Source organism: Schistocerca gregaria, chromosome 2 (genome assembly GCF_023897955.1).
Source record: "Schistocerca gregaria isolate iqSchGreg1 chromosome 2, iqSchGreg1.2, whole genome shotgun sequence".
NCBI classification, from domain to species: domain Eukaryota; kingdom Metazoa; phylum Arthropoda; class Insecta; order Orthoptera; family Acrididae; genus Schistocerca; species Schistocerca gregaria.
This window is the reverse complement of record NC_064921.1, coordinates 320,677,158-320,821,336: the sequence shown is the minus strand read 5'-3', so window position 1 is coordinate 320,821,336 and position 144,179 is coordinate 320,677,158. Positions and strand designations below refer to the sequence as shown.

Genomic DNA, 144,179 nt, shown 5'->3' with positions numbered 1-144,179 from the left:
CACAAAACTCTCAAACTTATTCTCTTCCTTTTCCCACCTTGGAATACCACTAGCCACCACCTCTATAGTAGCCTCCAAACCTTCCTCACATTCCCACACAGCTGACAAACCCTGCCTCGCAGACTTAATACATCCCCCCCCCCCCCACCCCACCTTGAAAGACTTCCTCTCACCATCATACAGAATGTGGAACCTATACAGACCCACAACACATCGATGAACCCTTAGTTCTACAGATGTTTCAGTTCTATTCAAAGGCCTTACCTTCTGCCCCACATACAAGTTCAATCATGATGGACTTGTTACAGACCTTCTCTTCATCTCCTGGTCCACAAGACAGAAATACTTTGTCAACCCTACCCACAAGACTCAACCAAAGACCAATGTTGAACCCTGCCTGACTCAGCCATCTCCTACATCCAACCATGATCTGGCCCCCACTGCCCCCAAATCAACCTTTGTTAACTTTTCACAGTTTCTTAACCACATACCTTGCCTCACCATCATTACATAAATCCCTCAACATACAACCTAACTTTACCTCCGCAGAAGGAACTGCCAGCCACCATCTAAAAACTGTCTCATGCTGACAATGAGTCCACCACTGTTGTTTTGAACCACAAGGATTATCAGTAACTCCATTCCATAAATCCAGCCTTTCAGCCTCTCCCCAAATACTTAGGCCCATCCCAGAAAATCTTCCCAGACTCTATCTCTCACCTCACCCCTACCACTCCTCGCTCTCCTAATGTCTAAATGCTTCCTAGAGTCTATAAGCCCAACCACACAGGATGCCCCACTGTGGCCAGTTACTGTGCCCCCACTAAGAGAATCTCTGCTCTCGTAGACCAACATCTTCAGCCTGTTACATGCAACCTTCCCACTGATGCAAAAGATGCCAACCATTTCCTCCTCTGACTCATGTACCTCCATGTCATCATCCTCTGCCATCCTATTCATGGGCCATCTTCGTAATCACACAGAACGCAAAACCCCTCACTTGGTTCAGATTCACTAATGACATGTTTTTGATCTGGACTGAAGATGAAGATCCCCTATCCGCATTCCTCTTAAATCTCAACACATTCTTCCCCATTTGCTTCACCTCATTCTCCAACCTAAAAAGTTATCTTCCTCGATGTTGACCTCCACCTCAAAGATGGCTATATCAGTACCTCCATATATATAAAACCTGCCAATCATCAGAAATACCTGCGCTTTGACAGCTGCCATCATTCCATACCAAGAAGTCCCTGCCATACAGCCCAGCCACCTGTGGCCATTGCATCTGTAGTGACACAAAGTCCCTCTCAAAATATGATGAGAGTCTTACTGGGGCCTTCACAGACCATATTCACCCTCTCAGCCTTCTACAGAAACAGATTTCCTGTGCCTTATCTCTCAAGTCAACCACCACATCCAAAAGTCCCACTGTCCAGCTACAGAAGAGCATTACTCTCATGACTCAGTACCACCTAGGACTGGAGCAACTCAGTCACATTCTCTGGCAGGATCCAACTACATCTCATCATGTCCTGAAATGAAGAACAATCTACCCACTATCCTTCACACCCCTCTCACAGTCATTTTACGCTGTCCACCAAACCTAAACAATATAATCATCCACTTCTAAACAAACCATACTCCCAACACATTACCTCTTGGTTCATTTCTCTTGTAATAAACCAAGATGCAAAACCTGTCCCATACTTCCTCCCACCATCACATACTCCACTCCAGTCAAGAGTATCACCTATCCTATCAAAGTGGTCCACCCACTGAGTTACTCAAGCACGACACATGATTTGAAGCCATGAGGATGGTTTGTGAGTCATGCTTGGATAGCTCAGTTGGTAAAGCACTTGCCCATGAAAGGCAAAGTTTCTGAGTTTGAGTCTCAGTCCGGCATACAGTTGTAATCTGCCAAGAGATTTATATCAGTGCACACTCCGCTGCAAAGTGAAATTTCATTCTGGAAACTGGAAGACATTTTTGTTTGTAGAATTAGGGTGAGGACTCCTTTTTATTCTTTTGAGGAGCTCAGTTGACTGGAATACAAATACCTTTAAATGTCTCTTTTGAAGACAATTAAGCCAGCAATTGAAATACTGTACATTAAAAAGGAGTTTTAAGCTCTTGTGTGTACCTGAAATAATATCCCATAAGTCACCACAGAAAAAAAATAGAAATTACATAATTATTATGTTTCTTATTTATTAATTTCGTTCCAACAAGTTGCACAGCCACCAAAAAATTGTCTGAATGTCAACATTTTAATACAATGGCTGTCATTAGATTAAGTCAAATTTCATTTTATTTTACTTCCTTCAATTTGATTTTAATTGTAAAGCCATTTTCAAATATATGATTTGCACAGCACATCAGAGTGCAATACTTGGACCATGACTCATCAAATCACATATGTAATAGTATAATCAAAGGAGGTTCACTACATTAATGGACTTGCAGAAACCAGCAAACTATTTAACCTTAAAAGATATTGTATATTTAAATTATATAATGCAACTGTCTCTAATTCTAACTTTTATGCATTTTACCAAAAAATCTCATTTATTAACCTCTTAGGCATTATCTCCCTCTGAACAAAACTTTTTAAGCAAATACCTTGCATATCACAATGAACAAGTGTGCAAACTGATGCATAGGTGTCAAGAATAGCAGTCAGTTTGAGAAATGTTAGTGTTGTTTTGATGTGGGATGTTGCCATACAACCCTCACAAGTACTAATGCTGGTAATTGCAGGAGATTCAGTGATTTTTATTTATTTGTTTGTTTGTCTATTTATTTAACCTGATTTGATTAAGGCCACCAGGCCCTCTCTTACATCAGACCAGAGTTTCACTTATACAGTACCTTTTTTTTACCTCATAGTTACCTAATAAATAACAATTTTAATATGACAAATAGTACTCAAATGATTTGAGTGGCTACAGAGACAATGTGAGTAAGTAATACTGATCATGAACTAATACAGTTAATACTGGCAGTTCTTCTACTACAACTCCTGTTGCTGCCACTAATAATGATAATGATAATAATAACAATAATTACAGTGACAGATATAAAAAGAATTTACAGGTGTACAAAATAGATGTTTCCTGATACAGTGAGGTGTGGGAAAAGGAAGTTTAAGGAGACTGTAAAAGCTAAGAATACTGGTAAATGAGGAAGGTGTGTTTGGAAAGAAGGATATATATGAGCAATAAGTGCATAGAGGTACAGTGGTAGTCATTGTAGTTGATTCAGTAGATATGTCATTAACTGAAACTTCCTGGCAGATTAAAACTGTGTGCCAGGCCGAAACTCGAACTCAGGACCTTTGCCTTTCGCGGGCAAGTTCTCTACCAACTGAGCACAAGCACGACTCACGCCCCGTCCTCAGAGCTTTACTTCTGCCAGTACCTCGTGTCCTGCACGAGAGCTTCTTTGTTTGGAAGGTAGGAGATGAGGTACTGGCAGAAGTAAAGCTGTGATGACAGGGCATGAGTCATGCTTGGGTAGCTCAGATGGTAGAGCACTTGCCTGCGAAACGCAAAGGTTCCGAGTTTGAGTCTCGGCACAGCACACAATTTTAATCTGCCAGGAAGTTTCATATCAGCGCACACTCCACTGCAGAGTGAAAAGCTCATTATGTCATTAACTGTCTTCTGAAGGTGGAGATAGTATTCAGTTCTTTAATACAATGTGAGAGGTTATTCCACAGTCAAGTTCGTGCAACTGAGAAGGCCTTTGAGAAAGTGGCTGAATGATGTAGTGGGGCAGAAATGATGTTGCTCTGATGGAGATGGGTGTTTCTGTCATGTTGTTCAGATAAGAACATTAAGGCTGAGGAGAGAAATGAGGAACAATGTATTTTGATAAGGTAGCAGGGAAGACAGAGGGTATGCAAATCTCCGCAGTTGTCTGCAGGCAGGCAACATAGATCTACACATGATGGTGAAATATAATAACAAGCCAAGAACATGTGATCATTTGCTGTAACCAAATCAGATATCTATTCCGTTCACAAGTAAGGAGGAGAACATTATGATTCAAGATGACTCAAGGGACAACATATCAGATAACAGCATTTCAGAAGAAACAGGTGCAGTCAAAATAGTAGAAGAATCTGAACCGCCTCAACAAATGCTCAGTGGATCTTCCAGAATACCCATACTGAAGAAGATGGATGATTATGTGACCTATTGTACTAAAGAAGATTCACAAGAATCAGAGCCATCAACTTTGGAAGAAGCTTTGAAATCCAAGGATTCAGAGAAATAGTTCCAAGCAATAGAAGAAGAATTGAAGTCATGTGCGGAAAATGGAACTTGGGAATTAGCTATCCTGCCTCAAGGCAAAAAAGCGATTGATGCTAGGTGGGTCTTTAAGATAAAAAGAGAGTTAAAAGGACAGATAATTAGCCATAAAGCTCAACTTTTAGTTAAGGGATGTTCACAAGTTAAAGGTTTAGACTATGAAGAAACATACTCACCAGTGATACGATACAATTCACTCAGATATTTGTTTAGTCTAGCTGCTAAATATGACTTGAACATTCATCATTGTGATTTGGTGACAGATTTTTTGCAAGGTGATTTGAAAGAAGAAATTAACGTTAAAATTCCCACAGTTGACTACCTGGCAAAAACAGGCAAATATGAAGGTATTAAAAGACTCAAGAAAGCAGTGTATGTACTTAAACAAGGAAGTTGCTGTTTGAATATCAAACTGGACAAAATTCTACTAACATTACATTTCAGCAGTCCACCACTGATCCATGTGCTTATCACGGAAACCAAGGAAGTGATATATTAATTGTAGCTCTTTACATATATGACATGCTGATATTGTGTAACAATATGCAACAGAAAATTGCATTTAAAGAACAACTAAAGGAACAACTTAAAGTAAAGGACCTTGGAGAAGTATCTAACTGTCTAGGGACCTGAATGACAAGAGATCATAAGCTTGGACTTTTATGGTTGGATCAGACTCATTATATAAATCAGATTTTACGAAATTATAACATGCAAGACTGTAATCAAGTATCCACTCCACTTGACAATAACCAAGTATTAACTGATGAAATGAGCCCAAAAACAAAGAGAGAAAGAGATGCCATGAAGAAAGTCGCATATAAAGAAGCCATAGGTAGATTAATGTATGCACAACTAGGTACTAGATGACAATTAGAGTCCAAATTTGTAGTTGTTTAATAATAACCCTGGAATATCCCACTGGCAAGCTGTACAGCAAATCATAATGTAAATAAAGGGAACTGAAGACTTGAAGCTACAATTTTCCAAAGAAGATCATGACATCACACGTTACACTGATGCTGACTAAGCTGGGGACATAGGAGATAGAAAATCAACCACTGGTTTTTTATTTATATCACAAGGTGCAGCAATTTCATGGAATAGTAAAAAACAACCAACAGCAGCTCTCTCTCAGCGACAGAAGCAGAATATATGGCTTTAACTTCCGCATGTCAGGAAGCACTTTGTCTGCAACGTGTGCAAAGAGAGATATCCCCTTTCCCAAAAGAGGGCCCGATAAGATTGTTTTGTGACAACAAAGGTGCAGTTGATCTGACAAAGACAAGTGGATACAAAGGTCGCACTAAACACATTGACACCAGGCATCATTTCAACAGGGAAAAGATACATACAGGAGAAATTACAGAGGAGCAAATTTCCACAAATCTTGCAGGTATGAAGACAAAGCCTCTGCCAAGAACCAGACATCAGCAACTAACACAAGAATTTGGACTCTGAGAATGAAGTACTGAGAGACATTGCTTATAGTGGGTGTACTGGAATTTAGAATTGACACCTCTGCTACATATTTATCTATGCTGCAGTTGCTAAGGACATTTTTATAGACATTCCTATTAACATGGTTGTGTTTTGCCTACCCTTGTGTTACTTTCTTTCTGTGCATGTTAATAAAAGTATTTATGTTAATTTTCAAACCATAACTGCGTGTTTATTTCAAGTTCAATAACAACAATATCAAATGTACAAAAGAACATTCTCTGCAAATAGTTGCAGTCACTTCATAAATACACTGATTAACCAATCATGGGCAGAAGTACTGTTACAAACTAGCACAAATCCTTGCATATAATGTTTTTCTTCCCTGTTTATGATGAATTTCAAAATGTGTTTTCCTAAAAAAAAACTTGTCAAAACAAACTCATACGGGCATTTACATGCTAACCTGGATCACAATAGGTATAAGAAATGCCTCCAGGACCATGTAAATGATTAACTATAAACTGGGAAGTTGAACTGACCCCAAATTTAAAGACTATGTACCAAACAACAAAAAATATATAGAAAAGTAATTACAAAAGCAAAATTAGTAAGTAATGACAAATTAATAAGCAAATTGGGTAATAAATCAATAACTACTTGGGAAATTGTGAAAAGGGAAATAGGTAAGGGCCTCAAGGATCAGGAAACAGTACTCAAAAATAGTGAAAATATGGAATTAAGAGATGAAACTCTGGCAAATTACATAAATAATTACTTTTTGAGTGTATCTGTGTCATTAAGTAAGAACTTTACTAAAAATGAGAAATTAAGTGCTCCAAAAGTAAACTGTGGCATGTTGTTAACTCCCACAAATGATAATGAAATATTAAAGGTGACAAAGAGTCTAAAGTAAAAAAATGTCTGCAGGTGTGGATGAAGTGCCTGTATCTATAATAAAAAAGTTTCCTAACAAATTATAAAGCCCGTGGTACATATTGCCAATCTGTCTTTCAGCGGAGGTGTGTTTCCTCACAGGTTGAAAATCTCTAAGGTTAGACCTCTATTTAAAACAGGAGATCCATACAAATTCTAGAGAAATGAATGAAAACCAGACTCATAAATTACTTAGATACTTACAAACTTCTGAACTGCAATCAACATGGCTTTTGCTCAGGCCACAGCACAGAATCAAGTACCCACTCATATACTGAAGAGATTGTCAGGAACCTTGACACTAAAAAATGTGTAGTGAGAATTAATTTAAATCTATCTAAAGCTTTTGTTACAGTAAATCACCAAATTCTGTTAAACAAGATGGAGGTAACAGGTGTAAGGGGAGTTGTGAGGCAATAGTTTGAATCTTACCTTCAAGATAGAACTCAGGTGATAGAAATCATACCAGAACATAAAAATTTAGATAATCAAGTGGGTTTCAGATGCGAAGAAATAGGAAATAGGTGTACCACAGGGCAGTGTTCTTGGTCCCTTAATATTACTGATTTATATAAATGACATAAACAATCCAAATATTTCTACCAAAATAATGTTGTTTGCAGATGACACGAGCATAATTATAAGTGACAATAAAAAATTGTTAAACACCACAATTGAACTAGTCCTGAAATATATACTACAATGATTTAATGCTAATGATTTAACACAATCTAAGTAAAACAAATTATATACGGGATGGCAAAGCAACCCAAGATATGACCCTCCAGTTAAAACTAATTGATAAAGAGAGAGATAGAGAATGTGCAATCCACAAAGTTTTTGGGCATGTGCATTGATCAAAACTTAAGCTGGAAAGACCATCTCAAGTATTTATCCCACAGGCTCAATTTGGCACGTTTTGCATTGAGGATATTATTTAGAATATGCAGCAGAGACTGCACTAGACTGGTGTATTTTGCTTACCTTCAGTCCATCGTGTCTTATGGCATAGTGTTCTGGGGTAAAACTAAATCAAATGCTTAATAGATATCTTCAAATTTCAGAAAAGAACTATATGAATCATAGCATATAATTCTCCAAGAACTCATTGTAGGTCCCTTTTCAAACAACTACAAACACTCACAATACCATCACTGTATATATTTAAAAGCATTGTATGTACAAGAGCACATATGAAAAATTTGTGTACAAATGAGGACTGCCACAATCACAATACTAGAAGTCTTAAGAATTTGTATGTAGAAAGGGTAAGGACAACACAAACCCAAAAGCATGTAAGTTATTTTGGAATAAAACTTTACAATTCTCTGCCAGTATACATGAAGGAAGTAATAGATGAAGTAAAATTTACGACTGAGCTTAAAAATTACCTTTATGTAAAACTTTCTATGACATAGATGAGTACTTTGATTGTGTGTAAATTTATTACCAAAAATTTTAATTTACTTGTCTAAATGTCTACTTTTAAAAATGCCTTGAAAGTGATAATCCACTGTTATGTTTGTAGTACTTGTATGATAACTTTGTTGTGACAACTCCTACATCATGTAAATGATGTATGACTGAATGAATGAGATGTATCAGCGTTTATATTCACTCTGGGTTTTACCTAATTGCTTGCATGTGTTTGAGAGGAAGCATATCCCCATTAAAAAATTACCTGGGTCAGGCTCCCCTAACTTTCATTGTAGCAGTATCACCCCATTGTATTGATGGCATGCAGTGATCCTGATGGTCACTATTGTTGAAACTGGTTATGCAGGTAGTAATTGTGATACTTCAGCAACCAAACACTGGTTTACAAAGAGAAGATTAAATTTTCTATTGCCTTCAAGCTTACCAGGTGATAAAAATTGTGGCATCATAAGCACAGCATGCACCACCAAGTAGTGCCACGGGCATTGATAGGTTGACAAGCCACTCCAAAGATGGCGTACAATCCAGCATCACTGAACCAAAAGGCTGAAGTGGTGGTACCAACAGAGAAGTGAAATGTGCCAATGTCACAGCAGAGCAGGCAGTTCCAAATCAGCTCGACTACTGAGAAGACTGCCCTCTACTTCTGTACTTCGTGCCACATCATCTGCTTCTAGTGAGTCTACATCAGCCCTTCATCTGTTAACATTCTAATGGTATAAGAACTATTTACTATCCAGCCTTAGCTTCTGGAATACTAGTTGAACCTCAGGATCTGCTGCCTGAGAAGGCTTGTACAAAGTTGAGCATCTCTCAATAAATGTACGTGTTCCTGTCACTAATCATTATCAGTGTTTCAGAGTTCTCCTCTCATAGTGTTTCTCTCAGTACTCTATAAATAATTGAGTATGGCTATGAGTAAAATCTCCTTCTATAGTTGTATCAAAAGTACAATACAACAGCCTGCGACAAGGATGGGATAGGATCTGTGCAAGTAACAGGACTAATTTTTGTTTTTGACTCCCACTCCCATCCACTCTTGTTTCTTGTTATTTGTTTCTTGCTGTTTCTTTTTATATATCTAGTACATTAGTGTGTGGACTTTTGACTCAGGACAGACACTGCTACTGAAACAAGTATATTACTTTGTGTGCAGCATCCAATTCTAATTCCTTGCAGGTATGGCTTCTGCGTCACAAGACAGTTCTCTAATGCATTTTATTCAGTTACAGAGCAAGCAAATCCAGCAGGTGCTGCATGCTATGACTGTTGTAACTCAGCAACAACAGCACAGCAGCCTCAGCTGCAGCCTCCAGCAGTCATCCACCATTTTGCAGTTTCAGCAAACCGCATGAGGACTGGTTGGAATACAAAGCTCAGTTGATGAACTGTATGGAGGCACATCAATTGCAAGGTATGAACAGCAAAACATTTTTTTTTCTTTCTGTAGTGGACGCAGAAGTTTACAGGCTCAAAGTTAAATTTTTACTGACAAACAATCAGAACAGTAGAGTTTGAGGCTTTAGTTTGAAAGTTAACCACTTATTTTGATGACATTCATACCTTCTGCAAAGTTCAAGTTTTTCCACCTTCAATGGGAAGCAGGTCAAATTCACAAACATTAGAGTGTGGACTTTTGGCTTGAGACAGACACTGCTACTGAAACAAGTACGTTATTCTATGTGCAGCATCCAATTCTAATTCCTTGCAGGTGTGGCTTCTACATCACAAGACATTTCTCTAATGCATTTTATTCAGTTACAAGGTTTAACTAGGCATTGCAAATTTTTGTGTCATTGTGGACAATCATACAGTGATATGCTGCGTGACTCTATAACCAAAAATATTTGTGATGATAGAATTCGTGCCACTATTTTGAAGCAACATGACATTCTATAGATACAGTGTTATAGTCAATTGGGCTCAGAACTCTTATAATTTAGCTAAGTGTGAGATGCAAATGTAAAATATTAATGAACTACATAGTGACAGTGTACATAGTGATGCAAGACATAAACAGTCCTGTGCCCACCTAGGCTGTGTGATACTGCATGTGACATCATGTACAGACAGCCTGTAGGCAGAAAAAAAACAAAGTCTTGCCCAAAGTGCTTTAGCCACCATAAGCATGTTATGTGCCATAGCTGTGATGCTACTTATTATTTTTTCAACACCTAAGGTCATGTTCAGTCAGTGTGCATGAAAAAGTTGCATGGACAGCAAATTCCCAAGCAACATACCACTAAACCAATTCAAATCATAAATGTTGTCATGCCACAGCCTGCAGTGGAACAGTGGCTGTAGTAAATGTTGTGAAAGGTCGCCCATGTACAAAACTTAGTGAACTCCAGACGTGTGAAGTTTCATGTGCGAAACACATGCTGATGCAAACACAAGTCCACAACTAAATCTTGCCGACTTCATCTGTCATGTATTGTAGTAGCTCACAGCAACAGGCAGGAAGGATAGTTCTCTCTTAGATGTGGGTTGTAGATGGGCCAGGGAGTTTGTTACTTTAACAGTAGCTAAGAAAGATGTCAAATTGCAACTGGACACTGATACTTCAGTTACACTTCTGAACAAACTTGCTTATGAACAATTAGGTTTAAGCTGGCCAGTGTGGCCGAGCGGTTCTAGGCACTTCAGTCTGGAACTGCGTGACCAATACAGTCGCAGGCTCGAATCCTGCCTCAGGCATGGGTGTGTGTGCTGTCCTTAGTTTAGTTAGGTTTAAGTAGTTCTCAGTTCTAGGGGACTGATGACCTCAGATGTTAAGTCCCATAGTGCTCAGAGCCATTTGAGCCAGTTAGGTTCACCAGTATTGAGTCCCGCTAGGCATGTCTTGTCACCTTATATTGGATAGGAAATTCTATTTTTGGGAACTCTCAGTATGCCAGCTGCTTTTCAAGGTGTACCAAAGACAGTTGTATTCCCAGTGCTTTCTGCCAAATCTTTACAGAATATTTTTGGCTTAGATTCTTTTCGTATTTTCGGATCGTCAATCCACAAGTCAGTGTTGCAAAAGTTTCAAGCTCTGTGTGACAAATTTACTGAACTTCTTAGTGATGGTCTCAGTTGAATGAACAATTTTTTTCGATCATGTGTCACTCAAAAGACAAGGCATAACCAAAGTATTGTCAAGCTAGGCAAGTGACCATTGCCATTAGCGAACAGATCACTGAACAATCAGTCAATCGGGGTAACTTTGTACCACTTTTTTCCATTTTTTGAAAATATTGTATAAAAAAATAAATTACACATCAGAACAGATATTGTAACATTTTGCATCTATAGTCATTGAGTGCTTGGGAAAATAGAAATGTATAATAATTATGCCCTATTACAGAGAAATTTCAAATTTAATACTGGTACAAAGTTACACTGTCATTCAGGTTAACTTTAGACCAGTCTTTAAAAAATCAGTATTTTCCTATATCTAATGCTCTTTGTAACTATAGACCATGCCTTAAGGAAAACAGGTGTTAATAAGACATAAAAACAAGCAGTGTTAATACACAATAGAGTGTTTATTTTGAAATATCAATATATTTGTATCCACCTGGCATTGACAGATCTCAAATTAAGTGAAAAGAAATGTAGAAAAAACATATTTTTCACAGTGAATGGCTTGTAATACATATTACAAATAATAGTTACATATTTTCTTCGAAAACAGAACACAACACATTCACTAATACTATACAGGAAATAGATTTCCTCAAATATCTTCATCCGATGAGCACAGGAGGTCATCACTGATATGAACCATGCCCCTTTTATTAATATGTTTCATGCAGGATTCATCATTATAAAGACCAGATAGAAGGTGTTCCTGCTGAAAATATTTTCAATTTTGACGAAACAGGGTTTCATGACATACCAGCAAAAGGAAAGCTCTTGTTTCGTCGAACGTGTCGACATCCTGAGAAAATCGAGAATACATCAAAATCATGGTTGTAGAAGAAGAATTACTAACTTATATGGTCAATCAACCTTCTACATCAGAAGGTGACTTTCATGTAAATGACTATGTCATTGCAGTATATGAGGGCAAATGCTATCCTGGAAAAGTCACTGCAGTAGAGGTGCGAGGCAATTGTGTGACATTCAGAATAAGTTGCATGGTTAAAAAAGGAAAATATTGGGTGTGGCCTGAGAGAGAGGATTCAATTTGGTACAGAAAGGACTGTATATTAAAGAAAATTGATTCATCATGTTTTACTGTCATGTTCTGTGGGAATGCAGCAGGAGAATTCCTTCCTCCATATCTTATTTTTAAAGGTAAGCAAAAATGGACTGACTGGATTTACAATGCACCTCCTGGAACACGAATGAATTCATCAGACAGTGGGTGGATGGAACAAGGAGTATTTGATGACTGGTTTGAAACTCACTTCCTCCCTTTTGCCTTAAAGAAAGAAGGAAGGAGAGTAATTATTGGAGATAACCTCTCCTCTCACATCTCAATCAGAACTTTGGAGCTTTGTGAACAAAATAACATTAAGTTCATTTGCCTGCCACCGAATGCGACACATCTTCTGCAGCCGCTAGATGTGGCTTATTTCTCTTCTCTGAAGAAAAACTGGAGAGATGTTCTTTCTCAATGGAGGAAGACTCCAGAAGGAAAGAAGAAATAATGTCTTCCAAAGGGTACATTTAGTGGCCTACTGGCGAAGACTTTGCAGTTAGGTGAACAGACAGCATCTTCAAATTTAGTGAAAGGAAGCTCACATCTGAATTATATTTCAGAAAGAAAGTGCTGATTATGTCCTCATTTACGGCAGCATGCTTCCTTGAAATATTTACTGTAAATTTCTGAGAAAGTTCAGAATGATGTCTCTCTAAAAAGGCCTTTCCCCATTCCCATCCAGGCATATTATCTGCAAAGCAGCTTACTTTTCTGTTGCAGGTGTCAAGATATGACTTAACTATGCACCTCAAGTCAAAGATTGATATTGACAGTGATACAATGTTGTACAAAAGATCTTTCTTCAATCTCCGTAAACACAGTGGGTCTTCCAACTTTACAGCTGTGCTTGTTTTTTAATTTGTTCACAATGGTTTGTCTTGGAATGTTATATTTCCTTGCAGCTTCCCTCTGGCCGATTCTTCCAGTAGTAATTTCTTCTAATATTTTCTGCAGGGTGTCATTCGAGTAACGGGTTTTTGTGCCGTATTTCCTAGTACCTGGTTTTGAAGGTTTCTGCCGTCCCATGGTCTGTAGAAGAAAAATATAGTACGCTTGTTTAACTTCATGACTGAGTGGATGCTTAGGATGAATATTTTAGTTTATTATTGAGCCTACAGTAATTTTTTAATATTTTACAAACGAGTGACGTAAGAACTTGTTTAATAGTCTACCACAAGTTTCTTTAATTATTATGATACGAATTTCCGATTTTTTATTCACATAAATGCTACTGTTGGTATGTTCAAGCATCAAAGTCGCGTAATTCGTGATATACCAAGTCATTTTCTCAGTTTTAATGTTATAATATCTAGATTTATTAGTCTACTTTCAATCTGGTAAACATTATACCACAATCCTAGTAACTTTGTACCGGTACAATGTTACCCTAAACTGGGCTAGAATCTGCAACTAGCTATATAACAGCTATTATCTCGATAAAGTAAAGAATAATTTCAATTCAAATTGCATCACTGTAAACTCAAAGAATTATTTAACTGTTTGCAAATGAAACATTACAGAGAAGCACATTATTTGTACTTACAATCACAAATTGAAAACACTGTTGTCAGAAGTTCTCTTCGCAGCCAACACATTCAAACACTAACAACAATTCAAAGAGCTTATAGGAAAGTGGAAAGACAGTTGAAATACGAACTAGAAATCTCAGAGATAAAAACAGTGCTAATTTCGGTGCATAAGAACGCCAGTAGATGGCACACCAAACATTTGAAACAAAAGTAGGAAGTGGTACAAAGATACCCTGACTGGTAAAAAGTTACCCTGATTGACTGTATAGCAATGGCAAGCTGTTGAGGTCATCAAGCCAATCAGTGCAAGTCAGTGGTCTTTTCCATCAGTCATCCTTCCCAAACCTTCAGGATGTCTTTGTCTGCGTGTTGATGTCATGTCAACTGTGAACTCTCAGACAGCGCCCTGTCCAGAGGAACTGATCGATAGATTAGGCAAGGTTCGTTATGTTTCTTAGATTGACTTGTCAGATACTTACCTCCAATTGTCTTTTAATGAACAGATTGACAGATACTTACCTCCCATTGTCTTTTAATGACTACTCAAAGAAATTTTTAGTTCTGCACACTCATCTCGGACTATTTGAATTTCAAAATCTGCTCTTTGGTAGTGCCTCAGCATCAGTGATCTTTCAATGTTTATTTGGACAAGTGACTGCCAAGGTGCCTTCTTGCTCAAATTATGCTTAGCCTTCCAGCATAGGAATATTTAGCCAATCTCGTGTGTCTTTTTCAAGTACAGTAGTCAGCAGGCCTCACATGTTGCAAAGACAAGTGCTCTTTTTTTTTCAGACAGAGATAGAAATATCTGGGACATGTCCTCAATTTCCAGGACAGTTACCCCACCCAGACTTATTTACGAGCCTTCAAAAATCTAAAAGAACTGCAAGCAGTGTAAGGGAAACTGGACCGCGCTACTTGCTCACGCCTCTCAGGTTGCAGCTCCACTTCATCAGTTATAGCATAGACCAAGGAACGTCAATTGGTTTTTAATCAGCTGAAATGGGTGCTACTTAGTAACATGTGCCTCGTACTTTTTGATCCGGTTAAACCAGTGGTGTTGGCGGTTAATGCTTCTTCTATTGGCCTAGGTGTCATTCTGTCACATCATGTCAGATCTACGGTTCAGCCAACAGCTTTTGCCTCCAAACTTCTGTCAAAGGATCAGGGAAATTACAGTGACTGAAAAAGAAGCATTGGCGAGCATTTATGGTGCAACCATATGTCATCATTACCTCTACGGAAGCCACTAACTTCACTCTTCCACTCAACCGAGCCTGTTATGCCCAGGGGTGCAGGTATCAGTCATACATGGGCCCTGACAAGTGTTAGCAAAAATTCGTAAGTCTTAGGCCGTACCCTAAACGCTTAATTAACTGGGCGTCCAAATGTTGGCAACACTGGGCGTCTCAGATTTCCCGAGGCGCACGTTAGAAGAAAACAATGATTTCTCCTTTTCAGTTGAATGAGATATCTATGAATGAGATATCTATAAGCGTTTATTTCAATCTGTACATGCAGCTTATGACGTGCAAACATTGTAAATCTAGCAATTATTTGTTCTTTAATAAGTTTAATTGAAATTAAATAAGGTTAATTGTGTTTAATAAGTTTAATTGTGAAAGAAATGAGTGAAAGAAAAGTAATTACCCAATTGGAGCTATGAAAAGAAGAAATAAACAGAAGAAGGAAGAAGTTATAAAGAAATTGCCCAAAATTTCTTCTTTTTTTAGCAATCATATTCTGAGACGTCATTGAGGAAATGTACAACATACCTAATTTTATTTGAATTATGGTGACAAACCATAGGGCTAGATTAAGAGGCACATGCGATGCATGTCGCTCGAGAGCAGCTGCGTGTGAAAAGTTGTATCTAGGTCTATTGTTTATTTGAACAAATTGCAGTAGGTAAATACATGCAAGCAGTGCGTTCGTTAGATTTGTACGCACACAGTACAAGTCTTTATAAGAAAATACGTTGCATAATTTTATATACACAAGTTTTCCCACATTAGGTGTAAGTACATGGATGTTTAATTTTACGCACTTCATGCAGAGTGTATTAAATAAATTTTTTTATCGTAAGCGATTAGTAAGATGGTGATACATCTTCCAGCCAACACATCAGGTGTGTAAAGCGCAATGAAAAATAAAATCAGTCAACGCAGATTTTATTAAGCACACATTTAATAAAATAAAATTTTAATCAATATAGTATGGCATTACTGTTTAACCTCGTTAGCGCGAAATCACTCAAGGCGAACTCATGGTTAACATAAAAAAGCAGAAAATTTGGTCCAGGCAGGTATACATTAGTTCTGAAAGTAAATTTTATCGGTTAAAGCGAATTACGAGCTCTTTTTCAGTCCCAAGAAATTAAATTTTATTTTAACACAAACTTCCAATGTTACATTAATGTTTTTCGTAAATGAATGCTAGAAATGTAAATACAGATCTTACTACCGACTGTTGACTAGTTCCTAACGTATTATAGGTGGGAGCCGCGATTATCGGCGTGTACGGGCATATGTAACCAAAGGTTATAAAAGTATGTTTTACGGATATTTGCAATTTGTCACGCTTAATGAGAACAAAATAGAAAAAAATGGTTCCTTGGGACAACTCGCCCGATGGAAAATTCGTTTTAATTAAGAACGATAATCGAATATTTCGAGTTACATCGTTGAATTTATGGATTATAGGTTAGAAATAAAGGTCTGAATTAGCTATATAAATTCCAGGATGGTGCGTTCGATTTGGTGACTTTGCTGGTTACATACTCCTCAAGATCATTAATTTCGTCTTAGAGCTGCTACAAATATTTGTTTCTAATCTTGATGCGCCTTGGAAAACGTAGGTCAATATGCTTACCTAGTATTTATTACAACAATAATTTGCCACGAATTGAGAATATGAAAAAATAACTCACCAAAGAAAAGACAGGTACATTTTCTAACGAAAAAGAACAAAAGACTACAGTATAAGTACATAAGTAACAGTTCTCAAAATTCTAAAATGAGCGAATAAAGATATCTCTCGATATACACTAAACTCAAGAGGATTACAAATGGAGACAGCACAAATACAGAGAGGTCAATCAAGGCGCATTGCAGTTTTGCAGCTATTCCAAGCTAATATTCGTGTGGAATGTTTTTTGCAAGCAAATCGCTGACACTCTTTCGTAATACACAGGTCAATAACTGTTACGTTCACCGGTGCCTTCGCAGTGGTGAATTCTATTTTACATTACTTTTTAAAATAAGCGTACTACTTTCAATCTCCGGTGCGGACTTGGTCTACTCGGTTCCAAAAATCTCTTCCCTCGGAGGTGCCGAAACGCCTCTCCGGCGTGTTCTGGCCCAAATTAAGCCCTGTACTCCACTATTTTATTCACATTTTGACGATCCCCTATGTTCTAAAGGAATCTCGCCCGTGATGTTGCGCTGCAGTATCAATTTCGCCGTGTATGTTTTATTTGTTGTTGTTATCGCTTTGTTGGGCGCTGAGTTGAATTTCTAATATTACTAGATGGATGAGGAAACTTTTCCAGCCACATTATCTATTACTTTTTCAACGCCTCAAGGTCACGTATAAGATTAATAAGTGCCGTATTTTAAGTGTCTGTCTTCTGTCATTCATGAAATATCTGTATCAGAATCGGCTTACTTTAATGTCATATTCTTTGGCAGAAAAAGGTAACACATACGAATATCAATACTATGCAAAGAAAGTGCTCGCACGAAACATCACTTATATTCGTTGAATGTGCAGTCATGCGGCACGACAGGAAAATGTTTTTTTTTTCTTCTTCTTCTCCTTCCTGCACTGAATAAGATGGCGCAAATTAGGTTTATTTATTTCACTCCTTTCACCTCGCCGTTGTTCATCCGCCGTCTGCACTTCGCACCCCCATACCACACCTATCTTAAGACTGAACAGCCTTTAAAATATGGCCCACTTTGACGTTGCACGTCATCAAGGGGCTGGGAACGTTTTGGGTTCGCCGGGCCTGGTTTAAAAATTAATTAAAGGAATTAAAGGGTTGTTTAATTAACATTTTTAATCCTACCGTTTTGAAAAATTTCCAAAAATTCTCAATATTAATTTTACTTCATTTCATTTTTCGATTCAATTGGAACACATTGCCTGCCAGGGTTCGGGCAATAGAAGAAACCCATACCGAAGGTCTTAATAAGTCTGAGGAATTTCGTAATATATATTCGTCACACAGAGGAAAATTTGGTGGCAGCCTTACCGAATGCAAACTAATAATAAATTTATAAATTTGGCCCATTTAAACAATAACGACAGTTTCCAAGGGATCCAGAAACAAATCGATGTTTTTCAGCTTATCACTATTCAAATTTCAATAAGACTGGTATAAAAATTTTAAGACCACCGCTATGTTATTCTAATATTTTAAACAAACCATATTGTCACTTCTGTTGATTGTTCGCAGATGGTCAAAGCAAATCATACTCCTGCGCATGGGTTCATGGTATTTCAGTTTGAAGCAGTTTTACACAATGTATATCTGACCATGAAAACTCGCAGCAGCATATTAACGCGCCTTAAAAATTGGTTACCAGGTTAATAATTAGTTAACAGGTAATGTCATCGATACTTTACTGCAAAGTGAAATCAACAGTAAAATTACTTTCCGGCTAGATGTATTGCATAATTACTTTAGCTTCATGGAATTTATCTTTAAGAGGCCATCATTCTGAATCTGGAAATTTCATGTCAATTTTACGTTTACTATCGAATTATTATCCTTTTTTAAAAGAACTTCTTTTAAAGCCAAAATGTGAAATAAATTACTTAAGCCCCAAGAATGAAAATGAGAAGCCCCAAGAATCAAAATGAGGTTATTAATTTACTTGCTACCTCAGTTAGAGAAAATATTGTTTTAGAAATTAAAAAAACTCAATTTCTGGCGATTATTTTGGATACAACTCAAGACCTATCAAAAACTGACCAACTTTCTGTAGTTTTTCGATGTTTATCGATACCAGAAAATTATGATCGTGTGCTTAAGAAATAATGTAGCCGACTGTAGTGCAGAAGGACTTAAAACTGCATGTTTTAATACTATGAAAGAATATGTAATTGATTTGTCCAAATACAGAGGGCAGGGTTAAGATGGAGCAAATGTTATGTCGTGTGTATATGGAGTATTACAAGCCCTTAAAAGAACATGCGCCAAATGCCGATTATATTCATTGTAAGGCACATGCACCAAATTTCATTTAAATGATGCTGCTAGACGTGTTCCTGAAGTTTGAGTTTTTTCCGATAATTTGAGAAAAATATATACCTTTTTGGCAATAGTATAAAACGCTGGTCAATGCTGAGCGACGATAAATATAAAAGACATAAAATTACACTTAAGAAGGTATGCCCTATTAGATGGTCTTAAAGACATGGGCCAAATCGACTATAAATAAAAGTTATTGGTTAATAATGAAAACTTTGTACCAGATAATTTAATTTCCACTAAAAAGAAGTATGCAGGACGCATGCAAAAGTACGCTACTGGCCATTAAAATTGCTACATCACGAAGATGTGCTGCAGACGCGAAATTTAACCGACAGGAAAAAGATGTTGTGATGTGCAAATGATTAGCTTTTCAGAGCATTCACACAAAGTTGGCGCCGGTAGCGACACCTACAACGTGCTGACACGAGGAAAGTTTCCAACCGATTTCTCATACACAAACAGCAGTTGACCGGCGTTGCCTCGTGGTACGTTATGATGTCTCCTGTAAGGAGGAGAAATGCGTACCATCACGTTTCCGACTTTGATAAAGGTCGGATTGTAGCCTATCGCGATTGCGGTTTATCGTATCGCGACATTGCTGCGTGCGTTGGTCGAGATCCAATGACTGTTAGCAGAATATGGAATCAGTGGGTTCAGGAGGGTAATACAGAACGCCGTGATGGATCCCAACGGCCTCGTATCACTAGCAGTCGAGATGACAGGCATCTTATCCGCATGGCTGTAACGTATTGTGCAGCCACATCTCGATCCTTGAGTCAACAGATGGGGACGTTTGCAAGACAACAACCATGTGCACAAACAGTTCGACGACATTTGCAGCAGCATGGACTAACAGCTCGGAGACCATGACTGCGGTTCCCTTGGCGCTGCATCACAGACAGGAGCGCCTGCAATGGTGTACTTGACGACGAACCTGTGCGCACGAATGGCAAAACGTCATGTTTTCAGATAAAAACAGGTTTTGTCTACAGCATCATGATGGTCGCATCTGTGTTTGGTGACATCGCGGTGAACGCACATTGAAAGCTTGTATGCGTCATCGCTATACTGACGTATCACCTGGCGTGATGGTATGAGCTGCCATTGGTTACATGTCTCTTGTCACCTCTTGTTCGCATTGACGGCTCTTTGAACAGTAGACATTACATTTCAGATGTGTCACGGCCCGTAGCTCTACCCTTCATTCGATCTCTGCGAAACCCTATATTTCAGCAGGCTAATGCATGACCGCGTATTGCAGGTCCTGTACGGGACTTTCTGGATAGAGAAACACACCATCCAAGCTCTGTTTGACTCAATACTCCCAAATTGCGTGAAAATGTAATCATATGTCGGTCCTAGTATATTATATTTGCCCAATTAATACTCGTTTATCATCTGCATTTCTTCTTGATGTAGCAATTTTAATGGGCAGTAGTGTATAATTAATATTACAGAGACCTACGATTTTATGGTATATGTCGACCTTTTTAATCCATTATCTGAAATCATTAATCTAGTTCCTAAGGCTCTAGAGCATGAAATTAATCGAGGCTAGCATTTTACTAAGCAATGTTCTGAATAGACTGAGTGAAGTAAGAAATCAAAATTCATTCCATGGTTTGTTAAACGAGTCCAGAGACCTAGCAAAAGAGTAACAACCGTTTTCAAAAATTAAAAGAGGGAAGATGATGAAGTGATATTTTGATGAGTTACCAGATTAGAGAATTTCAGACCCATAATCGTACTTCAAAGTTAATGTGTACTATTGCTGTCTAGATACATTAATTTCTCAAACTAAACAAAGATTTCAGAGCCTCTGTGACCTTGCACAGGGTGTTTCAAAAATGACCGGTATATTTGAAACGGCAATACAAACTAAACGAGCAGCGATAGAAATACACCGTTTGTTGCAATATTCTTGGGACAACAGTACATTTTCAGGCAAACTTTCGAAATTACAGTAGTTACAATTGTCAACAACAGATGGCGCTGCGGTCTGGGAAACTCTATAGAACGATATTTTCCACATATCCACCATGCGTAGCAATAATATGGCGTAGTCTCTGAATGAAATTACCCGAAAGCTTTGACAACGTGTCTGGCGGAATGGCTTCACATGCAGATGAGATGTACTGCTTCAGCTGTTCAATTGTTTCTGGATTTTGGTGGTACACCTGGTCTTTCAAGTGTCCCCACAGAAAGAAGTCACAGGGGTTCATGTCTGGCGAATAGGGAGGTCAATCCACGCCGCCTCCTGTATGTTTCGGATAGCCCAAAGCAATCACACGATCATCGAAATATTCATTGAGGAAATTAAAGACGTCGGCCGTGCGATGTGGCCGGGCACCATCTTGCATAAATCACGAGGTGTTCGCAGTGTCATCTAAGGCAGTTTGCACCGCCACAAATTCACGAAGAATGTCCAGATAGCATGATGCAGTAATCGTTTCGGATCTGAAAAATGGGCTAATGATTCCTTTGGAAGAAATGGCGGCCCAGACCAGTACTTTTTGAGGATGCAGGGACGATGGGACTGCAACATGGGGCTTTTCGGTTCCCCATATGCGCCAGTTCTGTTTATTGACGAAGCCGTCCAGGTAAAAATAAGCTTCGTCAGTAAACCAAATGCTGCCCACATGCATATCGCCGTAATAAATCCTGTGCACTATATTGTTAGCGAATGTCTCTCATGCAGCAATGGTAGCGGCGCTGAGGGGTTGCCGCGTTTGAATTTTGTATGGATAGAGGTGTAAACTCTGGCGCATGAGACGATACGTGGACGTTGGCGTCATTTGGACTGCAGCTGCAACACGACGAACGGAAACCTGAGCCTGCTGTTGGATCACCTGCTGCACTAGCTGCGCGTTGCCCTCTGTGGTTGCATACGCGGTCGCCCTACCTTTCCAGCACGTTCATCCATAACGTTCCCAGTCTGTTGAAATTTTTCAAACAGATCCTTTATTGTATCGCTTTTCGGTCCTTTGGTTACATTAAACCTCTGTTGAAAACTTTGTCTTGTTGCAACAACACTGTGTTCTAGGCGGTGGAATTCCAACACCAGAAAAATCCTCTGTTCTAAGGAATAAACCATGTTGTCCACAGCACACTTGCACGTTGAGAACAGCACACGCTTACAGCAGAAAGACGACGTACAGAATGGCGCACCCACAGACTGCGTTGTCTTCTATATCTTTCACATCACTTGCAGCGCCATCTGTTGTTGAAAATTGTAACTACTGTAATTTCGAAAGCTTGTCCGCCTGAAAATGTACTGTTGTCCCAAGCATATTGCAACAAACGGTGTATTTCTATCGCTGCTCGTTTAGTTTTTATTGCCGTTTCAAATATACTGGTCATTTTTGAAACACCCTGTATGTATTGTATTGTTTGTTAACCGGCGAACTAGAAATGGCGGAGAGGCTCCATCCCCACCGCAGCTGTAGTGGTCAACAACTCCATGACAACTACTGCAGTCCACTTCACCCCTCTGCTGCCCCACACCAAACCCAGGGTTACCGTACGGTTCGGTCCCCGGTGGACCCTCCAGGAAACGTCTCACACCAGACGAGTGTTGCCCCTATGTTGGCGTGGTAGAGTAATGGTGGTGTATGTGTGTGTGGAGAACTTGTTTGCGCAGCAATCGCCGGCATAGTGTAACTGATGCGGAATAAGGGGAACCAGCCCGCAGATGGAAAACCACCTAAAAACCATCCACAGACTGGCCGGTTCACCGGACCTCGACACAAATCCGCCAAGCGGATTCCTGCCTGGCACCAGGTGCTTCTTCTCGCCCGGAAAGTCGTGCGTTACACCGCACGGCCAACCGGGCGGGCCCCTGTGACCTTAGTAACACATCTCAAGTGTTACGACTGTAGAAACTCTGTAATCATTTTCAAATGAAGTAATAAAAGAGGAAGCGGAAAAACTGACTGCTAAATACAGTAAAAACATGCCATTTGATTGAATAATTAATTTCTTTGAAAATGTGCTTAAAAACTGAAATTCAGAAAATACATTCCATTAAGGAACTCACGGAATTACACTCCTGGAAATTGAAATAAGAACACCGTGAATTCATTGTCCCAGGAAGGAGAAACTTTATTGAAACATTCCTGGGGTCAGATACATCACATGATAACACTGACAGAACCACAGGCACATAGACACAGGCAACAGAGCATGCACAATGTCAGCACTAGTACAGTGTATATCCACCTTTCGCAGCAATGCAGGCTGCTGTTCTCCCATGGAGACGATCGTAGAGATGCTGGATGTAGTCCTGTGGAACGGCTTGCCATGCCATTTCCACCTGGCGCCTCAGTTGGACCAGCGTTCGTGCTGGACGTGCAGACCGCGTGAGACGACGCTTCATCCAGTCCCAAACATGCTCAATGGGGGACAGATCCGGAGATCTTGCTGGCCTGGGTAGTTGACTTACACCTTCTAGAGCACGTTGGGTGGCACGGGATAAATGCGGACGTGCATTGTCCTGTTGGAACAGCAAGTTCCCTTGCCGGTCTAGGAATGGAAGAACGATGGGTTCGATGACGGTTTGGATGTACCGTGCACTATTCAGTGTCCCCTCGACGATCAGCAGAGGTGTACGGCCAGTAGGAGATCACTCCCCACACCATGATGCCGGGTGTTGGCCCTGTGTGCCTCGGTCGTATGCAGTCCTGATTGTGGCGCTCACCTGCACGGCGCCAAACACGCATACGACCATCATTGGCACCAAGGCAGAAGCGACTCTCATCGCTGAAGACGACACGTCTCCATTCGTCCCTCCATTCACGCCTGTCGCGACACCACTGGAGGCGGGCTGCAAGATGTTGGGGCGTGAGCGGAAGACGGCCTAACGGTGTGCGGGACCGTAGCCCAGCTTCATGGAGACAGTTGCGAATGGTCTTCGCCGATACCCCAGGAGCAACAGTGTCCCTAATTTGCTGGGAAGTGGCGGTGTGGTCCCCTACGGCACTTGGCGTGCATCCATGCGTCGCTGTGGTCCGGTCCCAGGTCGACGGGCACATGCACCTTCCGCCGACCACTGGTGACAACATCGATGTACTGTGGAGACCTCACGCCCCACGTGTTGAGCAATTCGGCGGTACGTCCACCCGGCCTCCCGCATGCCCACTATACTCCCTCGCTCAGTCCGTCAACTGCACATACGGTTCACGTCCACGCTGTCGCGGCATGCTACCAGTGTTAAAGACTGCGATGGAGCTCCGTATGCCACGGCAAACTGCCTGACAGTGACTGCGGCGGTGCACAAATGCTGCGCAGCTAGCGCCATTCGACGGCCAATACCGCGGTTCCTGGTGTGTCCGTTGTGCCGTGCGTGTGATAATTGCTTGTACAGCCCTCTCGCAGTGTCCGGAGCAAGTATGGTGGGTCTGACACACCGGTGTCAATGTGTTCTTTTTTCCATTTCCAGGAGTGTATTACTGATTAAATTCAGTAGTCTTGCATCCAGTTTTCCGGAGGTAATAATAGCAATTTCCCATTTTTTATCCTGCCTGTAACAACTGCAACAGCTGAAACAAGTTTTTCGAAATCGAAACTGATTAAAAACTATATTAGGATTTCTATGAGTCAAGAACGGCTTTCAGACGTGTCATTACTGTCTGTAGAGGCAGAACATCTCGAAAAAACTAAAATTATTTTCAACTTTCGATGATTTAATAAGTAATTTTGCCGAAAAAGGCAAAGTATATATTATAATTGTTTGGCTAACTTGGCTCCTAGAAGTATTAACTGTAAATAATTACTTACCTATGTAACCTGTACTTAATCAATATATATTTATTTTATTCAAAATGAGAGTTTTTGTTTCTTTTGTGAAGAATCTTTACCCTCCATTTGAGCTTTGCCACAGTCAGGTAAAAGGGCCCCATGAAATTTTGTTACAGTGCACATCTAAGACAAGCTACACCACTTGTTCCGCCATACACAGTGCAGAAATTGCAATGATGGTCATTACTGTCGTCGACCCACAAGTACGAAGTCTTGTACCGCCCTATGGCTCAACAATGTAACGCTGATGTGTTGTCAAGGTTAATGGTGGACAAGGATAATCAGTTCGACTCCTCCAAATCATCATGTTGTCAGACATATGCTCTGGACTTTTCTGCATTTCACAGTTTTCCCATGGGCTTCTGTTGCATAACAGCTATGGATGTAGCACTGTACTGAATTACATGCACACAGGGTAGTAATGGAGAATGAAAGACATTGTTAAGCTGGAAGTAGGCCTATGACAATGTTTCGCTTAGCATCAAGCTTTTTCAGGATGGTGTTTTACTGTTACACCCTGAGAGTGAGCAGGCCCAGGCCATCATCCTACGCACCCTTCAACAGGTTCTTTTAAGGTTGCTGTATCTGGAACATTGGAGTGTTGTGAAGACAAAGTAGCTTGTTCAACGCCATTGTTCGTGGCCAGTGGTGGATGCCTAGATTGAAGATATGACATCAAGCTATGCAGATTGCATGGAGCAACAGACAGCTCCACCTCAACATTTTTCTGACTGCCATGTCCCAGCCGTTCATGAAAATGCATCTATGTTGCTTTTGTAGGTCCTTTCTGGAACAAACGAAGGTTTATTGCAGTGGATCCTTCAACTGTTTTCCATTTGTGGTTCTCATGATTTCTGTGATGTCAGCCAGTACTGTCAGAACACTTACTTCAATTTTTTGCATTAAGGGCTTGTCGGAAGTTTTAGTGTCTCATAATGGACCACAATTCACCTCACAGGAATTAGAACAATTTTGCATGGCGAATGATATTGAACATGTGGCCACTGCACTGTTCCACCCACAATCAAATGTCGAAGCTGAACGTTTTGTGTGAAAATTCGAGGCACAGATGAGTAAATTCCATGGAACTCACTCATAGGAGAATTCCCGTCCAATACCACATGAAGCCTCGAAATGGACATCCCCTGGCTAAACTCCTGCACAGCCACTGGCATTGAACCCTGCTTCACCTGCTGCACCCACCAACTAGGAGCACTGATCAGTGCAAAGATTTTCATTTTCAGATCCATGATGCAGTATTGCTCAGGAGTTTCTGGCCTGGACAGTGTTGGCAACAGGGGACCAATTCATGTGCCCTTGGACCAACATGTTCTTGAGTTCTTCGCTTACAGGTCGCTGCACAAAGGACATCAAAACCAGCTGTGGTCTCTGAGGTTTCCTGATTCTGCCACTGATTTTGTTTTACAGATTCAGCACACAGCCAGAAGCCAGTTCACAGCTATTCACCACAGACCAGATGGCACATCAGCCCAAAATGTTTCCGATGGAGGTGGATGAGCCCTCATCCCCAGTGCCATCATCACAGCAGCCCAAGTCACTGTGGGTGACACCTCAGCATCCTGCCTTCTAGTGACATGAACATACAGATTTATTGACGAACTCTGAACTTTGTACATATTGGCTTAGGCAGCAAATCCTTAAGTTCAACTACTATTCCAGAAGCAAAGGCTGCATTGTAAACAGTTCTTGTCCCCCTAGAATGTGCACTGAAGACAGGCTGGTGTGGACACACTATAATTAGACGATGCGGCACGAAGTACACAATTAGAAGGCTCCTCTCCAAAGGGGATTCTCCAGCATTTGAGACACCTGCCATGGATGTCCCCTCTGCAAAGGGGATTCTCCAGCATTTGAGACTCCCTCCGTGGATGTAGGCATTTGCCCTCCCTGCAGTTTGCCAGTCATCCCTGTGGGGCTCAGGGTGAATGCTGGGGCATGGGTGGGAACCTGTCTCTGGCTTCAGCTCTGGTTCCTGCCCCATCTGCTGTGCCTGCACCCAGACCTCTCCCTTGCTGTTGCTTTGCACCACAGTCGTATGCAACAACAGCCAGCAGATTTGTTGTAAGCACAGCACGCACCACCAGACAGCATCACAGGCTTTGATAGGTCCACTCCAGAGACAGCATATAGCCCAATGATTGGTGCATCAAGAAGTTGCATTGGTGACTCTGCTGGTTGGTGCATCAAGAAGTTGCAGTGGTGGCGCCACCATAGAAGTGATACGTGCCAGCGCCACAGCAGAGCAGGCAGTTCCAGGTCAGTCAACTACCATGGAGACCACCTTCTACTTGTGTACTTTGTGCCGCATCATCTGCTTCTATTGGGTCCACTCCAGACTGTCTTCAGTGAACATCGAGTGGGATAAGAATTGTTTACTATCCAGCTGTAATGTATGGAATAGTAGTTGAACTTCTGGATCTGCTGTCTGAGGTGATTTGTACAAAGCTAAGTATTTGTCAATAAATGTGTGTTTTATTGTCACTAATCATTATCAGTGTTTCAGAATTCTCATTCTCTTTTCATAGTGTTCCCTTAGGGCAATATCAATAGTTGAGGTGGCAATGAGTAAAATCTCCTTCTGCAGTTGTATCAAAAGTACAATACAACAAAAATAGTATGACTTCCCTTACTTCTTCATTGAAGATGAAGCAATTCAACTGTCACACTATTTCATGCGACCCTACCCTCAAAGAACTCTTGATAATGTTAAGGGAATTTATAAATGTAGCTTAAGCACAGGAAGAGTGTGTGAGATTATGACACAAAAGTTCCAAGTCCTGAGGAGTCCAATTCATTCTCAAACAACAGAAAGGATGGTTGATATAATAAAATCTTTGTACATTTTGCATAATTTCATTTATAAATATGAAGGCATTCAATACAGTTGTGGTGAACTACAGTGCAATAGCCCTGAAATTTCCACCATCAGAATACAGCCAAGGTGAGTCACTGAATTGAATCCACAGTGTACTGCCTGAAAAAGGAATTATTTCGCCAACTATTTTCTAACACCTTGGGCTTCCCTCCCATGGTTGTGGAAATACTGCAACAACAATAATCTGGATTTACTATAATTGCTCCATTTATATTTTTGTGTATTTGAAGTTCGTTTTTTTGTAAAATTCATAATTGAATTTCTGCACATTTTATTTACATATTATTATGTAAACACAAACATTGTAGTTATGTTTTTATTAAATGTATTATTGTTTAATGAGTGCTTTTAAATCTTTGATCTCTATTAAAAATAAGATGGATTTCAAAGCATTGAATGCAGGACATATTTGTTTTATGTCATATTTTATTTGTATTTTTTTTACTAATAATAATAACTTAAGTAACAGATTTACCTCCTCACCTACCTCAAAATATGCTCTCTTCGAATAGCGTTTAAATTTGTTGTTGCATAGTACCAGAATTTTATCCACATCTGCCACAAATTTTAAATTAAACAATGGTTCTCTCATTGCAGAAGCCAACGGTGTGAATGCAGCTGAGAGACTGGCAGTCTTGGAGCATAGTGCCTTGAGTCCTCCAGTATCCTTGTTGTGGCAACTGAGACACCACTGTGGAAGTACCCCCATCCAAGTGTTGCCTTATTCCACTGGCAAACTTATACCACTTACGTTTGGATTCATCCTTCAACACATAAACCTAAATTGTCAGCTTAAATGGGAGGGAAGTAAGTAAAACAAGACCATGAAGTGGCAAGTTGTATGTCTGGAAAATTCTGAATTCAAAGTAACTTAATAATGTAGTATAACACTGAATTTTTAATTTACAAACAGATTTCGGTACAGCAAGAGGTTTGTTAATGGCACTTTTCCCACCCACAGTGGGCAAATACTGATCTGTGATGTCATTTTGTCATCAGATGCTCATTACATCATTTTTAAAATAGACAAATAATTAAAATTCATGATCAAAATGGCAGATTGCAACTGACATTACAAAGTGATGAACGGCAAATGGATAGCACATAGATCGCCAGCATTTTGTATTTGCTATGAGATGCAGTGTGTCATTTATTTATTTTATTTATTTATTTATTTTCTGTCCATATAACAAAAAGTTTTCAGGAAGATTTAGATTACATTACACATATACAGTAAAATATTTATATTCTTTCATAACAACATATGGATCAGACACATGTCTGTACACATTATTTTTCAAAAGGGAACTACAAGTACATTCCTTTATAGTGTAACACAATTTGGCTTATATTTATAATAATACAGTACACATAATACAGTGTATAATTACATTATTTCGTACCACTGATAGATCGGAGACATTGTCTATATACACTGTTTTCCAAGATGGCACTACAACTTCAAGTCCTCTATAGAGTAACAACACTTCTCTATTAATAATTGCTTCAGTCTACTCTTTATCATATTTAGATTTACTTTCTTGAGTTCACAGGGTAGTGTACTGTAGAAAATTGCTCCCATTCTGTGTGGGCTGTAGTCCATTGCCTTTTTATTGGTCACAATTCTATGAAAATTTTCCCTTCCTCGTGTATCATAGTTGTGTACATTACTGTTTCTCATATTAAATTCAGGATTTTGTTTCACGAACATGACTGTCTGCAGTATATATATGGAGTACACTGTAAGAATTTTACATTTTCTTAAGATGTCTTTACAAGGCTCTCTCTTCTTTACCTTGGCTACCATTCTTATTGCCTTTTTTTGTAATCTAAGAAGTCTATCTATATGAACTGCTGATGCCCCACCCCATATCTCAATACCATACTGAAGGTGCAGATGAATTAACCCAAAATATATTTGCCTTAAAGTATCATGATCCAAGAAGGCTGAGACCCGTTTCAGTAGATACACATTTCTACTGATTTTGTTGCAAATGTTGTCTACATGGTCTTTCCATGATAAGTGTTCATCAACAATGATGCCCAAAAATTTATGTGAATTTGCATATGAAAGACCCAATTGGGATGTAAATACAGTATCAGTTATGGCAGCATTATAACTGTGGATGAACTTCATTATTGCCATTTTGTCTTTATTTACAAGAAGCTTGTTTGCTGTAAGGTATGCGGACAGACTATTGAAATTGGTCTCAGTACTGTTAGCTGCAGACTGCATATCACTGCAACTTCTGATGAAGTATATGGCATTGGCATAGCTTACAACAATGCAACTTTGGGGTTCAAATAAGTTATTTACATACACAAGGAACAGAAAAGGCCCTAGTATGCTTCCTTGAGGCACACCACATTGAAGTGTCCTGAAGTTTGATTTGGTTGTTAGGAGCTGCTCATTATTTTGATAAGTTAGCTTTACACACTGTTTCCTGTCTTTCAAATAGGAGGTAAGTAGTTTCAAGGCTAGTCCTCTCAACCCGTACTCTTCTAGCTTACACAGAAGAATGGTATGATTCACAGTATCAAAGGCTTACTCATATCTGGGAAAGTGCCTATTACCTTGTCACTTTTGTCCAGCTTATTTAATATTTCCAAGTATAAAATATGCTACTGCTGTTTTAATAGATCTCCCTTTTCTAAATCCATGTTGTAGGTTGTTTAACAGATTGTGTTTGGTGAAATATGATTCAACACTAACAATTTGCCTAGTTCTGAGGTTAATGATACTGGCCTGTAGTTTTTAGTGTCAGTTTTTAATCCCTTTTTATGCACTGGTATAATTTCAGTAATTTTCAAAAGGTCAGGGAATACTCCATTTCTGAGGGAGGTGTTTATCAAGTGAGTCAGGGGTTTCAGTAATTCATCCCTGCATTCCTTTAGCAGTTTAGGTGAAATGTCATCCCAGCCACAAGACATTTTTGGTTGAAGTGCTGATATGATTGCTAGGACATTCCTCTCAGTAATGCCGTGGAGATAAAAGGACTGGCTAGATTTTCCAAGACTAAAATTTTGTGGTTTGACATGAACTTCATTTGTACCAACTGTACTGAACTTTTGTATAAATTTCTCACACACTTCTTTTGGATCATTTATTTCTTCGCCATTTTCTTTTAATGTTATGTTGCTGTGTTCATAGGAATTCTGTTTCCCACTTTCTTTATGCATTATTTTCCAGGCAGTTTTACTGATACAGCTAGAGTTCCTAATTTCAGAGGTATATTTCTGTGCTTTTAGGTTAGTCAAGGACACTGTGTGTTTTTCTGAGCAGTTTATATTTTGTTGAGAAATATTGCAGTTTAGTATCTCTAAAAACTATATAGCAATCTTTCACATTCTCCCTCAGTTCAATAATTTCAGAAGGGAGATTCTCAGCTTTATGGTTTACAGCTTTATTTACTTTTTTAACTAAATGACAGGTTTCATTTAAACTGTTACTGAATAACTTATAGAAATATTCCCATTTTTCCATTCGCTTCAGTTGCATTGTACACTGGTTCCCATTTTTCATTCCCTAGTGCCCTCTTAAGTTTGGAATAATTAAATTTTCTTTTCATATACTGTATCACTTTCAGTTACATCTATGTTCCCTACATCAATTTCCATAGTAAGGGCTCTGTGATCACAAATGTAGTTTTCTAAGGTGTTTACATTTACTTTCTCTTTTCCTACATTTGTGAGAACATGGTCAATACATGTCTTTGTATTTGCAGTGACTCTTGTAGGTTCTGAGTTCACTTGTTTAAAGTTATAACACTGTAACACATCCATATAATGCAAATAGTAAACACTATTATTTAATGAGTCCATGTTGATGTCTCCAACAGGCAACAAGTGTTTTTTATACATTGCTGTCCCCTCCAGCAAGTCCTCTAGGCAATTTAGAAACTCTTCTGTGTTACTTCCAGGTGACCTATACAGTGCTGCTATAAAAAAGCTGTTGTTTCCATACGTCAGGTTCACTGCTGCAACCTCAAATACCATTTCAGTACTCAGATCATCTATCCATTTAACTTTTTCACATTTTACATCATTTCTACCATAAATGCCTACCCCACCACTCTTGTGTGTCTTTCTGCAGTACAAGTTTATAAGTTTGTAATTTTTTAGCCTATAACCATGTGCTTCCTCTTCCTTGCATCCCAATTCACTCCCTAGGAAGAGGTGTTGCTTAGTTTCATTTAGGTAAACACTCAGCTGCTCTGTTTTATTAGTTACATACTGGTCATTCTGATATGCAAGGGTTAATTTATTATACTTTCCTCTAAAAAAATATCATTGTCTACTTTGTGACTGAGAATTCTGTTTAAGTCATCTTTTTCTTTGATAATTTCTGTTATTTTGTCACACAAGAATTTTTTGCCTTCAAAATTTAGGTGCATACCATGTCCGGTATGAAGGCTTCTTTTCAGTTTGTCTATATCTAATATTTTACATCATCTCTATGATTGCCTACATTCATTCTAAGTTTATTTTATTGTTGTAACTAGCATGTATACAAAGATGCATAAGAAGGATTTGTGATATGCATGCAGATTATACATCCAATGTTGCCAAGCTGACAGATAGTCATCAGCCTTTTAACCATGTGTGTTTGAATGATGTGCCACAGCACATGTGACATATTGGTGGGAAACAAAAAAGAAATGTCCAAAATACAAGTGTAAGTAAATGTTTATTAAAAGAACAGCAATATTTTATTCATCAACAATTCACTAAGGCATACAAAATTTCTAGTTCTGTTGGAGTAACTATTCATCATGAGTACATCATTTTTTGTGATTTTTCATATCGAATGATGAACAAACTACGGTGCAGCTGACTCCCTGCTGTTTGTAAATTGATGTCATGGGAAGTTCCCCAAACTTTGAGAGTAGTGGCGTTCAGAATCTTGATTCAGTCACAGTAGTGGCCAAAACAGACAATAAATAAAGCATTCAGTAACCAGGAATTTTTTTGAAAAAATTACATCATCAGAATGTAGCAAAAACAACAGCACTGTAAAGTACTTATGGTGAAATCTTGAAAACTGCCTTTGAGATTGTGCCACTTTTCATTTCGGCTATTGCTTTCTCATAATCAGCTAGAGAGAAGATCTTGACTCCAAGTTTCTGGTAATCAATGTACCTGCAACAAAATGGAAAATGAAATTACTGTAGCTGTATTTACAATGATTTATACATCCTATTTATTTATTTTTATTTTTTTTTTCTTGTCAGTAACACAAATGCATCCTCTCTGGAAACAAATTAAGACATGCAACTTGATTCTGCTATTTTGTAAAAATTCTTTTCAGTATCTCTACCTCAAAGAAAGAAAAAAAATCATCTTCTTCCTCTATATTTTTGGATGTATCACTACATTCTTAATGCATTCAAATTCTGAACCGACTCTCCCAATTTTTTTTTTTTTACACAATCCAGATGTTTTGAAATAAATTGTTTATCATTTAGGGCCAAGTGGATGAATAAAAGTTTTTGATCACATTACATCACAAGCAGCTCCCAGTTGCAATTAATTTTATTTCCATTTTAAATTCCTGCCCATGTGGTCATGGTTTTGTAATTCAGACTCCATTTAGCAACAGAGTTCACATTGCTTGTGTAGTTCAGTCATGCTGTATTAGGCATCAAGACGTATAAAATAGAAACAAAACAACAAGAGCAATGTGGGAAAGACAAGAGAAGTAGACAGAAACAAGTATCGTGGGCAAAGTAAATATATCACTGTATATTGACAAGTACGACAATCAATAGACAAACAAAAAGAACAGAACAATGGGAATACAAGCAGTATACTGAAGAGCAGAGCAGAAAGTTAGAAGGTATATAAAGTCTCTAGCAAAGTGAGACATTAGGTGTAGGAGACAGAAAAGAGTAAACATATTAAAGCAAATTATCATGTTGGAAGTGACAGAAACAGAGATTATACTGCGGAGAAAATAAGCATATTTTGATTTATTCATTCACACAGTGTGTTGTGTGAATCACATCATGGAGGACAATCAGGAATGGGTAATGAGTCAAGTTATGAATTAACAGGTGGAAGCAACCACTGTTGCCTTCTTCTGTAAGGTTTAAAACAAATTAAGACTAGAATGAGATTTTCACTCTGCAGTGGAGTGTGTGCTGATATGAAACTTCCTGGCAGATTAAAACTGTGTGCTGGACCGAGACTCAAACTCGGGACCTTTGCCTTTCACGGGCAAGTGCTCTACCAACTGAGCTTGCCCGCGAAAGGCAAAGGTCCTGAGTTCAAGTCTCGGTCCAGCACACAGTTTTAATCTGGCAGGAAGTTTCAAATTAAGACTAGTTTCACAGTAGTGGAGGCAAGATGAAAGAAGAAATGTAAATGCAATAGAATTTATAACCACCACTTCAAAATCAAAATGAGGATAAATAGATAATGTGCTGTAGAGCAACTCATAAGATTTGTTCCTGCTACCTTGTTGTCTCAGCTACCTGAACACAAGCCAATGCATGTTGCCAGTGCTCCTTCAAATTTACAAACCTTGGACCACCTGTGCTGGTATCAAAGCACAGAAATGCTGTAGCAGTCAGGTGTAGCTATACACTCATTTAAGTTCTCTTTTCTAAAGTAAATGTGATGTTTACATTTAGTATAACTACCAGTCTACATTAATAATAATAGCTAGTATTTACTTTGGTCCAAGAACACTCATCATTGCCCTTGCTTCTGGGAAACTCCACTGGTTGACATGGGTTCCAACAACAGAAATTTCATTCATCATTATCAGGAATGGCTTCCACCTGAAAAAAAAAGTTGCAGAGATAGAATCTATATTCACAATAGAGAGAGTGACAGATTGTACAAATGTAATACATAAACAAAGCACTGAGCAATATTTACAAATAATATTCTAGTATGACCTGAACAGTCTACTCGAAGATTTGATTCACCTAGAAAACTAGTCTCATAGTGTCTGCATTCCATTTGCTATATTACTTTTTGTACTGGTATCTATAGCATTGATGATTACTACAAAAAGATACCAGACACATGTAACAGAAGCAGAAGAGAGACAAAAAAGAAGCAAACCTACCTAACATAATTGAGAATTGGCTTCCTTTTTATAAAAACAGAAATATGAATTAAGCCATATCACCTTCATCTCCTTTGCCTTTCTTGTCATATGGATTCCTCTGTCTAATTTAATACTGATTGCACACATTTACTTGGCCCGTCTGTGAGCGGTGGTAGTCAACTGACTTTGTACCACTCCAGAATGTTTACACTTGTTGCCAATATTAGCTATATAACAGTACTGTGCACCACAACAATAAGTAATCATTGTGAATATAGTGTTAAACTGTGCGTGAAGTTCTGCATTGTGATTATTAACATCATTTATAAAAGTGAGCAAAGAAGCTATACCCGGCATTTCTAACGACTTGCTGTCAATTTTTGTTTCACTTCTGTAACACACAAATCTGCTACACATCCCTTTCTTTTATAAAATATAAGCTGGCTGCTCTGAGAAAAGGAAGCAGGGCTTGTCTCAGCAGCCAATGTGCTAGAGGCCGCTTGCAAGCTACTGCTCCCAGCTTCCTCCACTCAGGTGCCAAGTGAATGTGTGCAGTCATTACCTGAAACATGATAACAGACTAAATTAATTTATGTGGTAGATTCTCATTAACTGTTAATTAGCTTCCAAGAGGTTCCCTTGTCAAAAGGAACAAGAAAGATTCACTCCATGAACAATGCAACTAGACTTGTTACCAGTTGTAAGCTTATTCCACCCTTAACAATAACAATAATTTATTATTATTATTATTATTATTATTATTATTATTATTATTATTATTATTATTATTATTATTATTATTATTTCTCTTTCCTGTCTCAGACGTTATGTCTGATTAAAAATGGAAAGCAATGTGAACCTTGATCAAGCGTGACTTCCTTTTAACTGTACGGTATATGTAACATTGCATTTAGGAACTTTCGGGTAATTGAACATGTATCAATAATTACAGATTTCTGTGGTTGTATATATATGTTTGGATGTAGCTGTATTGCGTTGATGTACTGGTGGATACTGTGCGGTATGACTCCTGTAGTTGATAGTATAATTGGTACAATGTCAACTTTATCCTGATGCCACATGTCCTTGACTTCCTCAGCCAGTTGGATGTATTTTTCAATTTTTTCTCCTGTTTTCTTCTGTATATTTGTTGTATTGGCTATGGATATTTCGATTAGTTGTGTTAATAGCACAGTGGGGTGTAGGGCTTTACATCAGGAAAGAAATGGAACCCAGCGTAGTTGCAATACGGTATAAAAACGAATTACTGATGTGGATAGATTTGACAGTGTCTAGCAAGAAAATTAGGATTGTGTCAGTATATTCACATTGTGAAGGGACAAATCAAGATAAGATGGATAGTTTTTATGACACACTCAGTGATGTAGTTGTTAGAGTAAAGGACAAAGACAGTGTTCTGTTTATGCGCGATTTTAATGCCAGGATTGGAAATCGAACAGAAGGGTATGAAAAGGTTATGGGTAAATTTGGAGACGATATCGAGGCCAACAGGAACAGGAAATAACTCTTGGATTTCTGTGCCAGTATGGGCTTAGTAATAACAAACTCCTTTTTTAAACATAGGAACATTTACCGGTATACTTGGTAAGGCAGGGGAACCAGATCTGTCATTGACTCTATAATAACAGATCAGGAATCAGGAAGGCTGTGAGGGACACACATGCATTCAGGGGATTCTTTGATGACACTGATCATTATTTAGTCTGCAGTGAAATTGGTATTGTGAGGCTGAAAGTGCAGGAGGTCAGGTCCATATGTAGGAGGATAAGAGTGGAGAAACTTCAGGATAAGGAAATCAGGCACAAGTACATAACAGTGATCTCAGAAAGACACCAGTTAGTTGAATGTAGTCAATTACAGTTACTGGAAAAGGAATGGACAAGGTACAGGGACAGTAGGATGAAGCAAACAGCTTGGTGGAATGACACAGTCAAGGCAGCCTGTAAAAGGAAAAAGAAGGCGTATCAAAAATGGCAACATACTAGAACTCAGGTAGACAGAGGAAGTTATGTTGAAGAAAGAAACAAAGCCAAACAGATAATTGCAGCATCCAAGAAGAAATCTTGGGAAGACTTTGGAAACAGGTTGGAAACTTTGGGTCAAGCTGCTGAAAAACCATTCTGGAGTGTAATTAGCAGTCTTCAAAAGGGAGGTAAGAAGGAAATGACAAGTATTTTGGACAGGTCAGGAAAACTGCTGGTGAATCCTGTTGATGCCTTGGGCAGATGGAAGGAATATTTTGAAGAGTTGCTCAATGTAGGTGAAAATACGATCAGTAATGTTTCAGATTTTGATGTACAATTGGATAGGAATGATGATGGAAATAGGATCACATTTGAGGAAGTGGAGAAAATGGTCACTAGATTACAGTGCAATAAAGCGGCTGGGGTGGATGAAATTAAATCGGAACTCATCAAATACAGTGGAATGTCAGGTCTTAAATGGCTACACAGGATAATTTAAATGGCCTGGGAGTCGGGACAGGTTCCATCAGACTGGACAAAAGCAGTAACCACACCAATCTTTAAACATGGAAACAGAAAAGATTGTAACAACTACAGTGGTATCTCCTTAATCAGCGTTGTGGGTAAAATCTTCTCAGGTATTGCTGAAAGGAAAGTGCGAATATTAGTTGAGGACAAATTGGATGAAAATCTGTGTGGGTTTAGGCCTCTTAGAGGTTGTCAGGACCAGATTTTTAGCTTATGGCAAATAATGGAGAAGTGTTACGAGTGGAACATGGAATTGTATCTATGCTCTATAGATCTAGAAAAGGCATATGACCGGGTTCCTAGGAGGAAGTTATTGCCTATTCTATGAGATTATGGAATAGGAGGCAAACTTTTGCAAGCAATTAAAGGTCTTTACATGGATAGTCAGGCAGCAGTTAGAGTTGACGGTAAAAAACTGGGAATGAACTCTATAGATGTAACAGTCAGGGCGAACAGGCTTAGATGGTGGGGTCACGTTACATGCATGGGAGAAGCAAGATTACCCAAGAGACTCATGGGTTCATCAGTAGAGGGTAGGAGGAGTCAGGGTAGACCAAGGAGAAGGTACCTGGATTCGGTTAAGAATGATTTTGAAGTAATAGGCTTAACATCAGCAGAGGCACCAATGTTAGCACTGAACACGGGATCATGGAGGAATTTTATAAGGGGGACTATGCTCCAGACAGAACGTTGAAAGGCATAATGTCTTAAATGATGATGACATCATCATATCATCATCATTCATAAATAATAACTTTTCAGTCTTTAACATCATCAGTTTTTGTACAGTCTCAAAAATATCTTGCCGTACAAAGCACTTTGTATACATACACCATTAATATACAGAGGTATACAAAACGTAAGAGTTGTTGATAATGGAGTTCAGAAATCTTTGAGTGAATATTAACATTTTTCAATTAACAACTGTTTCAATTTGTCTTTAAAAATATTTCTATGAAGTTGCTTTACATTATTTGGCAGCCTGTTATAGAATCGTCTTCCAACTCCAAGTGGACTGTGATCTGTAGCTCTTTTTATTAGTCAGTACCTTATGATAACTACATCTGGTTCATATATTGTAATTATGAATCTCGCATAATGCTCAGTTCATCATTCTCTTTTATAAAGACATACACATTCTCAAAGACATACAATGAATACACAATCAGTGAATTATAATTTTTGAAGTCATTCATATAGAACTGGTGTTTACTTACATTATCACTTATCCTAATCGCTCTTTTTTGAAGCCTGAATATACTAGCCATGTAGACTGTGGGTTCCGCACCCCAAATTTCAACTCAATACTGCAAATGTAGTACTCTTGTTTAAGGTTAGAAATATTTATTGTATTTGAGAGCCATTTTAGTAAGTAAATATTGCAACTAATCTTTTAGCAAATGTCGTTGATATGCTCTTTCCACATAAGATGTTCCCCAACACAATGCCTAAAATCTTACATTTATTGGATGTTTCAACAGCATAGTGCTTCAGTATGAAATTAATTATAATTCAGCAATAACTGAATTACAGCAATCTTGTTCTTCTTCAGTGTAAGTTTATTCACTGTTATTCTGTGATCAGTTCCGAGTTCTTTTTATTGCTTTTGTAGTGCTAGCTTTTCAGTACGGCCCAAGCATACTGTATCATCAGAGTAGTTTACTAGCTTTGAGTTTTGTGGCTGTGTTATGTGATTAACATATACAACATGTAAAAATGGGCCAAGACTACTTCCCTGGGGACTCCACAGTTGAGAGTTTTGTATGCCGATTTTACTGTTAGGATTTTACTTCCATTGTTAAAAACAGTTTAGTAGACCGTCTTCAGTCTTGAAGATACAAACATAAGAAGTTTGGTACTGCTCACGTTATATCATAATTTTCTAATTTGGACAATAGTATTACATAATTCACAGTATCAAAGGCCTTACATAAATCTAGAAAAGTCCAATGACTGTTTCCTTCATCCAGTCTGTTTGGCAGTTCATGAAAAAAAGTTGTAACTGCAGCTGTTATCAATCACCATTTTTGAAACCCATGCTGTGAGTTTGTTTAATAGGTATTATTTACATGAAAAATATTATATTTAGTTTAGACTTAATCTTTCAAGCAACTAGCCAAGCACTGAAGTCAATAAAATTGGTGTGTAATTATTTATGTCAGGGGTGAATCTTGTAAACCACTGTTACAGAATCTGAACATATTACCCCACCCATGTCAGTACATACTGGACCTATGTTTCACCACGAAAAATATTAGCAACTTAGATATAAACTCAGACTGGCACCAACAGGATTCAAGGCCCAAGAACTCTCTACAAGTAATTCCCCATTCAACAAAACTATACAGTAAAGATGTCAAATATATGGGAATAAAACTCTACAATCATCTGCCAATAGCAGTGAAGAACATTACACAAGTGAAGGATTTCAAAGTAAAACTACAGTCACTCCTAATTAAACACTGCCTCTACAGCAAACAGGAATTCCTCAAAAACAACCACATTTAAGGAACTGCTATAAGTAACAACAAAAACATCAGATAAAGGATCCCAAACTATTGGCCTTATGTATCATTACTGAATGTTAGTTTTATTGGTATAAATGCTAAATTCTGGTTCAGAATAAATATAAGACACAAGTACATTACACATGTGATACAAATACGTAATCATACCAGTTTTTTTAGCGCTATTACTACATGCTGGATACACTTTATTTTCACATTCTTTGTTTAAGCTGTTTTACTCACATTGCTGGAGACAGTTATTTGTTTAGCATAATAGAGCGCTTTTAGAGTCTCCAGGGATTTCCTGTATATTTTTCTTGTGTTTTTCTACTTTGCTAGGAAGTACTTTAATCATTTAATAGATTCCTCTTCTTATAAATGCCTAATAGGTATCAAATAACCTGTTCTATATCATGATGTGCATTTCTGTACAATGTACGCTACTGGCCATTAAAATTGCTACACCAAGAAGAAATGCAGATGATCAACGGGTATTCATTGGACAAATATATTATACTAGAGCTGACATATGATTACATTTTCACGCAATTTTTGTGCGTAGATCATGAGAAATCAGTACCCAGAACAACCACCTCTGGCCGTAATAACGGCCTTTATACGCATGGGCACTGAGTCAAACAGAGCTTGGATGGCGTGTACAGGTAAAGCTCCCATGCAGCTTTAATGCGATACCACTGACGTATTGTGATGAGCCAGTTGCTTGGCCACCATTGACGAGACGTATTCAGTTGGTGAGAGATCTGGAGAATGTGCTAGCCAGGGCAGCAGTCAAACATGTTCTGTATCCAGAAAGGCTCGTAAAGGACCTTCAATATGTGGTCATGCAATATCTTCCTGAAATTTAGGGTTTTGTAGGGATCAAATGAAGGGTAGGTTGGATTGGATTGTTTTGGGTGAGGAGACCAGACAGCGAGGTCATTGGTCTCATCAGATTAGGAAAGGAAGTTGGCCGTGCCCTTTTGAAGGAACCATCCCGGCATTTGTCTGGAGCGATTTTGGGAAATCACGGAAAACCTAAATCAGGATGGCCGGACACGGGATTGAACCGTCGTCCTCCCGAATGCGATTCCAGTGCTAGCCACTGTGCCACCTCGCTCGGTGAAGGGTAGAGCCACGGGTCTTAAAACTTCTGAAATGTAACGTACACTGTTCAAAGTGCCATCAATGCGAACAAGAGGTGACTGAGACGAATAACTAATGGCACCCCATGCCATCATGCCGGGTGATATGCCAGTATGGTGATACATGCTTCCAATGTGCGTTCACTGCAATGTCACCAAACACAGATGTCACCACCATAATACTGTAAACATAACCTGGATTCATCTGAAAAAATGACGTTTTGCCATTTTTATACCCAGGTTCGTCTTTGAGTACACCATCGCAGGTTCTCCTGTCTGTGATGCAGCGTCAAGGGTAACCATAGCCTTGGTCTCTTGGCTGATAGTCCATGCTGCTGCAAACGTCGTTGAACTGTTTGTGCAGATGGTTATGATTTTGCAAATGTCCCCATCTGTTGACTCAGGGATTGAGACTTGGCTGCATGATCCGTTACAGCCATGCTATGAATCTTTTCGGTCTTGCATCAAAATTCATTCACAATATGAAAGTGTGGATTACTCTCTCCTAGACGTTCCAGACCATACAGGCAGAATCTGCTTTCATCGCTGAAGACCACAGCATGGCATTCCATCTTCCAAGTGATCCTCTGATGGCACCAGTGAGCCATGCACCTTGATACTGTAGCTTGTGTGGAAGATGGGCTACAGGTCAGTGTGCTCATAGTCCCACTGCTGATTATCAGTTCACAACAGTTTGTGTTGACAGATCAGGGCTGGTAAGCCCTTTTATCTGTGCTGTGGTAGCTGTAAATCTGCCACTGCTGTCCTTATAATATGACAATTCTGGCAGGTGTCTGTGCTGCGTGGACATCCAGATCCTCATCTACGCGTGTAAGCATATTCATGTGACCACCGACACCAGCATTGTTGCCCAACTGACACAGGATGTCCAACTTGTGTAGCAGTTCTCCAAAAAGATGCTCTGAAGGCCACAGTTTGACCCCTTTCAAATTCGTTCAGTTGTCTCTAGGAAACACAAGTGGGTCTCCATGACATGGTTGCCCACTTGCTTCGCATTTTGCACCACATTGAACCTTCTGACTGTGAGCATTGCCTATTAAAGGGTAGGCACAAATGGTGCCCTGATAGATATGCTATATGTTGGCAGACGACACTGAAACCATTATCAGTAAATCTACTGTCCCCCAGGTGGCATATTCCATCATCAGACCAAACTCCTCGATGTTGTCTCTCCAGGTGTGCTTTCTCTTTTCTTTTCCTTTTTTTTCCTGGCAGTGTACATTTCAAATTTTTACCTTGGAAGCCCAAATTACATTAACTATTTCTAGTGTTTTTAGTATTTGATTGTGCTTTTTACTTTTTTTTGTATATTCTGGTTAGTAGTTGGTTCCTGTATATGATATAACTCTGATGTTTTGTTCCCTGCATGTTATTTTCAATTGAAAGCTTGGAACAATTGTACAAGCCAAGTATTTTTCACCATCTACTGCGGCTGTGATCAATAAAGCTAATGTTAACATTAGTCAAGGGAGATTTTGTGTAGTGCGGTTCCGTCATATTAAGTACGCACAGGTTCTAATGGTCAAACAACAGTCTGCCCAGCTTGTACCGGTGAAGTGATGACCCCAGCATGATCATTGGATTAATGAGTACATAGAGAAGAGATTTGCAAAATGACTGATGCGACAACCACTGTGTCACAATTGGCTGTAAGACTATTACCTTTTCTGGCCAAACATTCCAGCTTTCTGATTTGCACAGATGGAGGCCAATTTTTTCTAGTCTGAAATTTCTACAGACACTACCTCATTTGCCTCAATATTAAGCCAATTAAATCACCAGTATGCTGTGGAAGTCAAGATATAATTACTTCACAACCAGAGTTCATCCAGTGAGTGTCAGCACAACATGAAGAGCATGTCTGTCAGGTTCTCAGTTGGGAAGACATTGGAGACAGAAAGCCTGTGCAGTAATTGTGGCACCTAAGAAACAAAGTCTACATGTGGACTGTTCCGGAGAGCTTACTGGGTGCAATAAGGAGCACTGCCTGTCAAAGCAATTGTAGCGTCACTGTCTGATACACCCTTAGACGTAATAGCAGAGTTGGCAGATAAAATCCAGGACGTGATGATACCAGCTCCTGCTAGAGCAATCACTGAGCAGTGTGATAGCACAATACCAAGTGTTTTGCACACATATTACAACACCTTGGCGGCCAAGGTAGATATACTGTTGCAGCAGGTTAGCAAACCATTCATATTGCTAAAGCAATACAAGTGCAGATGTCAAGTATATGAAGCTGTTGAATGGATTTCCGGCTTTGACATGACCCCCTGGAGCACATAAGGAGATAAGGCACAACACTGTCCACTACACAGAATGACTGACGGTCCCCCCACGTCTTGAAGACTATGACATTTGGCTGCAGATCATTTTAAAATTGCAAAAGCAGAATTCAACAGTATGATTTGTGAAGATGTAATGTGGCTTTCAACAGCCCCTGGTCCTCACCACTACATTTTGTCCCAAAAAAGGGTGATCCATGGATACCTTGTGGTGACTACAGAGCCATGAACGCCAGAACAATACCGTACAGATACCCAGTCCCGTTTTTATGTAACTATAACTATGCATTTAGTGGTGCAGTTATTTTTAGCATCCTGGACTGTGCAAAAGTGTACACACAGAACCCTTGAGATGAATGAGATATTCCCACAGTGATCATCAGTCCTTTCAGCCTGTCTGAGAACAAATTTATGACTTTCATACACAGACATGCTGCTCACACATGGTAACGCTTCATTGAATCAGTGCTACAGGGACTAACTCTTGTTTTCACTTATCTGGATGATATTTTAGTTTTTCGTAATTGACAGAGCAACATTGTCAGCATTTAATGGAAGTGTTTAAGCAGTTCAGCACTAGGGCATTGTCCTGAACATCGCCAAATGCGTCTTTGGCCAGCCCCAAGAGGATTTCCTAGGCTATAGGATAACAGCAGCAGTATCGCTACCACTGCCAGATAAGACAGAAGCCATCTTACAAATTTAACCCCCAAATATGACCAAGGAATTGCATCAGTTCCATAAAGCCTTCAGACTACCTAAGGGAGCTCAAGTTTTCACATGAAAGACACAATTTTGGATGCATTCAAATTTGAATATTCAACACACTTCTTGGAGATATAAACTGTGTCTGACTTCCAGAGTGTTCTTAAAAATATTCAACACTGGAGATGGAATTAAATATCCAATCAGTATATATTAAATTTAGTAATGGATATGTTTGCAGTAGATGGAGGTCAACAGACAATCTGTCTAAATAAGACTTCTTACTGAAGCCAGCTGCAGCTATTGGAACAGTCCACAATTTAAAATTGCTATGTACAGATTACTAACGTGAGATCAAGAGCCACAGGAAACTTCATTGGCAAGAGACGTGAAACAATGGACAACAGATGGAAGGTGGATATTACACAGCAGTACATCTCAAATTCACATTAGACCACGGTTTAAGAGGACTCATTTGGACTGATCAACTATTTGCACAATCATTTGACACTGCTTAAACCATATCTCCTTTTCTGTACATAAGAGATACACAGACTGTGGTCCACAGCCTTAATCATTCATTATTGTAAATTTTTGTTTGGAACATCTTTCATCCCATCCTGGAAAAGAAGGCATGGGCCTTTGTGGAAACTACAAAAGGCATATTCCAGCACGATGAGGTTTGTGAAACAAATTATGTAAGCTGTTGGTTCTCTCTCTCTCTCTCTCTCTCTCTCTCTCTCTCTCTCTCTCTCTCTCTCTCTCTCACTCACTCACTCACTCACTTACGTCATTGTACTAGCAAATCTGTACCTCCTCCCCCCCCCCCCACCCTCCCCACTCAACATCTGCGCAGAATCAACATTTATGGTTTTTCTGCATGGGAATGTGATTCTGAGATAGAAGCTGATGTGAACCACATCTTGTATTCGTGTCCCAAATTTAACTGTGAAAGATCAGATTTTTTGAAGACATTGATAAATACAGGATAAACCTACCCTCAACCAACTTCTAGTATTTTGTTTCCAAAAGACATCTGCCTTTATGAAAAGATTGTTAATTTCCATGAGAGTATAGGGGAAAATTTATAGTTTTCAATAGTATTCATATTAATTGTGTTGTACATCAGAGTTGTGTCGTGCGTAAAAAATTGAAACAGAATTGCTGGTCAGTGCTTTACCTTTAGAGGGCAAAATAATTGGTCCTGGCGACAAACACACAAAAGTACACAACAATATCCTAGCTTTCAGAATTATTACTTCCTTCATTGGAGGGCAGAAAGATATAAGAAGAATGTAGGTTGGGGAAGGTTAAAAGGAAAGGTCAGTTTCAGATCTAAGACAAGATGGACACTTTTAATAATATCATATTTAGTAAGAGGAGCAAGGGCAGAATTAGCATCAGTGAAAGCAAATTCTATTTGATATATTCTTGTTGTGAACTTACTTGACTTCAGCTTCCATAGGGGGCATTCCAAAAAGGAGCAGCTTTCCACCATCATTAAGCATTTCTAATGCTCTTTCTAAGGCAGGTATGGCACCACTGCAGTCAACAATAAGATCAAATTTGTATGATGGATCTTTCTGCAAACGCTGTTTTAGTTCAGCAGGGCTGATGACTTCACATCCTGTACCTAAGAGCAGAATATGTAATATAGTTCATTATTCTTGACCTGAGTCACAAAACTGAAAAGTTTGCAAGGTGATACACACACACACACACACACACACACACACACACACACACACACACACACACACACACACACACACACACACACACAGAGAGAGAGAGAGAGAGAGAGAGAGAGAGAGAGAGAGAGAGAGAGAGAGAGAGAGAGAGAGAGAGAGAGAGACCCCCTCTCCCCTATGATGTGGTGTGACAAGTGGCATTCATGCCACCAAAGATACATGGCAGTGGCATGGCATGCATGTGACACAATGCCAATTGAAGTAAATTGGTACCATGTCCTCTTTGGATGATGAAGCTGTTCTGACTTTAGTCAGCTCAGTTATGTTATATGTAAATAAAGTGGAGTTACATCAATATCTGTAGTCAGTTTCTAATTCATCTTCTACTTTTAAGTAAAAAAATTAAAAAGCGCTGTTTTGGTATTCATGTGTGTTCTCCACTATGCAGTGTTTTTCCATTCGATTTAAAAAATTGATTCTTTTGCACCATATAGTCTCACATTACAGTTTGATAATGAACGGGCTCTCTTTCTGTTATTGCTTGTAGTTACCATATACTTCAAATTTAAGTAACCTACTGCACACATTTCAAAAAAATTTATAGTGAAAACTACAGTCACTAACTAGTTTACACTTGGTACATTTTAGGTCATACACAGCTGTACCTATAAAATGAAGCTCACACATCACAATTTAACACCAGAAGGAGAGCCATTTTTATTTCCAAATTCTGGTAAATAAATGACATTTTTGGCAGTTGCCCATGACAGACTACAATGCACCATACCTGACATTATTTCCATATGCTATGCAGAATTTTAGCTCATGTTTATCTTTTGTATGTTGTTTAAGAAGTCAGTTACTGTCACATTTTAAGTTAACATTGCATTAACAGTTATTTTCATTTTAAAACCAGAGACAGGCAATCACAGATTAAGTGGCAGAGGTACTACATACATCAACACTGTATTTTATATTGGGCAGGCACATGCAGCTGTTGAAAGGCATGACATTAAGAAGAATTATGCGGACAGCTGGTAAAATTCGTGTTTTATTGATACTTCTTGTGTCTCAATGAAACAAGAATTTTATCAGCTGTCAGCAGAATTCTTATTAACATCATATATGCATCAATTTTTCTATAGCCAGCGATAAATAAACCAACAACTGTATTTTCATTTCCGATTTATTCCAGAGGTAACCAGTTTTGGCATTCCATTATGCCAGTGTCACACCCTCAGTGGTAACATAGTGGCTGAGCTTGTGTAGGCAAGGTTGCACTCAGATTGTTTACAAGTGTACAGCTGTGTTACATACTCTGCCATAGATATTTGTTCATTTTTGCATGATATTTTTTCTGGTAATACAGGCTCATCCACTACGTTACCACCTGATGATGGCGTAATGGAATGCGAAAACCAGTTGCCTCTGGAATCAACCAGAGATGAAAATACAGCTGTCAGTTTATTTGTTGCTGGCTGTGTCTAAATTGGCTCTCATCTCATTGATAAGGATGGATGAAGTCAATTTTTCTTGTCTGCACTAACTGTTTCATTCACAAAATATTAAAAAACTGGTTTTGTTCATATATTGTCAAACAAATGGCTTGTATTCCAGCAAATAATGAATGTGAAATTGTGTTTTGCTTTTTATGTAATTATAAGGGGAATTCTAAATGAAACAAACCAGAAGCATAATTACAGAAACCAGTACCTGTATTTTAGAAGTATTGACCCTGGCTGCTGAGACACTTGTCCCAATGTGACAAGACGGTGAAAGGCTTTCTCATAAAATTCCTGGGGCTGCCATGTTAACCAGTTCCCCAGGTACAGCTGGATGTCGTCATCTGAGGTGAATTGTTTGCCTCTCAGAGTCTTTTTAAGGTGACCAAAAATGGCATAATAACAGGAAGAGAGATCCGGACTTTATGGAGGGTGGCCAAGAACCTCCCATTTGAATTCCTGCAGGAGTGTCGTGACTGTTGGCCGTATGACACTTTGCATTGTTGTGGAGCAGAATGACCTCAAGGGTAAGACTGCCTGGTCATTTTGATTTGATCGCTTGGCAAAGAGTGGTCGAGGTTTGTGAGTAATGTTGGGCATTCACTGTTGTCCTGTGCTGTGGGAAGTGAATCAGAAGGGGCCATCTTGGTCAAAGAAGAACGTCAGCGTTACCTTTCCTGCACTAGTGTGGATGACGATGTCTAGCTGTATGTGTGGAATTGGTTAACATTGCAGCCCCAAGAATTTTATGACACAACCTTTCACTGCCTTGTGTCACAGTGGGACAGGTGTCTCAACAGCCAGAGTCAATACTTCTAACACACAGGTGCTGGTTTCTGTAATTATGCCTCCAGCTTGTTTCTTTTAAAATGCCCCTCATAAAGCATACTGTGTTCTGGATAATTATGTACATGAGAGAGATGGTAACAACTTGAGGACATATTTACTGTGAAAGGATTTGAGCCTGCCACAAACTAGGATAAGAGAATAAGAAATTTATCAGTAATAAGAAACAGACACAAAGACTTATTATTTTGTAAGTGAAACTGATAAAGTGCCTTATCAGGATAGCAAAATCTGAGATGTTGCTTAAGGCAGAAAATGAGCTGTCATATTCATCTCCCTTTACATGTGCAGTTTTGTTAATTTCATTGTTTTCTCTTGATTATTGTGTTCTAGAGCTCCATCTGCAAATTATTCTGACATACAATAAAACAAACTCATTTGCTATTGCTGACACTCTGTCACACTATCCAGCAGCCCATTTTAGAGCAGGGCTTTCTGAATGTGGTTTGATCAGTGTTCTATTTTTATTGACGTAAGTATCACTCTTTTCAGTAATGTAATTGATCAAGGCTATCATGTGGCTTTATTCATGTGATGGAAAGGAATCCAATGTCATTATTGCCACTTGTTTATGAAACAAATGTGGGAACATTATCCCTTGTCATATTGTATAACAAATTTTAATGCATGCTGCCACTGATGCCTCATTCTCATCAGTCATTCATTTCATTTTCTGAGGACGTTTAAAATAAATAATTAACAAATTTTGTAATTATCTTTATACCAACAATGAATGTACTACACATTTCCCAATATCAACCATTGACCAGTCATGCAAAGAATACTTCATAAACACAGCATTTCTAATTTTTATAGTTATCTGATCTCTTTTATCCTTAGTTGGACTTCATTTATAAAATCATTACCAGACTCCATCACAATTGCAATTTGCTAGGTTTTGCCAGATGAAGTATGTGAACAATAAAAGAAGTGTAGGAGTTTCTCAAAACTTAACCATGCAGCTGATGTTCAATGAAAATTCCGCCTTTTATTTTTCTGAGTGCACAGTACCATTCAAGAATTGTTGCTAAAATGTCAAAGGTAATTTGAGAACATCTGCAGCCTGAAGATTTACCAACACCAACTCAATAATTCTGGCATAAAACAGCTGATTGTTACTAGGAACTGTGGACTCTACCAAACTATGTTGGTGGTTTTAACGGAAAGCACATCAAGATTTAAGCTCCCGCTAAATCTGGTTCAACATTTTATAATTCCAGTCCATAGTCTTGTTAGCTGTTTTTAGATGCAGATAGATTATTTTTATCATTTGACACTGGTGAGTATGTCTGCAATAGTCATGGGAGAGTATTAAAAGGAAGTTGTTTCACTAAAGCATTGTTTGGGGAGATGCTCCCACTTCCAGAATCTAAATCTTTACCTCAAAAATACCACAAATTTCAATATTGTTTTGTTCTAGATGAAGCATTTTGTTGTATATCAGTCATAGGCTGACTAAGTTACACTTTTAGCACAATGTCTTCTAAGTGCGAGTTGCTTATCCTTGGCTTGCAGGTGTCTCTCCACTGGAGACTATTTACAAATAGCACAATGGTGTCACTTGTTGTGGATATGATACTGTGTACAAACAGTCTGTTAAGATACCGATTGTACAGGCTCCATCAGGGGTCACCAGACATGCTTCCAGCTAGCACACACATCAGGAAACCAGTGGTGTGACCATAAAGGAAACAAATTCATTCTGCACACCATGTGGTCACAGACTTACTTCCACCTATTGGATGTTTAAGGTGAAGCACCATCTTCATCAGCAGCATTCAATTGCTTGTCCAGCTGTTGGCCTGGAAGTGGCTACACTCTTAGTTCATCAATCTGAACTCACTGAGACCAGCCTGTACGCTCCACCCTATCATCTTTCATTGCTCCATCAGTCCACATATAGTGATGACCTTTCTGCTACAACATTCCCTCTTGTCCTTGTGTCAGTCCCATTTCTTTTTGTGGCATCTCTCTTTCCTCTGGGCTACATCCTACATAAACGGACACCAACAAGCTCCTCATGTGCATCACATTCTACACTCCCACTAATTCTGTTGCATTTTCTCTTTGCAGCACTGGCTGGATTGGCCACACACTGGACAGTATCTGCTTTACAACCTCGGATCCTGGGTATCTGGGATTCAGCTGCAGCCACTCTGGACCTCCTGTTCCATGGGACCTGTCATGTCACCCCAAGGAAGTTGTGATGCAGGATCTGAGGCCTTCATTGAGCTGGCTTTGCCACCTGCTGAAGTGGGGCAGCAGGAGAGTGCTGCATACCCAGCCATAGGTCAACTACATTATGCTTCCAGCACAATGACTTCAACTGCAGGCGTCTCTTCTCCAGAGACTTTGTACAAACAATCTGTTGATACACCAGTTGTTACAGGCTCCACCAAGAGGCACTAGCCCTGCTTCCAAGCAGCACATGCATCAGGAAACAGGCAGTGCTGCTGTCGAGGAAACAAATTCTGTGTGCATGCCGTATGGTCACAGGCTTACTTCCACCTGCTGGATATTTAAGGCAGAGTGCCACCTCCAATGGCAGCATTCAATTGCTCATTCAGTTTCAGGCCAGGAGCTAGCTACACTTGTAGAACATCAATCCAAACTCACCAAGACCAGCTAAGATGCTCTACAGGACACCATGTCATCTCTACACTACTTCACAGTATGCTACACAGTGTGGCTCCTGAGTTGAAGATTCCCTTGGAATTGGTATTATGACAAAACTTCATTTCTGTTACTTTCTAGTGATCAGAAACGATGTTTCAGTTGTTAACTGAACTACTTTGTTGTGAACTTTTGTAATGAATAAAGTGTTCTTAACATAAATCTGGGCCTCATCAATTATTAGTGTGTGCAACCCCAAAATGGGTCTTAACACTGATGATAAGGATAAAACGTAGGACTAAATACTTTTCCTCTCACAAAACACATAATCAGTTACATTCTCATAGACAAGTACTTAATGAGAAGTACATACTTAATTACAGATTATCCAAGGTAAGGTCTGCAAAATGCTCTCTCAGTATGTTAGTTTCAAGGTTCTGGATATTGGATACTTCAATAAATTGTGACATGAATAAAATTGGTATGATAGTTCAGGCTTCTTGTTTGTTTCATAGCTTCATGTGGATTCATGGTAATGTATCTAAGTCATCTGCGCACCACAAGGTAGAGCATGCTACTAAGAACTCACATCAAAAGTCTTAAAACCAACAGAGACCCAGAAACAATGCTATGCAAATGATTATTCTACTATATTGTTTCTTTCTTAGCATTGTCTTTTCGGAACAAAGTATCTGATATTACATTAGATTCAGCAAGTCCATAGAAAGATTTGCACACATGTTATATAGAAAACCAGCTTATATAATTCTATTTATTTCTATACCTTCAGTCTCTTCTACAAAAAAATTAAATGGATTTCAGTTACTGTATCTGTATTTCACTAGCAGTCCATGCCCACACTTTATACTGAGCATTTTCATTTTCATTGTTGTATTAGCACTGGTGTGATCATAAATACAAGAATAATATTTCAATAGGCCAACAAAAATGAATATTTAACTCAGGACTGTTTCTCATTTTTCTGGCTGCAGGGACTCACAAATCAAAACACAAACATTCATAAACTGTGCCAAAAGCTGGAGCATGTTACATTCATCTGGCAGTGGTGTGGCATGCCATATGATTGAGTTATGTTGCATCAGTCTGTGAGATACTGTTCCATTAGACTGTGCATGTTCCTTGTGCAGTTGCAAGCTAGATGCATGCCTTGTGCCAAGCAATGCTACATGCCACATCATTCCAGTGGGCGCCCTGCCTTAAAATGAGGTCTTATAATTTATTATATCCTATCATCAATTACACATATAATAGATGTACACACTATGACAGCCAACCACTTCATTGTCTGAGACTTGCGTAATGTGTACGGGTGGCAGATCAGAGCCAATGGTTGGCTGGCTTTGGTTGTGGTTCAGTCTGCTGGTGGTAACATCAAAGCATTGGCAGTTGGCTGATCTTAGTAACCCTCTCATAGTGTCTACACCGGGTTGAATATTTATTGGTTCCATAGCAATTTGCTGTGCCTCTAGAAAGTTCTTTGTCCACCTTCTTCTTTTTCTGACAATCAGCTTCTGGCAATAAAATAAATGCTACACACGCAACAACTGCTAAATCCTCTTCTTCCCTCATAACATCAGCTGGTGATATCATAATTAAAACACAACTTATACAATAAGAAGACATTAGCAATGTTGGAAAATTATCAGAGCCAACTGCGATTCCACATGGCTGAATCCCTTTGCCCCAAGCCATTAGTTTGGTGAGGATGAGAAGCCAAACGCACTGGAAACTAATGTTTGGCTGAATCCAGCATCTGTTGTTTATTGGTCTTCATTGGCCTTTTGTGTACACACCTTAAGAAAAACTTTAGTAAACAAACATTACTTGTTTGATGAGCTGCTGTTGAAAGACAGTAATTTCTGTGATCTCAAAAATGGTCAAACCTAAGTTGTCATCTAGCACTGCTAAGCATTGGTACAATCCTTCAGCATCTGTTGAACTCATGGTAGTGAACATATTCTACAGCTCTCATGGGTATATAACATGTAAAGAATGCTTTCTGTAAACCCTTGCCATAGATACTGGACATAAATGATTATGTGTAAGTATCACTGAAAATTATTCCCTGTCAATATTCTAGAGACACGAGTCCTTTGTGGTGAAATGTACAGCCAACATTGTGAATAAATCCTCAAAGTAAACAACACAGTTAGTATTAACATTGTATAAAAGTTGTTATTTGTGGCAATTAAAATGCTTCATATGTATTGCTTTCTTAATACATCAATATTGAAAAATGCAACTTTATCAATGAATAGAAACTTAGTTTTGAGAGTCAGTGTTGCTATACTTTTAATATGTCCATTGAAGATCTATAAAAGAAAGACACATTTGCACAAAATATCTACACGTATACATTGTTAGAACATCCACTATCATAAGACTGACCTAATTTAGCAACTACATTTCTTCTGTGCTCTACCATCTCACTCACAGTCACATTTTGGTAACCTCTAGCATGTAGCATTGCTGTCCAGAGAGTTCCAATAATGCCTGCACCCGTTACTAAAATGCGTGAAGCCACTCTGATAGGTTGTATGCGATCCCATCCATGGCAAATGCATGACAGTGGTTCCACCAGTGTACCTGAAAAGAAGAATCACTAAGTGATCACTTTGTTTGTAAAATCATTCATTCATTCATTCATCCACACATCATGTTCTGTACACCCCACCAAGAAGCAGAGACTCCAGAAGTATAGAATGAGTCAAGTTATACATTAACCAGCAGGAACAACCACTCCTAGCTGCTACTTTAAAGTCAGTTAACAACTAATTATGAATTATCAATAATCTACTAACCACTGAATTACAGGTTGTGGTAGATAAGTAATGAGACTGGCCGCCGCGCGGTGCCCCAGTTGCTTGCAGTTGCTCTCCACCTGTACGTCACGTGGTGAGGGATCTGAGCTAACAATAGAATCAGTTCGCAGTCGCGTCGGAGCTCTGGTGCAGTGAGGGTTGAGCTTCGCGTATTACGTTGTTTGTGTGCCTGTGACACTTGTGAAAACGTTGAAGATGGATCACTCGATAGAACAGCGGTAAGCAATCAAATTTTGCTTTCGCTTGGGCAAAACTGCTTCGGAAACTTTTGCTATGTTTACGGAGGCCTACAAAGAAGACTCCCTATCAAGAGCTCAAGTGTTCCCGTGGTTTAATGAATTTAAAAACGGGAGGGAATCCGTTGAAGACATGGAACAATCTAGACGCCCTTCAACGAGTCGTGTGGATGAAACGGTGGCCAAAGTGAAAGAACTCCTGGACTCCGACCGTCGTTTAAGTCTCAAAATGATCGCCGATGAGGTCTCCGTGAATAAATTTACGGTTCACCAAATTGTTACGCAAGATTTGATGATGAGGAAAGTTTGCACAAAATTGGTTCCCCGAGTGCTCACCGCCGAACAAAAGCAACAACGAGTGGACGTTTGCTGTGAGATGTTGAATGATTTGGAAAATAATCCAGATTTTTTAGACAACATAGTAACAGGCGACGAATCGTGGACATTCCAGTACGACCCAGAGACGAAAGCCCAGAGCTCGGAGTGGCACACACCGGCATCCCCGTGGCCGAAGAAAGCAAGAATGTCAAAGTTCCGCAACAAAACAATGCTGATTGTGTTTTTCGACATCCGGGGGTTAATTCACAAATAGTTTGTCCCTCAGGGGAAGACTGTCAATGCCGAATTCTACAAAGAAGTCCTTCAGTGATTGCACAGAGCCGTCAAATGGAAGCGACAGGACCTTGCTCAATGCTGGCGTCTCCACCACGACAACGGTCCGGCGCACACAGCGTTCCTCGTGACCTCCTACTTGACCCGAATTGGAGTTGAAGTTCTGCCACAGCCACCATACAGCCCTGACTTGAGTCATCCTGATTTCTTCCTATTTCCGAAGGTCAAAAGATGCCTGAAGGGTCATCGTTTCAACGATATTCCAAACATCCAACGTGCTGTCACGAAGGCACTAACTGGGATAACTCAAACGGACTACAGTGGGGCCTATGAAGCTTGGAAAACGTGATGGCAACGTCGTGTCGACACCCAAGGCGAGTACATTGAAGAATACTAACGTTTTGTACAAATTGGATCAATAAATTTGTTTTTCTAGACTGAGTCTCATTACTTATCTACCACACCCTGTATAGTAATTACATCGTGGTAAAATTAGGATCCATTCAGAACAAATATTAGAATTACACACTATTAACATTCTTCAGTCCACGTATTCTATAAGCTATAGAGTGGAAAATGAGGTAATCTTTTACTTTTTATGAAGTGTTTTGAAATTTTTTGAGGTTTTCTATTTCCTGCCTGATGTCCACTGGCACCCTTTTATGGATATTATTGAAAGTGAAACTCTGTTCTGAACCCTAGAGGGAAATTGTTTCTACTTCTAGAATTATGATAGTGAACTGCTCAGTTCACACTGAATTCAAATTTGTTATTGACCATGAATACCATTAGAGTGTATAATTATGTATTGGTAAGTGAGTGTAAGAATCCCTTGGTCCATGAAGGGGCTTCTACAAATGTTCAGTTTATCAGCCTTAAACAATAGTTGTACTGCATACTTCTGCAATGCCCCTGAAAATGATACCATATGACAGAAGTGAGGGAAAGTCTGCTAAGTATACAGCACACTACAGAGAGTTCTAAGTGGAAAGCACAAAAAAACGAAGTTTTTGAGTAACTTGTGCACACACTGACGATACATCATATTTTTATTTATCTTGATACCCAAAAACTTCAGACATGGAACACATGGAGCATCTGCCCAATGAATTCTGCTCCTGGCAACAAAGTCAATTTTTTTGGTCTGAATTTTCATAATGTTGGTGTTTTGTAATATTAAGGGTTAAGCTGTCAGCTGTGAACCAGTTGAAAGCCTGTTCCATTATTGCCCCAGCTGTGTATGTTATAGATATATTTGGGCTCCTTGTCATTATACTTGTGGCATCAGCAAACATTGAGTTTTTGAAGAGTCCTCCAACATCCCAGCTAAATTTTAAGTGTAGACCAAAAACAGTAATGGATCAACACAAAATTTTGTGGCACAACATCTTTAATGTTTATGCACTCTGAATATAATCTTAACCCAGTTTATCATTTGCTAATGTGGCCCTCTGTTTTCTATTGACTCCATCTCCATCCATGTAAGAGAAAGGCCTTAATGCCATACCATTTTAGTTTCCCCAATAGATTTTTATGACATACACAATCAAAGGCCTTTGCAAGATCACAGAAAACAACAGAATGGCAGATTTTATTGTTTAGTTATACTAGAATTGGATTTGTGAAGTCATATGTTGCCTTCTCAGCCAAACTGGGTTATTTTTAAGCAGTTATTTTCAGGAATTGTTATTGTTGTGGGCTTCAGTCCTGAGACTGGTTGGATGCAGCTCTCCATGCTACTCTATCTACTGCAAGCTTCTTCATCTCCCAGTACCTACTGCAACCTACATCCTTCTGAATCTGCTTAGTGTAGCCATCTCTTGGTCTCCCTCTACAATTTTTACCCTCCACACTGCCCTCCAATACTAAATTGGTGATCCCTTGATGCCTCAGAACATGTCCTACCAACCGATCCCTTCTTCTGGTCAAGTTGTGCCACAAACTTCTCTTCTCCCCAATCCTATTCAATACTTCCTCATTAGTTATGTGATCTACCAATCTAATGAATATGGTTCAGTATTCTGTTCCTCAAAATGTTTGAGAACACGGGGAGGAGCTCTAGGCATGGGGAAACTAATAAAACTATCACACTTAGACTGATTAATGCACCAGACCAGTGGTATTAGCCCAGGTAACTTATCTCCGAGCACACTGTGTGTTAAGCACTATAACCAGATAACAAGCCATAATCAATGTCTTCAACAAACTGTTCTGTATATTCTCTTCCCTATTTGCCGCTACAATTCTCCCCCACCCTCCCCTATTAATTTTTCTGGTGCAGAGATAACTATTACCTGATGCTTTCTATGGGTCACATTTAGTTGTTTCTTCCCATGCATAATTCCCGCAGTATACTCTTTATAGTTACTTTCATAAAGTATGCTGTCTGCCTACTTTATTTGTGAAACCAGTCTGGAGATTTGTACTTTAAATGATCCAAGGTCACTGTTCTCTTGCTTTCTCACCAGCTGTGTTTCCCCTCCGTACATAAGTGTTCTGTGGTCCAGAAATTATCAGCGTTTGCTACTAACCTGGAAGTTCCATGTGATTCCTAGTGAGCACATCAGATTTCTGTGGGATATGAAGATCCATAATAGTGCTCACTGAGCATGTTCGAGACAAAAGAGAAGAAAAAGTGGAAGAAAATGATTTTTTAACTACTGTGAGTAATTCACCATGAACTGTGTGACAGATGATAGTGTTTAACATGATACAATGTGAAGAACCAAATAAATGCTGAAGCAACAGAAGTAATAGAAATTTCCTAAAAAATTAAGTTCATCCACAAAACAAAGAGTATTCCAAAACACATGGTTAAGGAAGAACCACACTACCAACTGCATAGGTGGACAAGGTGAAAATTCCCTGTCTGTCACAGAGATGACTTTTATATCAATGAAATTTTGTTTCTCTTATGTTGCTTCATATTTTGTGTTAATATATGACAAGCCATAAATTGATCTACACAATAGTCTGGTTTATATATTCTTTGGACTAGTGATGTTGAGTGGGTTTAAATCCAGAGAATAAATTGAAATACTGTGTTATCTTAAAATTGTTTGTTTTGGATGATTTATGGTGAAAGTAAGTTCATGCAAAGTTGATCATTATAATGAGATTACTTCTTCATTTCCAATTATGAAGAAATGTGCTGTTGAATTAAAATATAGCTGAACTTTTTGTGAAGATTTATCCATGTTAAGCATATCCCAAAAACTTAAGCCACACAGGAAATGAAGAAAGTGTGAAGTGTGGAATTCTATTATTGGTGAGTAAAAGCACATGAAATACGTAAGAATACAGGTACACTATGTGATCAAAAGCATCCGGACACCCCCAAAAACATATGATTTTCATATTAAGTGCATTGTGCTGCCACCTACTGCCAGGTACTCCATTTCACCAACTCAGTAGACATTAGACATCATGAGATAGCAGAATGAGGTGCTCCGTGGAACTAGCGAAACTCACGGACTTTGAACGTGGTCATGTGATTGGGTGTCACTTGTGTCATACGTCTGTATGCTAGGTAACCACACTCCTAAACATCCCTAGGTCCACTATTTTTGATGTGATAGTAAAGTGGAAATGTGAAGGGACACACACAGCACAAGGGCATACAGGCTGACCTCATCTTTTGACTGACAGACACCGTTGCAAGTTGAAGAGGGTTGTAATGTGTAGTAGGGAGACATCTGTCCAAGCCATCACACAGGAATTCCAAACTGCATCACAATCCACTGTAAGTACTATGACAGTTAGGCAGGAGGTGTAAGGAGCATAAACATTGGATGATTGAACAGTGGAAAAACGTTGTGTGGAGTGATGAATTACAATAAAAAATGTGGAGATATGGTGGCAGGGTGTGGGTATGGCAAATACCTGGTGAACATCATCTGCCAACGTGTGGAGTGCCAACTGTAAAATTTGGAGGCGGTGGTGTTATGGTGTGGTCGTGTTTTTCATTAAGGGGGCTTGCATTCGGTGTTTTTTTTGTGTGGCACAATCACAGCACAGGCCTACATTGATGTCTTATGCACCTTCTTGCTTCCCGCCGTTGAAGAGCAATTTGTGGATGATGATTGCGTCTTTCAACATGATCGAGAACCTGTTCATAGTGCACATCCTGTGGTGGTGTTGTTACATGACAATACATCCCTGTAACAGTCTGGCCTGCAAAGAGTACTGACCTGAATCCTATAGGACAACTTGGGGATGTTTTGGAATGCTGACTTCATGCCAGGCCTCACTGACCACCATTGATACCTCTTCTCAGGGCATGTGATCTACCCATCTAATGAATATGGTTCAGTATTCTGTTCCTCAAAATGTTTGAGAACATGGGGAGGAGCTCTAGGCATGGGGAAACTAATAAAACTATCGCACTTAGACTGATTAATGCACCAGACCAGTGGTATTAGCCCAGGTAACTTATTTGTCATTAGTGGACAGAATAGTTAGTATGGGGAAGAAGTGCCAGACTTAGAGGAGCATCAAAGGGAAAAGTCGAAGAAGATTACTGCCATTCCCCAAGAAACTTTCCATCACCTGATTGCACATATGTCTGCGAGAGTGGAAGTGTCATCAAGGGTAAGGGTGGACCAACACCATACTGAATTCCAACATTACTGGTGTAGGGCACCACGAACTTTTAAGTCATTTTCAGCCATGTGTCCAGATACTTTTGATGACATGGTGTATGTAAGAAGGAAGAGTATAGTACATTTCACATAGAGATTTAATTGTGGGAAAACTTTGAGCAACATGATGCTTGGTGCCTTATATCACTCCTGTCTAGAGCCTGTGTATCGGGAGAATGACTTATGCGTCCACAGTAACAGGTGGTCTGGAATGGGTTCAGTCGAGCATGTAGTTCTAATTTTCATCTGCTACAGGGCAGTACGGCTAGTGTTTACAAGCCAGGAAGTAGTAATTTGAAGCCCCTAGCGAAACCCTTTGTACATATTAGAAATAAACAGACAGGGATTATAACTGGGGAGCAGAAGTAGGTAGTAACAACAGGCTAAACGAGCTACATAAAAATCTGTCATTTAATGGAGGTTCATTGGATTTTTTGGACAGACATAGACAAAATATGCATTGTGTTGCAAATGAAATGGGTGATGTATTAGCGGAAAATGTGACAGAACCCGATTGCCAGAAAGTCTTTAGCAACCAAGTTGAAGTTAAGCCATGTTCTGGGTAAGGAGAAAGAACAGAAGCTGCAGAATTACAGGAAGTTAGTGATGTCAGTGTAGAAGAAATACTAGCATTTATAAATGATGACATTTGAGAGGTTATAAGGGAGAGGCAGGAAAATGATGACCGTATATATATATATATATATATATATATATAGAGAGAGAGAGAGAGAGAGAGAGAGAGAGAGAGAGAGAGGTCATTAGTGGTCAGAATAGTTAGTATGGAGAAGAAGTGCCACACTTAGAGGAGCATCAAAGGGAAAAGTCGAAGAAGATTACTGCAGAAACGAAAAGGTTTACAGACGAATGTATGGGTCCATTTAGGAATACTGAAAAACCACACCCAAATGCATACAGATTAGTATACTGGAAATCAGGGAAACCATTGATCTTAAGAAATGTTATTGATGTGAAAAGATACTTTAGTCCAAAGTCAGATGTGAGCTAAGCTTAGAGGCCTCAGAGGGCATTCCAACCTATGCAATGCTAGGTGTTTGACAAAAACCAGATGCTCAAGTTATTGACAATGTTACTTCAATTTCTTTTTGTATTTTCAATCTTCCTCGTCTGTCATTCTGAGCTGAATCTATCATCTTTAATTTTCTTCTCTATCAGTGAAGGTAAAGTATTTGAGAGCCTCAGAGGGATTTACGGTGTCTTATGATGAAAAAGGTTTTACGGTGAGAGAAATGGGGGTCAAATTGTAATGGAGTGAAGTGATGACATAGGTATGTTGATGTAGGAAAATAATTAAGGTACAAAGGCGATGACGTAAAGCGAATGTAGAAAAAGGGTGCATTATCCTGCTGAAAGCTGACAGTAAGGACTGACTTTAGTGCTATGAGAAGTTATTCCATGGTATGGAAGTCTACGAAGCATTAACGTATCAGTTAAAATAATGACAGATAGGAAGGAACATCCTACTGGAATATGTAAAAATAAATTGGAGGGCGAGTGAAATATAGGGAAATGAAAGTAACCGGATGTGACAGGTGCAGTTAATGAAGAAGATTTTGTTGATGAACACTAAAGTGTAGTGGTCAGGAAAATTCAATTTGTAATGATGAAAAGGGATATGCAGTGGCCACATAGTTAAAGGAAGTTTAATAAATATGATGAAAAATATACCTTGATAGAACTGTAGAACATTTATTATGAAAGGAATATGAATGAATGTGGAGATTATATATATATATATTGTAAATAAAAAATTTTGATTTCTGTTCAATAGTGGTAAAAAATATGAAAAAAGTAGTGCAAAGAGAGACTGCATAAAAGTATGTATTATAAAATGTTTGCTTTGTGTGAAATGTGTTCTCCACAATTAAATGTTCTCAAGGTGAGATAAAGTAAAGAAAAATTTACATTTTGCTTTTGATATCAATTAGTTTCTTTAAAAAACTCATCAACTCTTCTAAAGGAAATAAATTCTTAAAAAAAAAAAAAGGAATTCTAGTACATTTCATCTTGCTAATTAAAGTAAAATAAGGAAGCAACACTCTGTTGACTTGCTTTCAAGTCAAACAAAATATGAAATTTGTAAATAATTTCTTGTAATAATAAGTGATTGTGTATTAGGATGTATGTAAAGAGAGTAATCTTACACGGAAGTATGATTTCAGGGACAACACTGCATGTATTAAATGGAAGTACACAAATCACATTGCCTTTAAATAAAAAAGTGAACAAGTAGTTAATATCAAAAGACTTGCATGAAATATGAATTTAAAAATGTTGAAAAAGTATTGAAAATTTATTTTTTTTAATTTGCATCAATTTTATCAAGTAAGAGATGATTTTTCATAAATACATTAAAGATTAGGATAGGTCAGTTGTAGACTGCTAAGTCTGGAATAAGAAATTTGTAATATTGGTTTATAAGAATGAGAATTTTTGAAAGATTTAAAATTTGAAGCCAGGATTGATAATTTGTATAACTCTAAATGTTTGGGAAAAAACTTTATAATCATAGGGGGTGTGAGGTGTGGCACCTTATATTGCTCCTGTCTAGAGCCAGTGTATCGGGAGAATGACTCATGCATACACAATGATAGATGGTCTGAAGCGGGTTCAGTCAAGTATGTAGTTCTAATTTTCATCTGCTGGAGGGCTGTAGTCTACAGAGACATTCAAGAAACAGCTCAAGATAATGTTTTTGTGAATTGTTCTGTTTATTTCTTGAAGGCTTTTTGTTTATTTGTGTTTTTACAATTTTTTATATGCTTTTAGCAGTGTGAATAATGTGTGAATGTGATCTAAAGTAAATATGTGGATCATTGTTCTACTGATGAACGCTGTACGAACTAGTGTGAGAAAGTTTTGAGACAGTGTGAATGCAGATGATGGGGAATTTTGTATCATAATATGTTAAGTAAGTTTATGGTAAAAGGAAAGCTAATTTGAGTGCAAATGAAAATAGTAATGTAAAGTATAAACAAAATATAAGAATGTTAAATTTTATTTCAGGAAAAGTACAGTTCAAAAGTGTGTTGTTTGTTGACTGGTTAGTCATGAAATCATGGACGAACTTGGGAGAATAATGTTTCTCGATTGGCCTTAAAGAAGACTGACCAATCAGAATGGAGTATTCTTCATGTGTCTTTTCTCTTGGAGATATAGAGTGAAATGGGCATAGCCCAGCCTTTCAATGGCACAGTTACATATAATATGAGCTCTGAAGGAAATTATAATTTCCTGGTTTTAGTTGTATTACATGCTTCAAAAGTGTTTTAAAGTGAAAGCATATTTATTCCTGTGTGTTTTTTTTAGGAAGTACGAATTTTTTAAGTAATTTTGTGTATGAGATAAGACAGTTATTGTGTATGGCATATTGAGAATAAAAACTTGAGGGCATTAGACACCAATAAACTTAATAGTATGGTGAGCATTTTCATTTAAGAACAATCCGTGCTTAGTAGCTGTTCAGATTTTAAGAAATACATTACCATAAACTTGCCGATGTGAATTAAAGGGGTTGTTCATGACTGTATTAAGATTAACACGGGCTTTGCAGTGAATGTATAAATTATCAAGCTTCAGAATATACCAATGTTTTGCCAGTGTTTCCATCTTTCATTCAAAATTGAGACCTTTCCCCGATTCATGAAATAATTAAGTTGTATGCAGCCTGGTGCAAGTTGCAGTATGGTAAGTTTCTGTTCCTACCGGCGATCTGCTGCAACAAGTTCACAAGTAGGTGCAGGTAATGGATTAAAGTAACCGCGCCGTCACAAACAGTGGTACCACATTTGTTGAATGCTGACCAAAGGCAAACTCAAAAATGAATTACTATGTAATTGTCTGACTATTTCAAAGAGAATGCAGTTTATTTTATGTTTTTAACTTATTACTTTGGACAAGAAATAGTTCCTCAACTTCATGCCATAAACAAAACAACAGTCAAAGCAGTGGCTGAAAGTTTGTGGCCTATTCAGAAAAAGATGCAGTCGATTTAATTTGCCAGAAAGGTTATGTTCAGTGTTTTCTGGCATACAAAATTGTATTTTTTCTATATATTACCTTGCAAACTGTAAAAAAAAGGAAAATTTTGTTTACTGTGCATGGCCTCTGACGTCCAGAAGGACAAACTAGCTATGACTTATCTACAGTGCAAATGATAAAAGAAAATAGTCTTTTATTAGGTCAATGAAACAAATGGTCAATGAAGCACCAGTTGTTGGAACACCAACCTATTTACTAGACTTGAAACCATCTAACTTCCATTTTTTCCCAAATTTAAATAAATCTGTCACTGGAAAACTTTCAGACATCAGTGAAGAAGGTATGGCAACCTTAGTGAATACTTTAGGGATTTTTCAGACTCTCTTCAGGAATGGAATATTTTCACTGGTAAAATGTTAGACAAATTGCTTGAAATGAAAAGGATTAACAGTGAAAAACAAGTATGCTATTGTACTAAGAAATAGTTGCCCTCATACGTAAAGTCAAAATAAATTTATAATGTAGCCTACATATTCATGTACCGAGAAGCAGTAACAAAAAGAAGCATGAAAAAGAGATGAAGAAATGGATACAACGTTTTGACAAACAGTGAATATGGAGAGAAAGAAGAAATGCATTCAGTGTCAGTTTTAATTTTACTATTGCTGAAGTTATTTTTATTTTGTTAGATATTTTAATATTAAGAGCCAACTGCATTTTCTGTAATATATTATTGATTAAATTTGTACCTTAACTGTCAAGTTGGAAAATCATACAAAGAAAAATCTTTTACTAAAGTGAGGCATTTCAAAGAGTAGTCGAATAGAATGTTCACGAAATGAAATACCAAAATTTACCTTGCTGTAGACTTATGTCATCAGTTAATTTATGAACTTGTACAGCAGGTATCACACAGTAATTTGCCCAACCACCATCACGAAAGCATCCCACTCCTGAATATTTCTTTGGAAGTACACAGTGAGTATAGTCTCCAACAGAACAGAACTGACAAGCACCACAGCCTCTGGAATTATAAATGAAAAAGAATGAGATTATAATCCTAAATATTAATTATGATTACAAAGGTGTCGATATCTTTCCATTATTATCTTCTTAGTGCTGACATTTAACATCACACATGCCTCTCTGGGGACTGTCCTATTAACTACATTGTACATTCACTTTACAAATGAGGGTTATTACAAAATATTACTCCAAAATGGAAGCAGGAGTTTAAGTTTAAAGATAAAATCAAACTGTTTTGTTTTTTTTTAATTTGGTTAACTAGGGGTATGATATATAGTCATACAGTGTTAATTATCACCTTGGAAAAAAATAATAAATGCTTTCTTTGTTTGCAGATACATGCCAGTGATCCTGTACACACTGAAATCCCTACAGCGCAGTATAACATGCCACAGCAGGAGCCAAAATTAAATGACACAGTTAACTGATAAATTGGAGATAAGCTCCACCATTTTGTTGTGGCTTCTATGGCAGTGTGCTTCATTACTGCCAAATAGGGATTTCAATGAAAACAGGTACCTGAAAACAAAAAAATATGTAACTCCTTTTTTTAAAAAAAAAATCAGTTGATAATCAATCCTCCACGACTATTGCCCATAAAAATAAAATAATTAACATGAATATCTAGTAAAACATTTCACAAATAATATAAAACTGGTATTTGTTATCCATGGCTCCCCTCAATTCCTCCAGATAGATACTAGATAATTCACTCGAGGAGATAATAGTTGATCCCCACCTGTCCTTTTTCTGTCAAACCTGTATTGTTCGCAATACACTCATGGAGCATTATATGTCGATGATAACACTAAAGGTACGAATGAAGAGAATAAGAAGAAGCAGACAAAAATGAAGTAGAATAAGGAGGATAACAGAGTTATTAATATCTTGAGGAGACAAAATAAAAATAAAATGCTCTTATTTATTGTAAGTGGGATTGCATGAAAATCAGATATAAAACATATTATTTCCTCTAATTTTAATTTGTAGACATATTGACTATCTGAGAAAATTAATTTGAATTAGTTTCTACCAAGTTATTACAATGAGAGTACACATGTAACATAATGATTCACAGTTAAAAATCAGAAACGAAAACCAAACAGTTTACTAGGGCAGAAAACTAACAAAAAACTGTTAATAAGGGAAAAAGCACTCTGAAAAGCACAATAAAAAATTAATTATTGAATTACCAAACCATAAAAGAAACTCTAGCTACAAGTAAGGAACATTCATGTCACATCTACATGTAAAGTAATATTCTACAAGTATACTCTGAAGAGCACATTCAAACATATTTTACCTGACTTATATTATATTTGTTTTTCACTAATGAACTAAGTTTAAGAGGAACGGCCTTTCGTACACCTGCATATGTATTATAATTATTATGTCATCTGTTTGATCTTGCTTTCATTGCATCTCCATTATTTGAAACTTACTGGCAGATTAAAACTGTGTGCCAGACAGACCCGGGTGTCAGAACCTTTGGCTTTCACGGGCAAGCTCTCTACCGACAACTTCCCATGCACGACTCATGACCTATCCTACTTTTTTCTCCATTATCTGTTTCATTCTTTTGTAAACTAACTTGGCCTACAATAATCTTTCACTAAACTGTCTGTGTCACAACCTATCTTTGTCTACTCCATTATAAACAGCAGAAGTACCCTTATTGAGAACCGTGTGTGTCATTGCTCTAGTACTACATAAAATTATTAAAATTTACTTTGTGTGATCTTAAACTTTCCCAGCAAATTAGCTAATTGTGTTGCTTACAGGTACCAGCCAAGTGAAGTTGTACAACAAGTCGAACATTATGAGGAGGATAAGACAATGGCGTATTTTCCATACACCAGCAAAGTACTGAACAAAATGGGCAGAATTTTCACTTGGCATCACATTAAATGCCTTTTCTGTCTACCTCTGAAAATGCATGCATTATTAGATATGGCAAAAGATGACTTAAGACACCACAAGCCTAGTGTCTACCATGCTGCATGTAACTGTAGTAAAACATACATTGGGCAGACTGTATGGGCAGATGAAGAAAGGTGCCATAAGCACAGGAGACACACATATCTCAACCAAACCACAAAATCTGCAGTTGCAAACCATTGCACTGCTACAAGGCACACCGTGGAATATAAACAAACAAAGCTAGGGCTAGGGCTGATGACTAATTTGGTAAGTAGAACCTCCTTCCAGCAGTGATACTGACGTGAAGTCCATTATGCCTGTGTGGTCGATTTGAGTGACTGCAATTTGTTTTCTGTCATCTGCAATCATTCAGTCTCCCACTGATGCATGATGCATCTGCCAGAGAATGAGATGCAACGGGTTGGGATATTGATGGACAGCACCACCCTGACGTGCTTCATCGGCGGCTTTGTCAGCCACATCGTTTCTCTGTATCCCGATGTTGCCAGGTACCCAGCAAAAGATCATCTCCTGGCCACAATGATGGAGCCACTGTAAGGAGTCATGAATGAGCTGAAGCAGCTGGTTTACTGGATACATTTGGTGAAGTGCTTGTAGCGTACAAAGTGAGTCATGACAGACAAGAAACCTTGTACGGTGATATCCATGAATCCTCTCTAGTGCCATCAGAATGCCATATAATTATGCATCTCCGAGAGAGAGAGGAGTGAAAGGAGTGTGCCTTCCTCGTGGACCAGATGGTGAAGTCAAGGCCTCCATTCTCTGAAACACACAACATTCCACAGCTCCACTGCAGTGGTCACTGAAGTATGCCCAGAGCTTACTTCCGTGACCACTGCAGTGCAGAGCTTACAGTAACAGAGGACTGGTTGCACTTACCAGGCCCAGTTTAGCAAGCAAGGGTTGCCAAGCCCGTACCCATCAACCAAATGCTGAGCCCCTGGGGGCTCGCCTGATCTGTAGAGATAGTGGCTCCATTCTCAGCTAAGTGTGATGCATATCAATCAGCCATCTGAAGCCACAACATCGGCCAAGAGCAACTGCAGCACTTCACACCCAGCATTAAATGACTGTATCCCCCACTGTTCCAGCTGACTTGGTAAGCAGCCAAGTAGTGAGAAAAGGGTGAGGAGAGATAAGAGCATAAAGGAGGCACAGTGTAGCAAAGATGCTCATTTTACATGTATCTCCTAAAGGTAGTGGTTAAGTACGCTTTCAAAATACCATGTTTCATAAATGACTGCACATGGTTGGAAAGCTAAGAGCAATACTCTCGAGGCAATAGTCTAGGATGTTTCCCACAGGTGTTTTGCAACCAATCTTCTTTGTAGACTGACTACATTTTCCCAGTATTCTATTGCTGAACTGAAGTTTTACTACTTGCTTTACCTATATAATTGAGCCTATATGATCATTCAATTCAATATCCCAAAAACTGTTAAACCAAGTATTTGTGTGACTTGAATGCTTTCAGTTGTGACTCACTGATGCAGCAGACATCTGACACTAGACCTTAGTGTTTGATAAAGTAAAAAAAATTAATTTTATGGACACTTGAACCAAGTTGCCGATGTTTGCACCACCTTGAAATGTTGTTATGATGTGACTGAATATTTGTGCAGCATTTTACAAACAGCACTTTATTACAGATAACTGCATCATCTGCAGGACATCTGAGGTTATAATATTGTCTGCAAGATCATGAATAGCAGGGTCCCAACACACTTCCCTGGAGCATGCCTGAAGCTACATCTACATCTGGCAATGGTTCTTCATCCAAGACACACTCTTTCCTACCTGCAAATTTCATTTGAGACTTCACACAGTCATTCTTTAATAGCTGTGGGTCTGGTACCATATCAAATGCTTTTTGGAAGTCAAAAAAATTGCAACTACCTGACTGTCTCAATCCATGGCTTTCAGAGCTGAGCTCAGTTTCACATGACTGATATTTTCAGAATTCATGCTCATTGGCATGGAGCAGATCATTCTCTTTAAGATACTTTATTACACTTACACACACACACACACACACACACACACACACACACACACACACACACACACACACACACACACACACAGAGAGAGAGAGAGAGAGAGAGAGAGAGAGAGAGAGAGAGAGAGAGAGAGAGAGAGAGAGAGAGAGAGAGAGAGAGAGAGAGAGAGAGTGTGTGTGTGTGTGTGTGTGTGTGTGTGTGTGTGTGTGTGTGTGTGTGTGTGTGTGTGTGTGTGTGTGTGTGTGTCTCTGGCTACTGAAGCCTGATTGGAGAAGCAACAGCATTATGGAGGAAGGAGTGGGCGAGAGTAGGGAGGGAGAGGGAGAGCAGGGTAGGGGTGGGGGATGGTAATGTGCTGCTTGAAGGAGCATACAGGGATGAGGTGGAGAGAGGGTAGGGCAGGTAGGTGCAGCCAGGAAGTTGGACGGAGGTCAGGAGGAGAGGTAGGGGGCTTAGCAAAACAGGAGAGATGTAAAAACACTGTGGGTTCTTTGGTGGCATAGAGGGCAGTGTAGTTTTGCAATGGAAACAGGGAAATGGCTAGATGGGTAAGGACAATCACTAACAAAGGCCGAGGGCAAGAGATATGGGAACATAGGATATATTGCAGGGAGAACTCCAACCTGCGCAATTCAGAAAAGCTGGTGTTGGTGGGAAGGATGCAGATGGCACAGGCTGTGAAGCAATCACTGAAGTGAAGAATGTCATGTTGGGTAGCATGCTCAGCAATGGGTTGGTCCAACTGTTTCTTGGCCACAGTTTGTTGGTTTTTATTCATGCAGACAGGCAACTTGTTGGTTGTCATTCCAGAGGAATGTGGGTAGGATGTCCTCATCGTCAATCCAGATTATGAAGATGTCATCAATGAATCTGAACCAATTGAGGGGTTTGGGATTCTGGGTGTTTAGGAAGGATTCCTCTAAATGGCCTATAAATAGATTGGTATAGGATACTGCCATGCAGATGCCCATCCATAGCTCTACCCCAGATATGTTTGTAGGTAATACCTTCAAAGCAGAAATGGTTGTGGGTGAGGATACAGTTGGTTGTAGTGGCTAGGAAGGAGGTTGTAAGTTTGGAATCCATTGTTTTAGGAAAGGTAGTGTTCTATAGTGGTAAAGCCATGGGCATTGTAGATGTTTCTGTAAGGGAGGTGGAGCCAATAGCTGTGAGCAATGCACCAGGTAGTAAAGGACAAAAACTGTGGAGGTTCGGTGAAGGAAATGGTTGGTATCTTCAACATAAGAGGGTAGTTTGCGGGTAATAGGCTGAAGGTGTTGGTCTACAAGAGCAGAGATTCTCTCAGTGACAGTGCAGAAACCAGCCACAAGGGGCGTCCTGGGTGACTGGGTTCACGGACTTCAGGAAGCATGTAGAAGATAGGAGTGCAGAGAATGATAATGGTGAGGAGAGATATGGACTCTGGGGAGATGTTCTGGGATGGGCCTAAGGATTAGAGGAGAGACTGGAGATCCTACAGGATTTCTGGAATGAGACACTGTAGCAGGGTTTGTAGGTGGATGAATGTTACAGCTCGCTGAGTCCTTCAGCTGGGTAATCTCTGCAGTTCAAAGCAACAGTGGTGGAGCCTTTGTCAGCACATAGGATTATACTGTCAGCATAGGTGGTGGATTGCGGATCTTTCTTTAGATGTATGGTTAGTTTGTGTGCATAAAAATACATAGGTTTATGTATTTTATTGACCACCATGGATCCTTGCTCCTTCCATAAGTGTCAATACAATAAAGTTTCATTACACCTAGCCAGAATCCAGTCCCACATACTGTTCCTGCATTGTTGCTTGGCTCATGGAATCCCCACAAATGTCATTACCATCCAGTTGCCACTCTTCATTCCACAATGACCTCCATCTGTTCAGATTCCACCAAACCTTAACTTTCACCAATGTAGTTCCACAAAATCATATTAGTGAGCCCTGAGCTTCCTTGCAACATCTGCTGTCCATTTGCAAAATTCTCTTGCTATGCAAACCCATATTCCTGGATCCCAGATCACACATTGAAACTCTTGCTTTCCAGGAACTAGAGCAACAAGTACAATGCCACCTCAAAAAATCTCTGCAGCCTGTTCACTTACTACTCGTGTCTTGGACTACCACTATCCACCACTTTTACAACCACCTGCAAATCTTCCCCACATCCCCCAATAGCTGACAAACCCTGTCTTGCAGACTCACTACATTTAGCCCACCTGCAAAAGCTTCCTCCCAGCACCATACAGAATTCAGAACCTAAACAGACACAAAACACATTCATGAACCTTTACCTTTCCCCCCAAAACCTTAGACCCACAAAAGTATCAGTCCTTTCCAAAGGCCTCACATTTTGCCTCACTCCCAAGTGCAATCATGCAGGACTTGTTAAAGACTTTCTCTCCTTCTCCCAGTCCCTACAGTGGAAACACTTTTTCACCACCAACCCTACCAATCAACACAACCAAAGACCAATGTTTAACCCTACCTGACTCAGTTCACACCTCCGTCCAACTGTGATCCACCCCCACTGCCCCCAAATCACTCCCTGTTAGCTTTCCAGAATTTCTTAAACTCCAACCTTGCCTCACCATCATTCCCCGAATATATCAACATGCAAACTAATCTTACATCTGAGGAATTATCTACAATCAACACCTAAAAACTGATGCTGACCTTATAATTCTATCTGTTAACAAACACTCCACCACTGTTGTTCTGGACTGCAAGGATTTCTGGCAGAAGGACTCTGCCAGCTGTGAGATTCATCCACCTACAAACCCAGCCACAGAGGAACATTCCCCTCATGACTGAGTACCAGCTAGGACTGGAGCAACTGAATCACATTCTCTGCCAGGTTTTTGACTACCTCTTGCCATGCCCTGAAATGAAGTCTCATTCCCGAAACCCAGCAGGATCTCCAGTCTCTCCTCAAATACTTAGTCCCAACCCAGAACCTCTCCCCCAGAGTCCACCTCTCTCCTCATCCCTACCACTCGCCGCATTCCTACCTTCTACATGCTTCCTGAAGTCCATAAACCCAGCCACTCAGGTTGCTCCATTGTGGCTGGTTTCTGCGCCCCCACTGAGAGAATCTCTGGGCTCATACACCAAAACCTTCAGCCTATTACCTGCAACCTACCTTCTTTTGTTAAAGATACCAACCATTTCCTCCGCTGAGCCTCCGCAGTTCATGTCCTTTACCATTTGGTGCTTTGCTCACTGAAATTGATGCCACCTCCCTTACACTAACAGCTTTATAGCTATAGAACACTACATTTCCCAAACCAATGGATTCCAAACTTAAAACCACCTTCCTAGTCGCTACGACCAACTGTATCCTCACCCACAATCATTTCTGCTTTTAAGGTGTTACCTACAAAGAGATCAATAGTACAGATATGGGCATCTGCATAGCACCATCCTATGCCAACCTGTTTGTGGGCCATCTACAGAAATACTTCCTAAACACCCAGAATCCTAAACCCCACACTTTATTCAGATTCATTGATGACCTCTTCATGATCTGGATTGAGGATGAGGACACCCTATGCACATTCCTCCACAACCTCCACACTTTCTCCCCCATTTGCTTTCCCTGGTCGTAAACAACCCAACAAGCCACCTTCCTCAATGTTGATCTTCACCTCAAAGATGGCTACATCATTACCTACAAGGGTGACTGGCATTTGCCGCAGCACCTCAATCATCACGGAATTGGTGTGCACAGATCAGTACGGTGTTCTGCTTCTGCGGCCCAGCTCTACAGCCAATCAAAATGAATTAATCCTCTGTGAAGCAAGTTCTTGCTGAAGCAGTAGAAAGCACTGACATCACCTGCTTGGAACTGCAGCCACCACTACAGCTGTTATCGTCCAGTCCACCATTCTCCACCACTCTTCTGACCAAGATGTGGTGTTATAGGGGACCAGACCCTGTCAGCTAGGCAGGGCTGGACTAGGGCTTAATTTCAGGGTTTGTAGTGAGGAAATTTAATTTGACATAACTCACGTGCGTAAAAGAAGTTAGCATTCAAAACCAGTGGACTAATAACAATCCAGAACTCAACTTTTGTTTCCACTATAGTGTTTACTTATGTTTAATCTGGAAGACTCTCTGAGTACATTAAAGTTGTTTGTTCAAATAATCAAAAATGATTAACAAACAATTAGTCAATTTAGTTGAGCATGTGTGTCCTGTGTTGGACATAAAAAGCGGCCCCTCATGAAATATGCCAAGGGCCTTGCTGTCTCTTCACAGACCGTAATTACCCTCCCAACCTTGTGCAAAAACATATCTACCCTGTCTTATACCTCCAGACACCCACCACCTCCCTAAGTCTCACTGGTCGGCCACAGAGGAACATTCCCCCTCATGATACAGTACCATCCAGGACTGGAACAACTGGGTACATTCTCTGTCAGCATTTTTACTGCCTCTCACCATGTCCTGAAGTAAGGAATATTCTACCCCACTATCCTCCCCCCCTCCACCACCATTGCCTTTGAACCTACAGAATATCCTTATCCATTCCTACACAATCACTTGCCTCAAGGCTCATATCCCTGTAATAGACCTAGATACAAGACCTGATCTATATGCCCTCCCATTTCAGTGACTGCATCTGGATCCTCCCCACTGACACCAGCTTTTCTGAACTGCACAGTTGGGAACTCTCCTTGCAATATATCCAATGTTTAAGTAACCCTCCTAGCCTCAGCCTTTGTTAGCCATTGTCCTTACCCATCCAGCCACTTTGCTGTTCCTATTTCATCACTACACACCCCTTTATCCCACCAATGCTCCCACACCCTTGGTTGCTTCTCCCATTGTGCATTGTTGTTCGCTGTCTGGCTTCAGTAGCTAGAAACTGTGGTCATGTAATAAGAGTTACGTTTGCATGAATGTGTATATGTATGTTGTCTGTTTCCAATGAAGGCTCACTTTCTGGCAATCTTTTTTGTTGTACATATTTCTGGTTTTCTCTTTGTAAAGGAACTACTGAAAGCACATTTCATGATTTATGCTTTTGCTTTGCTATCGTGTTCAATGGTTCAAATGGCTCTGAGCACTATGGGACTCAGCATCTTAGGTCATCAGTCCCCTAGAACTTAGAACTACTTAAACCTAACAAACCTAAGGACATCACACACATCCATGCCCAATGCAGGATTCGAACCTGCGACCGTAGCAGCAGCATGCTATCCTGTATTTTAGTTCCTGTGCCATCCATGAGTGATCATATACTAACTTGGGTTCCACTGACATCCCTCACATAAGATCACAGTTTCATTGGGTTTTGTGAAAAGTCCTTTGATAAGATTTTACTGAAGTTATCATTGAAGGATTTGTGCATTTGCCTTTTGAAAGCCAAACAATCTTCCTTTAGCTTCTCTCTAAATAGCCCTGTGATCCTTTTAGATTTACATGTTACCACAGAGTGTGCCCTCCCATCGTGTACTACTTCACTAGGCACATATCTTTCTAGAGTCTGATCAGTTATTTTACTAAACTTGGGACACAGTTCCTCTAAATGTTCATCCTCAGAGCCAAAGTTTTTGAGTTCTCCAATGAGATATGACACTGTTACTTCTTTATCCAGTCCACTGATTATGTAAAACTTTCAAGAGTACTTGTTTTGATTTCCCCTTCATACTTTGATAATCATTGTTGTTGAAACCATCTCATGGTTACTGACATCAGTTTTAATGTCAACATCCTTAATGAGGTTGAATTTATTTATTGCCATTAGACCTACAATATTTACTTCATGAATGGAATAGCGAAGTAATGTGAATGTAAAAGTTTCGAAGTCTTTGGCAAGGTTGCAGGCTATACAAACATTACGATATTTTGCATAGCCTATATAATGCCAGAAGTAAGTTCCTGGAGTTTTCATCTGTCATAAAGCAAGGTCAATGTCTGCATACCTGTTGGGGTCCACTGCAACTCTGTCTCCAGCTTTCACATGGTGTACTGCTTTTCCTGCATCAACTACTGTCCCACTAAATTCATGTCCTAGAGTGAATGGTGTGTCAATGCAAGGATGTTGGCCCTGAAAATGTAATATAACAATTTTTTCGTAATAAAACAACACATAATGACCAGAAAACAACATATACACCAAATTAGTACAGTATCATGTTTCACTAATTTGTTTATCAAATTTGTGTGAGCATCATAATAATTAATCCTGTCATATGAAGAAAAGGTATAACAAGCAAGGTTACAGATCATAAAAACGTCTGGAGACTCCTTTTATTTAATGCATATATAGTGTAATTTTTGGAAAATGAGAGAAATCATTGTATGGCTGGGTAAATTTTATGTTTCACAGGTGCACTGAAATTTTTTTACATTAGCATTTTAACTTACTACAGTTCAAACAATTTTAAATGGCCTTCTTTTATTAATGGGCTCACAAAGGATGAGTTGCCATAAGTGAAATTTCTTGCCATTGAAATTTCTAGGCATTCATATTAGAGATAGGCAAAACTGTTCTCTTCATAGATTACATTAGACTCTCTCACTCACTGGAAAGAATTACCACTTTTTCATGACTCACTTCTCACTATTCACTTACAAAAATAAATAAAATGAAGGCATTTTCCTTTTTCATTTTGGTCACTATACCTGTATTTTTATCTGATTTGGTACTATTTTGAAAGAATGCACAAAGAAGAGTAATAAGTTTATGTTAAGTCCCAAGTAGTTTTGAGATTTTTCCCCCTAAGGTAAGTCTTTCCACTCCCGGGATTGGAATGACTCCTTACCCTCTCCCTTTTAGTATTCTTTAGTCACTGGTCCCACACACTTCAGCAATATTCTACGAAGAGTTGCACGAGTGATTTGTAAATAATTCCCTTCGTAGTCTAATTGCATTTCCCTAGCATTCTATGAATGAACCAAAGTCTGCCATGTGATTTACTTATGACTGAGTCTATTTGATCGTTCCATTTCACATCTCTACAAATTGTTACATCCAGATATTCGTTTAAGTGGACTGATTCCATTTATGACTTTTTGATACTGTAGACAAAGGACACTACATTTTTTTGTTTTGAAGAGTGTGCAATTTCAGATTTCTGAACATTTGAAGCCAGTTGCCAATATCTGCACCACACTGATATCTTATTAAAAACCATCTGAATATTTGTGCAGCTTTTTTTCTGCTCTCCAGAGTTTATCCTGATGGGCTGACATACTACAATCACTGGAGTGGAAATAATTGATGAAATTCAGGAACTCTTGACATCGTTATTTCTACTTTCTTTACCTGAATGGTTATTATCACGTCACCCAATGGATGCAATATTTTCTGCTGATGGTTCGACTTTGATCTTCAGATACTGCCTTAGTGTTCTATATTGTCTACAGATGTTGATCATTCTGCTTCCTCTAGCTACCTAAGGATTTTGAGATGCTCAGTTAGGGATGCACTGATAATGTGTGTGATAAGGTCAGTCATTTCCTTGGTACAGCCTAAAACACTGATAATTTACAACACAGTACCCAGTTTTCACAGCATAGTGCCCTCATGGCAGCTTTCTTTTAATGCATTGTCATTTATGCCAGCTAGATTAAGGAAGAATAAAGATCTCTAAAATGCAGATCCATCCTACGCCACCAGAAAAAATTAAAACAGTGCTGGAAGGATGGAGTCAATTTTGATTTGATAATACCATATGAACCTAGGTTATAATACACATACTGAAAATGATTTTGATGTTGCCCACCATCAGAGGGGACAACAACATAGCTTCTCTTCAGAACAGGATGTCCAAGCTCACAACCTTTAGTCTGGCGCAAATATGTAGAGTAAGCAGACACAAGGCACCAAGACACATTTGTGTTTTTCACAGTCAACTGAGTATGTCTGAGAGTCTTAAAATTGTTGCCTTTTGAGTGGCACAATTGTCTTTTCAGATCATGTCAAGTGAGTGGAAGGTCTTTTTTTTTTTCAAGTATTTGTTACAGAAGCTGAAAATGCTACATCCATTTACAGCAACGCTGACGACATTGGGCACATGAACATTCTCACACTCTTATTTATGGTTCTGGATGTCCAGGCATCACAGATGCCTAGTAAGATCCTCATATTGTAAGAGTAACAGTGGTAGTCTGTACAGCTTCCATAGAACATATAAGAGCAAATATGGCCTTGGAAATGTAGGTATGAACTACTACGAACTGGTTAATTGTAGTGAAAATATGGGTATGCACACTTTTAGCCCATCTTCCACTCACATCGCAGCATCAGTGTATGCATCTCAATTGGTGCTTTCATACTCCTTATTCCTGTTACCATGAAGTTGCTCTTAAGGCAGAGAATACAATTTACCAGGACAACGACTTCTAATGATTTTAAATACCTCTCTTATATACATATCATCAAGTTTCTCTATGTTTCTCTTGGGTCCATGTATCTTCAGTTGTAGTAGAGAAACCATTCTCAATTGTCTGAGTTTGCCTTTTTTTATATATATTTCCACTGATGTCTAAGGTGCGTGATAGAGGGGAGGGGCAAAGAGGCACTTAGCAGATTGGTATCATGCTCATCACTCTCAGACATAGATCTGTCCTCCAACATGAGGAAGTACTTATCCAGTCATCTACATGAGATATATGAAGTTGAGAATGACTTTCCACTTTCACACATTTTCCACTATTTTCAAAGATGCAAGACCCATTGAAAGTAACAAAAACTTAGAACTCAACAGGAACTGAACTTCAGAATCTTTATTCACCATGTACATTAGTACGTTCCTTGAGTATAAGAGGGTGGACATGAGAAAAAGAAGCAAAAACAGAAAATATTTCTGACACATTATTTCAGAATTAATTTTATTTACATTTATTATAAGGCTTTAATTTTCAACAATTGCCACATAAGTATGTTCATTGCATAAACGTAAGCATGAACTATTTTAATCCTGAATATTAAGAAACATATCTCTTATTATTACACCCACCCCTTTCACCTCCTGAAGGTAAGCAGAGGCCAGAAATCTAGTAATTAATTTTCTTAACAGTATTTTCCTTTAATATAATTAAGAGCTTTCATAATTTTTGTAGATTATTTTTTTAAATTCCTACTCAGTTTCTCTTTTATAATGCTTTTCAAGCTATCAGCTCATTTAAACATAGTTTCAAATTTGTCCTTAAAGTAGAGAAATATATGATGCAATTTGATATAACAATAGTAATTACGTTCTCAGGCACACATATCTAATATGCAAGATAGTAGATACAGCACTGTGTAATAATAATAATTTTATTGTCATTTGGCCATTACAGCAATAGGCAATGTCAGACATATAATACAATATAACTGTTAATTGAAAGAAAACAAGAGGCATGTCATTAACACTACAAAATTATATTACATTTGAAATAATCATTTATGTCATAGAATGGATGAGCAACTAACCATTTGTACAGTTTTTGTTTGAATGCTTGTTCAGTTAGTTCTTGTACATATTGTGGAAGCTTATTAAATAATTTGTGTCCCATCAGTTCATAGCTGTTAAGTGACTATACAGTCTGCATTAAGAAATGCATCTGCTCCTTCTCATGTTGTTTTGCTTCTGGTAACTTCTTTTTTGTGTGGTGTAAATCACAGTAAATATATAGGTTTATTACAGTCATGATGTTTTGTTCACAGAACAATGGTTTGCAGTGTGCTTGATATGGAGAGCCATTAATTATCCTAATGGTTTTCTTTTGTAGAATTAGGATGTCGCACACTGAACTTTAATTCCCCCATAAAATAATACCATATGTTAGGATGCTTGGGAAAAAATGCAAAATACGATGTTTTAACATAATTTTGAGTTACATAGTCTATAAGTCACCATAGCAAATACATCATTCTAGACAATTTACCACTAATATATTGTATATCTTGACCCCAGGATAATTTTTCATCTATATATACCACTAAAAACTTAACACAACTAGGATCATTTGGTGTGTGCTTGTCTTTTAGACTAAAAACCAACTGCTGCATTTTGTTATCATTCAGTAGGAAGCCATTTGCTTTAAACCAGTAGGATGCTTGAGCCATTGTGTCTGCAAAACAAGCTTTGAGGCAACTTAAATTATTGCTAAAATGAAGGAAAGCATCTGCATATAGTACTGTCATGGACTCTATGAATAATGGAAGATCATTAATCATTATCAGTAACATAAAAGGCCCCAGTACAGATCTCTGTGGTAGACCTATTTTAACTAATTCAATACTGGAGTATTCTTTACCTACGCAGTTTGCTTCCAATTCTGTAGGTATTATTTCAATAGTTTAAGGCTGTTACCTTGAATGCTGTAGTAATCCATTTTTTTCCTAGGAGTATTTTATGCTCTACACAGTCAAAAGCCTTACTTAGATCACAAAAGGTGACTTGAGCAAATCCTTTATCCTCAAACACTTGATGTATGTGTCTGACTACTGAGTCTATAGCATCAACAGTTGAAAAGTTTTTCCTAAAACCGTACTGTTATTTGCTAATTATTCCTGCATTTTCAAAGTACATGGATAACTGTGGTATAGTAAACATTCAAATACTTTAGAGAGCTGGGACTATGAAAATTGGTCTGTTACTTGAAGGTGAGTCAATATCTCCTTTTTTATATATTGGAACTACCCTAAACACTTTTAGCTCATCAGGAAAATATCCCTCAGTTATACACTTATTTATGCAATATGTTAACTGAAACACCATACAATCTATTACTTGTTTTACAATGTTACAAGAAATGTCATGTCTACACTCTCAGATGATTTCAGATGTTTAAATTTTTTTAGGACGAGACTAGATGGGACCTCCGAGAAGGTAAACATACTTGTATTTACTAGTGGTTTACAGACATCTTTTGAAAGGATATCAGATGAGCCAATGACAGGTTTGGTGATAGCATTTCCTACTTCTTGTACTGATTTAATAAAGAAATCATTGCATTTCTGAGGGCATACACTGATTTCTTTATTTCTTTCATCTTTAGTAACACTATGTAGCTTTGCATTTATTCATGGAGTTCTCAATACTGCTGAAGTCGGGTGCGCTTTTGGCTCCACAATGGCTTTTTTGTACTTATTCCTACATTGAACGTAGGATGATCTGGCATTGTCGGTCTTCAGATTTTTATGTATACTGTGCAACAACATAACATGGTATTTCAGATTTGTTAGTTGTGCAGTATACCATGGTTTTTTTTTTGTTTATACCCTTGCCTTTGGAGCCTTTGTCGATTATTTTGCATTCGTTTATCGGAATGCAGTCATTGAATTGTGTCAAAAATGCTTTGAAAAACCTTTCAAATATTAGTTTTGCTGACAGATCTTTACATAGACTATAATTTGTGTCACCAGACCATTGGCCAAACCAGTCTCTATTAGTAAGGGACTTACAAAACTGTCAATTTTATCATTTGTGACCAGTCTAGTGATTACCATTTTTGCAACAGACTTGTCAATGTTACTCTTATCAGCACAGAACCTACTTATATGATTTAATGATACAGAATTACGATCTTAGAGTGTGAATACTGTCACAATACATGAGTCTTCTGCAGTATTGAAACTGACAAAGATATTGTCAAGACATGCTTTATCTCTTGTGGGTCTGTTATTGATAAAGTGCAGATTGTACTGTCTTAGAAGATTTTTGAGCTAAGTGACACTATGTTTGGCTGTTATATCAAAATCTGCATTCAAATCTCCACCTATTACAACATCATAATGTAACCATTCTGTTTTTCTAAATACATCTAACAGCATGTCCAGTTTTTCCAAAGACACACTAACATTACCCTTACTTGATCTCTAAGGCAACATAATGCAACTGCTTAACAAAATTCAAGAGAGATTGTGTAATCGTACTGACCAACCTCTACATACTCCTGTATGGTAAACTTTGATCCTCATTTGGTTGTGAAAATCCACAGTAATAATGTATGTCAGCCCACATCCTCTTTGTGGGTATCAGACAACTTGTGCAGCAAAGAAGGTATCTAGTCCAGCCCCTAAACTTCAAGGAACTAGCTAAGCAACAAAAATGAAGCGAGTACAATTCCTGACATACTTTTCACTAGTGTCAGCAAAAAGAGAGAAATTTCAAGTCTCTCTCACTACTGAAAAAACCATAGAATTTTATTGATTAGATCTGTATTTAATGCACGTGTAATGCCTACCCTTGTTAACACAAAGCTCACTACAAAACTGCAATGGTATTACATGGCTTCCTAAATAAGTGATTCATATGACTGATCAGCTGTCTTTTAGTTTTTGTGTGAGTCTAGCGTAGATAACCATCCGGCACATCTATTGTGTTAATTTCCATCATTGTGCAATATTTCTGATTCATTATTGATGCAGTTTCAGTATAATACATTTTCAGTCAGTACAAAAATGATGAAAAATAAAATGGGAAAAGTGATCAGGAAAGAAAAGGAGAAGTTTGGGAAAGGGTGGAATGTAATATAGTTTAATTACCTCTCAACAATGAAATCACTGGAGTTAATGCCAAGCTGGACAAGGACAGGGTAGGAAAACAACCTTGGCAACCATCCTAATATTCATCTCCAATGATTAAAAACAGTAAAGGATTTGACCACCACTCCCAATGAATATACAGCCAGTGTCCTAAACACTGTACTAATAGTTGGTAGCTTCTTTGGAGCAGTACTGAAATCTTAAATTTGAAAATACTTCAAAATTTTAAGTATTGCACAGCACCCAGATAATATCAGTTTACTTTAGAAATGTCCAATGCACATAGTTTTACAGTTGTTGGAGTGTGAGGGGGTGGGAGTGGGGTTGGGGGGGGGGGGGAGAAGTTGCTGCTTCTTTAAAACTGCAGATTCAATTTAAAACTGAATTCTAAGTTAGATTAAATTCTTGCTGTTCAGATTTTGCCACTTGGGTGAAAATAAGTGTTTTCAGAGGTTTATTTTATAGGAGTGTGAATGTGGCATCTATGTACAAATCCAATGGTTTGACACTTTAATAGCCCTAGGATTTTTTCCTCCATTATGTAATAGGAATTTCAGATTTTGTTAGTGAATGTTTTACATAAAAAAAATAAACAAGTTAAACCATGGTTCACATTCCACATAAAACTCCCAGTGTGAGTCAGTGGTCACCAGCAGCATATTGACTGTTGTTGCAACAAGGTGTGGTAAGTGCATCAGACTTAGCAGTAATTGCAAAGCATTTCTCAGTCTGTGCTGTCAAGCGATGTCGTCAGTGCTGCTGTAGAAGTATCAACTCTACACATTGGGCCATTGTCAGTATATGCTGGCTAACTGCCTGTCATCATAGTAGCATCACAATCATCTTGTAGAGTGGCTTTGTCGACTGCCAGTACTTTACAATTTCAATCTATTATGTGATGTGACCGACATGCTGAGTTAGCTAATATGAAGTCCAAAATGTACTGCAGGACCTACCAGTTGAATTGTGGTAAAGCCACAAGGAGTCTACCGTGAGAAGTGTGAAACATGAGGTAGGAGGAAAGTGCCCTGTGCGCATGTGCAGTACCACATGCAAAGTTCTTGTGGCAAAACATCAGCCTTATCATTATTAGTAGTTGGCAGTTCAGGCTGTAATGCTGGCGTCAGATGACGCTCTCAAGCTGCTGGTGCTGCTGCTCCTGGTGCAGCGCTTGTAAGGGCATGACTAATTTCCTTCCACATCCTTGACATAATCTGAGCTTGTGCTCCATCACTAATGACCTCAATGCCTGTCTGACATTACATCAAGCAATGCACTGCCTTGCATGGGATATGCAAGCAGAGGAATTTTAATAATGAAAGAAAGGTGCATGGAAGGAAGCTTAGAGTTGAGCATATCTTCAAGAGGCAAAGTACAAGCTGGGATTGGACAAGCGTAAGGAAGGAAATCGGACGTGTCCTTTTCAGAGAAACTAACGCAGCATTTGTCTTAAGTGGTTGAAGTGAACTACAGAAAACATAAATCTGTGTTGCCAGAGGAGTATTTCAATCCTCGTCCTAAATGCGGGTCTAGTGCCTTACCGTTGTGCCACATTATTCGATCTGCATCAATTCCATTGGCTAATGTTGGGCTGATGAAATCACATAATTGGGCAACGCAGGACCAGAAACTTGTGCCCCAACAGTTGAGTAACGGTATAATTCCTTCAAAGACAGGATTAAGTGCAACAAACTCGTGGGAACACGTGCCAAGACGTACAGCAAGCTGATTTAGCTAGAAAAAAAGGGGAAAAAATTGCAGCTGAAGTCAAAGAATAAACTATTATAAATTATTCTTTCATTTTCAGAGCTCTACATATTCATAAGAACTAAATGTACAAATATGATTGATAGATGAAGAGAATCGTAATCTCACCAAGCTTGCATTGTGCCTACCGGCTGGCGCTGCAATGCCTAGACAAAATGCATTAAGCACTTGAGGTTGAACATTTTGCCTCTGCGTAGATATGCAGCGACGAAGCAACCTTCCATTTATCTGGAAACTCAATCGCCTCAGTATGAAAGTGTGGGGCACTGAGAATCCTCATGAAATTGTGGCGCGTGAACGAGGTAGCCAAAGGTTTTCTGTGCAATGTCACAGACGAAGCCATAGGCGCCTTTTTTCTTCGGTGAGAAGACTATGACGGGAATCTCTTATCTTCATACGTTTTAGTTGTGGTTTTTTCCACAACAGACTGCTGGTTCCGAGAATTTTATCTTCTTACAAGACAGTGCACCAGTGGATTGGGCATAGTGGTGAAGATGATGTGGTCCCATTCCCTTGACCCTCATTTCGCCTAACCTAACGCCTTTCAACTTTTTCCTTTGGGCATACATTAAGGGCTGTGTTTACGTACCCCCGCTGCCAAGAACACTAGAACAGCTCAGAGAACGCATCAGTGTTGCTGTGATGACCACTGACAGGATGTTTCTACATAAAGTATGGAACGAATTTGGTTACCGTTTGGGCGTGTGTTCTGTGACCAGGGGGCAGTCATAGAACATTTGTAGAGAGCAAAATGAAAACTTGGTGAGAGTATACTTCTATTCATCAGTCAATCGTAATTGTACATGTAATAGTTAGGAAAATATGGAGCTTTCGAAACGAATGAATTATTTACAGCAGCCCTGTATAACCGTATATTGTTGGCAACGTCGGGTGCAGCAGACGCATAAAGATGAAGAGACTGGCACTATATAGAAAGAAGTGAGGGAGGGCACCAAATTACTTTAAGTCAGAGGCCCATGAGAAACATTGATAGTACTGCAATAGTTCACGCGTATGCAACACAGAGTAATTTATTATACAGTAATTGCTATAGTGTAGTGCAGGTCTCAGCAGGTTGCACGCACGAAAGTGTTATTTGCTGTTTTGTTATCGGACCAGCACGGCACCAGCGTTGATCGATTACACCCGTGTAGCGTCAGTGACGAGAGTATTTCAGCGTGTTGTTACGTATTCTTTATGGGCTATCAGCTACTACGAACCATCTCGAAGAAAACGTCCTCCTAAGCCTCCTGAATGTGTAGCGTGAGGCAAGTTTGTGTTACAAAAAAGCGGGAGGTGAAACTTCTGACATAGTAAAACTATGTGCCAGACCGATACTCCAAGCTGGAAACGGAGAGATCCCGAGCTCTACGTAAATCAATTAAGAAGTTTCAATACGCCGTATGCTGCGCTGCACACAGATTATATTCAGTGAAGTGCCGCAGTGAAGTACACCGGTACCATGCAGAGGACTGACTCAACCGCCGCTAGAGGCGTCGCGATAAAATTTTCCCCAAAACAAAAGCGAAAGCTGAAGTGTTTCCTGTAAAGACGAAACAAGGAGCAGTGGCTAGGGCACAGGTCTCGTAATTGTTAGCGGAATAGCTTTATCTCCTGCCCGTCTATCCCGATTATGCTTCCCGCGTTTCCACTGATTTCTCCCCTAATAAACTGTTCTTTAAACAGGCCAGGGCAGCTTTCTTTTCACACGTTTTCCAACAGCGCTTATGTTCAGCCTCTAATAATCTGGTCGTCGACATGACATTAAAATCTGGCTTTTTTTTTTATATACATTAATGTGGATAATGGGGACGTACTCTGTTCAACAAGCTCCCTTTCTAAACATCTGGATACTAAGGAGACGTTAAGAGCTCGTTTCTATGTGGCATATTCACAATATTAAAGAACTATTTTTACACGTACTTGCACCCTAAAGTAAATTTGCAGTTTTACGTGATGGTACGACGTCTAGTAGAGCAAATTGCTAGCAGATCAAAAGTTTTTAAACGCCTTTAGAAATGTAAATAGATGTAAGGTCCTTTGCAGCCAGACTCCACTGACGTATTTAAGTAGAAAATAACAGTCTACAAATAATGGTAGTACGGAGGATTGTAGACAGAGAGAAGCAGCTACCGGTCATGTAGTCAACTCACCTTCAGCATGTGCAAATCGCTCCCACAAAAACCGGCAAACGCTACTTTGATGAGGACATCGGTATCGTGACTCACTTTCGGGACGGGCACGCGTTTTAAACTCAGTGACAATGTCTTCGGATCGAACTGCAGCGCATCCATAACGTCTGCCGGCATCTCTGCACTGCTACTGTATCACGCACTACACTCTCACTTCTCGCGTAACCGCTGTGCTGACCTGACGCTGTCTCGTGCTTTTAAATACCGCCTTCGGCAAGTCACGTGACCACCGACGCTGCGCCTCGAAGTTCTCAGCGGCAGCGCAGCCGAAGCATTCATGTTCAGCGCCTTCACCTTCTTTTCAAGAGACAGATAACATTATTTGGGAGTCGGATAAACGCCTTCCTTCGAAAGCGCCGGGCCATTCCAGAAGCTTCCCTGGTAGGCGGAACTCACTTCCCCCTCTCAGCTGTTCGCGACAACAAGCGCTGCCTACAGAGGCCGTTAATGGAACGCCAGGTTCTCTAGCTAACCACAGCGAGATTATGCCCCCTAGCCAATACACTTTAGTTCAATCTGCGCGGGCAACACAGATTAAACATTTTTCGAAAAATACTCGGAGAGTAATCCCTCTAATACCTTTACTCGCAAACATTACTATCGGTCAACCTCCAAGTGCACTTTAATATTTTTGTTCTATTTTATCTAGCATGCAATGATTGCAGAAAGCTATGATTATTAAAAAAAGTTTTTTTGTTACAAAATATTGAAATCACTATTATTGTTTATATATTTGTTGTACGACGAATATCGGAAAATTATTCCCTGTATGAAGTGCGTTTTTGTAGTACTACGGTACTTCTAGCCGTATGACTGCCGTTTGTTTGCTTGCTGGATTGTCCTGGTGCTTTTACTGTAATAAGAACACGTGCAATGTTATAATCAGTGTGTGTCTTTCTCTATAATTAATCGTGAATTTGGCTGTAACCCTTATTTACGGATTTGTTTTTGTCCTCTTACGCAAAATTTCTATCTACGAGGACAGGAAAAGTCCGTGAGTAAAAGTTACCAAGAAATTCGCAACTATCGACAGGGAAGGATACATTAGTAATTACAAAATTGCGTGTGTTCAATTTACTCTAAAAGTACCAGAATAATGTAATAACTCACACATCGCAAACATAACGGATAAAAATACCACAGTACACGAAAACACACTTGAAACCCAGAAAAATCTTGACTGGCAGCATCGGCTATCTTTAGCATTACAAGCAATCAAACTGCTGAGCCGAAGCCTTACGACCGCTGCTCACCGCCAAGGTCGAATGCCTCGTGGTGATTTTGTGGGAAGGAATGTAAACGTCAAGAAAGCTGTAATAACATCTGTTACCTGCAGATGTGTTTACCTTTATCTCTCTTATTGTCATATTACCTTCCGTAACCACTCCTCTCAAATTCTTAAATTGATTTACACTTTCAGACGCTTCAAACTGCTTAACTCCTTTCCACCTTGTTTTGTTTCTGGTGTTGACCATATACTTTCCTTTTCCATTACTTCGCGTTCTAAAACAACGTAGTTTTCCAGCAAATATTCTCTATTTCTCCGTAGCATGGCTATGCCGTCCGCAAATGCCATATTCTGGGTGGTCCTGTAGAAAATAATACCATCTGTTTTGCTTGGCAGTTTTCGAATGACAGCCTTCAGCACCAAGTTAAGTGATTCAGAATCTCCTTGCTTAAGATTGGGAAATATTGAAATACTTGCCATTAGCTTTTATTTTGAAGTTGTTGTTGCTTCGAGTAATTTTCTCATGGCTTATTAGCTTTGGTGGTATCACCAGCTCCCGTAACGCCGTGAAAAGACCATTTCTATAGACAGTGTCATAAACCGCTTTAAAATCCACCTACAGTTGATGCGCCGTTATATTGTATCCACAACACTTTTCCATTATTAATGTAAGTGCTATTCCTCTATGGTTATTTCAATTTGTTTTATCGCTCTTCTTACATATAGGCATAATGAAGGAAGTGTCCAGTTTGTTAACCTTTTTTCACTTCTCCGTATTTCTGAACCAATTCATGCATTTTCTTTAATATCTCTGTGCCACCATACTAGAAAATTTCACTTGGTGCCTTATCTCCCCTCACAGCTCCATAGTTCTTCATTTCCTTGACAGCTACAAACACTTCTTCTAATGTTGATTCCTCTTCATTATCATTGCTACCAGCCTGCCCCTCCTGCTCCTCTTGTTCAAATTCCAGGATTTCCCCAGGTTTCAATGGTTCTTGGAAATATTCTTCCCATGTTTCTATGATTTAATTTTATCTTCAAGATTTAATTTCATCTTCAATCATTTTTCCTGCTTTATTCCTGCATATCATTGTCCGAGATTGCCATCCTTGTTTTTATCTCTTTTATTCCCTTAAACGTTCTTCAAACATCATTTTCACTTCCACATTCCTCAATGTCTTTCAATCTTTATTTTTTCAAATTCTCTCGTTTTCCTTCTGCAAATAAATTTTGGTATCTGTCTCGTATCTTCGTAGTTTTGTCTGGGGTCCGCGTAAGTCGCTGAGCATCTTCTTCCTTGCGTTGTTTCGATCCTTAGTAGCCCTCTCACAGTTATCATCGTACCACTCATTTCGTCTTACTCTGTTTTCTAGTTCCAACTTGACTCCTGTCACCTGCTGTATTGTTCTTCCCATTAGTTGCCTCTGGTCTTCACAGCTACCTCCCTCCTCAATGACAATCGCTGTCATCCTTTCATCTGTCCTTTCCTTCTCATTGGCAATGATTGGGTCCAAATCATACTTTCTATTCCTTTCTGCGTGACTGTAGACTGTTTTTGTCTGTGTACTTGGTCCGAATCTACAAACAGCTTTCCTCCTCACTTTAAAATACTTAGTATCACAGCCATGCCTTCATTGTATAAGCACATTATCTATCTGGTTGCCTGCGTTTCCATCTGGAGATTTCCACGTCTCTTATGGGCATTCTTTTATGGGAATATGGTGCCGCTTTTGGTGAAATTTTTGCTTCTGTCCGTTGCTACTCACCTCCTCATGTTGTCTGTACTTTCCCACATTTGATCTAAACACTTTTGCTCTTCCCACTTTGGCATCCAAATCTCCTACAATCATTTTCACATCACTTTTCGCTAATGCATCATATGTGCCTTCAAGCTGTTCATAAAATGATTCTTTAGCCTCACCATTCGCTTCATCTGTTGGAAAATAGGCACGAATCAGTGTCATATTGAAGAATTTCATTTTTATTCTCAGAGCGCAATCCTACCGTTTATGGCCACAAAATTTGATATCGCCGACTTGTTGTCTTGTGTACTAAGGAAGCAGTTCCAGGATTAGCTGTATCACTGCTGTAGAAAACCACAACGTGCAGGTCTCCTTCCATCTACTCTGCTGTAAAGCCGCTATTCCTATTTGGTACTTTTTCAGCTGGACTTTCAGGTTTCTGACTGCTCCTACCCTATTGAGACTCAATACATTCCAAGTAGCCATTTTTAGATTAGACCGTGTCCATTGCTTGGTCGTCATCTAGAGGCTGTTCCGTTTCCACATGTGCTCGACATTTTCGTGACTGCATATTTTTGACATGCCAGGGAAGTCATCTGTGCATACTGCCACCAGGGGGGCTATCGCTCCACAGACTGTTGGTTAGCTGCCTTTTCTGTCATGCATCTTCCCTTAGCTTTTGAGGATCCCTCCTCTTCCTACAAGACAGCAGGCAAGTGCCCCATTGGAACAGAAAAGGAAAAATGAAATACACCCTCGGACCTCAAAACCTAACACAGCTGTGGTCCAAAAATACCAACAATTGGCCAGTGGAAGCCGACAGGAAAGAGAAGAAGCTTGAGACAAGTAAGTGGAAGTAATGCCAGAATTAGCTAAGAGCCCAAGTGGTTGCCACCACCATACTCCCAAGAATTGAGCACCCTAGGGGGCACTTTGTCTGGAGTCTCACCAACAGACCAGTCTGACATGGGTGTCCCTACTAGGAGCACAGCTGACGCCACCACAGCTCAATGGATCATTGAAACAAACAAGTACACAAACATCCCCACCAACATTAAGGTGGTAATCCATGGGAAGGGATAGCTGAAAATAATAACCCTGATATTAGCAAACGAACTACTGTTGCAGCTGTGTTTCACAGAAGCATTCGCGCCTTTGTTGTATCATTATTCAACGCTGTGTCGCAGTACTTCCGATAGTAGGTATCCGGCTGGACTGCGTACTGGAACCGAGCGATTTGCTGCAGTGCTTAAGGCGCTAGACTCGCATTTGAGAGGCTTGTGTTTAAAATTTTCATCCTACTTCTAGGATTAGGTTTTTATGGTTTCCTTGGAAGCAGTTGAGGCGAATGCTGTGATGGTTCCGCTGAAAAGGACAAGGCCGATTTCTTTTTCACTTTTGTCCAACCCGTGCTTGTGATTCGTCTTTAGTGATCTTGTCGACGGTTTGTTAAACCCTGATCTTCCATAATTAGTGATTAAGTTTTTATGTTTTCTAGATTGGAGGTACGTTCTTAAATTCTTAAAGGGCAGAGAGCATAATAATTCGGAAACCTCCTTCTAGAGGGAAAAAAAGGAAGGTTAGTGTTTAACGTCCCGTCGACAACAAGGTCATTGAAGACGGGGCACAAGCTGGGATTAAGGAAGGAAATCGGTCACGCCCTTTCGAAGGGACCATCCTGGCATTTACCTTAAGAGATTTAGGGAAATCACGGAAGACCTAACCAGGATGGTCAGACGGGGATCTCAACCGTCGCCCAGTGTGTTAACCACTGCGCTACCTCGCTCGGTTTGAGGAAACGTCTTAATTAGCCAGTAGTGCGTTATTTATTTTTCCAGGGTAAACAACACATTAAATTTTATACAAGTTTGGGAAAAACGTGTAGAAGATGGTCAACGTTTCACGGAGGGGAGCGGGGAGGGGGAGGGGGGGGGGGGAGAGGAAGGGGCTGGAAACAGTTCGCGTCAAGTTGGCAATTTGGGTTGGATGGGAAGCTTGCTGAGATAGCCGAAGCGGTTTAGGTAACTGCTTACATAAAGCGGAAAATCGGGGTTCGAGTACGAGTCCAACAAAAATTTTCATCTCTCACCTCTATTATTTCAGTGTGCCCATGCGACTGACATTGGAATTTCTCTTCCATCATGAATATGTAAAGCTGCGAAATCACAAATGTCTGTACTGTCAGACATGTCCGAAACAATAGACATTACGCATATAACAGTTATTGGCTATAATTGTCAAGGTACCTGTGAGAAAGATGATACCAAAAGCTTCTGTATAATGAAAAGATTTAAATGAATAACGTTTAGTAAGCGTCGTAATCTCCTAGATGTTAAGTGACTCATATGCGAAACTTGAATGACAATAAATATTCCACACTTTTCCATTAGTTTCATGTGTTCATTCATTCCTTGTCAACATTAGGACAAGCAACGTTTGCTCAAACATTCATTCGACTAATCATGCTCCACGAATTACACCCTTTATAGAAACAAAAATTTGGCAAGAAGCAAGGTTTCACAATAGAAGTAAAGGAAAAATCCGAAAATTGTTCATTTGTAATTGTCATACTAAACAACATTTTTTTGCCATTTGTTGTATGTCCATTGTCAGTCCGTCTCTTTTTCTCAGTATTGGGTAGAGGTATCAAGATGAAATTTGTGTCAAGTACTAAGGTTTGCGGTCCCTTAGCGGTGTAAAGAAGTGGCAGATGAAATATTAGGGTTTCTGTAAGATGAGACAGTGAATCGTGTAGTGTTGTATTCACTCGACTGCGCAGGCAACGTACATGACAAGAACAATGATGATGATAAGTGCTTAGTAAGTGTAAGTGGTATTGAAACAGGTGTCTAGCAATGTAGTTCTTCATCCTTGTCGGACAGGGAGCCACAAATCCCATCTCCATTGAAACGTAGTAAAGGAGCAATCATTGTCCAAGGAGCGGGTAGTAGGGGAGAATAGGGGAAATACACGCACCTAAGGAAAAATCGATGTGAACCATTCATTACGTCGTTAAACCCTACAAAAATAAGTACATACCATACACTGGACATTTCTCCAATATTCCAATCGTCTATAAATAGTTATAAACAGTACCTTAATTTTGAACATTAAAATAAAAAAAGTGCAAATCCGTGGTATTCCCCACCCCTGAGGATAATGACACGCAAAGTACTGGGTAATAACACGTAAAACAAACAAACCATAAAAATGTACAATAATTGCTTTTTTATTTGTTTATTAGTTACTACAAACAGTACACATATTTAAGAACGAAATAATGTAATTCTACTATCATCTCTTATAATTTTCGTTATTTTACATTTTTTTATGTGAAAAGAGTTCATTTTCTCATACAGTACAGCAAAGATCGCACTTGTAACCTTTTGGACTGCATTTGCTACAAGAAACACATCGATATCATAGTTCTCCATCCTTCCCAAACTCTCTACAAACTAAACAGACATCTTTTGAAATCGACACGTTTTTACCCCTTTCCCAAGACGTGGCCCCACCTATTTGTTCAACACCTTTAGGAGTCACAATTCTCTCAGGCTTTTGTACAGTATTTATGCCCGTTTCATCGACGTTGAACACTCGCCCCTCTTCAAATTTATATTTATCAAAGACGTGTTATAAGTTTTTATAATATGCATTAACCTCTTCTTCATTAAATGCCTGTATTCTGTTAATGTTAGTTACTTCAGGTTTTCTCAAGCTAATACTTGGGTTTCTTTTTAAAAATAGAGCTAGCCAATCCTTTCCAGCTAACCTAGATGACTTATCAAAATTGTCTGCAATGTTGTTAACCGCTGCACACTCAAATGCAATCTTTCGCAGCTGGATGCAAGTAATGCCATTGCAATAACATGATCTCTAATCTCATTTTACCGAGCGAGGTGGCGCAGTGGTAGGACACTGGACTCGCATTCGGGAGGACGACGATTCAATCCCACATCCGGCCATCCCAATTTAGGTTTTCCGTGATTTCTCTAAATCGCTCCAGGCACATGCCGGGATGGTTCCTTTGAAAGGACACAGCCGACTTCCTTCCCCATCCTTCCCCATCCTTCCAATGACCTCGCTGTTTGGTCTCTTCCCCCAAACAATACAATACAAAATCTCATTTTCCTGTTCTGTCGAAAATGTTGGGTTTCTTCTAAGTTTTGGACCCTCGGTATTCTTAACGTTCATTCTCGTTCACAGCGTAGCCTCATCACTCCAGAAAGCTCTTGATACTTCTCTTATTTTTCTTCCGTATTTGATGGCATCAAGAGCCTTACAAAGTTCCTTTTGCGTCCATTTTGCTTTCTGTGTTTTTCTTTTATAATGTCTACCCATCTGAAATTGAAAAAACTCGTTAGTATTGAAAATATAACCAGCAAGGGGGAATACCACGCACTTCAACAGCTGTGTGGCGTTACCCCACTGTAAGTTCGTTGACTAACCTAAGCATAACTCGGCACCTAATTCAAATAGTGGGACAAATCTACAATTAAATTAAAGGTTTCACCTAGGGTTAGTAGTTGATACGCAAGAATTACATTAAAGTAACTTATAGCAGCACTTACCTCGCAAAATATAGCTGACCAAAATTACATGAGACACGCCGAAAATAAACAAAACTGCACTGCTCCAACAATGCCACTGGAAAATGGCTGACATAAGCTGTTGATACGCAAGAATTACATTAAAGTAACTTATAGCAGCACTTACCTCGCAAAATATAGCTGACCAAAATTACATGAGACACGTCGAAAATAAACAATACTGCACTGCTCCAACAATGCCACTGGAAAATGGCTGACATAAGCCGTGTAGTAGTTGTTACTCCTGCCGGCAGGGTGTAGCACCAACTAGGAACAGCTTGCGCCATTCAAACTGCGTAAATCAGCCTGCATGGGATTACCCACATGCGTGTAATTCCCCCACCTTCCCCTATATATAATTATGTACATGGGGGATCATCCGCAGCATAGTCAAAAAACAATTATGAACAGATTTCGATTAAGTCCTCAGCAAAATGACAATGTAGTGCAGGGGTGGCGAGATTTCGGCTTGCGGCCCATGCCCGGGTCGGAGTGCCAAAGAGTTCTGACTGTCTTCACATTCCCCCACCGCCATGTTGCGGTGTCTGAGCTTGAGGAGGGGGAAGAAGGGAAATGCGCCGTATTTCAATGGCAGTACAATTGCACTGTATACGACTTGGTTTTATATTTCACGTTTCCCAGAATACAGATAACAAAGAAAACAAGTTTTTAATATTAATTAATTATTTTTGATGCATTGAAGACATAATATAACTTTTATATCATACAAAGTGTCAGCATATGGACGGACGCAGACAATTTCACAGAGTTTGGCACTCAAGTTGCCACCTAATTGGCGCTCAAGTTGCCACCTAATCGTGACTTATTTAGTTTCTTAATCGAGAAAAGGTCTTTCACACAAATACGTCGATAGAAATATTGTAGCACTTTCGCAACCTCATTATCGGTCTCGAAAACAGCTGAAAACCAGATGTAAGGTTGAAAGTGTCCTCAAAATATTTATACAACTATCGTTGTAATTCTTGCAACGACACAATGACTTCTTCAGATCTTGCACTTTCTTTAACGACAGTGAGTTGAATGAACTGGTCTGTCTTTGTCGGAATGTGCCCTTCTACAACGCGATTTTCTTTTTAAATGCATCCCCATCAAATTAGAAAGAAGTTACCTTGCAATGTCTTACTGCGGGCAGTGTGCAGTCAAGCCCACTTAAAATGTGAAGTCACCAATCCATTCTGGATGTTCTAAGTTTCGTTCCTGAACTCCTTTTTTCTTCATAAATTCAACAATAGCGAGATTTAAATTGAATAATCGTTCCATGCCTGCCCCTTGACTTAACCAACGTACTTTGCATTAATATTTGAAGTATCCATACTCTTCGTTCATTTCCACTGACAACTGTTGCAGCTGAAACTGGAATAATGGGTCGACTTCCGATATTTTACTATTCGTGTCACTAATTTCTTCAAGTGCTCAGGCCTGCAAAATTTAGCACAAAGGGCTTCCTGATGTACAGAACAATGAATTCTGTCTGTCGATCGTTGTACTTTTTTGCTCTTTCATTGTCATCTCAAAGTTTAAATTCTTTCTGCATGGTACTACAATGTCGTTTCGTAGCAAATAACCAGTTCCCGTCGCTTATGTGAGCTGAAAATTCCCCTCCCTCTCTTCTGCATATCCATTCATTTTAAAAGATTGTGACGATGGATCTCTGGACTGCCTCTTTTTGCGCAAACAGCCACTGGACCTGTGAACGTTCTTCATCCCACGAACAAATAGCGACGCTGACACCACGATTCTGCCCAACTCAAGAGAGTTGTGTCGACCGCGAAACGCCGCAGCGCAATGTTTAATGAAATGTCGCGCTGTTACGAGTACTTCCGAGAATGACCGAACAAAGCCGAGTGACAGGCCGGCCCTTGGCCCGCACGTGGGCTGCACATGCTGCAAGCGTGAAGTTTGGCACGCCCTGGCCAGCCGTGGTGTAGTGCATAAGAAAACACGCGGATATTCAAGAGAGGACAAAACGTACTTGTTACAAAAACTGGTGTTTGCGCATTTCAAGGATGCTCAATACATGTTACAGGATGTGCACAACAGCGATCTTAATATGCGCATCAAATTGCGCGCTATATAGGTCACCGTGCATAATTTCAAACAGTACTACAGAATTGAAAGACGTAAGATACCAGTATCGAAATTTCAAACAAAGCGTCACCTTGACAATGTACAGCAAGCTGGGGAAACGGCCCAAAAATTTGTACATGAGATAGATAAACATATCATCCCATCGTTCAGTAAGGAATAATAGGGATTTGAAGAGGAACCTTGTATGAAAGGAAACCTGGGAATTAGATGTGACAAGGGAATTGTATCAAGATTAACTAACATCAGTGCTTTAACGCATTGATATACGTACAATTGTGCCTACTGCTAATCTGGACGGTAAATTGGCTCGTAAGTTATTTATTGTGCTGCGAGGAGTTGGAGGTACTCTCCACCTCCGATTCTTTCCCATGTGTGTGATACTGCAAGGGCAAGAGGGAATATTCACGTCACAGCAAGCAAGAGTGAGAAAATGGGCGTAGGAGAACAATTATGCTATGAGCACAGCATTTGCTCAATATCTGGTAAAAATAACATGCTTTTGCTTGATTCCTGGTCTGCATATAAAAATCGTACTCCTGAAAAGCCTGTGACACTGCAGTTCATACCACCTGGAACCACTGGATAAATTCAGCCTCTCGACGTTTCTTTTTTCCGTGCCTAAAAAATATACAGGGTGTTTATTAATGGATATCGGGGTTTTAAAGCTTTAAAATATTTATTATATTAATGGTTCAAATGGGTCTGAGCACTATGGGACTTAACATCTGAGCTCATCAGTCCCTAGAACTTAGAACTACTTAAACCCAACTAACCTAAGGACATCACACACATCCAAGCCCGAGGCAGGATTCGAACCTGCGACCGGCCACTAAGGCCGGCTGTTATATTAAACTTACAGTTATAAATGATAGGTCAAATGAAAGAGCGACTTAAACAGTTTTACCAAGAACCTTATAAATGTTCAATGTGAGCACCATTTGTCACACGGCACACGTAAAGTCTATAGCCGAGTTCTTACCGAACGTTGATAAGTGTGTCTGCGCGTTGCGCATGCGCATTGGTGCCAAAAACAACTGTTTTAGTAGCTCTTTAACTTGACATATCATTTATAACTGTAAGTTTCATGTAATAAATAGTATAAAGTGTTAAAATCCTGATATTCATTTATGAACACCCTGTATTACCTGCAGCTACGCCTTAAAGGGTAGACAGTTTCACGTTACGCTGTGCACCTCCCGGACACTCATTTTCTGTTGCCCTCTTATGAGTCATTAGCAGCTAATATTTTCTGTCAAAATTGTTTAACACAACACTTTCAAATGAGCGTTACTAAAGATTGAACTTGCGACCTCTCATTCAAGGGGTTCCGCGTTAGAATCAAGAGTACTCCCCCCTGATTTCGAATCATAAAATGTGACAAGATGTAAGGTTTCACAGACCAAATAAAGAAAAAATCCGAAAATTGTTAACTTGTAATTGAATCGGTAGTTTGAAGAAGAGAACGAATCCAAAAACTTCCTTTTGTGCAGAAATACAAAAAAAATTCTCCTCTTCTTATTTTTAAGTGTGTGTAGACCTCACAGTTATATGAGATTCTCTATATTAACCTCGTATCTCAGTACCTTGGATAGACGAGTTGGACTCTTCTGAACTACGCTTCACGATATTAAAAACTGAGAATTTGTTCCCTTCTTCAGATTATAAATTGGGCCTTAAAACTTCTTATTACAACATTAGGAATAGTCATACATATTTTCACAAAACATTCATAATACAATATACACTGATAAGCCAAAATATTATGACCAACTGCCTAACGTGACGTTGGATACCACATTGTAGCGTTGCGGGCACGTGACGCGGTAACAAAAGCATGTAACCGGAGCAGACAAGGACGGGTTCTCACCCTGGCGAAAATAGGGGCTTCAAATGGGGAAATCCACTGGGATAAGCCTTTGCAAGAGTATTTCGAAAACGGCGAAGCCGGCCGAATGTTCACGTGCTACACTCGTGTGCATCTAAGGAAAGAGGTAGGAGGACAGTGAAGCTACCACTAGGCACTAAATGGTTGGACGTCCACGGCTCTTCACAGAACGAGGGATTCAGAGAATTGTCTGGTCTGTAAAGTAGGATAGATGGTGATTTGTGGAATCTTCGCCAAAAGAGCATAATGCTGGAGCACGAGCAAAAGTTTCGGAGCATACCGTTCACCGTACATTGTTGAACGTCGAGCTTTGCAGCAGACCACCCTTACGTGTTTACATGTTGACCCAATGACATCGTCAATTACGATTCCAGTGGGCACGGGACCATCGCGATTCGACCATAGATCAATGCAAACGTGTCGGCTTTTAGGATGAATCACAATTTTGCTACACTATGTCGGTGGTCGTTTCCACAAACGCTGTCAGTGATGTGAGTGGCGGCTCGAAACGTGTAGTTCGCCACGGACGCAGTCTGGTAGAAGCAGAATTACTCTATGGGAGACAGTCTCCAGCGCTTGCATGTCGTCTGTGTAGTAATCAAAGACACGCTGACATCTGCGAAGCACCTACATTCATTCATGTTTGATGTATTCCCCGACGGTGGTGTCATCTGTCAGCAGCATAATTGTCCGTGTCTCTGAGCCAGAGCCGTGCTACAGTGGTTTTGCGAGCAATATATTGAACTCACGTTATGTCTCGGCGACCAAATTCACCTGATGTAAATCTTATGGAATCCATCTGGGTCGATATCGGACGCCATCACCGCGTATGCACATCTGCGGCCCGTTACTTACGAGAATTACGTGACTTGTGCATAGACAACTAATGCCACATACCCCCACCAACCCACCAACAAACTTTCGGGTATCAGATACGCAGAATCAGTGATGTATTTCGTACGAAAGACGGAAAAACAAGCTATTAAGCAGGTGATCACAATGTTTTGGCTCAGCAGTGTGCACAGAAGATGTTTGTACTAATCACTGGTGTGGAAAGCATTATCTATGAAATTTACTCTCAAAACCATTACTGTTCTCCACTTTCAGATTCCTCTGCAGTACCAATAGCTGTTATGCGTCTCATCAACACCTGCTCACAAAATGGTCTGTGCTCATATGAAATATATGTAAATATCTTGGGTAAATCCTGGATCTTCTTGTATTCTATTGGAATTTATCCATTGTATGACATTTCTGCTGGAATGTGAGGCATTCCTGCGTTGTTTTCTTGCAACAAGAAAGTGTTTTTCACCACACCATCAATGAAGTCAGATGTTGTTAAATAACTTTTAGGTAAGAAATATTGTAACTGTAATTGGATATCGAAAATGAGGACTTTTCCGTGGCCTAGTTGCTTTTTTTTTTTTTTAAGAACTCAGGTCACGAGTTCTTGAAATCCAGGATACTTTCAACAGGGGTTTGAATGACATTGAATCCTATTTTTCTTGAACTCAGGTCACGAGTTCTTGAAATCCGAAATCCAGGATACTTTCAGCAGGGGTTTGAATGACATTTAATCCTATTTTTCTTGAGAATTGAATCAAATTATTAAATTGTTGTGGTGTGTAGATTCTGACTAGTCGTCTGATTTTCCTTTCACGGTCCCAAACTTGCGCTCACATTGAGGAAAGGAGTGCCTCACAATGGGAACTACCGATAAATCGTTGTTTAATCGCCCATTGCCAAACAATCCAAGGAGAAAGCGGACTAAAGTGTTAGTGTGGATTTGATCTCCGCAGGCGTCACTGAAAAAATTAAGTTCTTTCATCTGAGGGTCCATGTTGTTTGTGCATTCTTCAATATTTGACGCAGCTAACTTGGGCCGGCCGTGAATAGCTCTGGTCCGTTCACGCATTTTTGCAGCACGGCTGGCACCAAAACAGTTCCTGAACAGGCAATTTTGGCAAATGGAGATTTAGCATATAGTGAAATACAAGTGCTCCAACCTTCGGGTCATTAGAAGAAAGAGTTTTTTTTATTATTTTTTTCTGTTGGAAATAAAACGTCTGCGCCTTACCAACATGAATGTGCTCTTCCGGCGTGACAGCAACTCGCTTTCCATTTGTCGTTCAGATGCGGACTTTTTATCTCTGCGCCGGCCGGTGTGGCCGAGTGGTTCTAGGCGCTTCACTGTGGAACCGCGCGACCGCTACGGTCGCAGGTTCGAATCCTGCCTCGGGCTTGGATGTGTGTGATGTCCTTAGGTTAGTTAGGTTTAAGTAGTTCTAAGTTCTAGGGGAGTGATGACCTCAGATGTTAAGTCCCATAATGCTCAGAGCCATTATCTCTGCAGTTAGTTTTTCACAAGTACTGCAGACATCGATCTGAGACGTCCAAATTTCTAATCGTAATTTTAGTGGAACTACTTTCTGAAAGCTGGGTGGATTCAGGTTACCTTATCAACAAGGCTGAGGTTACGGATATGAAAGTAGCTAGGATGATTGCAGGTACTAGTAGATGGGAACAATGGCAGGAGGGTGTCCACAATGAGGAAATCAAAGAAAAACTTGGAATGAACTCTATAGATGTAGCAGTCAGGGCGAACAGGCTTAGATGGTGGGGTCATGTTACACGCATGGGTGAAGCAAGGTTACCCAAGAGACTCATGGCTTCAGCAGTAGAGGGTAAGAGGAGCCGGGACAGACCAAGGAGAAGGTACCTGGATTCGGTTAAGAATGATTTTGAAGTAATAGGTTTAACATCAGAAGAGGCACCAATGTTAGCACTGAATAGGGGATCATGGAAGAATTTTATAAGGAGGCTATGCTCCAGACTGAACACTGAAAGACATAGTAAGTCTTAAATGATGATGATGATTATGACTACTTTCTGTATAAGTTTTGTTTTACTTCCTTGGAAAGATCTGGATGTTTCTTGCAAAACAGGGCGTACATGGTTGATCTTAAGTTCGGCACTCAAAAATTTCATATTCTAATCACTATAGTGCGTTACGTAAGCAGGAAATTAATACACGTTCATCGTTAAAAGAACGAATTTTTTCCAGTATTGCATTACCGCGATGTCCAGTCTGACCCGTATTATCCATGGGAGTTTGGTTTGCAGTTATTAATGTCGTTAATCGAAAGATTGCTTTATTTTGTACACAGTACACAATAATAAATGCATTTTTACACACAGTCGTGTGTTCATTACCTGCCATTCATTACTTCCATTGTACGATAGGCCTAAACAAATTGCTGTGCCGTTTGAATGGCGCTTCTCTTTGAGATCGCCTCAGTAATGGTGATTTCAGTTCAATCAGCCCCCCTAATATGTTCATTCTGAGACCACACACCATGCAAAGTTTTCAAGCAAAGTTCCTTCTCATATGCACTTAACCTTGCGGTACATTCACGTTTACAAGTGCAAACGACACTATTAATAGTCTTAGATGGTGCTGTTACACCTGTCCTAATGCTCGTTTTCTCGTCACCACGAAGTCGTTTGTTTTTCTGCACTTCATGACTACCAGTGTACGTTTCTGGATGATGGGTATCTTTCTTCTTTTTTGCTGCAGTAGAGTCATTACTTTCAGAGACGGAAGAACACAGTGTAGCAAACAATTGAGAAGTAATATGAGATTACATGAGAATCGTCAAACTAACAAGCCTTTAAAACGCCCAGTTACTATATTAATAACTATCGTGCTTTTACCTTTAATACAGAATATTTAAACTCAGACGGCAGACATTAAACACAACACAATACTCTGATGCACAGCAACCACGAGGTTTTCAGCAAATGAACAGCATATACGAACACCAGCTGTAAGCGCGACCACGGAGTTTAGGGTGGACGTAAGTGAAACTGTTTTTTGTTCTCATCTTCAAATTAACGAACATTTCAAAGCCCAATTAAGCCGGCACATGAGTGGTTTTTGTTTGCTTTTTATAGCTCACTGTGTGCATCTACAGGGTGTTACAAAAAGGTACGGCCAAACTTTCAGGAAACATTCTTCACACACAAGTAAAGAAAAGATGCTATGTGGACATGTGTCCGGAAACGCTTACTTTCCATGGTAGAGCTCGTTTTAGTATCGTCAGTACGTACTGTACTTCCTCGACTCACCGTCAGTTGGTCCAATTCAAGGAAGGTAATGTTATGTAAGGACTTTACAAAAGAAGATCATGTAGTGATTGTGGGTGGGGCGGGAAACAGTTTCGACAGGGATGGGGCATATGACATAGGTGGTGACCTAGACAAGATAGCTTACCTAACTCATGGCATCAACGTACACTTTGTTGAGCTGTCCGGCGTCATGATAGACCACACCATGATGGAGCTGTGAGGCGAATCAATGTGGGGTTACGGATGGCTCTGAGGACAGCCAACTTTGCTCATGTTTCTCTGGTGCCCGTCGAGACTATCAACAGATGGGGTTTCACTAGGAATGAAATACACCTAAACAGGACTGGGAAAGGAAGATTGGTACAGCTGCTTCATGAAAGTATAGGGGGTGGATCTCGGCCCACACATGGTCAAATACCTGTTGTCATAGGTAGGAAAAGCAGGTCTTTTTTAGGATAAATCCAGGCAACAGGTTCCTCTAGCTAAACAGGATCTCCAGCAGTTTAAAAAATACTGAAACAATCTCTCACAAGACAGATTTTAACACTTCAAATATCACACATACCAAGAAAGAAAAACAAACCTTTGGAAAGAGTAACATGGGGAATTTCGCAGACTTAACAATCCCCCATCAAAACATGCAATCAATAAAAAATAAAATACAACTATTAGAAGTTGTGCTCCAATCGTTGAACTGCACAGTAGTTTGTGTTACTGAGCACTGGTGTAAAGACACAGAAATCCAAAATGTAGTATTATCATTGTATTAAAAGGCAAACGCTTACTGCAGAGCTGCTGTAAGGGGTGGAGGATCATGCATTTGTATCAGAAAAGAAACATAGTTCAAATCAAGACATGACCTCAGTGCTGTAAGTGAAGACAAACACTTTGGAATATCAGCTATTGAATTAACAGGGCTCGATATCACCAAGGCATTAATCATTTTGCGTGTGTATAGATATCCTGGTGGTAATGTGGATACTTTTTTCAATAAATTAACAGAAGTTCTAGGTAAAGTCTCAAGTACAAAGGTCAACATAATGTGTGGGGACATTAACATCAACACTAATATCATAAATGAATACCGCAGCACCTTCATAAATATCCTTCAAAGTTTTGGCATGTCCCTATTGGTCAATAATTCAACAAGGGTTACTACAATGACTGCATCAGTAATTGACCATGTGGCCACAAATATGGGCAGGGAAAAATGTGATGTAGCTGTAAAAGATCTTGGACTGTCAGACCATCTCTGTCAAATAACAACAGTAAAATCAGGCATCGAATCATTCCCTAAACTACAAGCCCATAAACGACATCTGGGCTGAAGTATATAAGGAAACCAATGTGAATATGAAGTTCTCTAAACTCTCCATACTGTTTAAACTGAACTTTGAAAAGTCATTTCCAAAATTATGCATATCTTTATCAACATCTCATAAAAACAGATGGATAACAGCAGGTATTAAGAAGTCCTCCCAAACACTTAAACACCTTAGTTCCATGAAAAAGATTCGCAATGAAAAAATCTATAGGAAAGTTGCTGCAAAAAAGTTATTTAATCACAAAATAATATATAATGTAGAGAATAAAAGCAAAGCAGTCTGAGATGTTATACAAAAGGAAATGGGGAGGGGCAACAAATGCAGAATAATATACTGCCAAGGGAGGGGGGATAAATGATCCACAACACTTAGCAAACTATGTAAATGTGCATTTGTCAAGTATTGCAGAGAAGTTACAGCAAAAATTCACCAAAACAAATATAACACCTGTAAATAATGTTGCACTAAATACAATTATGTTACTTCCAACCGTAGAGAATGAAGTCAATAAAACTGTTCAAAAACTAAAAAAATAAAAAGTCAGTAGGCTTAGATGAAGTACCAATGTGAGTACTGAAACAATGCATAGGGATGGAAAAAGCCCCTTAACAAATACAATAAATGAACCCTTCACAACAGGGACATTTCCTGAGCAGTTAAAACAGGCAAGAGTTGTACCTTTGCTTAAGAAAACTAATGCAGAAGACATAGAAAATTACCAGCCCATTTCCCTGCTGTCACCATTCTCAAAAATAATAGAAGCAATTATGAAAGACAGATTAATGAATCACCTGAATAAATACAATCTTTTAAGTGAATCACAGTTTGGTTACTGAAGTGACAAAAATACGGAGTCAGCCATAGTAGGATTCACAAAAGTTGTACTTGATGCTCTTGATAAAGATGAGTGTGTCTTTCTAAGGCCTCTGATACAGTCGACTTCAAGATTCTATTTAATAAAGCATTAGGAATAAGAGAGGTAGCTAATGACTCGTTACAATCATACCTAACAGATAGGGTAAAAAGATTAGATATAACACATACTTCAGATAGATCTAAACATTTAGTAAAACATTTATCAGAACCAAACTACATTAATATAGGGGTTCTTCAGGGTAGCAGATTAGGACCAACACTATTCCTGATATACATCAATGACTTTGCCAGTAGTGTTACTCATGGTGAAAATATTCTCTTTGCTGATGACAGCAATATTATAGTCACTGAGACAACAAGAGAACTTCTTGCAGAGAAAGCAAATGAACTCTCAAAGAAGTTTATAATTGATCAATAAGCAATAAAGTAATATTGAACATAAAGAAAACTAATGCCATGAATTTCAGTTTGAAGAGGAAAAATGACAATGTTATATTAAATGTATTTGGCATCTCTATAGGCTGTGTAACAAATGCAAAATTTCTAGGAATGAATATTGATTCTCAGTTGCAGTTGTGTGATCACACAAAGATACTTGCAAACAGAATATCACAGTATGTTATGCCTTCAGATTCCGTCATCAGTGTGTCACATACAGTGTCTTTTAGTTACATATTATTCATATGTACACTCAATTCTCAGCTATGGCATTCTTTTTTGGGGAACAAAGGCACAAAATATGAACACAATTTTCAAACCCCAGAAAAAATCCATAAGAATAATAACCAAAAATACTAGTCGAGTACATTGTACAGATCTATTCAAAACACTGCAGATTTTAACTGCTTCTAGTGAATACATTTACCAGTCAGTAGTACACATCAAAAATTACAACGGGTAATTACTTAACAATCAGCTCTGTCCACGACCATTCACAAGCGCTAGGCTCACATTTACCAAGAAAAAAATAAACATAAAACTCAAAACAGCATTTTCTACCAAAGAATAAAACTGTACAATAAATTACCAAAATAAGTTAAAGAAATTGCAAAAATACACTCATTTAAAAATGCAGCTAAAATGTACCTGTTATGTAATACATTTTATACATCGAATGATTACTTAGATAAAATGGAGTAGGGGTTTGATAAAAAATGTTATAAAAATAAATAATAATAACATCTAACATTCCACATAACGCCTTCACTTTATGTTTTCTCCCTTCATTTTTCCTTTCTAGAAACACTTACCCCCAAGCTATGCATAGCACAATACTAACACCTCTTCCTCTTTCTGAGCTCAACATCTCACTCGTTGTGGAGGGATGCTGACTCAATTTTTCAGGGTAGCAAATGGGAAGTTGCGGTACAGAAAGTGGCCCAGAGATCGCCTGTGTGCGCGTGCGTGCGCAGTGAGTGAAGTGTTATGAAACAATGTGTGTATAGTGCGTGCAATGACTGATTGTGAGATATGAGTAAACACTGTGGCATTGCATTATTTAATAAGTTAATTGTAAAAAAGTATTGTATACCAGGAGTAAATCTAATGATTGTCTCTAACTGGAAGTCTGTAAATGTATGTGTATGTCTGTAAATGTATGTGTATACGTATTAGCTGATTTTAAATTGGCCCAAACTTGTTAATATTTTGACATGTCCTATATCCTTGTAGAAAGAGATCTATGGATGAATAAAATGGTTCAAATGGCTCTGAGCACTATGGGACTTAACATCTATGGTCATCAGTCAACCAGAACTTAGAATTACTTAAACCTAACTAACCTAAGAACAGCACAAAACACCCAGTCATCAAAGGGCAGAGAGAATCCCTGACCCCGCCGGGAATCGAACCCGGTAACCCGGGCGTGGGAAGCGAGAACGCTACTGCACGACCACGAGCTGCAGACTATGGACGAATAAAGCTACTACCACTACTACAACTACATGCTTTTTAAATACAGTTCGCACATAAATGTATGCACACTGTCTAAAGCGCAAATGTTGTTAACAAAAATCTCGAAAAGTTTTTCACAAGATTTTTACAACATACTCTAATAAACGTTGGGAGGAAGGCAACATATTTTAATGTGTATGGTATGAGAATAGATATAGAAAAGCTATGTTGCAATACAAAGATAAGACGTTGTTTACTGTTGTTACAAAAATCTCGAGATATTCTCGACAGATTTACTTCTAATTTTTCAACGTTGCTCTAGTAAAAATTTGGACGGGACTACACTCCTGGAAATAGAAAAAAGAACACATTGACACCGGTGTGTCAGACCCACCATACTTGCTCCGGACACTGCGAGAGGGCTGTACAAGCAATGATCACACGCACGGCACAGCGGACACACCAGGAACCGCGGTGTTGGCCGTCGAATGGCGCTAGCTGCGCAGCATTTGTGCACCACCGCCGTCAGTGTCAGCCAGTTTGCCGTGGCATACGGAGCTCCATCGCAGTCTTTAACACTGGTAGCATGCCGCGACAGCGTGGACGTGAACAGTATGTGCAGTTGACGGACTTTGAGCGAGGGCGTATAGTGGGCATGCGGGAGGCCGGTTGGACGTACCGCCGAATTGCTCAACACGTGGGGCGTGAGGTCTCCACAGTACATCGATGTTGTCGCCAGTGGTCGGCGGAAGGTGCACGTGCCTGTCGACCTGGGACCGGACCGCAGCGACGCACGGATGCACGCCAAGACCGTAGGATCCTACACAGTGCCGTAGGGGACCGCACCGCCACTTCCCAGCAAATTAGGGACACTGTTGCTCCTGGGGTATCGGCGAGGACCATTCGCAACCGTCTCCATGAAGCTGGGCTACGGTCCCGCACACCGTTAAGCCGTCTTCCGCTCACGCCCCAACATCGTGCAGCCCGCCTCCAGTGGTGTCGCGACAGGCGTGAATGGAGGGACGAATGGAGACGTGTCGTCTTCAGCGATGAGAGTCGCTTCTGCCTTGGTGCCAATGATGGTCGTATGCGTGTTTGGCGCCGTGCAGGTGAGCGCCACAATCAGGACTGCATACGACTGAGGCACACAGGGCCAACACCTGGCATCATGGTGTGGGGAGCGATCTCCTACACTGGCCGTACACCTCTGGTGATCGTCGAGGGGACACTGAATAGTGCACAGTACATCCAAATCGTCATCGAACCCATCGTTCTACCATTCCTAGACCGGCAAGGGAACTTGCTGTTCCAACAGGACAATGCACGTCCGCATGTATCCCGTGCCACTCCACGTGCTCTAGAAGGTGTATGTCAACTACCCTGGCCAGCAAGATCTCCCGATCAGTCCCGCATTGAGCATGTTTGGGACTGGATGAAGCGTCGTCTCACGCGGTCTGCACATCCAGCACGAACGCTGGTCCAACTGAGGCGCCAGGTGGAAATGGCATGGCAAGCCGTTCCACAGGACTACATCCAGCATCTCTACGATCGTCTCCATGGGAGAATAGCAGCCTGCATAGCTGCGAAAGGTGGATATACACTGTACTAGTGCCGACATTGTGCATGCTCTGTTGCCTGTGTCTATGTGCCTGTGGTTCTGTCAGTGTGATCATGTGATGTATCTGACCCCAGGAATGTGTCAATAAAGTTTCCCCTTCCTGGGACAATGAATTCACGGTGTTCTTATATCAATTTCCAGGAGTGTATATATATAAGGGAAACACTGTTAGCAAAAATCTCAGAAGTTCTTGACCGAATTACTTCAAATTTGTACATGTTACTCTCCATGCTTAGACTATGACACTTATGTCAAACGTTATCAAGATTTGTCACTGCCTAAATTTGACACAGTAACATACATGACAGCGTGTATACCCTATGTGATAGGACAGATTTCAAATCCTGTCGTATTAGATTTGAAGAAAGAATTAAAATCCGCAAAAAAGAAATAAAAACTGAGGTTTGCCGACGACATTGTAATTCTCTCAGAGACAGAGGTGAAGATGAAATGGAAGATATGATACTGTGTGAAGAGTTTGACAAAGCACTGAAAGACCTAAGTCGAAACAAGACTCCGGGAGTAGACAAAATTCTACATCTGGTGAGCAAGATGTATGAGACGGGTGAAATATCTTCACTCTTCAAGAAGAATATAATAATTCCAGTCACAAAAAAAGCAAGTTTTGACATATGTGAAAGTTATCGAACTTTGAACCACCAGTAAAAGTCGGTAAACAGAAAACGGCTTTCATCATCGGCGATTTCAACAGCCATAGTCGCGTATGGGGATATGCACAAGAAGACAAAAACGGTAAAGCCGTTCTGGCGTGGGCCGAGTCAAACCACCTGGCACTTATCCACGACAGCAAACGTCCCACATCTTTAAACAGTGGTAGGTGACGCCGTGGATACAACCCGGATCTCCTGTTCGCCGGCGAAGAAATAGCACAACAGTGCTTTAAGTCCATCTGCGCCCCCATCCCAAAGACACAACATCGCCCGATAATGTGGCAAATGTTGCCAATAGTTATACCACGAAGAGTAAAGTTCAGAAGGAGATATAATTTCAGGAAGGCAGACTGGCCCAAATTCACCAGAATACTAGAAGAGAGAGTCCAGACATGTAGCCCAGATCCAGAGAACTATGACAGCTTCGTGGACACCGTCAAAACCTGCTCCCGATCGTCTATTCCAAGGGGATGCATAACAAGTTACACACCAGGACTCACCCAGTAAACAGTAGTAGCCCTACTGGAAGAGTATCAAATGCTCTTCGAAAGAAACCCCTTCAGTGAAGAAACCCTCACCAAAGGAAGGGCTATTACCTCCCAGATATCAGAAGTGAGAAGGGAGCAATGGACCAAACTGATGGAGGAAACTAATTTTGGCAGAGATAGTCAAAAGGCCTGGAAACTCATAAAACGCCTAGCCAATGACCCCACCAAACCAAATCTACACGCGAACGTCACAGCAGACCAAATTGCACACCAGCTTCTCACAAATGGGAGACCACCAATATACGACAACCTAAAGACAAAAAAAAGGGCATAGAACGAATCCCCCCCTCAGGAGACCGAAGAACTATCCAAGCCATTTACCTTGGCAAAACAGGAGAAGGCGACCAGTAAGTGCAAAATGCGGAGAGCAGCCGGCTTTCATAATATATGAGTCGAGCAATTAAAGCATTTCGGACCTGTAACAAGGAAATAGCTAGTCGATATGATGAACAACTGCATGGAATCCTGCAAAATTCCAAAAATCTAGAGAAAATCGCGAGTCATTGCCATCCTAAAACCAGGCAAAGAACGTGGCAATCCCAAAAACTACAGGCTGATCTCTCTGCTATGCCATATGTACAAGGTTTTGGAAAGGATGATACTCCACAGAATCACGGACGCCATCGAGCCCCTCCTGACCCCACAACAAGCAGGCTTCAGACAGGGCAAATGCTGCACGTCACAGGTGCTAAAATTAACGCAACACATAGAGGATGGGTTTGAGAACAGGAAGATCACCGGGGCTGTCTTCCTAGACCTATCAGCAGCATATGACAGTCAACCACCGACTGCTCCTGGGGAAAATATACGCAATCCGTAGGGACTACAGACTAACCTACTCCAGAATCGAAGATTCTTCGTGGATTTTCAGGGACAGAGAAGTCGGTGGAGGATACAGAAAAATGACCTCCCCCAAGGAAGCGTACTGGCCCCAACACTTTTTAATATATATACTAATGACCAGCCCCTCCCCCAAGGCACCGAAAGCTTCATATATGCAGATGGTTGCGCCATTACCGCTCATGCAGACAGCTTTGAAACTGTTGAACAGAATCTGTCAGAAGCCCTCGAACAGCTTGCCACCTAATATAAGGGCAACCATCTCAAAACCAACCCAGGGAAAACCCAAACCTGCGTCTTCCACCTAAAGAACAGACAATCTGCAAGAAGACTACAACTTAACTGGGAAGGAGTGCCTCTGGAACATAGCGAAACACCAAAATACTTAGTTGTCACCTTGGATATAGCACTCACCTATAAAAAGCGCTGCATGAACACTAAACACAAAGTAGCCGCGAGAAACAACACTGTGCGCAAACTAACTGGCACTACATGAGGGGCACAGCATGGAATAGTGAGAACCACAGCTCTTGCTTTGTGTTATTCAACAGCGGAGTACGCGCGCTCAGTGTGGTACAATTCTAGTCACGCCAAGCAAGTGGACATACCGCTTAATGAATCCTGCCGCATCATCGCAGGCTGCCTGAGACCAACCCCGACGATAAATTGTACTGCCTGGCAGGCGTGACCCCACCAGAGATTAGAAGGAGAGTAGCGGCTAGGAAGGAAAAGACAAAGGCGCTGACCTCACCTGCCCACCCGCTGTACGAACACCAGCCAGCCCGCCGCCGACTAAAATCTAGAAAAAGCTTCCTGCACACGGCAGAAAACATCGCCGGGACACCGCGGCAAGTGAGGCTGGCAATGTGGAGAGAAGAAAACGCGCACCTTGAGGAATGGTTAGTCCCAAACGAAGAACTCCCTCCCGGCCATATGGAAGGATGGACGACACGGAACTCTTTTAATAGGCTGCGCTCTGGTGTCACACGATCCAGAGAGAATATGAGTAAATGGGTCCTCTCAAATGAACCGGCACTGGGTGACTGTGGACACACTCAAACCACCACCCACCTCACGCAGTGTGTGCTGTGCCCAAGCACCTGCACCATGAAGCATTTGATGAATGCCACCCCGGAAGCGCTGGACGTGGCCAGGTTCTGGTCCAAGACCTCATAAAATCAAAAAAACTACTTTACCCTGCTTATATATCTGTATACTTTTATACTCTTTTGTATTTGTTATGTACTTGATATGTATGTGTTAATTACACTCCTGGAAATTGAAATAAGAACACCGTGATTTCATTGTCCCAGGAAGGGGAAACTTTATTGACACATTCCTGGGATCAGATACATCACATGATCACACTGACAGAACCATAGGCCCATAGACACAGGCAACAGAGCATGCACAATGTCGGCACTAGTACAGTGCATATCCACCTTTCGCAGCAATGCAGGCTGCTATTCTCCCATGGAGACGATCGTAGAGATGCTGGATGTAGTCCTGTGGAACGGCTTGCCATGCCATTTCCACCTGGCGCCTCAGTTGGACCAGCGTCCGTGCTGGACGGGCAGACCGTGTGAGACGACGCTTCATCCAGTCCCAAACATGCTCAATGGGGAACAGATCCGGAGATCTTGCTGGCCAGGGTAGTTGACTTACACCTTCTAGAGCACGTTGGGTGGCACGGGATACATGCGGACGTGCATTGTCCTGTTGGAACAGCAAGTTCCCTTGCCGGTCTAGGAATGGTAGAACGATGGGTTCGATGACGGTTTGAATGTACCGTGCACTATTCAGTGTCCCCTCGACGATCACCAGAGGTGTACGGCCAGTGTAGGAGATCGCTCCCCACACCATGATGCCGGGTGTTGGCCCTGTGTGCCTCGGTCGTATGCAGTCCTGATTGTGGCGCTCACCTGCACGGCGCCAAACACGCATACGACCATCATTGGCACCAAGGCAGAAGCGACTCTCATCGCTGAAGACGACACGTCTCCATTTGTCCCTCCATTCACGCCTGTCACGACACCACTGGAGGCGGGCTGCACGATGTTGGGGCGTGAGCGGAAGACGGCCTAACGGTGTGCGGGACCGTAGCCCAGCTTCATGGAGACGGTAGCGAATGGTCCTCGCCGATACCCCAGGAGCAACAGTGTCCCTAATTTGCTGGGAAGTGGCGGTGCGGTCCCCTACGGCACTGCGTAGGATCCTATGGTCTTGGCGTGCATCCGTGCGTCGCTGCGGTCCGGTCCCAGGTCGACGGGCACGTGCACCTTCCGCCGACCACTGGCGACAACATCGATGTACTGTGGAGACCTCACGCCCCACGTGTTGAGCAATTCGGCGGTACGTCCACCCGGCCTCCCGCATGCCCACTATACGCCCTCGCTCAAAGTCCGTCAACTGCACATACGGTTCACGTCCACGCTGTCGCGGCATGCTACCAGTGTTAAAGACTGCGATGGAGCTCCGTATGCCACGGCAAACTGGCTGACACTGACGGCGGCGGTGCACAAATGGTGCGCAGCTAGCGCCATTCGACGGCCAACACCGCGGTTCCTGGTGTGTCCGCTGTGCCGTGCGTGTGATCATTGCTTGTACAGCCCTCTCGCAGTGTCCGGAGCAAGTATGGTGGGTCTGACACACCGGTGTCAATGTGTTCTTTTTTCCATTTCCAGGAGTGTATTCTGATTTTATGTACGATGCTTCTGACACGATAAAATAAATTAAAAAAAAACTAACAATCAGTTTCATAACCCATGGCAGCAAAATACGAACACGAATTCTTGACAGACGAATGGAAAAAATGGTAGAAACCGACCTCGGGGAAGATCTGTTTGGATTTCATAGACATGTTGGAACACGCGAGGCAGTACTGACCCTACCTTAGAAGGTAGATTAAGGAAAGGAAAACCTACGTTTCCTGAATTTGTAGATTTAGAGGAAGCTTTTGACTATGTTAACTGGAATATTCTGGAGGTGTCAGGGGTAAAATACAGGGAGCGAAAGGCTATTTACAATTTGTTCAGAAACCAGATGGCCGTTGAAAGAGTCGAGGAGCACGAAAGGGAAGCAATGGTTGAGAAGGGAGTGAGACAGGGTTATAGCCTATCTCCGATGTTATTCAATCTCTATATTTAGCAAAGCAATAAAGGAAACAAGAGAAATATTTGAAGTAGGAATTAAAATCCATGGAGAAGACATAATTCTTTTTTAGGTGTTCCTACGATATTGTATTTCTGTCTGAGACAGCAAAGGACCTGGAAGAGCAGTTGAACGGAATGGACAGTGTCTTGAGAGGAGGATATAAGATGAACATCAACAAAAGCAAAACGAGTATAATGAAATGTAATAGAATTAAATCAGGTGATGCTGAGGGAATTAGATTAGGAAATGAGACACTTAAAGTACTAGATGAGTTCTGCTATTTTGGGAACAAAATAAATGATGATGGTCGAAGTAGAGAGGATATAAAATGTAGACTGTCAATAGCAAGAAAAGCGCTTCTGAAGAAGGGAAATTTGTTAAAATCGAGTATAGATTTAAGTGTCAGGAAGTCTTTTCTGAAAGTATTTATATGGAGTCTAGCAATGTATGAAAGTGTATCATGGGCGATAAATAGTTTAGACAAGAAGAGAATAGAAACGTAGAAATGTGGTGCTACAGAAGAATGCTGAAGATTATATGGGTAGATCACGTAACTAATGAGGAGGTACTGAGTAGAATTGAAGAGAAGAGGAATTTGTGGCACAATTTGACTAGAAGAAGGACATGTTGTGGGGCATGAAGGGATCATCAGTGTAGTATTGGAGGGAAGCACAGAGGGTAAAAATCGTAGAGGGAGACCAAGGCATGAATGCATTAAACAGATTCAGAAGGATGTAGGTTGCAGTAGTTACTCGAAAATGAAGAAGCTTGCACAGGATAGAGTAGCATGGAGAGCTCCATCAAACCAGTCTGAACCAGACTGAAGAACACAACAACAATAACGTATTAATTGGCACGCATGTCACTGCTATAGAGGTACATAATATACCGCTTATGATGGGTGTAAGAGATGTCATTTAGTAAATATCCGAAAGTTGCGGTTCACCAAGCAGTCAAGATGTTTACTGTAATAAACATTTGGACGGATATAGGCTACGTATTTTAATAAATGTACATATACAGGGAAAAGTTGTAAGCTAAAAACTCGAAATTTCTTCATATTTTTACACGTTAGGCTAGTGAAGATTCAGACCGTTGCACTTTTTTTTTAAACAACATACAGGCTTTCGCTTAACACCGCCTATAAGAAAGAAAATACTATGCTATAATGTGCAGAAAAAAGGTGCGGTTTCGTTTCCTTTCACGCAGTCGGTTTTAACTACGATAGCAGAGCATTTAAACATTAGACAAATTGTTTCTCCCATGTACAGGGTAACCATAAAGCCCCTTTACAACTTCAAAATTTTTTTACAACCGCAGTTGTTGAAATATTTTAACAAAATTTCTTTTATTCTAATCACTGTTTACTAAAGTTTTTATGTATGTTAAAATTTTGTGTTTCAGATACTCTGTTGACGGAAGGAACTGAACCTTTATAAAATGGCAACTCCTCAAGAGAAGGTACAATGTGCGTCATGGTTTATTGAGAGAAAATCGGATGTTCAGACTCACCGAAACTTCAGAACGAAGTATGGAAGAGATCCACCATTGCGCCCTTCAATCCGTGAATGGCACAAAAAAATTATGGAGACAGGGACAGTGTTGGATAAAGTGAGGAGCGGGCGACCAAGAATATCCGAGGAAAACTGGTGGCGTTTTATACGTCTTCACTCGTTCACCTACGAAGTCCATCCGCACTGCTGTCAGACAGCTGCAACTACCACATTCAACTGTGCATAAGGTCCTCCACAAGAACTTATGGTTGTACGCTTACAAAGTGCAACTGTTACAGACACTTGATTCAAATGACAAGCCAAAACTGACAGAGTTTGCACTCAACATGCTGGAACGCCTTTCGGAGGATGAAGCATTCCTCATGCGAGTTTGTTTCAGTGACGAGGCAACTTTCATGTTTCTGGGACATTAAACAGACACACTGTGAGAATCTGGGGATCTGAACACCCCCATGTGACTCGGGAGCTTCACCGGAATAGTCCAAAAGTGAATGTGGGGTGTGGAATCATGTGCAACCTAATAGTTTGTGCATTTTTCTTCAACGAGTCAACAATTACCGCAGATGTTTACCTCGACCTTCTGATCGAATATGTAGCACCACAATTGACTGACTTACAACCAACTATCATTTTACAGCAAGATGGTGCACCACCACATTGGGGACTGCATGTTCGTCGGTTCCTCAATGAAACATTTCCAGGCACATGGATTGGGAGGGATGGGCCAATTCCTTGGCCACCGGGATCGCCAGGTATCACTCCCTTGGACTTTTTTATGGGGGTATGTAAAAGATATCGTGTTTACGAGACATTGCTGACTTGAAGCAAAGGATTCGTAATGTCATTGCCACCACTGATGACGCTACAGCGAACATGGCAAGAAATTGATCACCGTCTTGATGTGCTTCATGCAACTAAAGGCGCCCATGTAGAGGTCTATTAAACACTGTCAAAAATCTTTTATAAACACTAATTATAATAACAGAAATGTTGTTAAAATATTTCAGCAAGTGCCGTTGTAATAAAATTTTGAAGCTGTAAAGGGACTTTATGGACACCCTGTATATTCTTTCTCCTTCTGTCTAATTTTAAACAGAAATTGTATTCACAATTACGTGCTATTCTGTTCTGTTCCTTGCCACCTTTGTTAACAGAAAAGAGGGAAACTGTATTCATAGCTTATCGAATTATGACTACAACACTGCTATGGAGTCTGAACCGTCCGAAACTTTGTAAATTAAAACTTTGCGAAATACTGTCATTGAAGCTACTATCCCAACAGCTCCAGCAGTAAGAGAGGTCTTTCAAATCCCACAGCGTATACCAGTCATCCCAACCAATTTGCTCATTTATTTTTATTTACATTTACATTTACATTTATACTCCGCAAGCCACACAACGGTGTTTGGCGGAGGGCACTCCCTTTCCTGTTCCAGTCGCGTATGGTTCGCGGGAAGAACGACTGCCGGAAAGCCTCCGTGCGCGCTCGAATCTCTCTAATTTTACATTCGTGATCTCCTCGGGAGGTATAAGTAGGGGCAAGCAATATATTCGATACCTCATCCAGAAACGCACCGTCTCGAAACCTGGACAGCAAGCTACACCGCGATGCAGAGCGCCTCTCTTGCACAGTCTGCCACCTGAGTTTGCTAAACATCTCCGTAACGCTATCACGCTTATCAAATAATCCTGTGACGAAACGCACCGCTCTTCTTTGGATCTTCTTTATCTCCTCCGTCAACCCGACCTGGTACGGATCCCACAATGATGAGCAATACTCAAGTATAGGTCGAACGAGTGTTTTGTAAGCCCCCTCCGTTGTTGATGGACTACATTTTCTAAGGACTCTCCCATTGAATCTGAACCTGGTACCCGCCTTACAAACAATTAATTGTATATGATCATTCCACTTAAAATCGCTCCGCACGCATACTCCCAGATATTTTACAGGAGTAATTGCTACCAGTGTTTGTTCCCCATCATATAATCATACAATAAAGGATCCTTCTTTCTATGTATTCGCAATGCATTACATTTGTCTATGTTAAGGGTCAGTTGCCACTCCCTGCACCAAGTGTCTATCCGCTGCAGACATTCCAGCATTTCGCTGCAATTTTCTAATGCTACAACTTCTCTGTATACTACAGCATCATCCGCGAAAAGCCGCATGGAACTTCCGACACTATCTACTAGGTCATCTATATATATTGTGAAAAGCAATCTACATATATTGTGAAAAGCAATGGTCCCATAACACTCCCCTGTGGCACACCAGAGGTTACTTTAACGTCTGTAGACGTCTCTCCATTAAGGACAACATGCTGTGTCCTGTTTGCTAAAAACTCTTCAATCTAGCCACACAGCTGGTCTGATATTCCGTAGGCTCTTACTTTGTTTATCAGGCGACAGTGCAGAACTGCATCGAAGGCCTTCCGGAAGTCAAGGAAAATGGCATCTACCTGGGAGCCTGTATCTAATATTTTCTGCGTCTCATGAACAAATAAAGCGAGTTGGGTCTCACACGATCGCTGTTTCCGGAATCCATGTTGAACCCTACAGAGCAGATTCTGGGTTTCCAGAAACGACATGATAGGCGAGCAAAAAACATGTTCTAAAATTCTACAACAGATCGACGTCAGAGATATAGGTCCATAGTTTTGTGCATCTGCTCGACGACCCTTCTTGAAGATTGGGACTACCTGTGCTCTTTTCCAATCATTTGAAACCTTCCGTTCCTCTAGAGACTTGCGGTACACGGCTGTTAGAAGGGGGGCAAGTTATTTCGCGTACTGTCTAGAATCGAATTGGTATCCCGTCAGGTCCAGTGGACTTTCCTATGTTGAGTGATTTCAGTTGCTTTTCTGTTCCTTGGACACTTATTTCGATGTCAGCCATTTTTTCGTTTGTGCGAGGATTTAGAGAAGGAACTGCAGTGCGGTCTACGTCTGTGAAAAATTTTGAGAAAAGGTGTTTAGTATTTCAGCTTTACGAATGTCATCCTCTGTTTCAATGCCATCATCATCCCGGAGTGTCTGGATATGCTGTTTCGAGCCCCTTACTGATTTAACGTAGGACCAGAACTTCCTAGGATTTTCTGTCAAGTCGGTTCATAGAATTTTACTTTCGAATTCACTGAACGCTTCACGCATAGCCCTCCTTACGCTAACTTTGACATCGTTTAGCTTCTGTTTGTCTGACAGGTTTTGGCTGCGTTTAAACTTCCAGTGAAGCTCTCTTTGCTTTCGCAGTAGTTTCCTAACTTTGTTGTTGAACCACTTTTTCCATAAACACTCAACATTGTCAGTGTCGAAACAGAAATTTTCGTTTTGATCTGTTAGGTAGTCTGAAATCTGCCTTCTATTACTCTTGCTAGACAGATAAACCTTCCTCCCTTTTTTGTATTCCTATTTACTTCCATATTCAGGGATGATGCAATGGCCTTATGATCACTGATTCCCTGTTCTGCGCTTACAGAGTCGAAAAGTTCGGATCTGTTTGTTATCAGTAGGTCCAAAATGTTATCTCCACAAGTCGGTTCTCTGTTTAATTGCTCGAGGTAATTTTCGGACAGTGTACTCAGTATAATGTCACTCGATGCTCTGTCCCTACCACCCGTCCTTAACATCTGTGTCTCCCAGTCTATATCTGGTAAATTGAAATCTCCACCTAAGACTACAACATGCTGAGGAAATTCTGTGAAATGTATTCCAGATTTTCTCTCAATTTTTCTGCCACTAATGCAGCTGAGTCGCGAGGTCGGCAAAAGGAGCCAATTATTAACCTAGGTCGGTTGTTGAGTGTAACCTCCACCCATAATAATTCACAGCAACTATCCACTTCTACTTCACTACAGGAAAAACTACTACTAACAACGACAAACACGCCACCTCCCGTTGCATGCAATCTATCCTTTCTAAACACCGTCTGTGCCTTTGTAAAAAAATTCGGCAGAATTTATCTCTGGCTTCAGCCAGCTTTCCGCACCTATAACGGTTTCAGCTTCGGTGCTTTCTACCAGCGCTTGAAGTTCCGGTACTTTACCATTGCAGCTTCGACAGTTTACAATTACAATACCGATTGCTGCTTGGTCCCCTGATGTCCTGACTTTGCTCCGCACCCTTTGAGGCTGTTGTCCTTTTTGTACTTGCCCGAGGCCATCTAACCTAAAACACCGCGCAGTCCACGCCACACAACCCCTGCTACCCGTGTAGCCGCCTGCTGACGTATCCAGCGGAACCCGAAACTTCACCACCCTACGGCGCAAGTCGAGGAAACACTTCAGTTCCCAATTAGAGTTTCATTGGCAATACAACAAACAAGGCTCAGGGTCAGAGAGAATGGGGTAGAAAAAATGGACAGAGATAAGGGGAAGGGGGCAAATGGACGTAGAGATGGACGGAAAGAGGGGGCAGGAGGAGGTGGAAATGGCTCTGAGCACTATGAGACTTAACATCTGTGGTCATCAGTCCTCTAGAACTTAGAATCACTTAAACCTAACTAGATCACACACATCTATGCCCAAGGCAGGATTCGAACCTGAGCGCCTAGAACCACTAGACCACCGCGGCCAGCGGAGGAGGTGGAGAGAGAGAGGGAGAGGAGGAGATGGACAGAGGGAAGGGGGAAGAAGGACATTAGGTCGTATGTCTATACATATTTAGCAATTGTGAAGCATTACCGGATTCGCTAGATATTTTGCAACTTCAGTTTTGTTGTTGTAACATTATTTGTGAACAGAACGTCATAAGGATACTAGGTCAGACCTTGACTGGAGAAATATGTGCACACGAATAGCGGAAAAGGTATATACTATGGCAAAACTGACAAGATACATAGGTGGCTTTCAATATTGAGCCGATGGTTCTATGGCAAGCACCATACAAAAATAAATTTAACAAAAGGTGCCGGTTTTCAACTCTGCATATCAATCTGCGATGGGTCTTTGTCAAGGGTTTGCTCATGTCTCTTAGCTTTATGTCTCCTTGCCTTTGCTTGGTAGTATCACATGTGCACGGTTTCCGAAGAAGAAACGACAGTACTGACAAGCTGGCTCAAGAAACAGTGTGCCCGCTTTCTGATATATACATTATTTCATTTTTCTCTTTCGTACCCAGTGGATCCGTTTTGGCCACATTGCAAGTAAAGTTGACCAATCATCATGGAAGAAAACAGAAGGTCGCTCCATGAGTCGCAAGTATCGAATTATCATTACGTAACAAAATACTTAAGCTCTTATTTGTCATAATAAGGTCTACTGTTATCCAGCAGTGGTGTGAAGGTCACGGTTTACGTCACACGTAGCGATAATCTACCGTGTCACCCATGACATAAAGCGAGAACTATCGTGACTCTAGAATATTTCTCCATGTCTGTTCTAGGAGATGAACATTACAGAGAGATAATGGTTCGATCCTCATAACTGGTGCTATTTAAATCGAGGACATCTCATGTAAGCATCATTTCCTGTGGCACGTGTGAGACTCAGGTGGATGAAGAAAACAATAACAGAAGAAAATAGGTAACTTCGTGAATTTTCACATCATTACAGTAGTGTCTACTAGGCGGGTCAGAGTCTGTGGCAGTATCTATCTCTCTTGTGAGTCTGAATTTTTATGTATGTGCCGAATATCGTGCAGTTTTTCCCAAGAATACTCACGTTCAACAACTCCGACTTAGCCAATTTTCCTACTAAGCCAGGTGGCTCTGGGATATGGGAAACTTTCATCCCGTAGGTTGACGAATAAGACAGAAAAATACGTTCAATGAGTGAATTTCATGCAGTCAGAATGACTATTGTATTTTGCAGCACTGTGCACAATAATGTAAAACAGAGAGAGCATTGTACACAAAGTCATACACAAGGTGTGCCATTAACTAGACATTTTCTTAAATGTCGTAGCCCAACCTTCGTTATTAAAGGAAGATCGCCGGTAGCAAAGCCATATGGAAGAGGAGCGTTGAGAGACACTTAGGACATTAGGCAGTCGCTGCTACAGTGATTTAAAATTTCTTGATTCAGTTGTTCATTTGTGTATCACAGATTCCAAACACATCTCTAAGACTCGTTATTCACTCTAGAAACCTGTCTAATATATTATAGTACATTTTTCTTTATAAGAAGAAATTAATTATTTGTAAAACATGCATATCGGGCTAAGTAAGGATTGACGCTTGGGTTATCCATGAGTGATTAGGACGCAACCTGTTGCAAAAATTGTGGCGGATGGAGCTGTTAACTGTTCGCGAAACATTTCATCATGCCGTCAGTGGGCTTCATCGTAAACGTTCAAGTAGGTAAGACTAAAATTTCAAAACAAACAAATCGGTGTTATAGATGAGGTATGAGTCAGTCATCAGAAATAGGGTGCTTCATATTCGTTTAGAAAAATGAATGAGAGTAGTCATTCAACAGTATCCATTTCACACATAGCACGGCTGGTTCACACTGATTATCTTCTACATTTTTTGTTTTCTCTCTATGACATGTTATCCTCATTTCCTAGTTTTACAATCCATTTTTCCATTTATTACAGAAACGATGAGTGATGTAGAGTGCAAGACTATCTTTTAATCCCAGTAACAAATATAGTATTTATTTACTAAGATGGTACCTGTTCTTTCGGACATGTCCGAAAGAACAGGTACCATCGGTGTGGGATTCGTGGGAGACGTGCCAGAGATAAATCCCTGCAGTCGCGCTATGGTTTGTGTCCTCGGTGGCTCAGATGGATAGAGCTTCTGCCATGTAAACTGGAGATCCTGGGTTCGAGTCCCGGTCGGGGCACACATTTTCATCTTCCCCCTTGACGTATGTCAGCGCCTGTAAGCAGCTAAGGGTGTTCATTCATTGTAATTAAATATAGTATTAGTGACATCCGTCGATTTTCTTCCTTATAGCTTCTTATTCCTTTTACGATTTCTACAAAGTAGCACATTTTCTCCGAGTAACGGCTGTCATCCTTGAGTTTGTAACGTGTCAAGATAAAGGGTTCACAGAAACAGATTCCTTCTGTTTTGGCAAGAATGAGAAGAATTTGATTGCCGCAGAAATAGCGGGAACACTTTCTCTACAATAACAGCTGTTATTTGGACACACAAAAGCAAGATATTCGTAAACTTCAAGACATATTTGAACAGTACTTTAACAGGGGTGGTCCTGCCGGGCCCCACCACTTCGAAAATAAATTCGCTCAGGTGGTATTGCTGTATCTCTGTCATCCGACAGCGAGATCGATATCGTGAGATGAGCGCGATCAACGATTCCTCTGGTGGCCAGTAAGAGGAGCCAGCAATTCATCAGATCGCCTGGCCACTGACGTCAAACCGGAGACAATGCTCAGCTGCCGGGCGTGCTACACGCTTAGAATCGTGATATGCTGAAGTCGCTACCTTACTTAACCATATTTCCGTAACCTGGCTGTTTATTGGATTTAGACTGGACTACATTTTGGACTTATGTTCTACTGATTATTGATTGATTTGCTGGATCCTGAACGATCTGGATTATCCTCATTGTGTGTTACGCAATTTTGAAGACCTCGCGGCTACTGGAATTTCTAGAAAAAATATATAAGTTAAATATATTTCAATTTTAATCTGATAATTATATATATATATATATATATATATATATATATATATATATATATATATATATATATATATATATATATATTGTGTTTCATACTAGAATGTCGTGTTCGCAGTTTGGCACAGCTTTGCCACAGGAAAGACGAAAGCGGTCGAAGACGTCCGTCTTCTGGTCGGCTCCTGATCGTTGTCAGAAGGAGGCTAGTTTTTGATTGTGCAACGGTTCCTGTTATTTGGAAAAGAACAACCCGGATTTCTTTACGTAATGAGTATGAATTTTATAATTACCTAAGGGACCTTTAACAATGAACAGTAAAAAAATTGCATTTGCAAATGAAATCATTAATAAATGGGGGCAGCTATGAGATGTATAGAAGACAAGGAGCGGCCTTCTGTCTACGACCAGGATGCCGCAGTATTCTGTGCTGTAATAAAGGCTGTTTGACATTTATAAAAATAACACGGCATGGAGGTAAAAAAATAAGGGAAAAGAATATAATAAGAAATCTGGTAAACACTAAATATATTCAGACAATTCGCACAAGCAATTAGGGCTTATTTATAAAAAGTAAACTTACATAAGTAATTTTCTAACTGTATGGTGCGATCAGATTTCAGCCTGTCCTCTACTAGCTTCTTGGTTCACGTTTTTGCCACAAATTACAGTCATTACTTTTCTTCTCCTTCCTTTGACACAATTCTTGCACTGTCCAGCACCTTCATAACAATAACTTGCCGATTTACAGTTTCAAACATAAATTACTTGAATTTTATTAATCAATAACTGTTGTCTGCACGCTGGCAAGACCGCTAACTTTTTTAGCTTAAAGGCGACCTTCTTTACGCTCTCACATTACGAGCAGAAGTACGATAAAATCTGAAGATCTACAAAAGTTTTTTACTGTCATCTTTTATTTGGATCGAAGCGGAACGTTCAGTTCAGCTTCTGTTAAAATGTTTCTTTGACTGCGCAATCGACGTATTAGCATCCGCGCTAGATGCGCATCTTTACCGTTACGTAAATTATATAAAACAAATGTCTTTCAAAGGATAGGTCTCATCTGAAAAGTTGATCATTTAATACACAGCTAGGTGAATGCATTTCCAAGGGTACTTACAGCTTTCATACGACGGAAATCCCAACAATATTACAAACTGTGAACCATGAAGTGATTAAAGTACACCCATATTTCTGTCTAGTAAAAACTGCGTTGCGCTCTATCAGTGTATCAGCTGTAACATTGCCGAGGGCGCCTCGAGCTTAGTGTGCCTGTGTGGGGGTAACAGACTAAGTTTAGTGATCATGAAACTGTGGCAGCATAAGGTGTAATTTCAACAAGAGCAACAAAATCAATAGCTGCAACTTCAACCGCAGCAGGTGGCACAAGAAGAGCAACAACGAAAGTAATAGTTGCAGCTATACGTGCAGTATCAGGCACCACAAGAGGAACTACAAAAGCAAACTCTGAAACAGCAACAGCCGTAATAGCTTACACTGCAGCAGCTAATAAATCCAGAACAGCATCGTCACAATCACTCGTCGCACTTTTATCCAGAAGACGAAGGAGTCATATCATAGACGTCTGTAGCTCCGCTTCCACGCGAGCAGTATAGCCGACGTTGCTATCTACTAACCACCGTTTTTCTCAAGAATTACACTCTAAGACAAAAAAAGTACGGATCATGAGGAAATGATCCGAATGGAACGGAAATCGGTAGATGGGACGTAAGTGCGCAGACAAATAAATAATTCCTATTTTTATAAAAATGGATGATTTGGCCAAGAGAAAGAGCTTCACAAGTTGAGCAATTCAATAACGCATTGATCCACCGGTTGCCCTTATACAAGCAGTTGTACGACTTGGCACTTATTGATACGGTTGTTGGATATCCTCCTGAGGGATACAGTCCCACATTCTTTCCAACTGGCTTGTTAGATCGTCAAAATCTCGATATGCTTGGAAGGCCCTGTCCGCAGTGCTCCAAACGTGCTGAGTTGGGGCGAGGTCCTGCGACATTGTCGGCCAAGGTAGGGTTTGGCAAACATGAAGACAAGCAGTAGAAACTCTCGCCCTGTGCATTATCTTCCTGAAATGTAAGTGCAGGATGGCTTGGCATGATGGGTGTAGAATGTCATCGACGTACCGCTGTGCTGTAAGGATGCCCCGGATGACAACCGAAGGGATCCTGCTATGAAAAGAAATTAAAGCCCAGACCATCACTCCTGGTTTTAGAGCTGTATGGCGGGCGACAGTCAGTTTAGTCTCCCACTGCTGTCTGGGGTATCTCCAGACACGTCTTCGTCTTGGAATCTCATTGACTGGAGTGGAGCCGTCTTCAGTGATGAGTCCCGTTTCGAACTAAGACCCGATGAACAGCGAAGATGTGACTGGAGACGTCCCGGCCAGTGGTGAGATATCAGCTTGACTGTCGCCCGCCGTACGGCTCGAGAACCAGGATCGATGGTATTGTTGTCATTCGCGACACCCCTACAGTACAGCCGTACGTCGACGATGTTCTATGTCCCGTTTCGTTGCCCTTCGTGGTAAGCCATCCTGGGCTCACATTTCAGCAAGATAATGCCCGACCAGTTATGTTATCCAATCTGTATACTGAGCAAGCAATAAAGGAAACAGAAGAAAAATTCGTTGTAGGTATTAAAATCCATGGAGAAGGTTCGCCGATGACATTGTAATTCTGTCAGAGACAGCAAAGGACTTGGAAGAGCACTTGAACGGAATGGACAATGTCTTGAAAGGAGGATATAAGATGAACATCAACAAAAGCAAAACGAGGATAATGGAATGTAGTCGAGTTAGCTCGGGTGATACCGAGGGAATTAGATTAGGGAATGAGACACTTAAAGTAGTAAAGGAGTTTTGCTATTTGGGGAGTAAAATAACTGATGATGGTCGAAGTAGAGGGGATATAAAATGTAGACTGGCAATGGCAAGGAAAGCGTTTCTGAAGAACAGCAATTTGTTAACATCGAGCATAGATTTAAGTGTCAGGAAGCCGTTTCTGAGACTATTTACATGGAGTGTAGCCATGTACGAAGTGAAACATGGAGATTAGATTAGATTAGTTTTTCGTTCCATAGATCCGTGCTGAGGAGATCCTCGTGGATGTGGAACATGTCTCTTTTTTATGCTGAAATAACAATACTAATAGTATGAATATAAACAATACATCATTTGTTTCTATTAAAAAATTCGTCAATGGAGTAGAAGGAGTTGGCCACTAGTAAGTCTTTCAGGCTCCTTTTAAACTGATCTTTATTTGTAACTAAAATGTTTACGTTTGCTGGCAAATTATTGAAGATGAGTGTTCCTGAGTAGTGGATCCCTTTTTGAACTAAAGTAAGTGCTTTTAAGTCCTTGTGCAGCTCATTTTTGTTCCTGGTATTGTATGTATGAACTGAGCTATTTGTTGGAAAAAGAGATATATTATTTAGGACATATTTCAATAAGGAGTAAATACACTGAGAGGCAGTAGTTTGCATACCCAGTTCTTTGAAGAGGTTTCTGCAGGACGTCCGTGAATTTACTCCACAAATAATACGTATTACACGCTTTTGGAACCTGTAAATTTTTGTTTGACTTGAAGAGTTACCCCAAAATATTATACCATATGACATTATGGAATGAAAGTAGGCAAAGTATGGAAACTTTTTCATTTTTATGTCACCTATGTGTGCTAACACCCGAATTGCAAATACAGATTTGTTAAGGCGTTTCTGCAGTTCTATGGTGTGCTCCTCCCAACTGAATTTATTATCAAGTTTTAATGCCAGGAATTAAAGACTGTCAACCTCTTCTATCTGTTCTTCTTCATACTTTATGCTTATGCTGGGTGGAAACCTCTTACAGGTTCTGAATTGCATATAGTGAGTCTTTTCGAAGTTTAATGTCAGTGAGTTGGCTTTAAACCATTTATTAATATCCATGAAAATATCATTAGCAGATCTTTCTAGAACTACACTCGACAAACTATTTATTGCAATACTTGTGTCATCTGCAAACAAAACGAACTCTGCTTCTGGCAGTGTAACTGATGAGAGACCATTAATGTACACGATGTGGACGATAAATAGTGTGGACAAGAAGAGAATAGAAGCTTTCGAAATGTGGTGCTACAGAAGAATGCTGAAGATTAGATGCTTAGATCACATAACTAATGAAGAGGTATTGAATAGAATTGGTAGGAAGAGGAATTTGTGGCATAACTTGACTTGAAGAAGGGATCGGTTGGTAGGATATGTTCCGAGGCATCAAGGGCTCACCAATTTAGTATTGGAGGGCAGCGTGGAGGGTAAAAATCGTAGAGGGAGACCAAGAGATGAATACACTAAGCAGATTCAGAAGTATGTAGGCTGCAGTAGGTACTGGGAGATGAAGCAGCTTGCACAGGATAGAGTAGCATGGAGAGCTGCATCAAACCAGTCTCAGGACTGAAGACTACAACAACACAATGCCCGAGCGCACACGTCGACAGCTTCTCCTACTTGCCTTCGTGCTTGCCAAACCCCACCTAGGCCAGCAGTGTCGCCGAATCCCTCCCAGACTGAGCACGTTTGGAGCACTATGGGCAGAGCCCTCAAACCATCTCGAGATTTTGATGATCTTATGCGCCATTTGGAAAGAATTTGACACTATATTCATCAGGAGGACATCCAACAATTGTATCAATCAATGCCAAGATGAATAACTGCTTGCATAAGAGCGAGGGGTGGACCAGCTTGTTACTGACTAGTTCAATTCCTTGGGCGCTGATGACCACGCTGTTTAGCGCCCGTAAACCTCAAACACACACACACACACTGTTCAATTCCTGAAGCTCCTTCTCTTAGATAAATAAACCGATTTTTCTGAAACTGAAATCATTTGTTTGTCCGTACATGTGCATATCGTTTTCCGATTTCCGTCCCATTCGGTTACTTCCTTCGTGATGTGTCGATTTTTAAGAGTGGACATCATCTCGATATACCTAAGTGTTTAGATTTCTTTGAAATCAGTAGTTCGCTCTCCTTGCATTACGAGTAACAAGGACATGTTATATCAGTTGGGCTCACACTGTTTTCGCTGTCGCAAGAACTTGTACCAATCATTTGCTGCCTGGGCCACTGATTTTTAAAGTGCTGACCCGTAAGTGTCGATTTCTGTGTGAGAAGCAAAATTATAAATAATTCTTCACCGAGAAGTCCTGGGATAGCGATATGCACATACACAGATGGCAGTACTATCTCGTAAACAAGGTATTAAAGGGCAGCGCATTGGTGGAGATGTCATTTGCACTCAGGTGATTCATGTGGAAAGGCTTCCGACGTGATTATGGGCACACGACTGGAATTAATACACTCTGAACGCGGAATGATACGTGGAACTATATGCGGGGGACATTCCACTTCGGAAATCGTTATGGAATTCAATATTCCGAGATCCACAGTGTCAAAAGTGTGCCGAGAAAACCAAATGCAGGCATTACCTCTCAACATGGACGACGCAGTGGCCGACGACCTTCATTTAACGACTGAGAGCAACGGCGTTTGCATAGAGTTGCAGTGCTGACAGAGAAGCAACACTGCGTGAAGTAACTGCAGAAATCATTCTGGGACGTAAGACGAACGTATCCGTTAGGAAAGTGTGGCGAAAATTGAGGTTAATAGGCTATGGCAGCAGACGACCTACGCGAGTGCCTTCTTTAACAGCACGACATCGCGTGCAGCGCCTGTCCTGGGCTCATGACCATATTAGATGGACCCTAGACGACCGATGGCTTGGTCAGATGAGTCGCGATTTCATTTGGTAAGAACTGATGGTAGGGTGCGAGTGTGTTGCAGACCCCACGAAGCCATGGACCTAAGTTGTCAACAAGGCACTGTGCAAACTGGTGATGGCTCTATAATGGTGCCAGCTGTGTTTACTTGGAATGGATTGGGTCCTCTAGTCCAACTTAACCGATAATTAACTGCACAATGTTACGTTCGACTACTTGGAGAACACTTGCAGCCATTATTCCCAAACAATGCTGGAATTTTTATGGATGGCAATGCCTTGTCACCGGGCCACAATTGTTTCCTATTGGTTTGAAGAACATTCTGGACAATTCGAGTGAATGATTTGGCCTCCCATAGAATATTTATGGGATGTAGTAGAGATATTAGCTCGTACACAAAATGCTTGACTGGCGACACTTTTGTCATCTTGGATGGTTATAGAGGCAATATGGCTCACCATTACTGCACAGTAATTCCAACGACTTTTTGAGTCCATGCCACGTCGAACATCTGCACTACGCTGGTAAAGAGGAGGTCCGACACGATATTAGGAGGTATCTCATGGCGTTTGTCACTTTACTGTATACTGAATCGTTAGAGAGTAATGTAATAATTATCTATGCACCCAATAAAGAAGTCTGTGTCAGGCCCTGAAGTTAACAAATCATATCCTGAAAAGGGTTAATAGTAGCAAAAACTTTTGAAATATCGCATTGGTACAGCAATATATTGAGGAAAGCAGCGAATCTTCTGTAATCCCGTTTTAAAGTGTTGAATACAGCACAGCAAAATTTTGCTGTAAGTAAGGTAGTTTTCGTAAAATGGAGTTCCCATTCACGCCACAGTAAGTGTTATCAGATCAAATTAAATATTTGTCATTCGACTTGGGAGTCAGATCCAAAATGTCCACTTAGGGACAAAGCGAAAACAACAAATCAGCAGCAGCGTGTATTTGACTCGAAGTCTTCACGTAGTCTATCGCACATACCCTCTATAAAATAACAGGAAGTGGTATCGAAGGTGTCAGTGTTTTGCTGAACATACGCGCACTCGGTCCGCAAAGAGTAAATAAGGACATGTGGCAGAGGTTTGCAGAAGCAGCACCGCATTGCATCACAACGCTGCGGAAGTGTAAATACGTTATAACCACAGTTTTGCGTTTTCATAGACCACAGCAAATCTTTTTCTCCCACCAGCGATCAGTATCCAACTAGGAAAACTTCTGTTGATACATGTTCACCAGTTTCTCATATAAATGAGGAAACCTATACTCAGATTGGTTCTCCGTTTCTTCAGCCAACATCTCAAAGGTTACATTCCTGCAGGAAGCGAAAACAACAAATCAGCAGCAGCGTGTATTTGACTCGAAGTCTTCACGTAGTCTATCGCACATACCCTCTATAAAATAACAGGAAGTGGTATCGAAGGTGTCAGTGTTTTGCTGAACATACGCGCACTCGGTCCGCAAAGAGTAAATAAGGACATGTGGCAGAGGTTTGCAGAAGCAGCACCGCATTGCATCACAACGCCGCGGAAGTGTAAACACGTTATAACCACAGTTTTGCGTTTTCATAGAGCACAGCAAATCTTTTTCTCCCACCAGCGATCAGTATCCAACTAGGAAAACTTCTGTTGATACATGTTCACCAGTTTCTCATATAAATGAGGAAACCTATACTCAGATTGGTTCTCCGTTTCTTCAGCCAACATCTCAAAGGTTACATTCCTGCAGGAAGCAGCGCGTACTTCTGTCTAGTTAAGTCGGCCGTCCGATTACTTTCTTAGTTGTGCCATCACGTCAGGCATAAAGCAAATGGTTCCCTATGTGTTTTTGAAGACTTTACATCACTATAAATGCACAATCAAAGCCGGCCACTGTGGCCGAGCGGTTCTAGGCGCTTCAGTCTCGAACCGCGCGACCGCTGCGCTCGCAGGTTAGAATCCTGCCTCGGGCATGGGTGTGTGTGATGTCCTTAGGTTAGGTTTATGTAGTTCTAAGTTCTAGGGGACTGATCTCAGATGTTAAGTCCCATAGTGCTCAGAACCATTTGAACCATTTTGAGCACAATCAGAGACTGACATCTATCTCATTCCAGGGCCAGAAGAACTCATTTCAAGACTATCAGGTTGACAAGACTTCCCAAAAATTAATCTATCGGGAGCTTATTTACAATTTACGCTCGACGAATAGTCCCACCAATTTATATAGTCATCAACACTCCATTTGGAATGTATAGATACAACAGGTTTCCTTTTGGAATTGAGTGCATCAGCTATTTTCCAATGGTTTTTGGAGCAACTGATTCAAAACATCCCGATCACAGCCATTTATCTGGACGATATATTAGTAAGAAGTGCTGCAAGACAGAAACGTCTTCCGCATTACATTCTATTACTAGTCACTACAACAAAATGGATCAGAGTGTAACGTATGAATGTACCAGTTCTTTCAACGGAAGTGGAGTGCTTAGACCATATATTGTGTCGTACAGTACTGACTGATAACATGTGGAATCCATCGAAAAAATTCAAGTGGCTACTAACTTAAAAGACTTTCAGTCATTTCACAGCAAAATTGATTATTACGCAAAATTTATACAAAATGATACCCAGACCGCCAGGCCTGGTAATAATCTACCAAATAAAATTTCACAATATGAATGGTTATAACAGTTTCAGGAGATTTTTCACAAGTCTGCTCCTTGCCTGGTGACCTATGACCCATCAAAACGCCTTATCCTGGCCAGTAACGCACATCAATGTGGCATCCAGGACTGTTCTTTCTCACAAAAGCGATTAAGGGCATAGTTAGCCCATAGCACATACATGTAAGACGCCCGTTTCAGCCTACATCAATTACTCAAAGTCGAAAATTAAGCATTGTCTATCATTTTTTGACATCCAGAATCTCCAGGAATTTTTTACGGTACAAAATTTTACCTCGTGACAACCGATAAACCATCAACTTCCTTGTTCAGTTCTACGAACTGCCCTCCAGAAGAAACAGCACAACGCCTGCAATGCTAGGCTCTCTTCCTCAGCAGTTACAATTATTCAATTCACTCTTGGCCAACACCATAACATGCTAGTGTCAATGCCCTGTCCCAACTACCAATGGAACCAAATCATATATATGATTTTCAGGGAACACTCTGCATCCTACACCTCAGCTTAGAAAACTCGTCGACTATAGGGTACCTAGAGGATGCTGCGTTCTCGGAATGCTATACAACAATTCAAGCAAAATAAATTAATAGTTTTTATTAAAAAACAGAAGACTGACAGTACTTAACTTTGAAATAACAATGGTGTCACAAGCGATGGGCGACGTGCAACATAAATCTGAGTCCTTTGTTATATATAATGTTCATGCAAGTTTGACACACAGTATGTGGATCACTGATAACTCCTATCGTAGCACTCTCTGCCAGGCCCTGCTAATACTCTGCGAATACTGTCCACTAACGACCAGGCGAGGCTGGCAGGAGCGGCGTTTATATTCACTTCGGCTAGATGCCGCTCCTATCGTGGTGACTTCCTGGTCAGCGCGCCATTGGCCGACGTCGTCTCACCGCCTTCTCTTCTATTGTGTTTTTCATCTTCGTTCCGGCGCTTGTGGTTACGCCAGAACAAAAACCACCTACAAGAGTTTCCTGTCACTGCATAGGTAATTCTGAAGAATATTGTTGAGGGCCTTATCTTCAAACTATCTGTGACATATAGTAGTCAAAGAGTTCACAGGAACACCTCCACCCCACTCCCTTCCAGCACACCACACATACTTTTCAATATAAAGCAGAATCTATATGGTACTGGTGGTCACACTTAATAACGACGAGTGCAAGGTGGTCTTCCCACAGCCACTTCCTGAGGTCTGAGGGTTTTATAAAAGCTCCTGCACACTGACCACTGGAGAAAGACACCCAAGAAAGCGCTCGCAGGTTGGCAAGCCTACTGACCCTGCATCATGCAAGACCCTGAAAAGAGCCCACTCCTGCGAGATCTGTGCCGCAAACTAGTCAACATGTGAACAATCACCAACTCTGCACTGCCCCAGGGAGTGTGCCCACACTGACTTCGCCGGCCCCTTCCTCAGACGGATGTGGCTCATCATCTTAGGCTCCTTATGTAGTTCGAATCTCAAATACCACAGCAAGAGGGACAATAAGCGCTTTGCAGAAAACTTGCCGATGGAAGTTTAGAGAAGCAATCCTTTTGGACAAAAGCTGTAAATCTTCATTCAGTATGTTTCAGTATTTCTGCTCTCAAAACGCTGTAACGTACTTGACAATGGTACCTTTCCGTCCAACATCCAACGGTGAAGCCGTCTGTTAACCACACCCTTGGCCGAGTTCCTGGCCAGGTTCTCCTACAGGACCACACCATTACAGCTGAACAGCTACATGGCTACTAACACTGACCATCTGGGACCTTCTGAAGCCTACAAAACGCCAGCGCCAACCCAGATATCATCGCTACTACTCGCTGGACACGCACTACACCTCAATTGCAAGCAGAGGACAGCAGGAGTATAATGTTCTTCCTGGCACAACCTCCTAAATCCTCCCCCACCGCCGGCCGCTGTGTCCGAGGGATTCTAGGCGCTTCAGTCCGGAACCGCGCTGCTGCTATGGTCGCATGTTCGAATCCTGTCTCGAGCATGGATGTGTGTGATGTCCTTAGGTTAGTTAGGTTAAAGTAGTTCAAGTCTAGGGGACTGACGTCCTCAGATGTTAAGTCCCATAGTGCTTAGAGCCATTGAACCATTTTTGAACCTCCTCCACTTCCCTTCCTCTCCCTCTTTCTTCCTCTCCCCTCCCCAACTTCCCCCCTCCTCCACTTGTGAATTGGTGACAGAAAGACAGTCTGTACTGAACTGTGGAGAGTATGGATGTACTCTCCACAGCTTGGGAATTGTGTTCATTTATTTATATGTGTATTATCCTGCTGGAGAAATCTCCTAAATTTTGGTAGGGAAAGCGAACTGACAATTACCCTACAGCCATGCTGCTTGAAATGTATATAAACAATGCTTAAAATTGGCGAGGAAAAGACCCAGTCTGTGCTGAACCGCTGGAGAGGAAGGGTGTAAGCTACTTATTTATTTATTTATTTATTTATTGTGAGAAATGTGCTCAGATGGCGAGATTTTGGTGTTCGACAGAGAGGAATTTTATAAGTGTGTTGCCTGTAAGCATACAGCTGAGGACTGCATCCATAGCCACCTACAAGACGAATGGAAGGTGGTTATAATGGATGAACATAGGGGGAATGTTTTTCAGCAAATAATAGTGATGCAGCGGTATGGACTGAGGAAGCATTTTGCAACTCATAGAGACTACTGCATTTGCCGGGAGCTGTTCATGTTTTTGGAATGGCTGGTCAATCCACAGTGCAAGAGATCACTTTATCCTGTTCCACTACCTCAGACTGATTGAACCAGAGGTGTTCGCCTTGGTGTAGAGGACTAGAATAAGGACTGTTGAAACAGGTTTTTTTACCCTTTCTGATCACAATTGTGTGTGTGTGTTCATTTTGCTGTGTGCCCTAGTCCACAATACGACTCGAAATAGGTGGAGAACTGTCCTACAGCCGCTGCTAATCAACAAGTATATAGCCGTAGAGGAACTTGTAAACAGACACATTCATACCTTGTAAGAAGGGATAGGACAGCAGACTATCACTGAACTGTAGGAAGAGTTGGCCTACTACCAATCTACACCGAGCGAGGTAGCGCAGTGGTTAGCACACTGGACTCGCATTCGGGAGGACGACGGTTCAATCCCGTCTCCAGCCATCCTGATTTAGGTTTTCCGTGATTTCCCTAAATCGTTTCAGGCAAATGCCGAGATGGTTCCTCTGAATGGTCACGGCCGATTTCCTTCCCAATCCTTCCCTAGCCCGAGCTTGCGCTCCGTCTCTAATGACCTCGTTGTCGACGGGACGTTAAACACTAACCACCACCACCACCACTACCAATCTACAAGTGAAATAGCTCCTGAGGAACTTGCAGACGCACATACATAAATGGTAAGAAGGAATAGGACAGCAAAATGTCACTGATGTGTAGGAAGAGTAGCCTACTACCGATCTACAAGTGAAATAGCTGCTGAGAAAGTTGTACATAGACACATTGTACGATGGATAGGACTGCAAATGCTCTTGGAAGTGTAGGAAGAGTTGCCTCCTACAGACCTACAGGTGAAGTAGCTGCTGAGGAACATGTACACACTTATACTTTCATGGTAAGAAGAGATAGGGCAGCAAACTATTACTGAAGTGTAGGGAGGCCAACACACGCTACCACAACTGAAGGAATATGGTTCTCTGCTCTAATTACACATCAACTTGTAATGAAAAAAACCACCACTCATAAACAATGGATTGTAATGCAACACACACACTGCGAATTGAGAAAAATCATTACCGCAAAAACCGATCCTAAAAGATCTCAGCAGGAGAGAGCGGCGGCAGCTGGACGAGTGTTCACCTCAGTGTGTGGATACACAGACTAATCAGCCTCCTATCTCCCCCTCCTCCCTCCTCTTCTTCCCCCTGTAGGTAGGGATACCAGGCCTGTTCTAACCTGTCACCGATGGTACACAAAGAGATTTATCTCCCCTAGTAGTCACATACTTTTTCCAGTCAGCGGAAATCAGTCACAGATGGACAAAAGACTCGGGAACAGGACGCTTCCTATAGGCCCCTAAACATATTTCTTGGAAAGGCTATTCCCCCCCCCCCTCCCCCTGGAACAATATCAAAATAGCTTACTATTGCATCTCTTCATCATGGATGAAGAACTGTGTCGTCAACAGTGGCGTGCTTCCGAACATTCTAGATGTGCTATCACCGTGTGAAAGGGACCCTTGACCAAATAAAATCTGTCTCATGTAGGAAAAAAATATTCAACAGTATGTCCTGGTTAAATGAGACACACATGGATTTTTGTTCTAGTCATCTCACTGTGCGCCGTTATGCCCGCTCACCCCTGACAAGTGGAGAGCAGTGCCCGCAGTCGCTAGCCTCCAACCCTTCATGTGGTTATAAATTGTCATTGCTCACGTTTATTCTACTTCTTCAGGTAAACTTTCCAAAGGCTGTCTTGTAGAGGTTTCAGATACACCACTGTACCGCATAAAAGGTTTGTGTATGTGTGTGTGTGTGTGTGTGTGTGTGTGTGTGTGTGTGTGTGTGAGTGTGTGAGTGTGTGTGTGTGTGTGTGTGTGTGTGTGTGTGTGTGTGTTTGTGTGTGTTTTATTGTATACTGTGGAAGGATGCATTACCATCATGTATTCTCCAGGTGTGATTCTTATGCTTACTACAACAAATATTGTACTGACAGATCTCACCCCAATCTTGTAATGGGTGTAGTCTTACGCTCTTAAAACGAATACTGTGAAGGCAACAGTGCAAATAGCGGAACTAGTACTAAAATCAATGAAATATTCAGCTAAAAAGTGTAAACTCACTCTCGTGATATGAACTTATGTTTGCTACAATGAATATTCAACTCAGGACTTTGAATCTTGCGTTGAATATACTACAAATCAAGCACTGAACACCATCCAACATTCATCTAGCAAGTCTCACTCACTATGGTGAGTTGAAGACTTCAACAATAATGTAATTGTGGTAGGACCAAACACCAACACAATAACCAATATTGAGCGAAAATTTTGTGATGGATTGACGTGTTTTGCTTGTGAGTCTTATTGGTTTGTCTTAGGAGGAGAGAGAGAGAGAGAAGTAATCCTCTTATAAGGAAGCAACTTAAAATTTAAAAAAAAAAGTCAACAACTATGTTATGCTATGAGTTGCTATGAGTGCATCCCGGACTTAGTCCTACAAGAAGACAAGCACTGCCATAACATCACACAACAACTGAAATAAAAAACTTCCACCAGATCTACCTTGATGTATGGATACCGATTTAACAGTTACCTCCGCTACTCCCGCCCTATAGGAGGGTCCAAGACCGGTTCTAACCTGTCGCTGGTGATACACAACCAGATCCGTCCACTGCAGGTGCTCTGCTTCGGTCGGTGTTGGGTTGCCAATAATATACTGTTTCCAGGCAGCAGCTGGACCCACCTTTAGATAGTGGTTCTGCACTCGCCAGAGGGGTGGGCGCTGCGACAAGCGTTGAGTTCACTGTGGATGTTCGCTATTCAACACGCTGGCGCCGACCATTCCCACTGCTGCCAGCGGCTTCAAAAAGCCTCCAATTGGCCGAGTGCTCACCTAGCCTCTGAGCACTCAAAATTAGTGTCTGTGGAAGTTTCGTAAACTGATGCACATGTGGATATGACATACATTTCAGATGCACAAATATTAATATAGAACAATGGCTTTCATGCTGTCCATTCGCATGTCAAAACAAAACAAAAAAAAATTTACACCCGACAGCAAGATATAGTTCAAGTCCCGTTCCTCTTCATTATTACATAACGTCAAACTGAGTAAAACTACGAACTCTGTCTATGATAAAGTTGTCGATCATGGAGAGGCAAACCACCGAGGTTAGAACTCTAGTTTTTTTATACATATATTAATTTTTGACAGGGGCATACCTAAATATGGTTTGTGCCTCTTAATGTCTACATTAGATTGGTAGCGTATGCGTGCTGTTGTAAGTATTTAGAGCGGGAAGGGGAAGTTACTGTTTGTGAAAGCTATATGGTATTGTAACAGTTGATTGAGTAACCGAAACTTGAGGATTTGAAACCAATGTTGTATTACACATCTCTTGTACATGTTTACTATGTATAAAATCGACAACACATTCTAAATGAATTGGAAATTCCACTATTTTAGTGTTAAAACTACCTATCACTGCAGAATGTCCTTGTTATCTCAGAGCATCTATCTGAGTAAAAATGAGAACTTTAATCTCTGAAAACTTTCAGTATGCCGATACATATATGTTATAAGCTGTTGCATGACGAAAATTTCCAGTGGAACAGTTGTTTCTAACGTCAACTTACCTCTTATAAGCGACCAGCTATTAAACAAAAAACTCATTCATGACAATCATAAAGACAAATTGGCATAGTTGAGAGTGTTCCTCAGATGGAAGTCTTGTAAATAAATTGTCATGCATGGGTGTATTACATGAATTTCAGGTGCATGGAATATCAGTACACAACAGTATCTTCCACGCCATCCATTCGCCCATCAGAAGAAAACAGTCATTTTTACCTTCAAAAGCAAGGTACAATTCACATCTCTCTCTTCTCGTTATTTCTTTATTTTGTAGCATCTGACGGAGTAAGACTACGAACTATAAAAACTTCACTAACATCACCTCGTACAGAACTAGATATGATTTTTACTGCATCTCTCTCTTCCGATACATTGAAAACAAATGCTGTCTGCGTGTTGACATCGAGTATGTGTGGCGATCCCATTAAGTGTACATGTATTTGTCCATTGGAGCAGATGGCCAGTGATTGAAGTCGCTTCCTCAGACCTGTGTAAAGTTTTGTCACCTCTACTGGAAGAAGACTATACCCCAGACTATATGCCACAGACTATCGATGACAATAGAGGGTTCCTGTGTTGTGGTTTCATAAGCAGTTTAATACAGTGTTTTTTGCTGTAACACTTCCAGGCAGTGTAGGACTGCAGGTTTGTACACTTCCATACATTCTCTTTGCATACCATGACTTCGAGATTTATGCGAGGTGCTAAACCGACATTAACACTTTTCGATCCATTGACAGAAAGCTAGACATCACATGGTTTAGAGTGAGCTGCTCTCATAACACACATAGGGTGGTGGAAATACCGTAAAAGACAGAGGTGGTGTTTCTTATTGAAAAAAATGTGGAAGACATCGCAGCATATGAAAACTGGAAGATTTTTCAGCACTGTGGAAAGTTTCCAAACAGCAATTCGAAGGTGGTAATCTCTACATTTGATCGCTTGTTCCATAGTGATGGCGTAGCAGATATCTCTATGTACAATTTTCGAAGAGACCAAGAGCACTGATTCCTTGTACTGCACCCAGGTACCTGATCACTGTTTCAGCGTCCTAGGTTGGACATACTGACCTGGAAATCTTTGGACATTGCGTCTTTCATTTTTATGGCTTACAATGCGTAACCACATGTGGAACAGGATGTATACTGCAGGACTTAAACCCACAGAACACGGATAGTATGTACCATCATTTGTCAATCGTACTTGTGGAGGAATGGATTGACTTTCATACACCCCAGCTGGCATGCAAGTACTCTCTCAGTTTTACGTATTTACCATCAATTTTCGCAATTTTACCAGGTTTTCCATAATTTCAACACATTTTACCCAATAAATCGAGTTCCAAAACACTGCTCTCGACGACTTGTCACATCAACAAAATGTCTTTTCGCGTCAACAACCATTGCTAATGTGTGTCTGATATTGACTGAAATAATACGAACAACACTCCTTATGAAAACTGCTAAATGTCGAAACGTTCCGTATTTGTGTGATTCTAAAGATGCGGGTATACCGGAAAGTCAGACCTCATCCCAAACGTGCTTGTGCTTCCACACCTATAGCAGAGACTTCAGTTGCTTGCTTGGAAGGATCTGACACTTAAACGTCATTCAGGACAGCCGGAAGCACTAGCCTCACTGAGTGTGCTGACCCCAAAATCTTTGGACACAGGCAACATTACTGCAACGCTATGCATCTTTCAGGGTGCATTCATTTCTATGGTTTACAATGCGTAACTGGATGTAGGGGGAGCTCTCGGTATGACAGCAATCATGCTCTGATATTAGGTAATATTGCTTATGCCTAGGGGAATATGGCAGTTTCTTCTTGACACCACATCTCTATAATGCACCCTCCTCCCACTATTAAGACATATATACATATCATCAGTCCACTCATCCCCAGATCACGAATTTGGACTTATTCCAACACGTGCCTAGTTTTCAATTCTGCTTACTGTAAATGCTAACAGCTCCCCCCCTCCCCTAACTCTGCCTGTTGAAACAGATTTTTCCATACTTGATGTTTAAATTCATATGTAAACCCTGCTCACACACCTGCAATTGCCTCTTCTTTTTCCAATTACAGCTGCCTTTGCCATACACCCCAGTTCTCATATCATGACTTCAGTGTCGTGTAGCTCCGGTTTTCTTTTTTGTACACATAGCACATCAACTGTACTTAGAGGAGTGATTTCCTTTATAGGGAGCAGTTTATGTCTGGTTCCTCTCCTTAATATTTGTGGGAAGAACATTCTTTGCGAGTCGATGGCATGGCGGAGAACATTGTTCTGGATTGGGGGATGCGTGTTTTGCCCGCTTTAATACAGCGCTTCTGTGTACTACTCATATCATCTTTATGAATCCCTACATAGTTTGCATATGGATAATTAAAACCGAATGTAGAAAGAAAATAATTTACAAGCTTTTCTCGGTCTTCAATGTCTGGGAGGTTGCATCAAAACGCTCCCAAACCGTATCAAAATGTCTATTCAAAATACATCCAAACCGCAATAAACTGTTTCCTAAACTACACTAACTATTACCACAACTGTCAGCTCCTCCACCACTAGAAGAACCTCTCATACTGACTTGGCTTTTCTCCAGTACAGGCGACAAAACTTAACACTGGTGTTAGAAATGTCTTGGAAACGAGCTCCATCACATATCCTTACATGCAGCATGATACGTAAAATCCCAAGCAATTATCCTGTTAGGTGATGGAGCAAGAACATGTCAAAGCAGAGTTTTACTGATTGCTTAACCGATGTGGCTTGCTAATACTATTTATACTTTCCAACTCCAGGACACCCTGTCACAGTATCTACAAACTACAGCACAATCACACAGACACGTAAAATTACTGCAGTGACATAGAGTGTTGATGTTATTCTATTGTAAACACACACATAGTAGAGCACAGTTATATGGTGTGTGTTATCTTAATAGTTGCTCGCTTATAACAGGATTGCACCTCTCTCCTCCTAAGACACACTGGTACCACTGACAGGCAGAACATGTCTATCCATTCGGGAATGTTCGGTCAGTATTGGTTATTGTGCTGTTGTTTGGTCCTACCAGCACTGTGTTACTGGTGACATCTGCTGGTCACCATAGCGTGAAATTTTTTAGATGGATATGTTTAACGACTTTTGGGCCGTGTTAAGTCCTTATTTTGTAGTATACGCAACACAAGATTCAATGCTCTCTGTCTAATAATCATTGTATCAAGCGTAAATTCTTACCAGGAGAGTGCGTTTACACTTCTTTGGCTGGAGATTTCATTAATTTCCATACTATATCCACCATTTGTGCTGCTGCTGTTACAGTACTCGTCCTTAAAGTGAAAGGTGAGGTCTGCCAGTACAATACTTGTAGCAAGCATAAGAATCACACATGGAGAATATACGATGGTAATACTTCATGCAACAAAGTCTAAACATTCATGGTGGTGTCTGATTGTTCTATATCGTGTCTCCCTACCACTTTCGCGCAACGACACTCTGAGCGTGTTTTTTAGGGAATTAACTAGTTTGAACCTGGGACCTGCTGCTGGTAAGGAGACGCCCGACCACACATGACATGTAGAATTCAGAAGAGTTCAGTGAGACTAGCGATGATATAACCAAATACTAAATGATCTCAGCGTCAGCTCCACTGCACTCCCTGTAAAAGAATCTTAATTCTAACTAAATATAGTGGAAAGGGTTCAAGGCTTTCCTATTTTTAGTTAGCTGGTAAAATAACGTCGAAAAAGCAGTTAAGTTTACCATTGGAAATTTATTCTAATCACAAAACATCGTTTATAAATTGCACTATTGATAAAAGGGAATGTTTTAATACAGGATGGTAAAAACCAACAGCGTTCAACAAAAATGTGAACGAATATTCCCTAAATGGGTTTCCAAGTTCTACAATCGATCGAAGGATGACCTATGCCATATCACATCTATAATCTAGGTTTAAATTAAGTTTCACAAAAGATAAAACTATCAAAATGGTCTACAGTGACCCTCAATTATCTTTAATTACTTATTTAAATTGTCGTAAATTACAGTGGCTGATGTGGCTTCTCAATAACTATAGAAAAGAAAAAACATCGCGTTTCAGATCTGTTCTTCAAGTGGCAAATGTGAACACCATGAGTTTTAATTAACGATCACCATTAGTTTTACGGAAAAAGGGGTGTAACAGATGAGACTTCTGCAGTTCTGAGTGAAGCCTTATGCGCTCAAAAATGCGGCATCGCGTGCGTTCATTACCTTGTCGGTGTTTAAGCAGCGTCAGGGCGGCAGCGGCCGGCGCAGCAGCCATCCAGCTCGCCGTCTCGGAACCCACCCTCTAACTTCTCCTTACTACAATTTACCGAAGTTAGTTTAAAAAAACTATCTGGCTGTGTTTTCATCTGACCAATCAGGGTCTCAATGTTAACCTTACGCTCCGCCTACAAAAATTCTGTCTATCCAATGGGAAACGTTATACTTTTCGTGGTGGGGCAATGTTTTTAAAGTTTGCAACGTAACAGAGACGCTAAAAAGTCTCACGCTAAAACCTGCAGCTAGTGTGGTCCTTTTAGCGTTATCGTGAGATCTATACTGCTCTTCTGGAGGGCTCTATCTTTTAACGTGGGCTGGGGAGCCTAATGTAACAGACACGCGAAAAAGTCTCACGCTAAAACTTGCGGGTGGTAGTGGCCCTTTTTGTGTTATCGTAAGATCTATACTGCTTTTCTGGAAGGCTCTAGCTTTTAACATGGGCTGGGGGTTGTCCTTGACACACCTGAGACGCGAAAAAGCCTGACGCTAAAACGTGCGGGTTGTATAGTTGTACAGGTAGGCTCGCGGCGTGGGTGCCCAGCCCCTTTCTTTTCTAGCTTAACACGGTTCTGCTCTCGGCTTCTGTCCTCGTTTCTCCCCTCGGAACTGCGTCTGCCTCACGGTGGGAAGGTACGACATGCATTTAGGCATTCTTGTGTTAGTCTGTGGTATTCCATTTGCTCACTCGTTACTCGTATTACTTTGGTTAATTTAATGTCACGATTTATTCGGAGCTATGTGACATACTACTGGATTTGCTTATCATGTCAGGGTTTTCATGTAAGGTGTTGGATTTGCCTGACACCTTACAAAAGAAGTGTTCCTTTTTATTCAGTACCCTTTTTAAACACTTGAAATGGCATCATAGCAGTTCAGGTTAAGAACTGCAACATTTTAGGCATACACACATTGTGTTACTCCATGACGAGCAAGTGACCTGTGTGATCTGTGTAAAATTCATCCAGTGTCTATTCCTCCACCATCTGTACAGCAGGAATCTCATCCTTCCACTCTATACAAGAACACACACACACACACACACAGACAGACATCAGACTGTTACTCAGTACAGTGGAGCACATGAAACCTCTATCAGACAGCCTTTAGGCAGTTTAACTGAAAAAGCAGAATAGATAAGAGTGATGACGGTTTATAGCCAAAAGCAGAGGCAGAGGCTAGCGAGGGCAGGCACTGATCTCTATCTGTAGGGAGCAGAGTGGGCGGATCAGAGTACAGTGATAGGACTACAGTCTGTTTAAAATTACTTAGTAGTTGACCCATGTCACATGGTGCTGTAGTGTTGCCGCATCAGTTACTGCTCAATTAAAGATGACATGCAAAGACTGAGGGTCACTTCACAAATGGTGAAATGCTGTCCCTGTAAAACGGAACGATGCTGGAAGCTGCTGCCATCTGTTATGGTGAGAACACAAGATGCTCTGTCTAAGGCTGATTTTAAATGACCAATGAGCTAACTTCGGTAGACAACGCAGTTTGTAGCCCTGAATTGGCACTCATGTCCTAACCTAACCACTACCTCTTGATGTACGGTCAACAACCTGCGGTAGATCTATTAATGCCTCTCGTCTTGCTCATGGTGATTGAAGCTGACCAGTACGAACAATCTCAAGACAAAAAAAAAAATAATAATTTTTGGCGCTAAAAACGAAATGTAGCATCTTGCTTTTACTATGCAAGCTGATGCGATACTGATCAATGAACAGTCCTAATTAGAACTTAACTACACGTTATAGGCGACACAGGTAGATTCTAAACGAAAATGAGTGGTGGGAAGAAAAATAAGTGCAAATAAAAAAAGTTAATACAATGATGAAAATAATGTGACAAAAGATTAAAAATAACAAAAAATTACTGTGAAACTAATTAATTGAAAATAATAATAAGTAGTTATTTTGATAAAGATTTAAAAATAAAAAGTTATTATCACCCAATGGGGATCTAACCTACAACCTTCTGCCTCTCTGACTATAACATTACCACTGTGCTACAAAAGACCTTGAGATTATATTGTTATTTTTATGAATCTAGGTAACCAGTTGCAACAATCATTAGCTATCTTCAAAATGTTCGGTTTCACGCCATGTCAATGAAGATTAGTGGTGTTAACTGTGCATTATTTAGTTGCCATGGTTTTGTGTGTGTGTAGCTTTGCGTGTGTTTGCCATGTGTGATGAAATGTGAAATAAAAAGGCTGGCCACAGTATTTACTTCGACATGGATGACTTTCAATCAGTTCTGGGACGTTTCGAACGTTTGAAAGCACACTGCGGTTGACCGGTCAGTTATTCATCTGTGACAGATAGTCATTTCACTATTGTTCCAAGGATGCAGTCTTTCTGAGAAATACGTTTAAGGGGTTACTGGAGGCGTCTTGTTCTCGAGTCTTTTGTCCATATGTGACTGATTTCTGCAGACTGGAAACAGTATAGCACTGCTAACATATGGATCTCTTTGTGTACTGACAGTGACAGGTTCGAACAGGCCTGAGAAACTGGTATGCCTCCTATGGGGGAAGACGAGGGAGGGAGAAGTAGAGATAGGAGGGGAGATAAGACTGGTTCTAAGTGATTAGTCTGTATCCACACATTGAGGTGAACACATATCCATCTGCCGCTACTGTCTCCTGGCGAGATCTTTTAGGGTTGGTTTTTTGATAGCTGTGTTACTACAATGACTTTTCTCAGTTTCTGGTTCGTGTGTTACATTACGATCCATTGTTTACAAGTGGTGTTTTTTCACTACAACTAGTTGTGTAATTAGAGCAGTGGTAGTGTGTATTGTCATTCCTACACTTCAGTGATAGTTTGCTGCCTTGTCCCTTCTTACCATCTACCGGTGTACAACTTCCTCTGCAGCTATTTCACTTATAGATCGGTAGAGGACTACTCTTCCTACACTGCAGTTATACTCTGCTGTCCTATCCTTCTTACCATGTATGTATGTGCGTGTCAAGTCCCTCAGCAGCTGTCTCAATAGTAGATGGGCAGGAGGCATCTGTTCCTACACTTTAGTGGTAGTTTGCTGTCCTATCGTTTCTTACCATGTATGTATGTGTGTGTACAGGTTCCTCAGCATCTACACATTTTCTGGAATTAACTGTGTGACAGTTCCCCATCAATTTCGAGTGATATTGTGAACTAGGTCACACAACAAGGTAAACGTATATACAGACACATGTGATCGGAAAGGTTAACAAAATGTGTTTCCACATCCTAATTCGAGTCCCATACACCAAGGTGAGCACCTATGTTTCATTGAGTCTGGGGTAGTGGAACAGGACAAAGTGGTCTCTCGCCCTGTGGATTGACTGGCCATCTCCATAAAACATGAACAGCTTCCAGCACAGGCAGTAGTCTCTATGAGTTGCAAAATACTTCCTCAGTCCATCCTGATGCATGACCATTATTTGCTGAAAAGTATTCCCCTATGCTCATCCATTATCACCATCTTCCATTCCTCATGTAGGTGGCTATGGATGCAGTGTGTGTGTGAAATCTTATGGGACTCCCAACTGCTAAGGTCATCAGTCCCTAAGCTTACACACTACTTAATCTAAATTCTCCTAAGGACAAACACACGCACATACATGCCGGAGAGAGGACTCGAACCTCCGCCGGGACCAGTATGGATGCAGTCCTCAGCTGTATGCTTACAGGTAATACACTTATTAAATTATTGTCTGTCCAACACCAACATCTCATCAACTGGACACATTTCCCATAATAAATAAATAAATACATGGGAGCCGTCTGCGAGGCATGCATATACACAGACATACAGAAGACAGAGCAAACGCTCTCTGAATGTGGAGGTGACTCGATACAGTCGAATTCAGTGGTATATTATGCCTCCCGATCAGTGCATTTGGGCTATGTGTTGGCAGCAGTGCTACATTTACAAGCAATTTTAGAACACAGAACGAGAGGTTATGTCGTGATCGCATGAATAGGTCTGACATAAAATCGACAGAATTGCGAAAAATGACGAGCGAATAGCTATAAATTGACCCAATATACACCGAAATGCGGGGAAATTGAGGAAGTACTTGCGTATCTTCTGGTTCGTGCCGAACAATTTGTACATGGGAACAAGTATGCGGCAACAAGAGGAATCCGAGAAAACGTCAACATCGAAACGAGGTGAATCAGGAAGGCAGTCAATTTATTTCCGTCGAGGCAGCATTATACTGTATGTCTATTGAGATAACAGTAATATACGCGAGTTGATTATTGTATTTGATGCTTTTCAGGAAGGCCGAGGACCATTCACCTCTAAACTTACTTGCATCTGCATTAAAGAATAACAGAGAGTGGACAGGGTGATCGATTGAGATGGAGCTGTAACGAGGTACGCTTTAATGGTTGACTTAGCATTCTAGAGAAGGAGAAGTTGCTGTAGGTTAATTTTTCCACTATTCTGTCCAGATGCATCAGTCGCGTGACATATCCTGTGTTCTACTCACATACAGCCACGTGTTCTGTATATGGTTTAAAGCACTGTCGACTTGTGATCGTTAACAGTAAACCTGCCGGTCATCAGAGGACTTTCGTCTCATGTGTGATGAAGCTTGACACACTCCTCTAAACGAACTTTGATTTATGCGACGTACTCCATCCCCCCTGTCGCATCTTGGGTGTAAAATCGAGACTTCAGAGTCATAACTAAGCTAGCGATAGGAGCTTGTGAGGCGCTGCAATTCCTGTGTACACATTTGCCCTACAGATGTGCTTTTTACAGAGTTAGTGACGGAATGACTTGTAATTTTCACATGTCGGACCCTGCTGCTATGCGTTTATCTGTTTCCTTGTAGGAAGTATCCCCCACTACTAACGACCATTTTATATAGACCTGATGCAGGCATCGTATAATTTCTGAACCGTGAGCGGATGTGAACAGTGGACGCTATACATCTCTGGAAAGTTATATAGTGCATGTATCACGCATA

At 40.4% G+C, this 144,179-nt stretch overlaps 1 protein-coding gene across 1 annotated transcript; it reads right to left on the bottom strand.

Annotated features, from left to right (window-relative positions):
* Positions 1–32,470: 32,470 nt before the first annotated feature.
* On the bottom strand, positions 32,471–84,847 carry LOC126336960 (uncharacterized). Its single transcript, XM_050001160.1, has 7 exons — positions 84,387–84,847; positions 73,907–74,031; positions 63,875–64,041; positions 53,094–53,291; positions 45,479–45,665; positions 34,477–34,584; positions 32,471–32,941 (listed from the first exon to the last, which is right to left on the bottom strand). Exons 1-7 carry the CDS (start codon positions 84,540–84,542, stop codon positions 32,824–32,826), a joined length of 1,059 nt encoding a protein of 352 aa, XP_049857117.1. The 5' UTR covers positions 84,543–84,847; the 3' UTR covers positions 32,471–32,823.
* Between the last annotated feature and the right edge of the window lie 59,332 nt (positions 84,848–144,179).

What these genes read in the sequence shown, in the direction of transcription:
- LOC126336960 (XM_050001160.1), bottom strand. Translation starts at nt 84,542, where the DNA reads ATGCCGGCAGACGTTATGGATGCGCTGCAGTTCGATCCGAAGACATTG. An exon ending in GCGATTTGCACATGCTGAAG is followed by an intron (nt 74,032 to 84,386) that starts GTGAGTTGACTA and finishes TTACATTTTCAG; the next exon opens with GGCCAACATCCTTGCATTGA. An exon ending in TGACATAAGTCTACAGCAAG is followed by an intron (nt 53,292 to 63,874) that starts GTAAATTTTGGT and finishes TCTTCTTTTCAG; the next exon opens with GTACACTGGTGGAACCACTG.